This window comes from Mauremys reevesii, linkage group 23 (genome assembly GCF_016161935.1).
Source record: "Mauremys reevesii isolate NIE-2019 linkage group 23, ASM1616193v1, whole genome shotgun sequence".
NCBI classification, from domain to species: domain Eukaryota; kingdom Metazoa; phylum Chordata; order Testudines; family Geoemydidae; genus Mauremys; species Mauremys reevesii.
In genome coordinates, this window is record NC_052645.1 from 14,332,466 (window position 1) to 14,469,897 (window position 137,432).

General features: G+C 52.3%; 7 protein-coding genes and 3 long non-coding RNA genes across 32 annotated transcripts; 4 read left to right on the forward strand and 6 right to left on the reverse strand.

Annotated features, from left to right (window-relative positions):
* The first annotated feature begins 748 nt into the window (after positions 1-748).
* On the forward strand, positions 749-29,427 carry CRYBG2 (crystallin beta-gamma domain containing 2). Of its 3 annotated transcripts, none has more exons than XM_039511958.1 (21): positions 749-789; positions 5,042-6,240; positions 14,193-16,635; positions 17,978-18,025; positions 18,122-18,240; positions 19,404-19,560; positions 20,163-20,302; positions 20,513-20,639; positions 21,084-21,119; positions 21,528-21,664; positions 21,913-22,039; positions 22,534-22,676; positions 22,996-23,122; positions 23,537-23,569; positions 23,885-23,997; positions 24,639-24,768; positions 24,923-25,062; positions 26,668-26,791; positions 27,321-27,479; positions 28,039-28,198; positions 28,658-29,427. In XM_039511958.1, exons 2-21 carry the CDS (start codon positions 5,249-5,251, stop codon positions 28,744-28,746), a joined length of 5,544 nt encoding a protein of 1,847 aa, XP_039367892.1. In that variant the 5' UTR covers positions 749-789; positions 5,042-5,248; the 3' UTR covers positions 28,747-29,427. The 3 variants fall into 3 exon arrangements, with proteins under 3 accessions (XP_039367892.1, XP_039367891.1, XP_039367893.1); XM_039511957.1 differs by lacking the exon at positions 749-789 and adding an exon at positions 2,997-3,326; XM_039511959.1 differs by lacking the exon at positions 749-789 and adding an exon at positions 2,997-3,326 and having other exon boundaries at positions 14,193-16,608.
* Positions 29,428-34,403: 4,976 nt separating this feature from the next.
* On the reverse strand, positions 34,404-43,284 carry LOC120389185. Of its 10 annotated transcripts, none has more exons than XR_005590803.1 (5): positions 42,978-43,284; positions 41,981-42,228; positions 40,795-40,851; positions 39,307-39,472; positions 34,404-35,115 (listed from the first exon to the last, which is right to left on the reverse strand). It is a non-coding gene; the product is annotated as an uncharacterized LOC120389185 (long non-coding RNA). The 10 variants fall into 10 exon arrangements; XR_005590797.1 differs by having other exon boundaries at positions 42,895-43,284; XR_005590798.1 differs by having other exon boundaries at positions 42,891-43,284.
* On the reverse strand, positions 35,888-39,287 carry LOC120389186. Its single transcript, XR_005590806.1, has 2 exons — positions 37,540-39,287; positions 35,888-36,175 (listed from the first exon to the last, which is right to left on the reverse strand). It is a non-coding gene; the product is annotated as an uncharacterized LOC120389186 (long non-coding RNA).
* Positions 42,953-62,625, forward strand: UBXN11 (UBX domain protein 11). 10 transcript variants are annotated; one of them, XM_039511530.1, is made up of 15 exons: positions 43,003-43,068; positions 44,395-44,487; positions 46,056-46,093; positions 46,657-46,767; positions 47,189-47,289; positions 48,138-48,192; positions 49,562-49,638; positions 51,156-51,270; positions 53,833-54,050; positions 54,344-54,421; positions 56,911-57,031; positions 58,083-58,186; positions 59,279-59,349; positions 60,549-60,695; positions 61,552-61,711. In XM_039511530.1, exons 2-15 carry the CDS (start codon positions 44,423-44,425, stop codon positions 61,709-61,711), a joined length of 1,461 nt encoding a protein of 486 aa, XP_039367464.1. In that variant the 5' UTR covers positions 43,003-43,068; positions 44,395-44,422. The 10 variants fall into 10 exon arrangements, with proteins under 10 accessions (XP_039367470.1, XP_039367464.1, XP_039367463.1 ...); XM_039511531.1 differs by lacking the exon at positions 43,003-43,068 and adding an exon at positions 43,415-43,452; XM_039511529.1 differs by lacking the exon at positions 44,395-44,487 and having other exon boundaries at positions 43,019-43,068; positions 61,552-62,625.
* A 1,609-nt stretch (positions 62,626-64,234) lies between these two features.
* On the reverse strand, positions 64,235-67,769 carry SH3BGRL3 (SH3 domain binding glutamate rich protein like 3). The gene is made up of 3 exons (XM_039511541.1): positions 67,611-67,769; positions 65,987-66,154; positions 64,235-65,176 (listed from the first exon to the last, which is right to left on the reverse strand). Exons 1-3 carry the CDS (start codon positions 67,656-67,658, stop codon positions 65,111-65,113), a joined length of 282 nt encoding a protein of 93 aa, XP_039367475.1. The 5' UTR covers positions 67,659-67,769; the 3' UTR covers positions 64,235-65,110.
* Positions 67,770-72,216: 4,447 nt separating this feature from the next.
* Positions 72,217-91,608, reverse strand: CEP85 (centrosomal protein 85). Of its 3 annotated transcripts, XR_005590794.1 has the most exons (15): positions 91,503-91,608; positions 89,184-89,256; positions 88,011-88,163; positions 84,291-85,009; positions 82,694-82,827; positions 81,731-81,848; positions 81,115-81,300; positions 78,730-78,882; positions 78,326-78,480; positions 77,588-77,708; positions 77,059-77,109; positions 76,861-76,968; positions 75,680-75,905; positions 74,631-75,092; positions 72,217-73,500 (listed from the first exon to the last, which is right to left on the reverse strand). XR_005590794.1 is itself a non-coding variant. In XM_039511526.1 (14 exons), the coding sequence occupies exons 2-14, from the start codon at positions 89,236-89,238 to the stop codon at positions 74,929-74,931; spliced, it is 2,343 nt and encodes a 780-aa protein (XP_039367460.1). In that variant the 5' UTR covers positions 89,239-89,256; positions 91,503-91,608; the 3' UTR covers positions 72,217-74,928. The 3 variants fall into 3 exon arrangements, 2 of the variants coding, with proteins under 2 accessions (XP_039367460.1, XP_039367461.1); XM_039511526.1 differs by having other exon boundaries at positions 72,217-75,092; XM_039511527.1 differs by lacking the exon at positions 91,503-91,608 and adding an exon at positions 90,996-91,069 and having other exon boundaries at positions 72,217-75,092.
* On the forward strand, positions 90,664-94,733 carry LOC120389183 (claudin-1-like). The gene is made up of 2 exons (XM_039511540.1): positions 90,664-90,682; positions 93,086-94,733. The coding sequence occupies exon 2, from the start codon at positions 93,358-93,360 to the stop codon at positions 93,955-93,957; it is 600 nt and encodes a 199-aa protein (XP_039367474.1). The 5' UTR covers positions 90,664-90,682; positions 93,086-93,357; the 3' UTR covers positions 93,958-94,733.
* A 257-nt stretch (positions 94,734-94,990) lies between these two features.
* On the reverse strand, positions 94,991-119,463 carry CNKSR1 (connector enhancer of kinase suppressor of Ras 1). Its single transcript, XM_039511528.1, has 21 exons — positions 119,331-119,463; positions 118,178-118,335; positions 117,681-117,883; positions 116,824-116,908; positions 112,458-112,499; positions 112,200-112,319; positions 112,044-112,103; positions 111,434-111,502; positions 109,121-109,249; positions 108,570-108,655; positions 105,757-105,872; positions 104,407-104,588; positions 103,705-103,735; positions 102,211-102,383; positions 100,984-101,057; positions 100,279-100,350; positions 99,802-99,875; positions 98,543-98,607; positions 98,184-98,313; positions 97,395-97,576; positions 94,991-97,306 (listed from the first exon to the last, which is right to left on the reverse strand). The coding sequence occupies exons 1-21, from the start codon at positions 119,380-119,382 to the stop codon at positions 97,097-97,099; spliced, it is 2,313 nt and encodes a 770-aa protein (XP_039367462.1). The 5' UTR covers positions 119,383-119,463; the 3' UTR covers positions 94,991-97,096.
* Positions 119,464-128,268: 8,805 nt separating this feature from the next.
* LOC120389202 lies at positions 128,269-131,467 on the forward strand. The gene is made up of 3 exons (XR_005590811.1): positions 128,269-128,347; positions 128,830-128,968; positions 131,389-131,467. It is a non-coding gene; the product is annotated as an uncharacterized LOC120389202 (long non-coding RNA).
* A 2,705-nt stretch (positions 131,468-134,172) lies between these two features.
* ZNF593 (zinc finger protein 593) lies at positions 134,173-135,996 on the reverse strand. Its single transcript, XM_039511571.1, has 3 exons — positions 135,710-135,996; positions 135,194-135,256; positions 134,173-134,739 (listed from the first exon to the last, which is right to left on the reverse strand). The coding sequence occupies exons 1-3, from the start codon at positions 135,904-135,906 to the stop codon at positions 134,610-134,612; spliced, it is 390 nt and encodes a 129-aa protein (XP_039367505.1). The 5' UTR covers positions 135,907-135,996; the 3' UTR covers positions 134,173-134,609.
* Between the last annotated feature and the right edge of the window lie 1,436 nt (positions 135,997-137,432).

Here is a 137,432-nt window from a genome sequence, read left to right on the forward strand (position 1 = left end):
CCTGAATTCTTGCCTGTGTCTCCTTTGTGTGAACGGGTCGCTCTCTGGCCTGCTAGGCCCTTTCCTAATGGTCCAAGCTTGTAGTCTCCATGTCCAGACCATATACAACCTGGTGGTTTCAGAATCTAATCAGTGCACACCCGGCAGTCACTACATCCTGTCCACGTGCATCTCACAGTCAGGGTATCTGGTCCATACACAAGGGACACAGTCCCACTGCCTGGTCCGTATATACCCTACAGTCAGCATGATCTGTGTTTGCAGTATCTGGTCTGTACATAGCTTGAATCCCTGGTGCTCAGTCCATGTGAACCTCAAAGTCAAGGTGTCCAGCCTGTACCCTTCAGAATGGGCTGTAGATTCACAAGGCCAACTCCCTACCCTAGTACACCCAGTCCAAACAAGGTGCATTCCTGTCCTACCCTACGGGATGGGGAACTGGGAGGCAAAGTCCCTCAAGATAGCGTCACGGGAGCCTGTGCTCATAGACTGGAGGGTTCTGCCTTCTGAGATGGTTCTTCTCATGATGGGCTGAGATGGTTGGGAGACAACTGAAAAGCCTAGGTAGTCCCCTCTTTCCACCTGGAGAGGGGTCTGAGCCAGGCAGTTTGGATTCAGAGCTTTCCCCAAGATCTGGCAGATCGGGCTCTGGGCCCCTCACTAGCACAAATGTCTCCCCTGGACTTTGCGCTTCACTCTAGGATGGCCGAGGAGGACAAGATCTCAGCTGGGGGAAGACGCAGCGAGGAGCCCCCCCATCCCAGCGGGCCCCAGAAGGCGTCTTCGAAGGTGAGGCCTCTCTGGCGTGAATGGCTGTGGAAAGGACCTGTGTCTGGCCTGAGGCGTGCGGGCTTGCTCAGCTCCTGGGGCAGAAGGAGCTCCGGAGGGGCCTGTTAGCATCCCCTGTGCAGAGCCGGCGGGTCAGTTGCTGGAGCATTCTCCTTCCTTTGGTAACTGATACCCAGAGGCCTGCTCGATTCTCCAACTCGTAACCATGGGGTCGCTCGGCCCTTTGTGCTGCTGGCAGCAGGGACCCCGGGCACCGGGCCTCTCAGAGCGCAAGGCCATGGCCCGTCTGCTCCACTGAACGTGTCTGAGGCTGGCCCTGCTGTTGGGGCCGGCCAACCCGGCACATGTGAGGTTTAAGGAGACAGGTTCTCCAGCTGTGTGGTCTAGTGGTTAAAGAGGGGATCCAGGGACTTGGGTTCTTTTCCTGGCTCTGCCACTCACCTGCTCTGGGACTTTGGACAAGTTGCTGAATCACTGTGTGCCTCAGTTTCCCCACCTGTAAATGGGGATAATAGTACTTGAAATCCCCAGGAGGCGGGACCCTGCTTTCAGAACTGCAGCCTTCTGTGCCTCTCCCATCAGAGGCCTCCTCCATCCAGGGAGGGGAATATCCCAGAGGCTTGTCTGGCTGCTTTCCGCAGGCGAGGGTCGGTGCAGTGAGGCATGTGGGCATGGGGCATCACTGATGAATGATATTTTGCACTTCAAGAGAGACAGATGCTCCAGGCTCTCAAAGTGCATCACAAACGTTAATGAGTGAGGCCCCAGGCCCGTCCCGATGGAGGTGGGGCAGTCTCATTTCCCTGGTGACAGATGGGGAAACTAAGGCACGGGGAAGGGAAATGACTTGGCAGGGTCAGCGACCCTGGGGGCCAGATTCTCCCGAGCCGCATGGTGTCATTTACACCATTGTTACCGGGTTGTGTTTTACATTTGCTCTGCACAGGAGCACATTGGTGACACAAGGCGCAAGGCAGGGGAGAATCAGGAACAGAACCCAGCAGTCCTGGCTCCCCACCCGTCCCTTACTCTGGTTACCAGATTCACGGTATCTTTGCTCTTGGGGCCTTTCTTCCTTCCTGCTGATCTCACTGACTTCTGCAGAAGCAGCAGGCTGAGGGCCATTTCCCGTGGGGTGCGGGTGCCCTCTCCTGGGAGCTCAGGAGTGCTACATGACAGTAAGAGCAGTGCCTTGGGATTTCCTGGTTCCCATGTAATTCTGTCCGTGCTTTGACCCTGCTGGCATTTGAAAGCCATAAACAGGGAGGTCTGGGGGAAACACATGGGCCCATCACTAAACCCCACTGAAAGCCATTGGGCTGGGACAGCTTTGGGGAGGGAGGAGCTCTCCTAACTGGGGAAAGCATATGCACATCTATATATTTTCTCCAGCTCTCTGTGTCTGTGTTTCCCTGTGTCTCACCTGTCTGTCCATCCATCAGGGTGAATAATATCTGCAAGACACCTAGCCTGGCCCTGTGGCAGGAACCGAGCACTGGAATGGGTTCCCTAGGGAGGTGGTGGAATCTCCTTCCTTAGAGGTTTTTAAGGTCAGGCTTGACAAAGCCCTGGCTGGGATGATTTAGTTGGGGATTGATCCTGCTCTGAGCAGGGGGTTGGACTAGATACCTCCTGAGGTCCCTTCCAACCCTGATATTCTATGATAGGCTGTACTTTGCTGTAAGAGGAAGGGATTTTCCCCATCATTGAATGGGGCCCGTAACCCCCTCACCATGATGTTCCTTCTGTGTGTGTTTGTGATGCCAATGCAAGCAGGTGAGCAGATGCCATCGGGGGAAGATCTGAACTGGAAGTAGTTTGGTAACTGCAGCTGGTTTGGAGCACAGCCAGAGAGTGGAGCCAGTATTGCTAATCGCAAGTGTCCAAAAATCATACGTCAGCCTCCCAGAATCATGAGATGGGCTTAAACTCTCATGAGATTTTTAAAAACCAATAAACGATGGGTTCTTTTTATGGGCCCTCTGTCCGTGCTTAAGGGCTTTTCTCAGCAGTCATAAGGGCTAGGAACTTACTTTCGTTTTAATGGAAGCGGAGAGTCTCGTGTGATCACCTGACTCCAGGAGCTGGGACTTTAAGACCACCACCAAATGTCACAAGCTTTGTGATGAAATCATGAGAGTAGGCAACACTCTATGGCAGTCATTGATTGTATCCACAACCTGGCCTGTTCCCATGGCAAACATCCTGAGGCCTCTACTAGAAACACACATGCTCTGGGGTTCCTGCATGTCTCTCCTCTGCTCCCTGCGTTCCATCAGAGCAGGGGTCTGCGACTCCAGAGAAGAATTTGCTCCGAGATGGTGCAGGGATCCCCAGACTTCAGCAGAGACACTGCTACGCCGGCCCGTTCATCAGGGCTGAGGGGCGTTGGCGGGGAGCTTGCGCAGAGCCTGGCTCCAGCCCATCAGCTCAGTGAACGCCTAGGAACGTTACAGGACAGAAAACAACCTAGTGTCTATTAAAGGAGAGAAACCTGCCCCCCGGGTCCCCGCTCTGGGCCGCGTGAGTCACCCCCGGTATGAGCACAGTTCTCGTTGGGTGGGTGAGGGACCGTGTGAAGGTGGTGGATCTAATCTCCCCAGGTGTCTGTGGAACACGTGAGCTCTGCTGGCCTGTGTCTAATAGCTTAGTTTAGCTCCTCTCTGCTGCACCAGTGACTCCTGAGGGTGGAGCCCCTCTGGCTGTTTGCTCGGAAGCCAGCGCCTTGCCCCAGGGGAACGCCTGGCTCAGCTGCGGCAAGTTGAACCATAGCGGCTTGGTGTGGTGTGGGGGCCGATGGGGATTATGTAAGGCTGGTGCTCGCTCTGCTGCTACATGTCAGATCCCTGCTGCTGCCAGCCAGCACGTCCCCAGAGACAGGGACACAGGGGTCACCTCCTATCTGCTGGAGCAGGAGCCCAGGCCTCCCGCATTGGCCCAGGGACTGGGATCTCCTCTGGTGAGCAGGATTTACTATAATCCAGCGACACAGCGACTTGGACCTGATCCAGTGACGCAGGGACCAGTGCCTAAGTTGCTGAGTCAGAGGTGAGGACTTTCCCTGAGAGTTGAAGTGGGATCTCGTTCAGTGACTAGGAGCTCCCATAGCCCAGGGACATGGAATCCCGGACCTAACCCATGGGACAGGGGACAGGCCTTATTGAGTGACAGGAGCACCAAGATCTCCTAGTGCGTGGGGTCTCCTCCACTCCCCCAGCAATTGGGAGAAGGGCTTTCTCTTGTGTCCCTGGAACCAGGCCCTCCCTCCTCTTGCTGCGATGACGCGGCACCGCTGATCTGCACGGGCGCTGCCGTTCCCAGGGCAGCTGCGTGAAACTGCCAGTCAGAGACAAAGTGATGGGCGCTGGCCAGCCTCCTGGATCCCCTCCCCTACCGGGCCTGAGTTCTCGTTCATTTCTTGGTGTTGCCTTGATGCTGCGGGAGCAAGGGAAAGGACACTCTGATCCTGCCACTGCTGGACCAGCTCTCTCCTGGGCTCACGCTTTCCACTTCCCTCCTTCACCAGCCGGAGAATCTGGCTGAGACCCAGGTCTGCCTGCCTGCCCCTGTTAACAGAGATCCCCACGTGGGAACTGTCTGCATAGGGATCACGATGCACAGTTGAAGAAGACCCACAGGCGGGAGGTGGCAAGCCCCAGGCACTGTGGAAATGCAGTTATCGGGGAGCGGGTGGCTCAGGAGATGGGTTCTGGGTTCTCAATCTTTTCTCAATTGCCAGTTCCAAGCCAGCCAGAAACCAGATCTCATCCCCATTGGTGTGAAGGAAATGGGGAAGGAGGAGGGGGCGAGTCCAGTGCTCTGTGAAAAAGCTGCATCACAACTAGAGCTTGTGTTGCAGACTCAGCGGAGGCTAAGGGTTGAACGAACCGTGGAGACGGGGCAGGCCTGTCTGGGTCAGTGCTGAGTTGCACAGGCAGGGCTGCCCCTGTCCGGCCGATAGTTTCCCATATTGCTCCGATCTAACCCAGCGGCATGGACGTGAATCAATTCTAGAACCAGGAGAGCCCGGGTGAACCCAAGCATTGGGAGGGAAGGGAGGGGACAGAATTCCAGCCTCTAGGCCAGTCGTGTGCAGGATCCCGCCCTCGTGAGCCATGGTGCTCAGGGCAGGGGCTCTCGCCAGCACCGATGTGCTGCTGTGTGGGGATGGAGAGCTCTAGTGGCTGCTTACCAGCCTCCACTGCCTCCTGCCCGTGCACCCGCTCATGATTCCCTCTCCTTCCCCCAACAGCTGCATGCTCTCAGCTACTCGGAGTCCGACCTCTGGAGGAACGGCCTCCTGCGGACGTTTGGGACCCTGCCCTGGCGGAGGCGGCAAAGCAGCCAGCTGGAGCTCTCAGGCACCGACGCTGGCGGTACGGGTCATCTGGGGAGCTCACTGGGCCAGTCCTGGCCTTTCGCGCGGCTACAGAGACCTGCGGTCGGCAGTGATTTGGATATGGCAGGCCGGCTTGACCTGTCCTCTGCTGGGAATCTGGCCGGAGAGCAGGAGACTCCAGAGCCATCTGCTTGGCCCATGGACACGACTCCAGGGAATTCGAAGCCAGCCACACCCAGCCAGGTGGAAATCTTCACATTCTTTGACTCTCTGCTGGACAAAGAAGATGGGAGCTCCTGGGGAGAATCTGTCTCCATCGGCAGCACCTCCCTGGACTTCCCTGCCAGCCCCAAGATGCAGGGGGAAGACTACAAGCATCCAGCCTCCCAGGAGGAACCCAGCAGAGCCCCAGAGCCTCTGACAGAATGGGCTGAAAGCCTTTTCCAAGAGTATTTAGACTCAGGGACCTTCCGCCCTAAGGCAGCGGGACAGCCAGACCATGTGAGCCATGGCCATAGGGAATCTCTTTCTGAAGCGGAGACCTGTCCGTTCGCCAGTCCTTCCTATAATCAGATCAGCAGGATGGAGGAACCTGCAATAGGCAGGGAAAGCCCGGAACGGCCTCTGGAGACCATCCGGGGGGTTGAACCCGGCCCTGCCAAGAGGCCTGCAAAGATCCGCTACGAGGTAATGATCACTCTGACCAAGGAGCAGGAAGAGGCTGCGAAGAGCAGAGCAGAGGATCTGCCTGGGGTATGTGGGAATGGACTGGGTTCCCACGGAGCCGCGAAGCCAGCTGGGGAGGCCGGAGTTTCTCAGGGGGTTGCTGAGTTGCAGAAAATGGATGAGCAATGTCATGGGGAACCAGCCAGACCGGCTCCCCAGCTGGCAGCACGCAAGGAATTCCAAAACTTCACGCTGCAAAGGGAGGGTACTGCTGGGGTGAGCGGGCAGGTCCGCCCAGTCCCAGGGTGCCTGGTGACACCGCTGCAAGGATCAGTGCCCAGCCCCAGGCAGAGACGGGACTGGCAGGAACAGAGCCTGTCCCACTGCAGGGATCTCTCGGCAGCGGAGGGGAGAGCCGTCCGCGCGGCAGGAGCCCCGGCCAGCAGGTACGTGAGGAAACAGGTTTTGAAAGGAACCTGGGCCAGCCCAGGCCGGTCGGCAAGAACTGGGGAGGGAGGCATGTCTCAGCAGCGACCGGAGCCACACCAGGAGCTGTATCCCTCCAGCCTCCCTGGCACCTGAGCTCTCTCTCCCTCTGCCTGACTCATTGTCCCTGAGCAGCTGGGAAGGGACCCGAGAAGGGGAGCCTCTGGCCGGATTCGCAGAGGGCCCCTGTGCCCGCTGATGTCATGGGGGGGGGGGGGATGGGAACTCAGCCCTGCTGAGAACCAAGCCACTCATTTATTAAAACAGTGAAAGGGGCTCCCCAAAGTTCTGGGCTTGTATAAATCCTGGTGGGGCGGGCGTTGGATCTGGGTGCTCAGCTCTAAAATTGCAAGGCCAGATTCAGCTCCCAGTTCCATGGGTGTCAATGCAGAGTGAGCGCACTGATAGCCGTGGAGTTACTCTGGATTTACTCCTGGGACCGGGGAGCAGAATTCAACCTGCCAGAGGCATAAAGAAACAACCTGGATCACAACCCCCCACCCACAAAAACGGCTACATTCCAACCTGTGTATCCAACCCCCTTTCAGCTGAGGTACCCTCCTGTCCCAGCCACGCTCCTTCCTATTTTGTTGAAAGCCTGTTCACCCCAAATGCTTTTAACAGCCTGGAGCGTTGGAGGCAGTCTGGGTCACGCTGCAGGAGGGTTTCATTCTGAGTCTCATTTTATTTGATTCGGGCTATTTTAAATATAGTGGTGACTTTGTGCCTGAGATGGAATCCACCAGCCAGCACTTCTGCCAAGCAGGAGCGGGGGGAAAAATCAGAGCCAGTTATTGCAATTAACCTGCCTTGCCCGAATTCTTAACCCAGTCTCTCTGGCAGCAAACCCTCTGGCCCAAGTCCTTCCAGGCAGCACGGATCATCACCCTTTTTTGTCCACTAGAGACCACAGGGTGCTGGCTGCAGACAGGATTTCCATTAGGCCCCGCTGGGCAGCCATTGTGTGTCAAGATGTCTGGTGGCGTTACCTGGGCAGCTCAGTCTTTGTGCGTCCAGACGTGTGTTTTGTAGGAGCAAGATAGTCCCAGGAGTTTGCTGTTGTTGAAAATATGGCTCCATCAATGGACTATTGGGGTTCAGGCCAGGGGAAGCCCCCAAATGTAGAGAACAACATCATGAAATGTCAGCTGAGCAGAAACAGGCAGAAGAGAAGCTCGAGGTCACCAGTTCAAAGCCAGCCCTAGTAAGTGGTGGCTAGAACTTGTTACCATCTGATGCCTGTCCAGTGGCCGGGGTGACATGAGTCTGCAGGTCTCCATCTAGTTCCTAAGGTTCAAGTGTCTGCATCACAAAGCCTCCATTTCGGCTGATGCTGATTGGCACGGCTGAAGTTGCAATTTATTGTTATGTGTGTCCAGTGGCTTTGGAACGGTTTTTATAGTGGGGGTGCTGAGAACCACTGACCAAAACTGTAAACCCTGTGTATGATGGAAACCACTTCAAGCCAAGGGGCGCTGCTGAACCCCAGCGCCCCTGTGTGTGTCTCTAGGGTGCCCGGTATTTTGGGGCCCTTTACACAGTTTGGATTAGGAGCATTTAACTATCCACATTGGGAATCATAACAATAATAGCAATAGTCCTTTAAGGCCGGAAGGGACTTCAACTACCTGAAAAGGGGTTCCAAAGAGGATGGATCTAGACTGTTCTCAGTGGTACCTGATGACAGAACAAGGAGCAATGGTCTCAAGTTGCAGTGGGGGAGGTTTAGGTTGGATATTAGGAAAAACTTTTTCACTCAGAGAGTGGTGAAGCACTGGAATGGGTTACCTAGGGAGGTGGTGGAATCTCCTTCCTTAGAGGTTTTTAAGGTCAGGCTTGACAAAGCCCTGGCTGGGATGATTTAGTTGGGGATTGATCCTGCTTTGAGCAGGGGGTTGGACTAGATGAGCTCCTGAGGTCCCTTCCAACCCTGAGATTCTATGATTCTAAGACCATCATGGTCATAGTCTGACCTCCTGCACAACGCAGGCCACAGAACCTCACCCACCCACTCCTGTAACAACCCCCTGACCTCTGACCGACTTAACAAAGTCCTCAAATCGTGGTTTAAAGACTTCAATACCTAGTTCGTACGTGGCACTTTTCAGCAGTGGATCTCAAAGCCCTTTATAAAGGAGGTCATTAAATGCATCTCATGGTACTGCAGCTTTAAAAGAGAGACCCGGAGAAACTAAGTCAGTCGGTGAAATGCCAGGGCTCTCAGTTGGTCCAATAAAAGCTAGTACCTCACCTACCAGGGTTCTTTGTGATCATAGTCAGCAGGAGGGCTGGCACAAAGCTGCACCTCGCAACCTCTGCTAAATGTCACCAGGTCCGGGATGAGCCATTTTTCTGGCGGGAATGAATTCCAGAAGCCAGAGGCAGCTGCTGAGAATTCCCAGCCTGTGACTCCTTCCTGGGACAGACAGCCCGAGCTTTGCGATGGTGGGGTGAGTCAGGGGGGAGAGTCAGTTTCTTAGGTAACTTGGTCTTGTGTCATTATGGGCCTTGTAACCAGCACCTTCACTTTCACCGGGAAGTGGCGCTCTCGCCAGCTCGTTTTGCTCGGCAGGTGGCCAGACGTTTTCTGCAGTAGCCAAAGCTTCCAGGTGGCCTGTGAGGTAGAGCTGGTGGTCCGTTCTGAAGGGGACCACGATGAGGCCTGCATCCCAAAGGAAGGAATGTGTCAGCCCTTGACCAGCTGTGGGGGAAAGAAAATGTCTCTGGCCACTGAAGCAATCTGGGCATTTAGGAGCTGTGGCAGGCACCTGCCAAACCCCAAAGATTGGGAGCCACCTCAGCAATAGATGGGAAGATGCCTGCAGCTGAGGGAGTGGTCACAGGCTTAACGAGCTGCTCCCTTTGCCAGCCAGCATCAGCTCCATCTTATCTGATAGAGTTCATAGAAGATTAGGGTTGGAAGGGACCTCAGAAAGTCATCTAATCTAACTCCCTGCTCAAAGCAGGACCAATCTCCGGACAGATTTTTACCCCAGTTCCCTAAATGGCCCTCTCAAGGATTGAGCTCACAACCCTGGGTTTAGCAGGCCAATGCTCAAACCACTGAGCTATCCCTGCACTTGCCTGCAGGGACCCATCTCTGCCAGACACTGGGTGAGCAGAGAGAGCTCCGTCTGGGGCCAGATGGCGATCGGAGCGCCATCAGCACAGCGATGGCTCTGTAGCCCACACTGCCTGGCGATTGCCCCAAGCAGTTTCCCACAGTCACTAAACAAAGGCTGCAGGACTCCAGAGCTGGGAGTCCCCGTGAGATGGGACAACTGGGCGGTGCCGCACTTTGGGTCCCTGTTGACAGGAGTGAATGGAACTGGTTTAAAGTGCTACTGTCCAGACCTGCCGGGTCCCGTACTGGAGTCTTCAGAAGTGGAAGGATCAGCCCCAGCTGCCCCAGCAAGCGTCGCAGGCGCGCGGTGCCGCCTGCGTCGCCTCCCCTTCTCCCGCGGCGGTCCCTCTCCTCCTCTCCCGCGGCTCGCCAGGCCGGCGCGCGGCAGCCGGGCGCCGCGGGGGCCGCGGCGCGGTGCGTGGCGGCGCGGCTTGACCTGATGCCTGCGCGTCATGCCTGGAGAGGCCAGCCCAGCCGGCGCCCGCCGCCGCCGCAGTCATGCCTGCGGCAGGTTCAGGTTCACTGTCCGCTCCGGTCGCCGCGCCGCCGCAGACTGGCGACCGTCCAGGTCCCCAGCCCCCCCCGCCCTCCCGGGCAGGGGGGGGGGCCATTTGCCGCCCCCCCACCCAGCTTGGTTTGCTGGTGCCTAGAGCCGCCCCTGGGAAGGATGGTCTAGTGGTTAAGGCACTAGTGTAGGGCTTGGGAAACCAGTGGTCAGTTCTCAGCCACAGTCTTCCTGTGTGACCCTGGGCAAGTCACTGAGCCTCTGTGTGCCTCAGTTCCCCATCTGTACATTGGGGATAATAGCACTGCCCTGCTTCACAGGGGCAAGTGAGGATAAATACATTAAAGACTGTGAGGTGCTTAGAAGAACAGGGGCCATCTAGATATCTTAGACACAGTTAGCAGCACCTCATGGGTGACGTGGTCGAAGGCCACTGGACACATGGCTTCTGGCCATTGCTCTGAGGAGATTAACCCCACCCTCATGCCTTCGTCTGGTCTGGAGCCTGATTGGCCAGGGCCCAAAGAATCTGATGATGTCAGGCTCAGCTGCAGGTTGTGGGTGGCAATCTGGCCCTGAGATCTTTTGGAAATCTGGCGCAGGGAACTGAGATTTGCCTGTAGCTTGCTACTGAGGCAGCGGGGCAGACAAGGGTTGTTCTGGGTTGAAAAGCCGTCCAAAGAGTTAAAGAGCTCAGGCAAAAGCAGTGTTTGCTTTGAGCGGGGAAGGAACACCTTGAAGTCACCTGCCAACATGCAGGTGCTGCGTAGTTATGGGGTCACCCAAACTGAATTTGGTCAGCTTACTGTCACATCAGTATTCAGATTTTAATGGCCTGGGACCTCCTATGTGAATCACAGGAACTTCATTAAGAATCTTTATTAAAAGCCTAATTGCAGCAGCAAATTCAATCTCGGGCTTCTGACTCATGCCTACACTCCGGTACGTGTCTGTCTGAATGCTGGACTTGCACCTATACAAATTACCCCCTCTGAAAGAGGAGGCCGGGGGAGGTGCTGCATGTTAGTATGACCTACTGGACAGAGCACTGGAATGGCACTCTGCCACCAACTGACTCGCGTGACCTTGGGCAAGTCACTTTGCTGCCCTGTGCCTCAGTTTCCCCATCTGTAAAATGAGGATAGTGACACTAACCTCCTTTGACAAGTGCTTTGAGATCTACAGATGAAAAGTGCTAGATAAGAGCTAGGGTTTCATTATTAATTTTTACACACAAAATTGAATCAGTTTAGAAACTGATGTTCATTTGGTGGAACTTGATTAGCTAGTGAAACTCAATCAGACTCCCATATCAATTTAGCTTAAATTGATTGCTTAGGCCTGCTCCACAGACAGGTTTTGTATGGTTACGGGGGTGAATTTTTACTGATATAATTGTCCTACTTATACCAGTGTAAGCCCCTTTATTTCAGTATATCTGTCCAGTCTAGCAGGCAGTTGTACCTCTTTAACAATCCCAGTGTTGCTAAAGCAGGACCATTTGTATGTGTAGACAAGGCCGTACTGACTTAAACTAAACCGATATCAGGGCCTCTTCGACCGATTTCAAAGGGCTGCACTGATTTGATGGCATCAGTTCCTAAAGCGACTTAGTTAAATCAGCGCAACTGTGGGGCCTTAGCGAGAGGTGAATATGAAAAGGAAACCTGCCTAGAAAGTAAACCAAAGGGGAGTAAACCACAGCTGATCAGAGAGCCACAGAGTCAGAGATCCTAATGAGGAGGAGGGGTGGCTGTCAGAAGGGGGGCAGGGACAGGCACGTACTGATTCTCAGAAAGTAGGACTTTGCTGTACGGTCCCTGCCCCGAGCTGCTTGCAATCTAGGTTAATTATGATGAGCCGTGAGGCAGGTCAGGATGATACTAGGCAAGGTGGGAGGCAGGTTACACTAAAAAGGGCACCTTGTCTCTCCCAAGGTGAGACATGACGTTTCCCTTGTTATTAACGTAGGACGGGACCTGTGCTCCGAAAGCGTTTAGGCAGCTCTGAAAATCCCACCCATCACATGAAGGGAGTGGGACTTCCGGAGAGCGATCGGAATGAGAGAAGGGGTTGAATAACCTCCAGGGCTTCGGGGGTTCATCCTTGGCATGGAGGGGCGGGGGCAGCATGGCAGTCTGCACCCGAGGTAGGATTCTACCCTCTGTCCCTTTGATTCTCGCAGTGCAATCGAAGACTCCCTGGCTGCTGCTTTGGGGGAAGGGCTGAGAGAGGAGGAATGCACCGAGGGATGTAGGTAGAGAGAGAGAGGGACCAGTCTGGGTGCTCAGGCAAAGGCAGTATGGCATGGGAAGCCCACCCCAAAGACGTGGTGCCAGGATGCTGGCTGTGATCAGGTGGAGCACAGAGGGTGGTGGGCACAAACACTCAGAACCAAATGCCTTCAAGAATGGGGGAGCCTGAATCTGGACCTTGTCTTACCCCGGGGAAAACTGCACCAGGGAAAATTGTGTCTGCACAAGGGCTCAGCACTGGCTGAAATTCCTGTGCAGACAGGGCCTCAGCCCCATAGCCCCTTGACTTCAGGGTAGTGCTCTCCTCTTGTGGCAGGGGGTCTGAAGGGCCAGCCTCCTGCTGGCCTTCCTGGTTCAGAGATTTCTTTTGAGCGGCATCCCCTTCTCCTCCCCCTGCCCCCGGATCCATTGGCCCCATTCCTGTACAACCAAGGAAGGCGCAGGATAGCTCCGACCCCCCGTCTGACCCAGCGACATTGAACAAACTCATTATGGAGAGACATTATGAGAAGCCAAGGATGTTAAATGCTTCTGGCTCAGTCCTGCAGGAGGTGCCTGATTGTGATGCCTTGTCAGCTGCTTATTTGTAAACTGAGGCGCATAATAAAACTATTCTGGGGAAGCCACACTCCATAATAACAGAGTCTCCCCAACAGAAGACAGCGCTTAGCTAGGAGGACATTGTCTCTGCTGTGGGCAGGTGGGAGAACGTCTAATCCTGTCGTTCACTCTTCCTGCACGTCCGTAAAGTGCCATGGACTTACCAGGGCCAAGAGCTTAGCAAGATTTAATGTGGGATTGGCTATTTATATATGGCTATCCTGCATCCTAGTAAATGACAGCAATGTTTTGGGCTTACACCCATCTCTGAGTATTAGAGAACAGGATTGGACAGAATGTGTGTGTGTTACTGTGGGGTTCTTCTTACACCTGTCTCCGAAACATCTGGTGCCACCACTGTCAGAGACAGGCCCAAGGGTTAGATGGACCTCCCGTCCGGTGATCCCTCTGCTGCCAAGAAATACTAACAAAGGGACACAGCCGTTGACTTCCTCAGGCGTTTGGCACCAGTAAACGCTGCGTTTGGTCCAATATTCGTAAAAACGCTTCCCTTCTTCTTGAGGAATCTACAGCTGGAACTCGCAGCGAGCCAGTCTGTTCCCAAGGGAGGTGAGAGAACAGAGGAAAGGCCACTCCACTCCTGCTTCCTCAGAGGGAGGGGTGGATCCTGGCTGGTTGGTTTCTGGCGCCTTTGTTTGCACAGTCGCTGGCTTGGCTTGGCCCAGACACCCAGGTGACTCACCCTGAAAATTATGGGCACTTTGCTCTGCCAGGTAGGGCAGGCCGGGCTGGCTCTGTTCCACCCTCCCACAGGAAACGCCGGTTGAACGTTTTCCAGCTGTTTTTTACAGGTGTCGCTCAGCACCTTGGTTCTGGAACACGACGACGGCTCTGATGTTTGGCTGGCTCCTAGGGCGGCTGCTCCTCCAGTAGGAGGCAGCGACGTGTAATGGACTCCACCTGATTTCCACAGGGGCCCAGCCTGATGTACAAACTCTCACTGCATAACAGGCCTATGACCCAGATTCTGGGGTGCGATCCATCCCTGAGAGCCGGGGGCGGTGGGCAGCTGCAATAACCTCTATAGATACGGGCCCATGGCCTCTAGAGCAGTTTCTGTGTGACGCCAACTATTAAGCCAAGCCTGCCTTGCACTATAACCACCTCCTGTCAGGACTCCCCAGAAAATGTTGAGTCACAAGGACGAGCCGGGTAGAAAGTCCAGGGCATGGAAAAGAGGCTGTGACGGGAGTGGTCCATAATTCTGGGGTGGGGCTGATCTGAGGTCAGTCAATTAAAGGGGGAGGAACTCGGTTCGGGTTGTGACTTCTACAAGATGGCGGCTGCTCAGTGTGGGTGTATGACGGGCTCTCAGTGCCGGCGACGAGAACAGAGCCAAAGCAGAGAGCTCTGGGCCTTGCCAGGGCACTGACAGCTTCTTGTGTCTCTTCTCTCCTCCCCCTGCAGCGCCCCCAGCGCCTTCGGGCCGTGCAGAGACGGCAAGGAGGCCCAGTCAGAGAGAGCCGGTGACGCTGGGACGGGGCTAGACGAGATGAAGAAGGCCAGCGGTAGCGCCTGCGCCCATCCCCCCAAGCCGGGAAAGTCGACCCAGAGCACCTGGTTCAGCTGGAAGAAAGCGCCTGCTGATCAGCCCGAGGAAGAGGCCAAGCCCTGCGTCCGCAAGGTCTCCCTGCTGTCGCGGAGGTTAGAGGCCGCCGCCAGCCCCTCCCGGGTGGCGATGCTGCTGGAGGCCTGGGAAAAGGGGACGATAGGCAGGGAATCTGTAGACTTGCCTTCTCCAACAGACAGCAGCTGCTCCCGATCTCCCGGCCCGCGGAAGGATTTCTCTGAACACACCCCCGTGTTCTCACAGATCTATTCGCCGGTTCAAAAGGAGACGAGGCCGACAGAAAGGGGAAAGCAGGCTGCTGATAGCACTACGGTCACTGAATCCCAGAGGGATGGCCGCCTGCCCCGCGCTGCCAGCACCGCTATACCCACTGTATCCCCAAGAGAAAGCCACACGCCCAGTGCTGGTAGCACCACTACACCCACTGGGTCCCCAAGAGAGAGCCACATGCCCAGTGCGATTGGCATCATTACGCCCATTGGGTCCCCAAGAGAAAGTCACACGCCCAGTGCAGTTGGCACCAATACGCCCATTTGTTCCCCAGGAGAAAGCCACGGGCCCAGTGCTGTTGGCATCACTACTGTGACCACTTCCCAAAGGCAATGGCACGTCCCAAATGCTGGCAGCATGACTGTATTTAGGTCCGAAAGGGAAATCCTCATGCTCAAAGCCGGAAGCACTGTTGGGTTTAGATCCAGAAGAGAAGTCATTGTGCCTACCGTTGAGAGCACCAGTGTAAGCGAATTCGCACGAGGGAGCGGCACGTCTGTCCCTGGATCCCCAAGCGAAAGCTGCTGGCCATGTGCCGGTGGAAGCCTGATGGTCCTTGGTGAGGCTGCTGGTAGCTCTGCAGCTGGATCGCCGGGAGAAAGCCGCATGACGCAAGCCGGCGGCACTGATGTGAGTGAATCCCAAGGAGATGGAGGCATGCTGGGCGCCTTTAGCACCAGCATAACTGCGCCCCAGAGGCAGACCAGTCCCTTCGCTGTGAGCAGATCTGAAACCGACGGCAGCCTGCCAGGTCCGGGTGGCACGGCCACAGCTGGGTCCGAAATGGAAAGCAGTGCGCCAAGCACTGAGGGAGCCGTTTTAGCTGCACCTGGGACAAAGAACACATCTCAGGCTGCTGGCGAACCTGGAAATAGCACCCAAGCAGAAAGTGGCAATCCAGAGCCTTTAGCTGGAGTGCAGCTGTCGGCCTCCCAGACTAAGGTCAGGGAAGAGGGGGATGAACCAGCTCGGAACTCCGAGGGATCTGCCCAAGAGCCAAACGGTTCATCTGAAGAGACCAAGGCCTCCCCTGAAGCCTTGAGCCATGCCCAGCCAACGGGGAGTCACCAGGAGATGACAGAGGAGGACCCCGACCTGTCTGTGGACATGGAACTTTTGGTGGACACCCTCCGCAACATGGAGCCCTCCGAAATCCGAAAGCCTCCCAAGATCTCCCGGCTGTCGCGCTGTTCCTCGCGTGGAAAATACGCCACCCTGCCGCCCATTGATGAGTATCACGTCGCTCCCAAGTCCCAGGTTCCCTTCCCGGAGGCCCTCAGCGAGCTCTTTGGTCCGATGGAATGGAAGCAGCTGGAGGAGAATGGACCGAAACAGGAGAACGTGGATCCCTCTGAGGAGGAGGAAGAGGAGATCGAGAACCCGTATCTCAGTAAGGATGAGAAGCCACAGGCCAAAGAGGAGCCCAGGAAAGTTTACCCCTGGGAAAACATGTCAACTGCAATAGAAGAGAAGACGCTGTCTCTCCTGGGAACGTTGAGGCAGCCCCCGGGGGATGAGAAGGCTTCCAGGAATCAGAGCATCCTTTTCAACGCTAACATCCTCAAAGGCGCCTCCCTGCTGAAAGAGCTCCAGGAGCAGAAGGCAGTCCCCACAGAAGACAAGCCCTACTCCCGCTTGGACAGCAGCCTCCTCTACAGACGGTACATCTCCTCCGTGACGCCCCCGCTCAAAGCTCTGGAGAAGGAGCGAGAAGGAAGGAGCTCACCCACACCAATTGACCCGGCTCTGCTAAATGCCAGCGAGCAGAGCTGGACGCCACCCAATGGACCACAGTTGAAACCCTGCGAACAGCTGACCTCTGAGCCTTCCCCCGCTGGACTCCAGGAGATGACAAGAGTCCTCTCTCTGGACCCTCAGAAGGCACCAGGCACAGACAAAAACACTGGCCAGATTCCTCCGCTCTTCATGGAGGCTGAGCAGAAAAATACTCCTCCCCCGTTGCCGGGTCACCCTGCAGCTGGGGTGAGTAAATCCACACTACGCAGTCAGGTGAGTCTCAAGAGCTTTGAGCAGGAAGCCGACTCAGCTTGTCCTCCCCCAGTCCCAATAATGCCACACCACTGAGCACCTCCTCTGGTGGTAGGGGAATCAAAACTCACCAGGGGTTCCAGGCCCTAGAAACCCCCTCGGTCCCATTGCGCTGCCCTCACCCTGCAGCTTGCGTTCCACAGCTGATGGGGAAAAGTTACAAGGAAACTGATGGTGCTGGTGGGACCTGGATTCCCAAAGCAGAGTGTTGATAATCGTAATGAACAGTACTAATAACATCATCAATAATGGGTCAGCTCAGGAGGTCCTTACTCAGGCAAAACTCCCCCGTGAATAAGGACAGCAGGGTTTGGCCATGGTAATATTCGTGAGGTCGGCCTTTGGAGGGGGGTAAAAGCTTTGCAGTGTTGGTTGGGGGGGGAGCTGACGTGAGGGAGTTCCACTCTGGCAGGCCCCGGGACCTGCACCCTTTTGGAGCCCTGGGGAGAACGCGGAGCAGTGTGGCGAATAGGAGGCGGGAGTGCAGACGCCCATCAGGATGAGGCTCTCGGGTGTAGGCAGGATTGACGCTGGCATCATGCCCCACACAGGGTGACCCAGCTGGGAACGAGCCGCTCTGGGACGGACAGAAGGGCCGATTCTGACACCCCTTCCTCAAACTGTGCAGCGCCTTACTCCACGAGTAGCTCCATTGCCTTCTGCTCATGGAGTAAGGGGAGTAACGGACTCTGGAGTGGCCCAGAGAGAGACGCTGAGCAGCGGGAGTGAGAGATGAGCTGATAGGATTGCATGATAGAGCTGGATTATATCGGAGGAGAGATCGATGGGTGTGTTTGGGATTAGGTAGGTAGACGGCTATGCACAGGGAATGCATGTGTAGGGACTAGATCGATGAGAATGGAGCTGTGTATAAGGGGTAGGCAGACAGAGCTCTGTGGGGTTGGATAGATAGAAAGCTGTGGATAAGAGAGAGAGAGCTAGCTAGCTGGAGGTGTCTGAGGACAGCTAGAGAGACGGTTGGGTAGGACGGGGCTGGATAGATGGAGAGAAGTGGGGGAGGTAATTGATGAACAGAGATGATGGGATGCCAGGTGTGTGGAAGAAATAGAGTGACCAGACAGCAAGTGTGAAAAATCGGGATGGGGGTGGGGGGCAATAGGTGCCTATGTAAGAAAAAGCTCCAAAAATCGGGACCATCCCTATATAATTGGGACATCTGGTCACCCTAGGAAGGAAGGAATCTTGGGGCAGACCAGAGAAGACAAGATGGGACTGAGGGAGCCTCCTCGAAGTGCCATTTCCTTCCGCTTCTTATCCAGTTTTCCTTTTCTTTTTTTTCCAGCAAGAGGCAAAGAACCCCTCCCCGAAGCTCAACGGGAGACCTGGGAAGGTACTGAGGCTGTAGGCAGGGCTGGGGTGGGGGCATCGGCCATCCGCGGGGGCAGGGCAGGCAGGTGAGGTTAGCAGTGGTGTCATTTCTCTCCAGATCATTCTGTTCTCCGAGTCGGGCTTCGCGGGCCAGAAGAGGGAGATCTGGGGCGACGTCGCCAACGCTACGTCCTGGGAGCTCTCCCACACCATCTCCATCCGGGTGGTCCGAGGGGGGTAAGCGTGCCGCCGGCTGCTCTGCTCTAGCATGAGCTCGTGCAGACACAAGGGCTAAGGATGGAGGTTACAGAGCCGCGCAGTGCTACAGGGGGAGTGACAGCACCGAAAAAGGAGCAGCGGGGGCAAAAAACCTAACTTGCTTTAAGGCTGAGCTTGATGAGTTTCTGGAGGGGATGGTACAATAAGGTTGCCTGCAATAGCACATGACGCATCTGCAACTGCTAGTAGCAAATATCTCCAATGGCCAGAGATGGGGAGGGCTCTGAGTTACCACACAGAATTCTTTCCCAGGTGTCCGGCTGGTGGCAGGTCAGGATCTAACTGGTTGGTGTATTTGGGATCAGGAAGGAATTTTGTCCCAAATCAGATTGGCTGAGACCCCTGGGGGTTTTTGCCTTCCTCTGCAGTGTGGGCCATGGGTCGCTTGCTGGTTGGAACTCGAGTAACTGGTGGATTCTCAGTAACTTGAATCAAGCTCTGAGGACTTCAGTAACTCAACCAGAGGCCAGGGACCTACTACAGGAATGGGTGGGGGAGGTTCTGTCGCCTGCCATGTGCAGGTCAGATTGGATGATCTATTTAGATTGTGAGCTCCTTGGGGCAGGGCGTGCCCAGCACCTAACACGACGGGGCCCTAATCTTGGTGGTTAGAAATTAGTGCCCTGGTCACTGGTAACATGCCCTCAGCCAAAGACTGAATCCAGGGCTCTGGTCACTCTCTGGGAACCACATGACGGGGAGTTTAAACAGTGCCCCACTTGGCTCAGCTTGGGCTTGCACTCATCCCTCTGATTATTATCCCAGCTCCCCCATTCTGCTGGGAATTTAACAGTCTCTCAGTTATCAGCTCACTGTTTAATCGGGTCTGCCTGGTTATTCCCCTGCTGTGTGTTGACCCTGGGTTACCGTCCAAGGCCCCGATGCTGCAAAGTCATTCTCATGGGTAAGACCCTTTCTCCTACACAGAGTCCCACTGACACCACTGGGACGCCACATGAGCACTGGGGTTCCCTTTGCCCCGTCAGGGTCCCAGTGGGCAGGCAAGTGGTGTTGGACTCCCAAGTTGGGCACAGGGTCAGAAGCTGTGCTGGCAGGCAGCAGGGTTACCCTGCAGTGCTCTCGGTGCAAGACCCCCGTCCCGTGCGCTTTGCTCCCTCCAGCTGGCTGATGTACGAGAAGCCGCGGTTCCACGGGCGGAAGTGTGTGCTGGCCGAGGGGGATGTGGAGATCAACAATCCATGGACAGCCTATGGGAAAGACAGGGAGGCACCTGAGAACGCGCCCTTCCGCATCGGCTCCTTCAAGAGGGTGGTGAGGGTAAGCGCGGGACCCCATCGAGGCTGGTCTCCGGGTGGCTTTGATCCTCTTAGAAAACTCTTCACCTCCTCCAAAGCAATGGGATGTTCAGTAAAGTTGGGGAACTTTGTGGCACAAGCCCATCTCTGTCTTCCAGCAGGAGGGCCTGCATGCAGCTGGTGCAGGAGCAGAGAGCGAGGGAGGGAGGGCTATGCAGTGGGGCACTGCCAATGGAGTGGAGTGATGATGAGATCGTTGTCCATGGAAGCGTTCGTTGTAGGAGGTCAACATAGACAACAGTGACGCCAATAATAAGAGTAACGTCAGGGATGGAGCAGTGGATTGTTTTTACAAGGCAGATTCTTGGAACCTCTAGGGCTTTCGGGTCCATTTGAGGGAGAATCTAAAATGTCATTGAACTCCTTCTCCGCAACCTGAGAAAAAGCCCGTGATGGAAGTTGATCTTAACTTGTCCTTTGGGATCTAAATTAGAGTGTGAAGCAGCTGGCACTTGATTGGAGGCCGGGGTGGGTTTCCCTGGGGTGGTTCTTAGTACAAGCTCGGGGAGAGATGAAGGGTACTTTGGTCCCTGCTGGCTAGCAGGCTGCTGTCTGCTGTTTCAGGATTACCGGATCCCCGAGATCAGTTTGTTTACCGAGGAGAATGGAGAAGGCACAAAAGTGAAGTTCACGGATTCCTCAGAAGACACCCGGCTCCGTGGCAAGCCCTTGAAGGCCTCTTCCATCATTGTCCACTCTGGCCTGTAAGCCATGAGCACTGTGGTGCTGGGGTTCCTCTCTTCCTGCTTCGGCTTCCCAGGGCGACCCGGGGAATGGCAGGGGAGACGAAAACCAGAGGAGGAGCCCGATCCAGTGCCCTTTGCAGTCGTTGGAAAGACTCGCATTGAGTTCAGAGAGAAATGGATCAGGCCCAAGGCTTGTCCGTCTGTAATTGTTTTCTCGCTGTCCTCCAGGTGGCTCGTTTACTCCAAACCTTTCTTTGATGACGACCCCTATGTTTTGGAGCCTGGCGGATATCCCAATTTAAAAGCCTGGGGTGCGAAGGACCCTTCCGTCTGCTCTATGCATCCTATTAAACTGGTGAGTGCTCTGCACTGGTGCCTCCCACCCTCCCATTGGGGGATGCTACCAGCTAATCACTCTGTCCCTTCTAAGATACACAGCCTTGTATCAGGGTCAAGTATGTCTTATAAGGGAGGGCCACCACTGTTGGAATTTGAACCTCCCCTGATGGAGATGGTTTGTCCTGAGCTGCATTTTCAGAAAGGTGTCTGGGACCTAGTGAAATGCCCAGTGCACTGTGGTGACTGGAACGAAGCAGGAACACTCTGAATCCCCAGGGCTGCACAGGGCAGGTGTCTCATCAGGCCAGAAGACAAGCTGAAGCTCAAACGCTGCCCCCTCCTTCCTGACAAGACTATAAATCAGTCAGATTTTACTTCATTCGCCCTTAGCCTTGAATCCGTGCCCTGCGTCACTCCCTCTCTGCTGGGCAATTCTCATGCTGGTTTCCTCTTGTTTCAGGGCTGCCCTGCTGTAGAGAAACCTGGGGAGCCCAAGGTAAGAGAGGAAGGGACTTGCTGAGCCCAGGCCCTAACACTGATCAGGTGAAAGGGTCAGTTCCCAAAGGGACGGGTGTCCAGAGCGCTCACAGCTGCTGCTGAACCGGCCACCCCCCCTGGGAGGTGCTGTTGGGGAACACTCCAAGAGATGGGCTGGGGGACGGCTCACAACCCACTCCCAGCTGTTGCTAGGAGGAGTGACTATAGAGAATAGTGTCAGAAGATTGGATGTGGCAGTGCTCCCGCTACTCCAGCCTCTTCCAGTAGGGGGCACTGTAGGGGATGGGGCAGGAGCACAGGCTGCGGGGGAGCTCCCAGCTACTCCAGTCCCAGCCTATCCCAGCAGGAGTCACTAGGTCTGGATCTGAGGTTCCTCCATCGCCATGTGTTTCCTGTGTCTCTCCAGGCAGTGATCTACGAGAAGGCATGTTTCCAGGGCCACAGCTGCGAAGTGAACCGAGACATCTATGCTCTGAAGAAGCAGGAGAACAGCCAGGGCCCTGTGATGTCCACGGTGGGGTCTCTGCGCATCCTGGGGGGCTGGTGAGTGTATGGAGGAACTGCAGGGACCGGAGGGTGAGATTGTCGTCATTGCAAAGTGCCCTGGTGGCCAAAGTCCAAGGTGAAGAAGGAGCCCAGGGGTCTCCAAACCCAGGAGCTGTTCTGGGGGAGGCGCCCCCTATACACAAAGGGGAAAGGGGACCCCTAGGAAAAGCATCTCGATAGCCTGAGGGCGAGTGTGGGTCCAGAAGGTGCATGACGGGACTCCTTGTCTGTCTCCATTCCCTCAGCTGGGTCGGCTACGAGAAGGAGGGGTTCCGGGGCCACCAGTATCTGCTGGAGGAAGGCGAATACCACGACTGGACGCAGTGGGGAGGCTACAGCGACGAGCTGGTGTCCTTACGGCTGATCCGGACGGTGAGAGGAGCTGGCGGTGGGGCCGGCAGGGTGTCTGACAGGATTGCCATCTCCTTTACCCACGCCAGCCTGGGCAGGGCAAGGCAGGCTCTCCCACGCTGCCCGCCCGCCCACGTGCCTCAGCCGAGGTCAGAGGAGTTCAGCGCCTTTATCTATCCAGCCCTCGCCCTCTCTGAGGCCACTGTCCAGGATGGTGCCAGTCAGTGCCAGCCGTTTTTGTGCTGTGGACACCTGTCCCGCTGGGGCTCAGAAGACCCACCAAACTCATTACACACAGGGCACCGGCTGGTAACAACTGTTCAGGCTGGATTTGAACCGGTGAGCTAGTGGTTATGCCAGTCTCCATCACCTGCAGCATCCAGCACCACTAGGGACCCAGATTGTGTTTGCAGAGGGATCCCGCCGTGCCCCAGTGGCACCCACCGCCAAGCAGTGACACACGGGGAGGGAGTCAGGCAGACACAGACTGAGAGAGGGTTCCCCTCTTCCCACAGGACTTCTCGGACCCGGCGCTGGTGCTCTTCGAGGCCATGGACTTCCAGGATGGGCCCAGTGTGGAGCTAAGCGAAGCGCTGCCCGACGTGGAGCTGGCCGGCTATGGAACCACAACCCAGTCCATCTATGTGCTGAGTGGAGTGTGAGCGCCCTGGGGAAGGGCGGGGTGAGGCTGGACTGTGTGGGGGCGGGAACAGTGCTGTAACAGGGAACAAGGGAGACAGCTTCAGTATAGAAGAGAGAAAAGGAGTTTAGAGTCTTGGCAAATCCAGTGCTGGGTAACTTAGTGACAGGCAGGAACATTTGTGCTAAGGATTGGGGGTAGGAATCCACATGCTTCAGGGCTGGTCACCACCGGGGTCAGGAAGTAATACTCCCCCACATGCAACACTGCACGATCGGCAGGGTGCATTGAGAGCCAGATGGGTGCCTAAGTCACCCTGTTCCATTTCTCTGGCCAGGTGGGTGGCCTACGAGAACACGAACTTCTCAGGCGAGCAGTACATCCTGGAGAAAGGAGTGTATCGGAACTGCGAGGACTGGGGAGCCAGTGCCGGCCGGATCGCCTCTGTGCAACCTGTCCTCCAGGTGAGGGAGCCCTGTGTCTCCCCATACACCCGCCCCCTGCGAGGAAGCCCACATTGCCCCAATTGCCTGCCCCTCTGGGCAGGAGTCCCACCCTGCCTTGCCCTTGCCCTGTGGCCAAGGGGTATTAAGGAAAGAAGTCCTTCAATCTGTGTTCTTTGGGCTTGATTCTCTGTTGCCATCCACCTTCCTGCTATAGAGGGAGCGGCCAGTGGCGGGAGATGGCCCCGGGGCAATCCTCCCAGCATATTGCCCGTCCCGTGCTCGGTGTGGGGACAGAGCTGCTCCGAATCGGGGCCCTTTGCTCCACAGCACATCATGGGAAGCCCCACAGGGCGTGAAGGGAGCTGGTGTGGGGCGGGTGCTCCTGGCGCAGGCGGGGGGAGATAGTAACCCGTGCGGCTTGTTTTCTTCCAGGTCGGGGAGCACAGTCTGTGTTTTGTCTCCAGGGTAAGAGATGGGATCCTTGGGGGTGGGGGTGTAACCTGTCTCTCTCCAGCCTAGGCCTTTCTGCCGTGCCCATCCCCGGGGGTCTGGGTGCCTCTGGTAAGGGATGTCAGTGGGAGCGGGCGCTGGGTTGGTGCTGGGTTGGACGCACAAGCTTGAGCTGCTGGGGGATGCTGCCTCGCGAGGTGCCATGAGCTGCCTGCTGGAGGAGTCGCACGTATCCCTTCCCGGGTCCCATCTCCATTAAATGCCCCCCCCGACCCCATACCCTGCTGGCCCAGGCCCGGTTCATTCAGTTTCACTCCTTGGGTTCTCCAGATCCAGCTGTTCTCAGAACCCGATTACCTGGGTGATCACATCTCCTTTGAGGACGATCAGGTGTCCCTGCCGGAGGCCTTCGCTCCCCAGTCCTGCAGGGTCCATGGAGGCAGGTAACGCATCCTTCAGCCCAGCCAGAGCTGCTGCACATGCTCGGAGCCACGCGCCGTAGTTACTAAGCAGGGGCCGCCGAGCTGCTATCGAGCTGCTGTCGAGCTGCTGTCGAAATGCTGGCGGCTGCACGAACCTCCCAGAGCTCTGACGGGGTGACTGGGAAGGTGGGAGTTCATGCCAGGAATGCCTGGGGGCTCTGCCCCAGTGGGCCCTTCGGGGAGTTGAAGGATAGGGTCCTCAGTTCCAGATTTGGGGGGGCTGGGCCCTGTGTGTTTGGCAAAGGGGCTGGGAAGCACGTGGGCTTTTGAGGGTTGGGGTGAGGAGGATCTGGACGGGAGGTGCAGGGAACTGCCAGCTCCAAGGAGGGAAGGGCGTGGGGGCTGGTAGGTTCAGGAGGAATGCAGGTGTCTTGCAGGTTTGATAGAGGCGTGGCAGGGCTGTGTGCTGGGGAAGAGGAGGGGAGGAGGGGGTGAGGTTCCCTGGGTTTGGAGTGGGCTGCAGCGGGTTCCGCTCACTGGTGCATGAGTGTGGCACTGGAGGAGGGTTTGGGAAGAGCCCTGGGAGCCTGCACCCCAGCCCCCTGCCTGCACTGAAGGCGCCTGGGGACAGAGTCATCCCTGTGGGTGCATCTCACTTCCAGCTGGATCCTCTACGACGGCTGGGAGTTCGAGGGGGAACAGCACGTTCTATCGGACGGCGAGTATCCGACACTCACCGCCATGGGCTGCGTCTCATCCACGGCCATCCGGTCGCTGCAGAAGGTCCCAATTGTAAGTATTTCAAATCCCAATGCTGCTGCTTCCTCCCCATTATCAGTTTCTTGACTTTGCCCCCAGCGTGTCTGCCCGTTTGGATCTGTATCACCATGTGTATTCTCCCTGCCTGCCCCTTCGCTGCCTCCATCCCTTTCCCTTTTCCCTGCAGTTTTTCTCGGAGCCCTCGATCTTCCTGCATGGGCTGGAGTGTTTCGAAGGGAAGGAGATAGAGCTGACCAGCGAGGTGCGGAGCCTGCAGGCTGAGGGCTTCAATAACCACGTGCTGTCTGTGCGCGTGAAAGGCGGGATGTAAGTGAACAAACTTCCCCCAGCAGCACATCAAGAATAGGGGCCAGCGACCTCCCAGGGGCCCCCTCTGACATCCAGAAATAGTGATCTGCCTGGATAAACCAGGGAGAGTGCCCAGCAGTGACCTTCTGGGTGCACATCCATCACGACCAGCAGTGCCGTACCCCACCACACGTCCTGGGTACTGCTCAGTCGTGACCCACCTCGGATCTCCGTCACCCCTCTGCAATAGGGAACGGCAGCCACCCTTCTGTGATGCCTGACACGTACCCAGGACAGTGACCAAGAGTGATTCTCTTCGGACCCGTGTCACACAGAAGGAAGTGTCCGGACGCTGAGGGAACCACTCCACACCGTGCTCAGAGCCGCAGGGAAAGCCCTGCCTCCCTCCTGATGCCCTGTGACCAGCTCCTGAGTCCGGGACAGTCAAACCCAACTTATGCCAGCACCCAGAGCCCAGCCCACAGCTGACACTATGAGCCTGGTCACAGCTGCCCCAGGCCAGCCAGGCTGGGGAAGCCTCTCCCAGGTCTCCCCTTCACAATGTGCTGTGGGAAAGGACTCAGCGCCCCTCTGAGGCTCCTCCCCAGAGACAGGCGCTGCTAAGGAGCAGCCAGCAGAGCCAGAACCAGGACAGACCCGTTCTGTTTGCTTCTCCCCATCTGACCCAGGGCCTCCCCCCGCTGGGATGCCAGCCAATCAGACTGTCAGCTATGCAGGTGTGTTTTGGCTCCGCCCCTGCGCTGGCAGGAAGCCAGGCTGTGCAGTTTCCAGGCCGAAACAATAGGTTAACAAACACTCCCAGGTGGCTGAGCCCTGCCCCAGATGTGGAAGAACGTGAAGGTTAAAGAATAACCTGAAACACACAGGCCTGGCAATTTCCCCAGGTAACGCCCTCTGGGTGTTAACTCGGAGCAGGCTGGCCTTGAATTAAAGATGGGATGAAATATTCTTGGAGACGCCTTTTCAGACGGGCTTAGCTCCCCGAGAGCAGGTTCGCTGCTGTCAATCCGTGCGTTTCGTTATAGAAAAATAGCTCGTAAGAGGGAAGTCGAGCTTCTTGCCCCAGGTCACACACCGATCTCCTAACTAGACCCAGGAGCCCTGATTTCCAATCCCCTCCTGTAGCCATTAGACCGTACTCCCTGTAAGACCTGGGGAATAAAACCAGGAGTCCTGACTCTAACCCTGTCCACGCCGCTACCCAATCGAGCATGTAACTAGCATAGAGCCTGGCGGGGTCTCTAGGGCAGCGGTTCTCAAACTGTGGGTCGGGACCCCAAAGTGGGTCGCAACTCTGTTCTAATGGGGTCGCCAGGGCTGGCTTAGACCTCCTGGGACCGAAGCTGAAGCCTGAGCCCGAGGGCACCCTGGGGGGCAGGGCTCAGGTTACAGGCCCTCCGCCTGCAGCTGAAGCCCTGGGGGTGGCAGGGCTCAGGCGGGCTCAGGCTTCAGCCCCCCCCTCCTGGGGTGGTGCAGTAATTTCTCTTGTCAGAAGGGGGTCGTGGTGCAGTGAAGTGTGAGACCCCTTGCACTAGGGTGACGCCCCTCCTGGCCTGTGCACTCGTGGCCAGAATGTCTTTGTTTCCTCTCCCCTCCCCCCAGATGGGTGCTGTGTGAACACAGCAACTTCCGAGGCCGCCAGTGGCTGCTGGACTGTACGGAGATCACCAACTGGCTGACCTACAGCGGGCTCCAGCACGTAGGCTCCCTCTACCCCATCAGACAGGTGAGTGCTGGGCACCAAACCTCCCTCACTGCTGTGTGTGCTGGAGGCAGGGAAGAACCGACAGGGAGTCCCGTGCTCTTTCCTAGCCCACCTTCTCAACGGGGGGAGTAACAGAAGAGATGCCGACAGCCATGTGTCACCAGCACAACCCACTCTGTTCCCACTGAGCTGACTCAATACATTTATTCTCCATGGTTTATGCCATGGTCAGAACTTCAGATTAGCGGCAGGAACAAAACTCAGCTCTTCCTGCACCTAAAGCCCAGCACTTTTCCCCTTGAGCGAAGAGAGGATCTCCATTAGCTGTTAGTAGTATAGAGCCTATGACACATTTTGGAGCAGTTCTGATTCAGTCCAGTAGAGGGCAGTGATGCACAGGGACACTAGCCGGCTTCTCCTTATACTAGCTCGTTCTTTACACTCATTCATGAACAGACCCAAGCCATATAACTGTACCAGGAGGAGGGTGGCCATGGTGAGCGATGCTGTGAAATGGGGCAGCAGGAGCTCATGGTTTCTCTCCTTCCAGAGACGGATCTACTTCCGGATAAAAAACGCGGAGCTGCAGTTCTTCCTCTCTGTCCCAGACGACGTTGAGGACATGAAAGCAGGACGCGTGGTGGTCTCGGACCTGAGTGACCAGAGCAGCTCCATCTGGTACTACGAGGAGGGGCTCATCAAAAACCAGGTTAGGAGTGGCCCCTGCGTGTGGGTGACTGGAGACTCGGCAGGGACTCATGGGGATGTCGCCAGCCCTGGATTGCACAGGTCGTAGGCGGCTTGAGACGGGTGCAAAGCAGAACCCCAGATCCACACCGGACGTCCCAGGTTCAATCCCCGCTGATGGCCATGGCAACCTTGTTAATCTCTCAATTATTACCCTACCCCCAGAGCTGGAGGGATGGTTTGGGGCTGGTCCCCCTGGATCATGGCTCCCCTGGGAGGTGTGTTGCAATGGATCCGGGGCTCTCCTCATGCCAGGCAGGAGGTCACACCTGTGGACTCAGTTTCTGGGGTTACTCCCCAGCCCATTATGGGGTGCGGGGCAGCCAGCAGAGAGCAGTGCGTGCCCCTGGAAAAAGGCCCCCCCAGCACTGACGTCCCCCTTCATCGGTTCCGCACTTGGTATCGCAGGGAGGAATGTCCCTGGCACTTTGCACTGGACTTTGCCTGTTCCTCACTGCGAGGGCCAGTCGGGCGTGGGAGGTAGCAGAGGGGCTGACCGGTTTGACTGTTGCTGGTTTCAGGTTGCCCCCACCATGAGCCTGCAGGTGATTGGTCAGGCCGGGAAAGGCGCCAAGGTGGTGCTGTGGGCTGAGAGCCGAGTTCCCCGCCAGACCTGGAGAATCGACTCTTTCGGGCGGATCTGTAGCCAGATGTTCGAGGACATGATCCTGGATGTGAAAGGTGAGGCTTGGGCCTGCCCACTTTCTGAATTCGGGGGGGCAGGGAGGGCAGTTTCTCAGGTCCTCAGATCCACTCCCCAAATCCCCGGGCTGTGGCAGAGACAGCCCTGCCCACTGGGGATGGATCATTTGTCTGCTATGAATGTTTTTGGGTGGAAAACTGTTTCTTCGAAGGGTGGGGCAGAGGGGGGAAACCTGAGGCTTTTTACTTCCCCACTGGAGGCTGGTCAGAGGAGAGGCTGCGTGGCCGAGTGGCAGAGCCCAAGGGGCAAAATAAGGGCACTGAGCTACCAGAGAGGCGATGACCCAGCTCCTGTAAATAGTGACTAAAAGCACTGGGTCCTAGCTGGGAGATTGGCGGGACTATGGGGAGAAGGGAGTGGAGCTGAGGGCGGGGAAAAGGGAGAGAGAAAATACCTCCTATCTTTTCCCCATCAAACTCTCCCCTCTCTCTGTGCAGGGGGCAGACTGTATGACCGAGATCACACCATCCTCTGGGACGTGGCTGAGGAAAGACCCACGCAGATCTGGGACATACAAATGCTCTAAGAGCTTACATTCAGGCCTGGATCCTGGTGGAGGTGCCCCCAAGTGCCCCCAGCTCCTCCCATGGTCTTTCTGGGTTATCAGGGTTCCTTGCAAACTGATTCAGAGGTGCTCCTACCAGAAAGTATCCCCTGCTCTGGAATGGAGCCTGGATGGGCACGTCTCTGCAGCCGCTCCTCTGCCCGCTGGCCATTCTAGGGTTGTGACTACTCCAGTTCAACCTTTCGTCAATTCCAGAGATTGCCTGGGAGTGGAGGTGGCACTGACTGTCCTGTTCCAGCATTCAGGGGCTCATCAGGACCCACCTAAACTACAGCGAATCACCCGTGTAGTGCCATGCGGTACCCGTGTGCGCACATGTTGTGAGTGCGTGCCATGGGCCATCTGGAGTCCTCAGGCTCCGAGCCGGTTCTGGTGCGACTGATTTGGGCTGTACAGCAAAGACTGAAACGCAGACTCCTGCCCTGTCATGGCTTCCTAAGCCCCTGTATTTATGTGTGCGTCAGATATGATCCTTTTTCTAACACCAGCTCTCCGGCTGGGTGCTCGGTTTGTATCACCAGTCGCGCTAACACACTCGTTGAGTTGGTCTCTGAGATGCCGCTCAATGGATGGACGTGAGACACTAGGGCAGGGGTTCTCAAACTGGGGGTCGTGACCCCTCAGGGGGTCGCAAGGTTATTACTTGGGGAGGTCACGAGCTGCCAGCCTCCACCCCAAACCCCACTTCCCCTCCAGCATTTATAATGGTGTTAAATATAAAAAAATGAGTTTTTTAATTTATAAGGGGGGGTCCCACTCATTTGCTTGCTGTGTGAAAGGGGTCACCAATACACAAGTTTGAGAACCCCTGCACTAGGGCCTTTCACACAAGGGAGGGATCATTGCACACACAGCCAGCTGCACACCTTAACATGGGAGCAGCCACCGCGCACGCCCTCTTGTGTCCAGAGTGGCAATTGCAGGGCACATCATTTGTTGCATTTCCAGCTAGCATCCATCATTGGGGAGTATTTCCTGGCTGAGCATCTTAAAGCACTTTATAAACATTAATAAATTAAGCCTCACAACCCCCTGTGGGGTTAGTAGCTCCCAGTTTACATTTGGGGCAACTGAGTTGTACAGAGGTGAAATGTCTTCCCCAAGGTCCCACAACGGACAGAGCTAGGAATAAAAATCCGCTCTCTTGCTCCTATGCTGAGCACTGACCAGTGCTTCCAGTGTGCTGTGTGTGATCCTGCATGTGCTCTCCTCCGAACACTGTTTATTAAGTGTAAAGAATGAGCTCGCCTGTCAATACGGTGTCTGTGTCATATGAAGCACTGAGGAGGGCTCAGGTTTTGCACAGGGTGATGCCTCTCTGTCCATTCAGTAGTTCTGGCCAAGCCCCTTGAATGACCCTGGTCTATTCAGAGAGTTAGCTGTTGCCCTGCACTTGTTTCGTTGCCATCCCAACATCTGGTGATCTTGACCCGCCCTCTAGCATGTCACGTAGTAGAACCTCACAGCAGATCTCTGATGAAGCTTCGACCGCCAACCCCCAACAGGCTGCAGTGCAGTCTCCTCCACCGTCACTGGAGGAGCATCTTCATTCTGCAGGTCTGCACCCAAACCTGCGTCAACAGCATTAGACCTTGAGCCTGACCGCTGCAACCTTCACTGACTCCATCTTCAGTCTCCCTTGACCTGTGTAATTCCTGAATCAGCTGCGGATCTGTGGCTTTCACAGCTCAAGACTCCCCTTGTATTATACAAACACACACTCTCTCTTTCATATACATTCATGCTCTGGCCACACAAAGCACTAGAAAAGGCCTGCAGGGCACAATCCTGTGGTAACCAGGAGAGAGATGGGCTGCATGGGGCAGGGGCGGGTCTTTTCCCCCTTTAATTTCTGTGCTTGTATAATATTTCACTTTATCTATAACAATAATACTAATACCTAGCGCTTATATAGTGCTTTTCATCTGTAGATCTCAAAGCACTTTATAAAGGAGGTCAGTAGCGGTATCTCCATTTTAATTTACGATCAGAAACAGAGCAGACAAACATGGTGGAAGTGAAAGTCTTACACACAGTCACGTGAGTACGTTTCCCCCTGCCACCAGAGATGGGGAGAGTTTATTCTGAGGGTAATGGATGCTTGTTGAATTAATAAATAAATGCTCGTTCTTGGGTCAGAAGAACACTGAAAAGAAAGCGGCAGCTTTTAAGACAAAGTGTAGGTCTACAATCCTGGATGGGTTGTAGAATAATCCTCTCCTGCCCTGTTTTATTGTATTAATGCAGAATTCTCACCTCCATCATCAGCCTTATTACCACTAGAGGTGAGCGAAATCCACCCTTCCTGGCTCCTATTGGAGCTGGAGCTCTGGGTTGTTCCACATCTGGACCCAGATCTCAATTTGAGGGCTGAATTCTGCTCTAGCTACACCCGTACAGTTCCTGATCGCTCTCCAAGCTAACCCATTTTAGGACATGTCTAGATGCAGAGTTGCACCAGTCTAACTAAAGACGTGACTTTTAAAGTGACTTAGTTCAAAGGCTGTGTGGACACTCATTGCGTTTTAACCAGGCTTACTTTGGTTTAGCTTAAATTGATGAGGGTGAGATCAAAATAAGCCACTTTCCAACTGAAATAAGAGTGTCTACACAGCCTTGTGAACCAGCTTCACAGTGTCGGGTTAAAATGACATCTGAAGTTAAGGCACCTTTCTCATGGCTGTGTAGTTTCTTTATGGCTGCTGTACTCCTTTGTGACCCCTAGAGGCCACTCTTTGTTCACTAAGCATGCTGTGCAATGGTGCTGTTGATCTGGTGGGCGAAAGGAAAGAGGTGTGCACGGTACAGTGTGGGTGCTATGGGGAAGGGAGTTTCATTTGTTAGCTGCAATATTGCCCTTGTCGGAGGTCATAGAGTTAAACACACAAAAGGGCTGGATAATTTTGTGGCCAAGGTTAGCATTTTAGTTCTGTGAGCTCAGCCAGATGGAAACAAACCTCATGCTCCAGGGCACAAGCTGTTTGCTGCTGGGGTCAGGAAGCAATTTCTCCCCAACTGCAGTTACTGGATTGGTGCATTATTTGTTCAGTTTACTTTCCACTGAAACATCAGTTCTTAGTCACTACATGGGTCAGGATCGAAAGGCCAATGACCTTGTCTGATGTGCAGTCCCTACGAGCCAGACCCTCAGCTGGTGTAAATCAGCGTAGCTCAGTACAGCTGTGCTGTTTACACCAGTTGAAGGCTGGCCCTAAACTCTGAGGCGTGTGAATGGACTTGAGTGCACAGCCCAGCATCCAGCTGAGCAGCAGAACTCATTTAAATCCTTGAGATGATGAGCTAACAGGTTCCTAAAGGCCTGCTTCACTGTTTCACTGGAGATGGGTGGCCCCATCTCGCGAGGAGCTGGGACTCTCAACGGTCAGTGAGGTGATCCTGGGTCACTGTTCAGTCCCTAGCTTATGCTAGATTTTGAGTGAGCTGCGAATTGATTTGAATAGTTTGGAAACTCAACGGAGCAGCAAGCTTCTGCCGGGTGTGCGGGGCTCAGCCCATCCTCTGCAAGTGCAAACACGGTGCCCCAGCCACCTGCCAGTTGGTGGGGGCCTCTCCTAACCACACGCCATATGCAGATACCAGGGGGATCCACACGATCGGAGGACCTAGGCAGATACAGCTCCTTGTGCAGCCAAACCCTCAGCAACTAAACCGGGGGGCGGGGGGGGGAATGCTTTTAAAACGTCCATGAGGTAAAGTTGGCTTTGATGAATGGCTTGAGAACATCACATGTTACCCTCCCTCCCACACACACTCCCAGTGTGCTGAGCCCTGGGATGACAGAGCCATTGTTACACTTTGCAACCCGGAAACCCCGCTCTATTTTTGTGGCCTGAGGCCGCTCAAGCGGTGCTGCAGCTTTTCACACCTGCCTGCATGCAGTCGTTACAAAGGAAATGGTATATTTAGGAGGGCAGTGGGCGTCAGCACCATCCTGTTTCAAACTAAAGATGAGCCCATGCTGCAGATGGCTGATGGAAAGCCAGGGCCGAACTGTCCTCACAGTCAGGGGCGTTTGGAGGTGGGTTTTTGTCGGGCCCGCCTGCAAGGCAGGCAGCGTTCCAGTCCACGTTTCTGCAGTCCAGGCTGGGATTTCGGGCTGATTTACATACAAAACGTGTCCTGCTTTAACTAAACCGCCTTGAAAAGCTCTCTTTTGGCCATGGCTGGGTGAGACGGTTGGGCTGGTTTCCCTAAAGGTATGGGGTTCAAACCGATTCGCTGAGCTGGGACAGCCCCGGGGCGGACGCGCTTCTTTCACCGAGAAGAGTGGCTTGGTTCGGCTTAGCGTACGTCGATTAGGAATCGAACTGAAGCTAAACCACAATAAGTCATTCTTAAACCAATGTAGTGAGGGACACACAGGGGTGGATCTGGATGGAAGCAGCTGAACTAAACGTTAGGCAGGGTGGCCTAACAGATTAAAGCCCGGGCCTTGGACATAGGAGCTGGGGAATATTAATGTGGTGCAGGTTGTGTGTAGACAAGCTTTGAATGTTTCCTTAGCCCACCGGTCCAACGTCCCTCTCCCCTCTCATGTGATCTTCAGTCTAAGTTGCTTTCTCAGGCTACGTCTACACTACCCGCCGTATCGGCGGGTAGCGATCGATTTTTCAGGGATCGATATATCGCGTCTCATCTAGACGCGATATATCGATCCCCGAACGCGCTTCTATCGATTCCGGAACTCCACCGCCGCGAACAGCGGTGGCGGCGTCGACATGGAGAGCCCCGGACATCGATCCCGTGCCGTGAGGACGGGTAAGTTATCGATATAAGATACTTCGACTTCAGCTACGTTATTCACGTAGCTGAAGTTGCGTATCTTATATCGATTTTTCCCCTTAGTGTAGACCAGCCCTCAGTGTTCTCTGTTCCAAAGGGCCGGGAGAGGAGCAACAATGTGTTTGTGCCAAGGCCTGGCCGTCACACAAAGGCACAAGTTTAACCAAAGGTGTGATTTTAAACCCGTTTAGTTACATGAGTCCAAGCCCTGTGTGGACAGTTCATTTAAGTCTGGCTCGTATTGCTCTAGCTTGCATCAGTAAAGGTACAGGGGCCAGCTTTACACTGATACGTGTGGCCGTAGAAGGGGTTGTCTGTGTTTAACTAGCTCTGTTTTTAAACTGATTTTAAGTAGATTGGAGCAGGGTTATGTGTAGATAAGGTTTTATCGTCTCTGGCTGGGTCTGCACTGTCACCGTGTCCAGAGGGGATTTATGTGAGGGTGAAATGGGCAACTGAACATTCAGGCCAAATTCATGCCTGCTGTAATTTCCCTGAACTCAGAGTGACCTCAGCTACATCTCTGGCCCCGTGTGTCTAGAGCAGTGGTTTCCAAACTGGGGTACACAGACTCCTTGGGGTACACGAGCTCTTGTCAGGGGGGTATGCGAGAAAAATCCTGTAATGGTGGACAATGCATTTTATTTAGGAAGACTTGGCAATCTAACCACAGGAACAGTACGACCCTATCTCAGATGTGGGGCTATGTGGGAGACAACATTATTTGGAAAGAGGAACGCAGCGTAAAAGTTTGAAACCCCACTCGTCTAGAGGGATTTGATTCAGCTAAAAGAAGATGACGACACACACTCGGCAGTAAGGAAGTTTGTCTTTCATTTTATTAGGTTGAGCTGGCTGCCACTCTGTAGGGATCAGAAAGACCCCAAAGAATTTATATTCACATTAATTTCTCAAAGCATCAGAACTTGTTTTCATGGAATGGGGATCTGTCTTCCAATGGCTAGGCCTGGGGAACTTCAGATTAGTGTAATACATACACAAGCATGCAACATAATACACCCTTTGCTGCAATCTCGGTCTCTTTTCCTTGGGGAGGCCCATTCTGCACAGGAGCTGCTCAATCAATGGCAAGGCTCCTCGGGTGTTGCGGTGAGACATGCATCTGCCTCTCCAATGTGATCCTAATGGGAATCTCCGTGCGAAGCTGGACTCTGCTGCCGGGATTCCGTCGCAGTTGGTGGAATGAATGGCTCTGATGGGAAACGAGGAAAGAAGCCGATGGTGGCGAAGAGAAGGGCGCAGTGGGTGTGTTGCGGGAAGACTTCAACTGGAGCGGTTATGCCAGCTGGGTTCCGCGGATTGGCAGGCTGCAGCGGGGTGCCCAGCAGGAGAGGCTGAGATGGTGGCAGGCAGAAGGCAGCGTTGGCATCTCTCTGGGGAGTGAACTGCGGGGGCTCATTTTGCTCGGAGGAGGTAAATTGCTGCCAAGGCAAATGCCAGCAAAAGAGAAGCTGGGACGCAGCAGGGTGTGCCCAGGCTCGGGTGGGCCTTAGCTGGCGAGGTTGTCTGGAAGAACAAGCAGAACGATTATTAGAGTAAGGCAGTGGCTCTGTGTCATTCCCAGGCAGCCCCATGCTGACTAGCTGTGAGGATACTTGGACCTTCCTCATTCAGATCAAGATAGAAATGTGGGATTTGCCATAATGGCGCTAACCAATTGGTCCATATAACCCAGTATCCTGCCTCTGGCCCTGAGCAGTGCCTGATACTTCAGAGGAAGGGACAAAGAACCTTAATGAATGTGAGCAATTGTGCAGTGCTGCGTAGGCGGTGGTGGGAGCTCCTTCCTGACCCCACCAGGCAATCAGCTTACGTCTTGAAGCATGAGGGTCGTTTATCCCGATCTCAGCTGGCACATGTTGTTAATGGTCATAACAGCATCTGTCCCATTTTAAAATCCAGCCCCAGGTTGTGACTCTGGGACCCTGCCCAGCCAAGAGGGACGGGAATTTTAAATGTAGCAGAGACATGCAGTTCCCTTGGTGGGGGATGTAGTCTGAGGCTGTGGGCAGAGTACCACCATTCTCAGCTCCCACCCTGCCCTGAGGGACAGTGTTCAAGAATCCTCAGTATCTTCCTCGCCCCATTCTGCTGCTTTACAAACTGTAACCAATCAGTCCTCACCATAGGTACATAAGTGTCATTATCCCTGTATCACAGAGGAGGGAATTAAGGCACATCTCAATGCTACCAAGTGGCTGTGAGGGGCTCAGACACCCCCTCCCCCCATCCTAGCCACCATGTGCTCAGGCTACTAAGCTGTGCTGCCTAGACCCACCCTGCTCTCTTTGCGGCTAGAGTATGTCCCAGCAGAATTCTAGTTGGGCCAATTTGGCTCGAGAAGGGTCGTCTGTTCCAACCAGCGGAGCAGATATCTTTCTGAGGACCTGCAAGCCTCCCCCACTGTGCAGCCAAGACCTCAAGGCTGTGGTTTCCAGTGCATGCATGACATTGTGTGAACAAAACAATTCCAGCCCTGAAACCAGCTTCCTGTTATGTAGCAGCTCTCCTTTGCAGACCAGTGCACTGACTGAGGAGGAAATCCAGAGAGACAGAGAAGAGCGAGCTATAGAAAGGAGAAACAGACGAGACCTGCTGGGTCACTCAGGAGCTTTGCACAATCTACTCAGCGGTGACTCGATTGTAGGAACTTCTGCCACTTCCCTGTCAGACCAGCCCACTCTATGGGAGCCTCACCTATCTTTTCTGAGCCAGTTTTGCCTTTTGGTTACATTGGTGCAAACCTGGGGCAAGCCAGTGGACATCCTTTCTGGAGCCACTCTAGATTTGCACCAGTGCAACTGGAAAAGAATTTAGTTCTTTCTTCATTTTGTCCAATTATTTTTATTTATGATTTTCTACAGGTTCTTATTCCATGTGTGCCTGAGCGCCTCCCAGCAGTGCAGTAAATGACATGATTACCATCGGTCACGTGTTGTTTGTTCTCATACCTCATCTAGCAAAACACTCTTGGAAAGTGTGTGTGTGGGGGGGGGGGGTGGACGAGGAACTCATTTATCTGCCACTCAGAGGTCAGTGGGGACTCCGGCAGTGGCTGTGGAACTAGACTGTGACACAGGTGGAGACCCAGTGATCATAGAAAAGCGGGGCTGGAAGAACCTTAAGAGGCCATCTAGTCCAGCCTCCCCTAGTCCCACCCCACTGAGACAGGCAGGCTGGGAACACTGAGCTCAGCGGCAGAGAAAAATGGTTGGGAAAAAAATCACAGCGAGCAGAACCTGAGCACTGGGAAAACAATGGAAAAGGAAGGGCCTGCTTTTCCAAAAGAGGAACATCAAACTCTATCAGACTAGGGGCAATTTAGCCAAGGCTCCTGTCTCTAACACTGGCCAGTCCCAGCTGCTTCAGAGGAAGGTGCAAGGAACCCTGCAGTAGGCAGCTATAGAATGACCTGGCCATAGAGAAAGTTTCTTCTGAACCCCCATTAGTTAATGGTTGACTTATGGCCTGAAGAATGAATTCTGTCTAGCTTAGGTTCTCAGGTTCTCATCTAGTTCCATTACCAGAGTGTTTAACACAGGGGTGGGCAAATTTTTTGGCTGAGGGCCACATCAGGGAATAGAAATTGTATGGCGGGCCATGAATGCTCACAGATTTGGAGTTGGGTGCAGGATGGGGTGTGGATTCTGGGGTGGGGCTGGGGATGAGGAGTTTGGGGTGTAGGAGGGTGCTGTGGGCTGGAACCAAAGGGTTCGGAGGATGGGAGGGAGATCAGGGCTGGGGCAGGGGTGCGAGAAGGGGTGCAGGTTCCGGCTGGGGGTGCAGGCTCTGGGATTGGGCTAGGGATGAGAGGTTTGGGGTGCAGGAGGGCGCTCTGGGCTGGGATCGAGGGGCTTGGAAATTGGGAGGGGGATCACGGCTGGGGCATGGGGAGAGGCTCAGGGGGTGCAGGCTCCGAGCAGCACTTACCTCAAGCGGGTCCCGGAAGCAGTGGCATGTGCCTTCTCCGGCTCCCATTTGAGCGCATAGGAGCCGGAGCAGGGCCATGCCGCAGCTTCCGGGAGCCACGTGGTGCAGCCCCCGACCCTGTGCCCCGGCTGGAGTGCTGGAGCAGGGCCTGAGCCACGTGGCGCGGCTCGTGGGCTGCCTTAAAATGGCTTGTGGACCGAATCCCGCCCGTGGGCCCTAACCTACACGCATAGACACTAGGGCTCAAAGCCTGTACCCACAGTGAGAACCGGTGAAGTCAGCAGGGCTCTGGGCGGCTGCAGGAAAATTGCAACGTGCGAAAAACTACAGGATTGGCGGGGTCTTAGACGAAATGAGCAGCTGAGCCCGAGTCCTTATTATTATCTTCGATTACTCGCTGTCTACACCTGCAAATACAGGGATCTGCGCTTGCAGCCTATTGATTTATTCAGTTTATCCACCACCTAGTCACCCCAATAGGCACCTCTCGGCATTTTAAACTCATTGTTAAATATCTCACATGGAGCCCTACAGTATTTCATTTGAAATTTCCAATAACTCAAATACCATTGAGAGAATCTCCCACCAAAGAAAATCACCAATTCTTTTATTCAGCCGTAACATGAGCCCCTGCTCTGCAGCCCCTCTGCCTATAACCCCCCAACCTCCTTAGCAGCCTACAAGAAGACATGGGCTTCGCAGCATGCCTGAAAAATTAATAGATCCAGGCTCTGGGAGGCCACAGTTTAACATAGTTACTAGTGATCTGGAGAAGGGATTGAGCAAGGAGGTGGCAAAATTGGTGGGTGACACCAAATTATTTAGGCAAGACTGGCAAAATCTGTGTGGGACTCCAGGGGCACCGAGCCAAGTTACGGGAATGGGCAGCAGGATGGCAGATTACGAGGTAGCGCACTTTGAAAGGAACAACTTCAGACACTGGGTTCCACATAACCAGACTGGAAAAAAAACCCGAGCCTTGCTGGGGACAGCTCAACTGAAACAGCTGCTAAACAACAAAAATCCCAACAAAGCCCAGGGTGATTAAAGAATGAAATAGCCAGCAATCCTCAAAATGATAACAGACTTGAAATATTCAGTGGAACAGCCTCAGCTGGAGAGCACTCCCGGCATGCAGGGTGGATCACCCTGTCTCTAGAAAGATACGTGAACAGAGTGGGTCTGGAGCCCTCCCTCCATGTGAGGAGAGATTGAAAGGCCTGGGATTGTTTAGTTTACAGATGCAGGGGACTGGCAAAGGGAGAGATTGGGGATCAATATGGGGATAATAGCACCTGCCTCCCTCACAGGGGTGTTGTGAGGATAAATACGTTAAGATGGTGAGACGCTCAGATGCTACGGTAATGATGGACAGAGACGTACCAAAGACAGACAATTGTTTGTACCACGCCTAGCACAATGGGCATAGCATGAAGTGCTATGGTCAGGCAAATAATAAATAACATCCGTGGGTGGGGCTGGAGGGAGAGAAATTAAGATATAAACAACATTGGTAAAGAAATTGTCTTTTTAAAACTCATGTGATGCTCATATACTATGGGGGTGAGCGTGGTATAAAAACCAGATTGGATTAGATTAAGGTAAACTATAGATTAGAAAGATACAATAAAATAGGACGACACAGACAAATAGATCCAGATCAGTTGCCCCAGAACCCAGTCCCATTTCGCTGATTAGGGTTCAGCTGACCCAAATGTGGTTTTGGTGGAATTTGGTCTCCACCTGGATCATTTGGGCTGGTCTTACCGTTTTAGTGTCAGTCTCACAGCTTACAGTCATCAAATTCATCAGGAGAAGAGCAGTGACGAGCAGGACAGTCTTCATGTTAAACCTCTGTGAGTGAGATGCAACTTGTGCAAGGAAGCGTCCTCTTCTGCCCCCACCAGAACAGAAACAGAAGCTTTAATTTTGCCTGTTGAAAAGCAGAGAGCTCTCACCAATCAAATCCCTCGCAGCCTCCATGCCACGCCTTGGGGTGCTGGTCAGAGTGGATTTACTGTCACAGTGAAGTGGTCCTAAAAATGTACAACATTCATTCTGATGATGACACCCCCAAGGTCCCCCCCGTTCCCAAGAAACCCAGGACAGTAGCATTGATAAAATCACAGCTGCTCAGCATGGGCAATTCATCAATCACCATCAAAACTAGCCTTGGGGTTCATGTACCAGAGGCTCAAACAGACATTGCTAACTTGCACATCTGGATTTGGAGAGGCCAGTGGCAGCTAATTGGGGTTGTTCCTGGGGAGCGTGGTGATGGTGCTTATCAGGGGGGTGGTTAAGAGGCTTTTGGCATCTGGAGGGCTTGGGTTGACTCTCCTGCCGACATGCCAAACCCTTGAAAAAAACACAGAAATTGGGCTTGTTCTTGGCTTAACTGGCTTGTGAATTGCTTGTTGACTAGTTTTTGGCTTGTAGCTTGTAGCTTTTTTTTTTATCAGCTCCTGGCAAGTGGGGGGGGGGGAACAGGGGAAAGTGGGGCAGAGCGTTAGGGGTGCACAGTGGGCTCATCACAGTCCCAGACTTCACACTGGGGGGATCTAGACACATAGAGTGTTGGGGTTCTTAGGGACTGGATTGTTTTGGCCTTGTTTTGAAATGGGATTAGCTTGATCTTTGTCTTATTGTGAAAGTCGGGGGGCTTAGTTATCGTGTTAAAGTTGGCAACTGTGCTCTCTTGATACGGCAAGAAGGAGCAGCAGAGGAGTTTGGCATCTGGGATGGGGGTTCTGCAGGGATCCCAGATCACAGGGCTCTTCAGGCCAGTTTGTCAGTCTTCTCTTTTCCCTACATTCCAAGAAGTGCATGGTCCCCAAAGCACAGGGCCACATGGGGCTGACAACTCAGCCATTATGGCTTGGAGAGGACGGGGGTGAATCTATACTTAAGTGTTGGTTCCCCCACTCTCATGCTCAAGTTTTTCTAGAAACCTCAAAACACTCGAAACTGCCACATATCTCCTAGGCCTCGGGTGACAAAATCATAAATCAGCTCAGGCTCACTGGGATGTTTGCAAACATCAGCCAAACTTTCAGCTAAGCTGGCCTGAATTTCAGGTTTGTTAAATAGCCCTCTTATTTTTCAACCGAAAAGTGGAAAATTCAGATGTAGATAGTGAGCCCACTAAGTTCAGCGGCGCTTTGATCTGGGGTAAAGGACAGTTCAACCCCATCTCTCTTAAAAACATTAAAAAATATATTTTGAAGCTTGCTCACGATGAAAAGCATTTCCTACCTCATGAATTTGGACTGTTGTACTGAGCCACAGATACCACGGGAAGGGGCATCATATCTAGAATGGTGATAGATCAGATTAGACAGAGCATAGTGACATTTCCTTTTAAACTTCAGTAACATCTAGTCAAAGCCGATGACCTTCATCCTGAGTTTACACCAGTTTCACACCGGGGTAACTCCACTGCCTTAAGTGGATTTACTCCCCATTCACACTGGTGTCCGTGAAAGAAGAATTAGGCCCAGCCTATTTTGTGCCTTTTTAAGGCAGTTTGAAAAAAGTAATTGACCAAAATATTTTTGATAAAATGGACCCATTGGATTTCTTTGTGCGTATGAAATGTATCAGATTCTGGAAAGGGAAAGATTTAACATACAATATTTGAAAGAAACAGAAAATGCTGAAGCTTCTGCTTAGCTGTTTTAGATCTTGCCGGTTTCGGTAAGCAGAAGAGTAGAAATGAAAGTTTGTCGGTGGAGGCTACCAGACTGTGAAAGAAGCGTGTGGTAATTTTCAGCATATATTTCAAATTCAGCAGGCCAGATCCTTAGCTGTTGTCAATTGTTGGCGTAGCTTCAATGGAAGATCTTTTTCTAAAAACTACGTACGGGGTTCCCCAGAAACGGCATGATGACAACCAAACAGCCATCTTGGATATTTCAAACATTTTGTTTATAGAGTTTTTCTAAAGTTACACAGACAAAACAAGCTGGGTGGTACCGGAAATCAGAGAAGGGATACAGGAAGAAAGAAACAGTCAAAAAAAAAAGTGAGAGGGGAAAAAATTATGAAAATACAACTAAAAAGATATCTTCATGACCCTCATGGATCTGTTCGTGGATAAGGGTGAGAGTGCAAATCCATTGACATAAACCTTAAATGATCAGTTCATAAAGTTGAAAACTGTCAGCAGTGTTTTTTTTTTAACAGATTCTAAAAAAGAATAATTTCTTAGTTAAAGCTCATGAGTAAAATCTGACCCTTACTGCTGGGAGATGTGGGGAAATGGAACAATAGCAACCCATGAAATAGCAACAAAAAAGCATTGTCAACCCCTACATTCATAAATCATGAGTCAGGCCACCCAAAATCATGAGACTGACTTAAAAAATCATGGGAGTTTTAGAACAATAAATTTTGCATCCTTTTTATTTGCATTCTGGTTTTGTAGCTTTTTAGGGTTCACCTTTTCTCCACAATCACAAGGTCTGGAATCTCTGTATTTTGTTTAAATGAACGTTGAGATTCTCATGTAATAACATTACTCCAGGAGCTGAGGCTTTAAAAAAAATAGACTTCCAAGAACACTGCAAGAGTTGACAATTCTGAATCTTGTGGCTAAAGCACAGGACCAGACCAGAGGTGATCTGGGTTCTGACGTGCGGCGTGACCTTGGGCAAGTTGCTTTCCCTCTCAGTGCCTCGGTTTCATCATCTGTACAGTGGAGAAAGTATTGCTTCCCTGCCTCAGGGTGGATTGTGAAGATTAACCCTCTGACATACATGAGGCTCAGATACTACACGGTGAGGGAAAGCCTCTCCACAGAACAGCATGCAGCTGTCCCATGAGCCATCGTGTGGGCACAGGGTGAGTGTAGGGGGTGGGAAGGAACGCCTGGCGGAGCAGTGCATGTCCTGGGCTAGCACATGCTGCAGGCCGCAGCCCATAGGGTGACGAGGGAATAGCCAGGAGCCCGGGGCCGGTTGTGGGGAGTCACAGCAGGCACACAAGTAGGGGACCTCTCAGGGTTTCCAGGTGGGGACCCTGCCACAGTCCTTGGGGATGGGGATCCCTGGGCTTGGCCTCATTGACATGGGGGGTTAATGCCTCGTCCATTCCCCTATATCCCATCAGGGGATCTCTCAGGGGTTGCTCCTTTAAGGGGGGGGTTAAGCCCCCTAACTCCTCTTCTGTCCCCCCAGGGGGGGCCATTCCCATTTAGGGGAGTAACCCCCCCCCCAGCCTCACCTCTCTCCTGGGGTGGGGGATCCCTCAGCTATTGCCCTTTAAGGGGGGGCCAACCCCAGTCCCTGCCTTGTCCCTTTAAGGTTGGGAGGGGTCAATTCCCTGCCCCTCTCCCCACCCCTTGCTCAGACCCACGAGGATGCGGGGGAGGGTGCAGAACCCCCGAGCGTTGCATGCTGGGACTAGTAGTCTTTTCAGACGGGGTCGAGCCACGGGACCTTCGCGGAGCCAATCATCTCGCCCGGCCGTAACCGGGGCAACCGGCACAAACAAGATGGCGTCGCGTGGGCCGAGCCCGACGTGGGGAGGGTGAGTCCGTTGCAAGCCCGAGGCGGCCTCTCCCCCAGGCCGGGCCGGGCCGGGCCTCGGCCCCTCTCGCCCGTGGGGGCTGGGAGCCTGAGGGGCCCTCCTGAGGCCGGGCTGGGCCCACCACGGCGGCTCCGCGAGGCCCTCAGTGGCGGGGGCGCGACGTCGGGCCGGTTGTGGGGCTGTCGCCTTGCCCAGGGAGGGGCCCACAGCCGTTGGGTTGCGTGGTGACGCCTGATGAGGTCACTGGGGGGTCACTCGGCGGCACCTTGTGAGGTCACCCTGTTGCACGGCGACGCCTTGTGAGGTCACCCTGTTGCACGGCGACGCCTCCTGAAGTCATCGCATTGCACTGTGGCCGTCTGTGATGTCATTGTGCTTACACGAGTATGTGTTGTGATGTCATAGCATTGCATGAGGCTGCCTCCTGGCATCATTGCATTGCACTGTGGTGACTGGTGATGTTATTGCGGTGCACAGTGATGCCTCATGACATCACTTTCCGTTATGACATGAGGGTGGCTTGACACGGTGAACCGACTTTTTGAGGCAAAATCAGTATGTCCCTTTGTGCTGTGCTGGTGCAGTGACAGAAGGTCGCGATGCATGAATTTGTCCCAGCAGAGCAACCAAAGGAAAGCGGCAGCCTTTGCCTGAGGGCTGCACCCAAGTGGCATGAAACGGAGCAGATTGTGGTTTTTCACCTGGAGGCCACAGGGCCCACAATGAAGTGCTTGACGTCATTTCTGTGGGTTTGTCTAAGCAGCAAAGACAAACCTGCCGCTGGCCCGTGCCAGCCAGCTTGGGCTTGCAGGGCTGGGGCTGCAGGGCTGCTTCATTCCTGGGCTTGGGCTGGAGCCTGGGCTGTAGGACCCTGCAGGGTGGGAGGGTCCCCGAGCTTGGCCTCCAGCCTGAGGTCAGAAGTCTACACAGCAATGAAGAAGCCCCGCAGCCCAAGCCTCATGAGCCCGAGTCAACTGGTACAGGCCAGCGGTGGTTTTTTCTATGCTGTATAGACATATCCTATGGGACCCCACAGGCAAAAGAGACTCCAGCATGAAATGCACCTTTGCTCCAAGCAGCATGGCTGGACCTGAATTCTCTGCGAGGCTCCCTGCTCTGTATGAAAGATAAAGGGTCATGCTTTTAACTCCGTGGTCTGCCCTAAGACCAGCCTGCTCTGAGGGAAACCTCTACAATGTGTGATGATAAAATACATCCTGGGGTCGGTCATCTGCTTTTCACAGTGCGCCTCCATCTTGTGTTCCAAGGCATTTCACTCCGTTTCATCCTGCAGCCTGGAATTGTAACGCTGTCTTTGTTCCCTAGGATCTAGAGCTGTCTTAAGGTATAAACCATGAGTTCTCCTCTTTCCTCCCTGGGAAAGCACCGCAGACTCCCACTGCAGCTCCAGAGGCCAGGGTAAATGAGACACGAGGGCTCTTCCTTGCTTTGTCCTGTTGCCATCCTTGCTTATTGATACCAGCTGCTTCTCCTAACATTATAATTTCAAGGCATAAATGACAAATGGCTCACAACCAGCAAACTCTCACCCTACACTATATACTTCCCAGCTGTGCGTGCTGCCTGGTGTAAACTGGGAGGGTCCTTCTTTGGTCTTGATTTTTCAAGATGCTGGGTCCCTTCAGCTCCCATTGAAGTCAGTAGGATTTAAGGGTGGTCAGAACCACACCCTGGAGTCACTCAGCGCCTTGCAGAACTGGGCCCTAAAATCCAGTATTGTGCCATCCCAAATCCAGCTGTGAGCCACTGTTCCATGGTGGGGCCCTATGTGTATCAGAATAGTCTGTGCAGAATAACCTTGCTGGGGCTCTTGGTTCTATGGCAGGGGTGGGCAAACTACAGCCTGCAGGCTGGATCTGGCCTGTGGGATTGCCAGGCCTGTGGCCCAGCAGGACTAAGGCAGGCTCCCTGCCTGCCCTGGCCCTGCGCCGCTCACAAAAGTGGCCAGCACCATGTCCCTGCAGCCCCTAGGAGAACTGGTGAGGTAGAGGGCGCCCCACGTTTCCATTGGCCGGGAATAGAGAACCACAGCCAATGGGAGCTTCGAGGGAGGTACCCGCAGGCAAGGTCAGCATGCAGAGCCCTCTGCCCCCCCACCCCCAGGGCCTGCAGGGATGTGGTGCTGGCTGCTTCTGGGAGCGGTGTGGGGCCAGGGCAGGCAGGGAGCCTGTCTTAGTCCTGCTGCATGCTGCTGCCATCCTGGAGCCACTCAAGGTAAGCAGTGCCGGGCTGGAGCCTGCACTCAGAACCCCTCCTGCACCCCAACCCTCTGCCCTGAGACCCTTCTAGCACCCTACACCCGTCCTGCACCCCAGCCCCTTGCCCTGAGCCCTCTCCTGCACACTGCACCCCCTCCCACACTCTGCACTCCCTCCTGCACCCCAACCCCCTGCCTTGAGCCCTGAGCCCCCTGCTGTACCCCACACCCCTCCTGCGTCCCCAACCCCCTGCCCTGAGCCCTCTCCTGCACCTCTGCACCCCAACCCCTGCCCCAGCCCTACATTCATGGCCCTGCTTGCAATTTCCCCACCTAGATGTGGCCCTCGAGCCAAAAAGTTTGCCCACCCCTGTTCTATGGGTTTGCCGTGCAAGCTGATCCCCAGCTGGGGCCAGAATATTGTACAATTCCACATAGCTGGGTTGGCCAGGTTTGTTTGTCTTTCTTGTGCTTTCCCCTAGTGTGAAGCAGCTAACACTAGTTGTGGCTTCATGTGATCTTAATCGCTGCTAGGCTGCTCTGAATTTGTTGCTTATGTGTGAGCTCACTCACCACACAAAGCAAGAGGGACCTTGTTTGGTTTGTATCTGTGTGATGAACTGGCCAGAAAGTAGAGGTAGTTGTATTTTAAGAACATTTTTGTTGTAATTTACAAGTCTTTTATCCCTAAAACAAATTACCCAGGCCAGCCAGCAGATAATTAATCTGTCTGCTGTTTGTTTTCTGTATTCCCTATTCTTATGTGTAGGAAAAGGACAGTGCCATTTAAACTGAGTGCCTACAATGGTGAGTAAGGCCTTTCTCTTCCCTTTATGTGTTTTTGCATTGAAGTGTTACATGCTAGCCATTTTCTTGTCCTTGGTTTCTCTCTCCTTTCCACATGAGCGTCTGATATCAGATTAGTAGGAAGTAGTTTTCCCATCCCCAGGATTCATTAGAACATGTAAATCATTTTAGAGAGTTTAACAGTTCCAAATCAAGCTGGTTCCCTCATTCTTCCATGCTGTCACCTATGCTCAGAAGACCCTCTCTATCGCAGAGCAAACTGCTTCTTCCAAATCCCTCTTGAAACTCCCTTCTTCTGTGAGGCTCACAAACACTAATCCTCGACAGTATTATGCTGTCGTCACCTTTTTTCTAAAGCAAACTCAATCTCACCACTCTTGATGCTTAATAATCATCACTTCAGAAGCCTCTGGGTGGGTGGGATTGTGTCACACCTCTTTCCCCAACCCTCTCTTTCCCTAGTGATACACCCCAGCATATTCTTCACAAGATTTTGGTTAGGCTTCATCTAAAAAGTGGACCTGGCCCTGCCTCTGATGCTTTTTTGCCTCTTCGATTCACAGACGATGAAGCTGAGCTGCTGAATGACATCCTGTGTCCTAGAACAAAGTTTCCAGTGCAAGACATTTCCCCTTCCTGCTCAAAAGGAACAGCAACAAAAACAAGTACCCATGGTAATGTCTCTGAAAGGACATGAGCTGCTGAGCCAGACACAGTGCTGGCATCAGGGGCTATAACCTTAATGATCCACAGATGGTGCTTGATTAGTGAATCCAGCTACAGAGTCTGGTGCTCATTTCACATCCCTGAACACTTACACAGTGTGCCTGTTGGTGATCCAGGGATGCATACACAGTGTCTGCCGCAAGGTCCATATCTACCCCAGTCACTTCGGCCAGGGACCTGCGGGATTTATACACGGTGCCCTCAGGGCATCCATTCATGCTGTCTGCTATGGCTAATCCAGGATTCCTACACGATGCCTTCCACCCATGTAATATGGCACTGGATGATCATAAGCGTTCCCCTTGGTCAAATTAAGCTTGTCATTCTGAAGGTGCTTTTTTGGGTGATGTGTTGTGCTTGTGCTTATAGGGGCAGCTCCGACTGACATGGAGCTCATGTCCTCCATGATGCAAAAAATTGCTTTGTTGGAACAAAAAGCAAAGAGCCAAGCACAAGAAATCCAGCTGAAGGTAAAAATGCCTCGTTTGGGCCCCGTCTGAACGGTTCTGGCCACGTTAGCCCAAACCACGATCACACCTAGTTTGGGCTAAAACGGTGTAATTGTTCTTTAGACAAGGCAACTACTAGGCCTGTATCTTACTAATTACAGAGACAACCCACTGCAGAGGCCCAGTTGCTGTTACCACACTGCAGTAAGGGACAGTCCCTGCAGTGCGGAGGCTGCAGTGATCCTAGGGAAAAATGAGCCCTAACACCTAATGCCGTTGACTCTTCTGCTTTGGATGTTTCTTTTCTTCTTTCCATTTTGATTGGAAGGCCAGAGGTCTCTCTGAAGCGCACACGTGATAGAAATGGGGATGGATAGTACCCTGTCTATAACACCGACACTTTAGGGTAAATAGTGTTTCTAGTGGCTAGTAGATCAGGACTCCTGAGTTCTAACCCCAGATTTGCCATGTACTCACCACTGGCTTCACTTTGAGCTGCATCCTCAGGGGGGGGTACGAGAGCATGAACAAAACCTGCGTGCGAGCGGAGGAGCTGCCATCATGGGGTCACTACTCCCCATCTCATGCAGGTGGGAAATGGATGGGCAGGCAGGGTGACTTGGTCCTGGCCTACTCCTGGGACTGCGCAGTTATGTCAGGGCCTGTGGTAATGCCACAGTTTAGCCCTATGTGATCTTGGGACAGGTCACACCCTTTCTAGACCTTACTTTGCCCATCCATAAAATGGGTGTAGTTAACCTACCTGGCTTCTGGGAGCAGAGTGACTAAATCAGTTGGTATGTGGAAAGTGCTTTGAGATCCTCAGAGGAACGCAACCAAGTGGAATCATTATTTTGTCTTTTTTTCAGGCTAGAAAGATTGCTGAGCTTGAGAAGCAGGTGCAGATCCTTCGGAAAGGAAAAGGTAAATTGTTCTGTCCTTGGCACCCTTCTGCTTCCTGTGTGTGGCTTACATTCTCTTAGGGTATGTTTACATTACCCATGTTATAGTGCGGCCACGGCAGTGCTGTGAAGTGGGCAGTGTAGTCACATTTTATCGTGGGGGAGAGCTCTCCCGGCTATTTAAAAAACCCCCACCCTGAACGGGGGGGGGGTAGTTTTTGTTGCCGGGAGTGCAGCTCCTGGTGATAAAGTGCTGTCTATACTGACGCTTTTCAGCACTAAAACTTTTGTCGCTCAGGGTGGTGTTTTTTCACACCCCTGAATGACTAAAGTTTTAGTGCTGAAAATGGCAGTGTAGACACAGCCTTAAGCTCAGACTGTGCTCTTTTCCAGTACTGGGAGGTGCTGCTGGGGACTTCAGTACAGTCCTTTCCTTGGGAAAGCCCAGTTCCAGTACTCCCCCAAGGACAACTGAATTACACACTCACTGCTTCACTTGCCAGCAGGTTTTCAGTTCATGCATGCACCTGCGGCTGACTTTTAAACTGCTGGTTTCCGGTGCAGCACTCAAATGCCACATTCTGACCTGCTTTCACTGTGCTAAAGTGTTTCCACAAGACTGAAAACCCAAGCAGAAGATGGCCACATAACCACGTGGTTCTTAGGAGTGGTGAGAAGCAGCAAGGCTGGGAGGAGAGCAATAGTTCCCTCAAGCTGAGCACAGACACACTGGGTGGGATCCACAAAGGTAGGTAGGTGCTTAAACTCCAGATGTGGGTGCCTTCATTTGGGGTGTAGGTCCCTAAGTCCTGGTTTAGCTCCACTGTAATTCACAAAATTCCTACTTAACCCTGTAGGGGCCTAAACTCACTCGGCACCTAAGTTTTTCAGAGTAGAAGTTCCCTAGGCGTCTGTTTTCCTGCCTATGGCCACGTGCACTGCTGCTTTCCCCCAGTCATTGTGGTGGTTTCTTTACTCAGGGAGTAGGGTGTATCCACCTTGTCAAACCACAGACAGGGTTTATATACCCCATCGTGTGGTGTTCAGTCTATCCAGCACAGCAGAGTAGATCCAAATTCACTGGGTTGCTGACTTTTGAATAGATTCATAGATATGAACTGGGTCAGCCGAGTCACTCCCACTGTATCACTGCAAACAGCACCATTTACACATCAGCCCCTTCTGTGCAGCATAGAAATTGACCAGTGTTGCCCATAAGTAACTGCCAAAGGTGTCTCTTCATGTTCAGCTTCTGTGCTAACTCGAGTGCAGTTATTTGTAGACAGGGTGCTGAGGATCCTTGTGCTCCCTGGCACTGGTTATCTCAGCTCTGGTCTGAAGCTTTTCAGAGCAAAAATAAAACACCTCATGTCTCTATCTTTCCTCTGCAGATTCCCCGGAGTCAAGCAGAATAGAGGAGCTGGAGGTGAAGTGTCTTCAGCTGCAGAATCAGGTCTGGGAAATGGAGGTGAGATTCATGGATGGACCCCCTTGGCCTCACCCTGCGCTCCCCTGGAATTGGCTTCCTGTTCATTCAGTCCATAAATGTTTGGTTCTTACTAAGCTGCCAGTTTCAATATCACTGCCTATTATCACAGCCTCAGTACAGAAGGAACAGGTTAAATGGCAGATGAGGGACATTCCCTAATCCCCTTCCCACTCCTTTTCCTTTCTCCCCTTTTGAATCTGTTTTGATATAGGATGTAACCCTCAATAATAATTAGCAGCTTGCTAATCATAGCACCGCTCATTCTGAAGAAACCCAGGGAACTGTACATAGATTCTTAGATTGTAAGGCCAGAAGGAACTGTTAGATCATCTAGTCTTTCTGACCTCCTGTATACCATCAGCCATTACATTTTACCCAGCTATTCCTGTAAGGAGCTCAGTAACTCGTTTGGCTAAAGCATATCTTCCAGAAAGATATCTAGTCTTGATCTGAAGACTTCAAGTGTTAGAGCATCCATCACTCTGTGGAACACTTCACTCATCTGTGATCTGCAGTCATCTCTAGGGTGGAATACAGTAGCCTTCAAACAGCTCACAGCAACACTACACAAGATTGCAGGACAGGAAGTGAAGAATTATTTATCCAAATTGCACTGTGTGGAACATTCATTAATACTATTACTACTTTGCATTTTAACTCATTTCATCCAAGGATCCCAAAGCTGCTCTATTACTTTCCCCATTTTACAGACAGGAAAGCTGAGTCACAGAGCGGTTAAGTGACCTGCCCAAGCCTAGCGTTAGTGGTTCTTGATACATGCTCAGCTGTTTGAGATGGAACCTCAACACTTTCCTCTATAACGCAGAATTGATATGACTGAAACTTTAACCTGGTGATTAGAGCAGGGAACTGGGAGTGGGGGCTTCTGGGTTCTCCTCCCAGTGCTGCCACTAATTTCACTGTGTGGCCTTGAACAAGTTTTCTAACCTCTCTGTTGTTTCTGTTTTCCAGTGTGTAAAATGCGGGTAGTTGTCCTGCCTTAACTCACATTTACTTGTGGGGCTTAATAAATTAATGTTTGCGATGTACTTTGAGATCCTTGGGAGAATAGTGCTAAGTAAATATAGCACCTCATTATTATTGACACCTGGCTAGATTGCAGGCATTTTTAATAGCTCTTATACTCAAACACTTAGGCCTCCTCCTCCTTTTGATCTGTATGGCTTTAGTTTTGTTTCAGTCCCTCCGTTTGTTGTTCCAATTAACTGGCTGACTCAGTAGAATTGAAGTCTTTGCAGTGATCGAAGACATGATAGACTGAGTACTGAATGATTGATCACTGTGGATAGGTTCATACAACTTTTGGAGTCCATGACTTGCTACTGTTCCTGCTCAGTGAGTTTTCTCACCCCCGCACCTTGTAACAAGGTCAAACTTGTTCAAGGCAACACACATTTTACAGCTCCAATTCCTGGCCTCTTATAGTCCCATGCTTCTCAAGCTAGTTCATCCTCTTCTCCCCTTTCCCCATGCAGCGGTTTCTGAATGATTATGGATTGATTTGGGTTGGAGAGAGGAATGAACAGCTGGAAGAGTTGAAATCACCGAAGAAGCAGGAAAATCAGCCATCAAGAGGTCTCTGGAAACCAGGTAAAGCAGCAATGCCCTTTGCTGAGGCAGACAGTCTGCCCCTCAGGGGTATTTAAAAAAGGCATACTATCCTCCAGATTGGAAAAACAGATAATTAGGGATTTATTAATCAATCAGATTCATGGCATGATAGGCCTTTGTGACTCCGCTTGAACTGCTCCATCGTGCCAGGACTTGTGCAGAAACCTCCTAGCCCGTAGGTCATTTATTCAATTCTTATTATTTACATAACATCTTTCCAGGGTCACACCCAGCTAAGATGCACCTTTCCATCTGAAATGCCTGGTCCAAAAACCTGTTTGATTCATGTGTTTGGCTTTTCAGTTTGTGTTTAGAGGTGAGTTTTTAGTGCCCTTTACATAAACTTGGGAGATAGGCACCTAACACCCTTTGACTTCAGTCACCTAACTGCCCTTTGAAAACCTCCCCTCTGTTATCTGTGGAACAGGCGCTGCGTGGGCAGTAGCAGGTCAGGCTTACCCCAGGCTGCACTCCCCTCCCAATGTGCTTCAACTCTGACCTGGAGAGACCTCCCCTAGGGCTAAGAGGGGAGCTTGGTGTCATTGACATGCAGCCCTTGGCCTCTCTGCTGAGACTGTTGAGAAGGGGGCATGGCCTCCCCAAACAGCCAGGCGTGTCCCCACCCATGTTGTGCTGCCAGGCCCCCTCCTGCCACTTCCCCATCCCTGTGATGTGGCCCCGGCTCAGATTGGGGCTGGGGCTGTGCCGCCCACACGGTGCTCCGGGGCTGGGGATGCTAGCCTGGGCTGGGGGCTGCAGGGGGTGGGGGGGAAGAAGAAGGGGTGGGGCTTCAGGCAGAAGGGGCTAGCCTACCCCAGCTGGGGGTTCGCACACCGCCCATGGAAGGGGGCCTGTTAGGAATGATGGCTTCTGGGATCTGAACCCCCAAATCAACCTCAACCTAGAGAGAGACAAAAAACTGTAGCGTGGGATTTTCCAAAGCTCATAAGTGTCATAGGTGCACCGGTATTGCAAATCAGTGGGACTGGAAAACCCTATCCTTAAATGATAGAAAATGCAGTGAGGGGGAGGATTTTGTGTGGCCAGAGCACAGTGTGGAAGCAGCTTACAGCAGGGGTGACGATACCCAGTGAAAATTAGTACAGCTTGATGCGGGGATGAAAGGGTCTCATGTTTTACAGATACCTCTGGATGTGGGTTGGGTATGATAGGTCCTGTAGACTATCAAATGCTAAGGTCCTTCCCTGTTATGATTTCCTCATGGTGATCCTGGGGTCTACATCCTAACGCATTTCAGTAGAAAGGAGACTTGCAATGTAACACAAGCGGCACCAGGAACATAGTTTAGTAACTGCGTATATTTTATAAAGCCCATTTCTTTTGGGGAGCTGATGGGCCAGCTGTCGGGGGGAAAATGTTCAGAAGCAGGCCCCATACTTTGAGTGTTTGGAGCCTGATTCCAATTTCAGGCATAAAATGGGTGTGAGATCAAAATCCGGCCCTTTCTGTATGTATTAGGTGCATTGATTTGCCCCATTGCCTGACCCCATCAAAACACACTATTGTTCCCTTCCTCCAGCAGCCAAGTGCGTGGTTTTGTTGGGAGCCGGTTGCATTGTGTTGAATCCTATCGTATTTAGTGATGGCCTCCTGTTAAGTGGTAAGAGAGAATTATGAGAATATACTTGGGACTTGTAGCAGCCTCACCTTCAAAGTGCTGTGAAAAACACCAGCTGACTAATTTTCACCACCCCTTGAAGTAGGAAAGGGAGATGATCTCTGAATAGCAGTGGGCGTAAGGCACAGAGGCTAGCGTGTCAGTTCACTTGGCCTTATTTGCGGATTGATGCCATTTTTATCCTTTGAAGGATGTGTCAAAAGCAGAATTGAAAATAGCAAAGGCCTCATCCCAGTCAACATCTCTGCACGCACTTCCTTTCCTCATATACTTCTCCCACTGTCAATCTGCACATCTCTCCTGCTTTACCCCATAAACCTGGCATCCCTTTCTCAAGCACCCAAAAGACCTCCCTCTCGCCAATAATCCACCAGCAGGCAAAGGGGTTGTTTAGAAAGAGCAATCTGCCTGCCTCTGAGATCAGTCAGTCAGCTGGCGTCCCATCTGTGTTCCCTGCAGGAGCCTGTGCAGAAGTCAACTGCTGGTCTAACCTAGGTTGTAAGCTTTTTGGGACAGGCACCTCACCTCCCTCTTTGTATCGTACAGCACCAAGCAAGGAACGAGGCTAAGGACGTTATAACCATCAAAATAATCAGGGCCTCCAAGGAGTGCAGGCTGTGGCATTGGCTGATGATGCAGTTTCATAAGTTGGTAACAAGGGAACTGGTTCTCCACTGTGGTGTTCTATACCCTTGCGCAGTGTGGAAGTGAAACGCTGCCATTCTGACGTGATAGCATTTCACGCTCCCTTCCCTAAGGAGTAAATGCCACAAAGTGAAGGTAGGCCCCAAATGGTAGGGTTTGGGCAGCACCTTTAATGTGCTCATGCAGGGAGACGTGTGGATTCAACCCTCCTGGCTGCAGGCTCCTCCCCCACGATAACTCTGCTTTCCTTGTTGTAGGTGACTCAGCTGTTTCCAAGAACCCGATCGATTTTGATTTAATTTTGGAAAACCTGAAAGATTTAAACATGCTGGCTGGGGAAGGTGTGTCTCAAATCGAGCGCACAGCAGGAGGTGCTAGACTGAGGCAGCCCCAATCGATAGCCCTCACTTTTTATCAGAATGGGATAGTCATGTTCAATGGACCCTTCCGGTCGTACGAGGAGCCGTCCACGCAGGTATGGACCAATTTCTGGAGGAAGTCAAGTTATTGCCATCTAACTATTCCCTCAGTAAAGGCCGAGGGTGGGAATGGGGAAAGGCTGAGGCTTGTGGGGTCACTCTAGTCCCATCTGCCCCCACACAGGGCTTTGTGAGGAATGATGGTTGTTAGAGGATCTGCCAGTCTCTCCCCGTCAGAGATCCTGTGGTGCCTTCGTAGGTCTCCAGGTCTGAGGCGGGTGGAATGTATCAGCAGTGAGGTACTATGGAGCCTGAGGCCTGCTTTTTAAGCATTCATGCTTTGTTTCAGCAATGTCTTCAGGATATCCTGGATGGCTATTTTCCCTCAGAGCTACAGACGCGCTACCCGGATGGCGTTCCTTTTCAGGTAAGCAATGCAAAGCCCCTGCCTAAAAGTCTTCCTTTTAGGAGAAATCCCTCTCTCTCCATGCAAACTGCTTCTATCTTATTGTTTGCACCACTCTGCAGGCCTTTCTCGATGCAAAACGTAGTTTGATGTTTCTAAACCCAGCCCATGTGCAGCTAGACTTTTGAGGTGGGGCATGCACCTGCAACAGCCGTTACAGGAAATGGCTAGGCCTTTGTGCACTGGGACTGAACCGTTTGTCTGCTTCAGTGAATCTTGGGTTAGAACGAGACAGTGAGGGCAACATTTCTGCATCACTAGAAAGCCGTCAAAGGGGGTGTGATGGTTGAACCCCCTGGGGTGTCACTTGATGGGCTGGGTCAGATTATTCTGCCAGCCTGGGACCCTTTTTATGTGGTCTTGCTGGGCTGGCTCCCCAGCCTTTTCCAGCCAAGCGCACAGGCAGGGCTGCACCCAGCAGCACAGAGAGACAGAGATCTGCTCTAAGAAGGCTCAGCTTAAGGGGCTTGCCACAGCACCCACCTGTTCACCCCCCTTTGGAGTACAACCCCCAAATTAGATGACATTCACCTCTTCCCTCACTGTGGAGGAGGGTGTGTGCAACTTCTCAAACACCCCCCCCCGTTAGAAATCACATAAACTGGGTTATATTATAAACCAGAAATAAATGTATTAACTATAATGGGTGTATTTTAAGTAGTTAAGAAGGTAGCAGACAGAACAAGGCAGATTACTAAGAAAATAAAACAGAGCACGCAAACTAAGCTTAATACACTAAAGAAACTGGTTGCATGTAAGTTCTCACCCTAAACGTGGTTCTAATAATCTTCACAGGCCAGATGCCCTTCCAGCCTGGGTCCAGTTCTTTCCCCCAGTTCAATCGTAGTTGTTTCCAGCAGTCATCTTGGGTAGTGTAGCAGGGGAGAACTGAGGACCTGGATTACCTCACCCCCCACCTTTAAATAGGATTTGCCTAAGGACGGAGTCGTTTGTTTCCTTGTTTGAAACCCCTCCCCCACCCCCACCCCAGCTCCTCATGGAAAAGTACAGAATTCAAGATGGGTTCCAGTATCAGGTGACATGGTCACATGCCTCTGTTGGGCCCTTGTAGCCATTCTTCACAGACTGACTCACAGGAAGACTAAACTCTTTTACAGTCCATTGTCCATGTTGATGGCCCATCAGCACTGTCTACCTTTTCCATTGTTGTACCTGCAGTGGGCGTCACCCGTAGTTGAAATACCGATACATAGTCAATATTCCTAATTTCAGATACAGAAATGAGGCAGGCATACAAATAGGATAATCGCATTCAGTAAATCATAACCTTTCCAATGATCCCTCACATGAGCCCTCTTGCATAAAGTATATCTCTGTTCTGTCATATTCATATCATAAGCATATTTTCATAAAGAATATGGACTGACACGCCACAGGAGGCAGCTGCAGAGGAAATTATAATCCAGATCTTCAAATATAGGAGCCTAAAATTAGGCACACAAATTCCATGGAGCCGTATGTGCTCAGCACCCCCCCCCCCCTTGGAAATCAGGCCACTTCTGTGTAGGTGCCTGACTTTAGGCACTCGATGTGAAAATGTTGGGCCTATCCTTGTGGGGGTTAGTGAGTCATGGGGGAATGGAAGACACCCAGTCAGGACTTAGAGTACATCTGCACTGCAGTAAAACACCCGTGGCTGGTCTGTCCCCACTCACTCGGGCTCGCAGGCCTCAGGTTATGGTGCAGATGTTCAGGGACCCTCCCCACCTCACAGGGTCCTAGACCCTGGGCCCCAGACCAAGTCCAAACATCTACACAGAGTTTTATAGCCCTGCAGCCTGAGGCCCATGAGCCCACAGGGGTTTCATTGCAGTGTGGACGTACCAAAGTGGCCATGTGCTTCTCTGACAATTGTGTTTTGCTGAGCTGCGTGGGACTGGGGACCGTGGCGGGGCTGATTATGGTGCTTTTGCTTCTTTGGTTTCAGAGCGAGATCTGGTGGTCCCGGCTGCTTGCACATCCCTTCTTCTGTTAGCACAGATCCAGGCAAACCCCTAGGTGTGCCTATCGATTTAAAAAATAATACTTTGCAATTTCACATCACCTCTCATCTGAGGATCAATTTTCATAGATGGGGAAACTGAGGCACAAAGCAGGTTCAAAGCACTGTACTAATGTGTGCAAGGCTGGAGTGATCATCTGTCTTATTTTAGGGTCTGGATGTGACATTGGACTGCTAACTAGAAGGGTTTTAGACTTGAAGGGACACAGGCGTGGGTTTATTTTTCTGGAGGATCTAAAAGGATCTTCAGACAGCTTCCTTTATCGGGGTTTCTATATTAGAACCCCCCTCAGGAGGAACTTAGCTGTTTCTGTTAGTTGTTTGTTCTTGTTTTGTTCTTGCTGCTTACCCTTTAGTGTGCTCTGGTGCAGTGAGAGCTGGGTCCTGCAGACAGGCTTGCTAATGGCAGCTAGCCTTAATTTAACAGGTCACTGACAGGAGAGACGTTTTCTTTCGGGAGAGGCAGCTACCAGAGAACTTTCCTGGCCAGGGGCAGGTAGTTGGCCATTCGAGGTCAAGTGAGGTAAAGGAAACCAGTGAGATCCCAGGTGAGTCTTTTGCCATTCCCGCTAATCCCTGGCGGTCCCCTACTTAGCCCCAAAATAGAGCATAAATAAAGCCCCGGTGAAGCCTGGCAACAGTCCTCCAGTTACCAAGGGGTTAATTCTGAGAGTCTCTGAGTTGCCTGGTGACATTTCTGAGATGAGTGTTATGTATGTGCTTCATGTGCTGCTGCAGTAGCTAAGAGCCAGCTGTCGCAATAGTCAGTTTCATGGTGATCACAGAAGCAAACAGTCCTGAGACTTGCCATTCATAAAATACCACAGTTTGGGCAGTTTTCCCAGAATGTGCATGAAACCCACCCACTTTCCACATGAAACCCAGAGCTCATTCTCAGCAGAGGTCTTTCCAACATCGCCCACTTGAGACATTCAGAAGAATGGTGTGGGTGACGACCTTCGCGGACTGGGCCTTCAAACAAACAATCGTTCTACCGCAAGTTACTTATGTAAGTGGACATCTTCCCCCACAAGATGCCAGCCTCATCTTCTCCATCTCCGACATGTCACAACACATCTCCAAGCCATGGGGGAAAGACGCATTATATAGGAACAGCTCACAGGTTCCTTGTTTGCCTTCTGCATTCCAGAAATCTGCTCCAACAGTTGCCAAAAATTACTCCCACAGATGGAAAATTAAACTGCTCTGACTAGATCTTGGAAGGTCTGGTCACATATGTTCTGACATGTAGTTGTATAGTGGGAGTAGTCATATATGGTTATGTATGTTCCTGGACAGCCATATATGGCAATATATAATTATCTATGCATATGCATTTCCCATCAGCAGTTGTATATCACCCTGTTATTTATTAGCTGTGAAGATTTGGATCACATGCCTTATGGGTGGTTCTAATAACCCGTTCCTAAAAGGGAACTGTCCGAAGTCTAATTCTGATGAGCCCAAGGAAGTGGAACATTCTAGTATTCGTATAATTGCTTGGTGTGATGTGATGTGATGTGATACATATAGGATTCCGCTTCCCCTCCCTGTCCCTGTCTCTCCTCCCCCGCCCCCCCCCCCACCCTCTCGTGGCAGGTCCCAAGCTCTCACTGGAGCAGTTTCTGAACAAACTTCCTAAATCCTTGATCCGGGAGGGACAAGTGATTGATATCCGAGGGCCAATCAAAGAAACTCTGCAGGTATGACAGAGCCCCTGACCACACTGAGCCTAACAGCTAGGCTATGCTTAAAATTTCGGTCAATCTAACTACATCTCTTAGGGGTGTGAAGAAGACCTCTGAGCTCAGTAGTTAAGCTGATCTAACCCCCGGTGCAGACACAGTTTGGCTGATGGAAGAACACACGGCTCAGGGGGGTGGATTACCTACAGTGATGGGAAAAACTCTTTCCGTCGCTGTAGGAAGTGTCTACGCTATGATGCTACAACGGAATAGCTACAGTGCTGTAGTTGAGCTGTTCGTAGTATAGACATTTCCTGAGTCTGCAGTTACACTGGCATGAATCAGCAGTAACTCTGTGGGAGCCAACAACCTTACGTAGGTGCAAATAAAATCAGATTGGGCCCTTTCTCTCCAAAAATCTTCAACCTCCTGGATTCAGAAAAGACTCCAGCAGAAAGCATTAGATGTGTTTTCACCCGGCCCTTTCACCCCTTTCTGGAACTGTTTCTCCCTGGCGGGGTGGGGGGGAATCATTATTAACCCATCTGATGATTGACTAAATATTTAAGTTAAGTTACTGTCTCGGGTGTTAGATCTAGAGCTGTCATTTTGCTTGAAAGGGAGCAAGTACTTTCCTCAGATAGTTTAATTATCATAAGTAAACCTTTGTGCCCATACAGAACATTTACAAGGAAATAGACTGACCTAGTTTCATTGGCTTAAAACAAACAAATCAATTAATGTGGAAGTCAGTTGTTAGATTAGAAGAAGCCACAGCCTACACCAGAACTAGTGTAGGCAGATTTTTTTTTTAAATAAATAGTTTAACTAGGTACAAAGTTTAGAAGCCATATTTACCATTTGCTGGAGAAACCTGCCTGCCTGGCACTGTGCCAAGCCGGCTGCAGCCTGCTGGGAGCAGCAGCAGGTGAGAGGTTTTGTGATGCTGTGTGGGAATGAGAGGTAGGATGGAGAAGCCGTTGGCCTTGTAGCTGGTGGGCTCAGGAAGAGGGCTCAGGAGGAGGGTCAGAAAACAGGGGGACTGTCCCTCATGTATTAATCCAGGAAAGCTGGGCAGATAATATCTGAGGTTTCCCTGTTTGGTTTCAGGGCTCTGATGGGACACGTAGCAATGAAGTGATCCTGGTGGAGACGCCCAGCCTTAAAGCAATGAAGGAGAGGTAAAGGGCAGTGGTCCCTCGGCCAATGTGTGGTCAGTCTCTCCTGTCCGTCCGCTAGCCGTCAGAGGCAACCTGCAAAGATTTGTTTAATGGTTTTGCCCATTTTTGCTGCTTTCTGATGGCTAAAGAGGGCCTGGAAAAGGGAGGGTTCATTTGTGTGTGTTAAAGCAAAACCACTAGAGTGTTTTCTGCTTGGTTTTTACCTTAAAAATAGTAGGAAGGCCAGGTTTGATCTTTCCTGGTTTTGGGAGCCCTCTGAGATGTTTATGGTGAGTCCTGACATCTTCAGCAAAGGCTTCCTTTATTCAAAATATTAGCCAGCCCCTGGTACTAAAGGGGTGGTCACAAGAACAAGCAAAACCCAAGGAATTTGAACCAGCCTCGCTATAATTCCTCCTTCTCTCAATTTTCACCCTCTGGATGGGAAAGTGCCTCCAGAGAAGAGATGAGCAAATGGGGTCACCATTTCACTAGTTCTCCCGTAGCCAGAGAGTCTTCCAGGCTAGACAAGACCTGAATTTCTAATGTCACCATAAACCAAGCGGAATTTTGTATTTAAAAAAGCAAATAAACAGCCCTACCAGGCAGCCTTGATCCACAATAAGGAACAAAAAAGGGGCACCAGCTTACCTCAAAGTGAAAGAGCAGCCATGCAAGATCAGATAGGCGACAACCTCTTCCTCATGCAAACGGATAGGCGGGTGGGGCTGTCTTTCCACATGCAGCTATTTCAAAGGCAAGTAGCACTTGGTAGGCCATTTTGGCCTATTTCCCCACAATCAGTCAGGGTTCAGGGACCTGCTAAGGGTACATCACACTGCAGAGCTGAAGCTGCACCCCTGTAAGGTCTCCTGTAGAGCCACTCTATGCCGACGGGAGGGAGCTCTCCCATCGGTATAATGAAACCACCCCCAATGTGCGACGGGAGAGCATCTCCCACCGACGTAGCACTGTCCACACCGGCGCTTCTGTCTGTGAAACTTATGTCGAGTCAGGGGGATGGGTTTTTTCACACCCCAGACTGACAATAGTTTTACCAGCTTGTGTAGACATTTTGGTAGATTTTTAAGAGACCATTCTCTATCCCAGCACTTTTCTTTTCTCCTGACGCCCTGTCCAGCCTAGCCCGCTTAGCATTGACTGATCCGTCTGTCTATGAAATTGCTGTTTCTTGTCTAACTGGCTTTTATGGCCTTCAGGTTGAAGGCAGATGAACAGGACCAGCCTCCAGCCCCCAACATCTCCACTCTCCGGATAAAATCTGAGAATGGGGAGCAGACGTACATTGTAAAAATGCTCTTCACAGAGACCATAGGAGACCTGCGCCGGCACCTCGCCCAGAGCAGGTAGCTATAGGGAGAGGAAAGAGGGGTTTCTGCGAGCCAGTTCAATTCCTCCACTCCACTGAGTCAGGCCAAAGTGAAAACTGGGCCAGTGGCATTTCCAAATCCCACTTGATCCCTGGAATTGAGCCACCTGAAGAATACTCCACAATGTAAGTCCGGCAGGTACAGGATCACAGTGCCTCTGCCTGCCAGGTGCTGAGCCCCCTCAGTATACAGTGATGTTAGTGGGGGTTGAAGGTGCTTGTCACACTCAGCACCTCCAGAGAGGAATCAGGATCAGGCCCATGGTTTGGGAATTGTGTATAGATTTAAAATCCCACCTCCTGCAGGGAGCTGACATCTCCATAGTCTTCCACGTTTCTGGCTCTTCTGTTTCAGTAGTTCCCATCTTCTCCTTACCTCCTGCAGCAGTACCTGGGCATGTCATTGTTTGCCTCTGCTCTGCACACCCACTCCTCAGCACCCCTCACCTCGACTATTGTCACGCCCTTCTCACAATCCACTTCAAAACTGTCCTTGTTCTTAACATCCTGGAAGCAACTCTGGCCTACCAGAGGCACCTTCTCTCTCCTGTCCCTGCTCCCTTCACAGGATGTAGCCCTGCCTGGCCTAAGCTCGGTGTGTGCCTGGTGATCTCACCACTATAGAGTTGTGAGAGCTTTCCCCTCTGGGGCTGCTGCAGTCCGGAACAGCCTTCTACGGGCTGGGCTTTCCATCTCAGCTGGAAACAGCTCTGTTCCTCTTAAATGCTCTAGCCCTCTGCTCTTGTGTAACTCTGAAACTGGCTGATTTTCAGCAGCTCTGTGGAATCTTTTGGAGCACGGCTCACAGGAAAGATTGTACTGTTCTTTCCTAGGGGTGGAGAACCACAGCCATATGAGATCATCAGCACCTTTCCCCAGAGAGTGTATGCGGACAACTTCATGACCCTGCAGGAGTGTGGACTGATTCCCAACGCCTCCCTTCTACTGCGGGAAAAGCTCTCTTTGGCCAAGGAGGGACAGGGCCACAGATAGTTTAACAGCTTCAAATGAGCCAGTTGGCCTTGCAACTGCTACTTCATATGTGAAGTAATTTGCTTTCCTCCCCACCCATCTGCTTCTCCATCATGGGCTCTACGATAAGGCAGGAGGAAGGAACAGCCTTGCACAATCTGATAAGCTGCAACCTCTCCCTTACTCAAGGGGGAAGGAGGGTGGGGTGGTCTTTCCACATTCAGTTGAACTGCATTGTTACCTGGGCCTACCACCTCCCATAGGCAAAGCAAGGGGGAGAAATAGCCCTGGAGATCTCGCCCCTCCCTGCACTGTCCGTGAGAGAACTGTGATGAGACAAGGCCACACACCCTGCCAGTCTGGATCCTAGCAGCCTACCTGTGTAAATATTACCCTGGGGGACTTGTAGCCAAGCTGGGTTTCTCTCCACCTTTGCTGAAGGTCACATGAGCTTTTTGCTCCTCAGAGGTTGCAGTGAGTTCAGTTCAACGCCTGTGTCCTCATCTGCTGGTCCCTTATGTCTACACTGCAATAAAAAAACTGGCACCAATCTCAGAGCCCACATCAATTGAGTTGGGGTCAGGATGTGGGGCTGCAACTAGCAGCATAGATGATCAAGTGTGGCCTGGAGCCGGGGCACTGAGGCCCCCACCCCTTTGTGGGGGTTCCAGAGCCCAGGCTCCAGCCCAAGCCTGAATGTCTACACTGCAATCTTCAGTCAGCTGAGCCAGGCCAGACAGGGCCATACCCTGCGGAGTAGACAGCCTTCAAGAAGTAAGTTTATATACAGCATAGGTGAAATGCTGTAAGGGCCCTCCCAGCTATGTTATGGTGCAGTTTCCACATGCATCTGCTCTCTTGGTTAGGGCTAGATTCTGATCTCCTGCTGGTGTACAAATGAGCTTAACTATTAAAGTCAATAGGGTTACGCTGGACTGAGTGGAATCAGGCTCTGAGTCATTTGCAGCACTGAGACGCAGCCAGAGCCACTCCAGCGAGGAGGTGCCAATCCTTACCTATCCTCTACATGAAACACTTCTGCCTTTAAACAGACCCCAAGTGTCCAGTGTTAACAGCCTACAAATCTGTATGGCTGAGCCTGATCACCATAGTGACAACCTCTGCCTTCCCCCCCAGTCGTTGGCCCTGCGGCAAACAAGTGCTGTCACATGAGACCTACCACCCCATTTCTGTCCTGGGTTAGGGCCCAGTTCTCAGGCTTTGTACCCTGTTGTCATTTATCCCCTGGGCAAAGTACTATCCAGTCAGCTGAGTAGCGCTGTTCTTCATGTGGCGTGTCATTTCCATGTGTGCAAAGTACAAGCTGGGAGGGGTGCAGGCCTTGAGAGTTAAGGCCCCAAGCCCCCTTCTGTATCAGCCTAGTTCACTAAAGGACAGAGGACACAATCTCTGGGACTGGTTTACAGGGCTGCCTGGGGAGGGGGGCAAGTGGGGCAGTTTGCCCTGCAGGGGCCCCACGAGCCCTGGCCCAGAATCCCTTCCCTGGCTAGAGGCACCTTTTTAATTTTCACTCACCCGGCAGAGGGCTGGGTCTTTGGCACTTTGGCGGTGGGGGGGCCCTTCAGTCACTCCAGGTCTTCAGCAGCATTTTGGCAGTGGGTCCTTCAGTGCTGCTGAAGATGCGGAGTGAATGAATGACCTGTCGCAGACTTGGGGCACCGCCCCGTGAGTACAAGCGCCGCAGCAGCTGGCGCATTTTTTTATGTCCACTCCCCCGCTTTGCCCCAGGCCCTCTGAATCCTTGGGGCAGCTCTGCTCGGTTATGCACACATCCCACCTTTCCCTAATCCATGTTCATATGATAGCCTCACCCCCTCCTGTCCTGGAAAGCCTTCGAACCAGGGTGCTGGAGCAGAGGCTGGAGCTGGAGCACAGGTTTTTGCCTGGAGCAGAGCCGGAGCACAGCTCCAAAGCCCTGCTTCTAACCATTCAATGTGAGAACATGACAAAGCTGCCGCTGATTTGTGGCTGAAGAAGCTGCACCCTTTGGGCAACTTCCCCTTTTACTAGGCTCCAACACTTCTAAGCTGTGCAGCTCCTCATCCATCAACTTTCAATTGACTGTTTAGGGAAGTGCTAAAGCCTTGGTCAGCCAACAGTGCACCCGAAAGGTAAAAGGCTGACACCAGAGAATCCTGCATCAAAACACCTCTTAGCAGCACTCACCCCACCCAGCTCATTTCTTGCATGGTCCTGAACTACAGGAAGTTCAGTGAGAGGATGGAAACAAGTCCTCTCCCCCTTGCACACATAGGAAGGATCCCCTGTAACTTTTAAGGCCTTTGCTCATCTAATTAGACAAGTGTTTTCCTCACTAGCAGCTTGCCATCCTCCATGCACGTTCTTTAAGCCCGTGCTGGCATTCTAGAGTTCAGATCTTTGTGCCAGGCCAAAGCAATGAGCACAACCTGACTAAGCTGCTCTGAGCTGGGACGTCACTCAGAATTGGTAAGTAGGATGATGCCCAATCTAGTATCAAAATAAAGAAACCAATTAAAAAAAAAACCACACCAAAGCCAGCAGGAAAGGCTTAGTAACATTTAATAGCATCTCTGAAGACAACAGTGGTTAGAAAGATGCTTTTTGGCAGGAAAACAAAATGCACTTGGTCCAGGTTGCAGAAAGCCAGCTCAAAAAGGAAAGACAGGAAGGCTGGAGCGTCAGACATTCTGGAGCAGCCCCTGAGCCCTCCTAAAGGGAGCGTTCACATCACAGCAGTACAGGAATGTGCTAATGGAACTGTCTGGGTCCCCTAATAGCAGATCTGCCCTCACCACCCACCCCTCAGAGCCTCTTCAAGAGAGCTCTGCACTCTCCTGAAGTCGTTTTGTGGGTTTCCTCCTCCCTCTCTCTGGCTGATGAGGGAATTCAGACCCTGTTCTTGTGCAGTGCTTCTGCATGGAGTTTAAACCACAACCCCTCCTTAGCCGTCAGCATGTCTACAGTCAGAATGAGAGGCAGGAAGCACAGGCTGCTGTGTTCACACAGAACCGCACCTGGTGCTAGGACAAGAGAGGAAGCGCACAATCCCACACCCTTCCCTTCTACAGCACAAGACTCGTTCAGAGGAGAGGGGCGCAGAAATAGCTAACGGCCTTACTTCAGGTGACTTCCCTTCTACAGAGGCACTGGCAGCTGCATTGGGAGCCAGGCCCGGCAGTGTTCGAAGGAACGTGCAGTGATATCAGAGCTGCTCTGGGGCCCTGTCAGACCATATCGGGGTTAGGCAGGAAGAAATCGCAGGCAGCTGCAAAGAGGAGAGGTTTTTGGTCATGGATTTCCCTGTGGCAGGAGATAGATCATGATGCCGGGATGGCACCGACAGCCTAGGAGTTAAGATGATCAAAGAGGCAGTTGGTTGGGAATGCAGAGTTCAAGTCCCGGATGGGAAAGAAAAGCTCAGGCTAACTTGAGGAACTCCTGCAGGGTTTTCTGTTCCACGGCCTCCACAAACAACTCATAGTCCTGCAGGTAGAAAATGCAACAAAACAAGCTCAGAGCAGGGAAGGGAACAAACCCAGGGGCACCCAGCTCAGGCGGGCACCCCTGCTCCGCCACAGCCAGGTGCCGGGAGGGAGAAAGTCACAGCTCAGTTGCTTTTCCCTTCAGGTTCAGAGCAAGCAAGTAGGGTGGGTTCAACTCAGTACCCAACGGAATCAGTTTCACCTCACAAACGCCTATAGAACGTGTTGCGCAATAGCAAATGCGTTGGCAGTTATCAGAACTGATGACTGCAGACAACGGTGCAGTGACAGGACCGGATGCAGAAGGCTTCCGCAAGGCAATGGTAAGGTTCAGCAGTACCCGCCCCATAACGCCAGGTCCCCTTATGACAGCCGCACAATGCCGTTTGCTTGTTAGCCTTCTCTCATGTCCATGTGCCCTTTAAACTGGCCTGTAGCGCCACGTCGACATCTCTTCCCAGAGAAAGCCTTTTAAATGCACTTTGTCATTTGCACACCCAGGCTGGGAGATCAAGGTGAATCCCAGGGGGTCTCAAACTGGGGGTCAGGACCCCTCAGGCAGTCTTGAGGTTATTACATGGGGGATCATGAGCTGTCAACCTCCACCCCAAACCCTACTTTGCCTCCAGCATTTATAATGGTGTTAAATATATATAAAAAAGTGTTTTTAATGTATAAGGGGGGGGGGTCGCACTCAGAGGCTTGCTATGTGACAGGGGTCACCAGTACAAAAGTTTGAGAGACACTGGTCAATACCAACCCCCTGGGTTCTGAGGTCCCTATAGCCCATCTACATGATTCTGAGCCTTACCCCACAGTAATGGTCTCCGTTGAATATCTGGGGTGGAATGGCTTTGGGATTGCCCGACCTGGTCCTCATTTCCTCCCGCAGGGCATTATCCTGGGAGATATCCACCAGTTCATACTTGATATTCTTCCCATCCAGGATCCTGGTCACTTCACTCTGCTGGGACTTGATCTGAATGGAGAAGGCAGGTTACACTTTCCCCTGTGTCTGACAGGCTAAAGGTTTGAAGATTTTTAAGTTTCCAGAAGCACATACACAAACCGGGTGGGTGCAGAATAGTGACTCGGGGCAGGAATTGTGAGAGAGACTGAGTCATGGCTGGATATGGACCACACCCCACAGGAAACAGGGAAGAAGTCAGTCACCCCTGGACAGGGATAACTATGACTGAGCCCTGTTGGGAGTGGCAGGGAGGGGAATGAATCCCAGCTGGAGACACCTGGCCCATGGGTTTGGGAGGAGAGAATCACAGCTGGATCAGGTAGAAGGACCCAGCCCCATGGGGAACCACAGCAGAATATGGGAGCGGGACCTGGCCCCATAAGGTGTATAATGGGGTGAGGTGGGGTGCAGCGATCACAGCAGGAGCTGGGAGAGGGACCCGGCCCCATGGGAAGTTTGGGTGTATAATGCGGGGTGAAGTGATCATAGCAGGGTGTGGGAGGAGTGGGGGTTAGGGTGTATAATAGCGGAGTACAGGGATCACAGAAGGATCTGGGAGGGGGATGCAGGGATCATGGCAGGATCTGGGAGATGGACCCAGCCCCACAGGTAATTAGGGTGTATAATGGGGGGGTTTACAATGGGGAGGTGTAGAGCTGGGGTGGGCAATAGGGGGTGCAGATATCACAGCAGGGTGGGGAGGTTACAATGGGGGGTGTAGCATTGGGGTGTGCAATGGAGCGGATGCAGATATCACAGCAGGATGGGGGTTACAATGGGGGTGTAGCATTGGGGTGTGCAATGGGGGTGCAGATATCACAGCAGGGTGGGGGTTACAATGGGGGTGCAGAGTTGGGGTGTGCAATAGGGGGTACAGATATCACAGCAGGGTGGGGAGGTTAGGGTGTGCAATGGGGGTGCAGAGTTGGGGTCTATGATGCAGAGGGATGCAGATATCACAGCGGGGTGGGAGGTTACAATGGGGGTGCAGCATTGGGGTGTGCAATGGGGGTGCAGATATCACAGCGGCGTGGGGGTTACAATGGGGGTGTAGCATTGGGTGGTGCAATGGGGTGCAGATATCACTGCGGGGTGGGTTGGTTACAATGGGGGTGCAGCGTTGGGTTGTGCAATGGGGGGTGCAGATATCACAGCGGGGTGGGAGGTTACAATGGGGGGTGCAGCGTTGGGGTGTGCAATGGGGGTTGCAGATATCACGGTGGGGGGGTTACAATGGGGGTGCAGCGTTGGGGTGTGCAAGGGGGGGGCGGGAGGAGCGCGAGTCCCGGCCCCCCAGAACAAAAGCCGGAGCGTGTCCGCTCCAGGGAAAGGGAAAGGGGAAGTGGAAGGTGCCGCAGCCCCGCCCCGCGGTGCGAGCCCCTCTGCGGCGGGGCCGGGCAGCCCCGGGGGAGGCGCTGCAGCCGGGCCCCTCCCCGCTCCCGGCCCCGGCCCCGGCCCCGCTCACCTCCCTGGAGCCGGTCACCGAGGTGCTGTAGACTTTGAGGCCGGACATGGTGCTGGACTCGCGGCCGCTCCCTCTCCGCGTCTCCGCTCCGCCGCTGGGAGCTGCCTCCGCCCAGCATGTGACTGCGGGGACCAATGGGGCGGGCGGCGGCGTTTCCCCTCCCTCCTGCCCGGGGCCGAGCCGAGCAGCGGGGCCCGGCTCCCCGCAGGCGGGCGGCCCCAGCCCTGGCCGCGTGTCCCGGGCGCCGCCCGAGGCGGCCCCTCGCCCCGGTGCCCCGATCCCTGCCCCGCTGCTCGCCCAGGTACAGGGGCCCGCGCCCCCGAGGCTGCTGTTGGCGGCTCCCAGTTCCACAGTCCCGGGCCAAAATCCTCTCCCCGTGTATCCGCGAGAGGGGACATGTTCAGAAAGGGCAGGACCGGGCTCCACCTTGACACGACTCGTTCCTTGTGAGTGGGGTTCTGCGTGTGGACGTGGCAAAATAAGCCCTGCCCCCCCCCAGGTGGCACGGCCCTGTGACCACAAGGAGAACCGGAGTACTCGTGCCCATCACATTTCTGAAGACTCATAGAAAGGAGGGGCTGGCAGGGACTTGAAGGGTCATCAAATCCATTTCCACCACCACCACACACACGCTGAGACAGGACCAAGCTGACCTAGACCATCCCAGACAGGGGTTTGCCTAACCTGGTCTTAAAAACCTCCAGTGACAGAGATTTCACAACCTCCTCCTAACCTAGTCCAGTACCTAACTCGCCTTTAGAAAGTATTTTATAATATTTATTCACAAATCATCTCCCTTGCTGCAGATTAAGCTGGTTACTTCTCATTCTTTCAGGGAGAACAATTGCTCCCCCTCCTCTTTGTAACAGCCCTGAACATATTTGAAGACTTATCAGCTCCCCTCCTTAATCTTCCTTTCTCCTGACTGAAGCTGCCCGGTTTTTTTAACCTGGCCTTGTAGATCAGGTTTACTCAACCTTTTATAATGTGTGTTACTCTCCTCTGGACTCTTTCCCATTTGTCCCCATCTTTCTTAAAGTGCAGCACACCAAATTGGACTCTGTACGCTAGCTGAGGCCTCAGCCACGCCCAGCGGAGAGGAATATTTACCTCCTCTGTCTTACATACAACACTCCTGTTAATACACCCCAGAACGATATTTGCCTTTTTTATACCTGCATCATCGTGTTGGCTCATACTAATTTGTGATCAACTATAATCCCAGCTCCTTTTCTGCAGTACCACCGGCTAGCCAGTTAGTCCCCAGTTTCTAATTGTGCATCTGATTTTTCCTTTGTAAGTAACATCCTTTGCACTTGTCTTTATTGAATTTTATCTTATGAAATCCAGACCAATTCTCCAATCGGTCAAGGTCATTTTGAATGTCCCCCAACAGTACTTGCAACCTCTCCCCGTTTGGCATCAACTGCAAATGTTATGTATGTACACGCCACTCCATTATCCAAGTCATTAATGAAGCAGACTAGCCTCTGAACCTGAGCTCCCAGGGTGATGTTGCAGCAACAAGGACTAATGTAATCCTAGGGGGTATAAACAAGAAAAATGAATAGGAGATGGGAGGTGATTTTGCCTCTGTTTAAGGCCCTGGTGAGGTGGATAGTGCAGCTAGTTCTGGTGTCTATGTTTTAAAAAGGATGTTGAAAAATTGGAGAAGGCACAGAGAAGAGCTACAAAAATTATTCAAAGACTGACAAAAATGCTGGCCCTGTGCAGAGCTCAAGCGCTTTAGCTTATCAGAAAGAACACGGAGATGTGACTTGATTATGGTGTGCAGATAACCTTCAAGGGGAGAAACCAGTGGGTAGTTATGAGCTCTTTAAGCTAGCAGAAAAAGGCAGACCAAGAACCAGTGGCTGGAAGCTGAAGCCAGACACATTCAAATTAAAAAAATTAGGCAGTGTTGGTTTGTTTTTAACAGTGAAGTTGATTAACCCTTTGAACGAACTCCTAAGGGAAGGGGTGGATGCTCCTTCTCTTGCGGTCTTCAAATCAAGAGCAGATGCCATTCTAGATGTATTTTAGTCAAACAAGTTGTTGCTAGGCTCAGTACGTGGGTAACTGGATGCAATTCTATAGTGGTATAGAAGAAGTCAAACTACGTGATCCAGTGGTTCCCTCTGAATCTGTGAAACCCTTTTAGTGGCCCAGCTACACATACACCTTTATCAAGGTTTCCCCCTCCACATGGGAATTCGGCGCAGTAGTTAGTTACATTACGATTTACAGACCATAGGAACCTCTGTATGGAGGGACAGACAACACCAAATTACCCAGCAAGTCGATGCACAGAAGGGAAGTTTCTTCATGAAGTTCTGCAGAAGCAATAGAAATCCTGAGGGTGCTTAAATCTAGGTGGCACCAGCGATCAACACTACACACAACAGCCCCAAATGTTCAATTCATATTTTTGTTACAATGGTAACTTCTCTTACAATTTCAGAGTCAAAGTGAACCAGGGCAAAGGATCACGTCAACTGAGTACATGTCCTTTCGTTCACGGTGACTCTTACTCATCCCATGTGTAGCTAAGTCTGAGCACTGAAAGATTAAAAAAATTGACCCTCAGCTATTTCCGTCAGATTTCTGTGCACAACAAGTAATTTGAAAGAAAACAAGATGCATTTGGGTGGCTGCATCTCAAAGTGGTGATCTGCGTCTTTTCACATACCATTCACTGACTATTCAGCCAACAATAAAATGCCCCTACGCCAGAAAAGTTGCGCTCGCTGTAGTCCTTTTCCATGTAACTTGAGTATAGTATTAATATTTAAAATTTCAAATATTGATCAGGTCAATAGAAGTCATCAAAATTATTTGCATAAACAGTAGAGTTTAGAGGGGGAGGGCTAGCTCAGTGGTTTGAGCATTGGCCTGCTAAACCCAGGGTTGTGAGCTCAATCCTTGAGGGGGGCCACTTAGGGAGCTGGGGCAAAATCAGTACTTGGTCCTGCTAGTGAAGGCAGGGGGCTGGACTCAATGACCTTTCAAGGTCCCTTCCAGTTCTAGGAGATTGGTATATCAAAATTATATATAATGGGTTGTCATTCTAGCTACAAGGCTGTTGAGATACAACGCTGGGAACCATTTTATAGGTGTCCATAACCTTGATCAAACTGAGAGCTGGCATTTGGTAATGGAAGCTTGGAAGTAAAAAAAGAAAGGAGAGGGAGATACTGTAGCCACAGGTCAAGTTCTCCAGATTCCACTGAAGTGCCCAAAACCAAGCTGCTGCTGTTTACTACCAAGAAAAACGGGGGTAATAAAGGTCAGACCAGAAATAAAAGTTCACAGCTCTGGGGGCGGCCTCTCTTCATCTTAAAACAACTGCCACGGGGATGTCCCCTTTGGGGGCGAACTGGGACATTGTCACGAACAGCCAGCCACAACCCAGCTCCTTATCAGAGAACCAAGCCCACTGTGGAAGTGGTCTGAGGGCGCACAAAAAGGAAGCTTCGCATCAGGAAGTGGCATGTCCTAGCTCTTTCAGAACAGTCTGGCCACTACGTGATCTGAGACTTGGTCACATACAGCCAGTCAAAGCCCAGCTCCCGGATGAAGTAGTTACTAATTGAAATTTGTAATCACACCGAAACATTTATTATATTTGTTGAATTTTCATCTCACTCTCAAGTAATTTTAACCTTTGAATAGGGAACTGGGAGCCACAGGGAACCTGGAACAAGGCACCAACTTGTGCCCAGATCACTCGCTCAGTTAGCACCCACCCTCCCCAAATCCCTATAACCTCCTCTGCTATCAGCTATTCCCAATGCTTGTCAAGGAAAAGTATCCTTGGGAGGCAGAGGCCCCCAGCCACAGCTTTCTGTTGTAATCACTCAAGCAGGCTCCCTTTAAGTTGTACAGCATTCTGGCCTCATGCCTCGCCCCACATGAAGGCAGTCGGCATCCTGCGAACTATCACAGCAAGCTACTGGCGCACACATCTGAGCACTCAGGGTATGCCATTACCTAGCTCAGAATGCCACAGAAGGGAGGTAGTAAGCACTGCGGTACTTTAACAAAAAATACTAGCCGTTGCAATCAAACTCTGTCCTCCTGGAGGCACGTGATTGAAAGGAAGGCACAGTTCTATGCCCGGTTTGAGCTGCTATTTGGATCTTAAATGCTGCATGGTCAGCTTGTACTTCCCTATACGAACAGAGTAGGAACTTATAAAAAAAAAAGTCTTCTGCAACATATGTGGATGTGTTATTAGGTTACTGGTGAGACAGTTCTGCTTTCCATTGCCCTCAGTTTCCTTCATAGCCCTACATCCACGGTTTTACTGTAAACAGTAGCTTGAATTTGTAACTCTGTGCAGTGAAGAATCCTAGGGCTTGATTCATCATTGCATGGCAGCGAAACTCCCATTGATTTCAGCAGAGCCACTCTAGTTGCAACTGGAGGGACACACAGATGAAGCAGAATATGGGGCTTGATTCCAAAGTCACAGTTTATAGCCGTAATGAAAGTGGTTTCAGTTCAACAAAGCACAAGCATCACTAGGAACAATGCAGTGTTATGAAATACTATCAAATCCCACCTCCCTCTGCCACATCCTTGAGAAGGAAAGCCATACACCGAATTGCTCTGCACAACAGGAACAAAGCAGCTTTATTTTATAATCAAAATAGTCAGTACAAACAACTGCATAAGACAAATATTCATATAAATATACCTGTGCTTAACTGTACAAGGAAACACCAGGCCCCAGGCAGAAGTCAACTGTTTAAACACGTCCTGCGTAAGCAATGAGACTAACCACGGTACATGGTTATTTTGGATACCTGGGTCTTGGGCGCTCTAGCCACCAAAGCTGGTGGATACCTGCTATAACCGAAGTTACTTTAATAACAAGGTGTGCAAAGAACTTTTTTTTTTTTAAATACAAACCTTTGCAAAAGGATTAAAATGAAGCTCGTTCTCTCTCTCACAGGCACAGTAATATGCTACCCGAGCGCCATGACACATAGGAGCCTATCACCTCTTTCCCCAAGGACAGAAATGCAGTGCCCTGCTCTGTATCAGCTTAAATACACAAGGGTTTCATTTCTTAACCCTTCTTCATTTCTTAAGACCTAGACTCTGGTTTTGCACCCATCATTCTGTGGGTGCCGCTGGGGACACGTAGCTATCTCCTCTCTTCCTCCCTGCATGTGTTTTGTGGGTATAAATGGAAAGGTGGGTGAGGTTGCTTTAGAAGTCAGGTGCTAAATGCAGGTTCCCTGGCAGGCTAACAGCAGCTCTGGAAAACAACATCGTCACCAAGGTTTCCAGTTACCCAGCAACATTCATGTTTGGTGCTGCTGGCCCTGTCGTGCCCATACTATTTCTCAATAGTCTGGGCAACTGACTCAAGGAATTATCTTGGCCCACTGTCTAAGTGACTCAGCAAGGGAGCTGGCTGGAGGCAGCACCTGTGGAGAGAGGCCGTGATTATAACAATGATCCATGTTACACCACCAGGCATCACACCAGATGCTCCAGGAAGGACAGAGTAGCTACACGGCAGGGAATATACCAGCTAACAAGCCACCCATCAGATACCTTCTGATTTTAGCCATGGGTAGCATATTAGCCAGGTGGTTTCCAGAACAAACACTGTGCTGGCCAGATTTCAAAAATAGATTTTATTGGTTTCAATGAAGTCTGACAAAAAAGCACCAGGAACAGCATCTTCACAGAACTGGGGATCAGCACCAAAAGAAGGATGGAAACCTACACCAGCCAAACGTTAACATGTGTCAGCAGGGTTTGCATCTGACTGACCTGACTTCTTAGCTTCTGAACCAGCCAGCGGGTTTCATCATTAGCCTCTTGGTGCTTTTCCAACTAAGCAGACGTTTAGAGTCACCCCTAAGGCTGAGAGCTGACAAAAGATAATGGAAAAGAATTTTCATTTGCTTATTTTGACATCACTACACTCACAGGGTGCGGCTGCAGCTCACATACACAAAACCAAGCAAGCTTTGATCTAGTTAGTTCAGGAACTGGAGCAGTAAAGCTGCCACCGTGCAGGCTGCACGTGCACACACGGAATGCTGGGTAATTACTCGCGGCTCGAGCGTACCCTGCTGCAATTTCACCGCTAGGTCCTGAGCTAGCTTTAATCTAGCGGGTGTGTCTACGGGAGCAGCAATGGCTCCCTGTGACTGCACTGTAGACATATAAGGGCGTCACCACCCTGCAGGACTTTTGGGGAAACCCTGTTCACATCCCAGACAGCAGCACATTGAGGCTACCCCATGCAATGATGCTGAACGTCGGATTGTCATTTCTCCCACTGAACATCTACAGGGAGGCAGCAAGTGTTTGTGCAAGAACACAGTTGCAGGCCTGCAAAGGCTCTCTGCTGCTTGCAGTGAGCTGTCCTGCCAGGCAGAGTGTACGAATGCCCAAGGCTGCTGCAGGATTGGCTTATGGCTATAAAGGCAGCGAGGAGAAAGCCTAGTTCCCCCACCCCACCAGCAGATGCATGGATGAAGTTACGTAGGCAGGAAATTTCTCTAGAGGATTAAGGCACTTCAGTAGCAGTCCACATTCAGAGCATCGTTAAAGGGATAAAATCCTAAGGCCTCATCAAGACTAGCATTTTCAGAACCCAGTTTTAGCATCACCTTTTTTCCAGCCTGTTGGCTACTGAAAGACATCAGTTGCCTATACCTGAGCAATGCAAACCTGGTTACCCGAATGACCACACACTGTTTATCCGGGCCAGAACCATATACATGGTTGTTGCAGATAAGCCTGTAACACTGTACTTCTAGGTACAATTGAACAGTGCTACTGGCATAGCAGCTTGTCTATGAACTCCACAGACTTCCTCTGAACACTTTTGTGCAATCAGTAAGGCCAGAATATTCAGAAGGAATCTGCTTGGATTGTTTATTTACCAGAAAGGACAGAGGCCATGGCATCCGCTTCCTTTTCATGTCAGTTTGAATCCTTGTGTTTCCATGTTCAGTATTTGACATACTTGGAAGATAACTAGTAACTCACCCACCAGATCGAATCAGCGACTGCACCAAATCCAACATAACACCTTCCAAAGGATCCAAGTTGCTGCAAAGTCTGATGAACACCAAAGATCCTAAATAGTTCCAGTTAGGCAATCAGCATCTAAATGACCTTGGCATCAGAATCCCTGACTTCCTCTTGTGGATAAGCACCAGCATCTTGGTACCTTGGAATTGAGATAAGGTGCTTGATAGTTTTTTCCATTACATGGGCTCTAATCTCAGGTTTTCAAGTGTTCATTTCCAGTTGTTCCTATGCTATCCTGGGGAGAGCTTATCCATCACTGTGTGATGCAGTTGTCACCCATATCCTGTGCATATCTGTCAGATATTGCAGTCCGTAAGTCCTCGATCTCTTTGTGAAGCTGTTTCACCTCCATCAGTTTCTTTGCAAACACGTCTGGGTTCAGCAAGTCATCCTTCTCCTTAACTGAAGATTGCACAGCTGTATAGTTAGAGAATGAAATCACATCAGACACACAGTTCTGAACAGGAGTCAGGCATCAGTGAATACATCACTTTACACCAGACAAATTATCCACAGTACATGGCATTAGTTAACACCCAACAGATACATACAGGGAATTCAAATCTTTAAAGCCTGTGAATCAGAGATCTGAATAGAACGACAGAGCAGAGAGGCAGGCTGGCTTTTCAGACTTAAACCCAGGAGGAGAACATTCTATCTACAGTATAAACCAGATGTCCCCAAACTGTAGGGTGCCCCCTCCCCCGGGGGGCATGGAGAAATGTTCGGGTGGTGCGTGTGGAGGGAGGAGGGGCGGCAGGCGGGCTCAGCCTGGGGACGGGGAGGGAGCACCACCCAGCCCTATTCTGCCTTGACCCCTGCCCTAGCCAGAACTCCGCTCCCAGCCCTGCTTCCTGCCCCAGCTCAGGTGGAAAGGGGGAGCGTGACCCTGAAAAAAACGTTTGGGGACCACGGATATAAACAAATTATTCTATTCCACCCAGTGCATGAACCAAAGGCCCCCCCGCACACTCGGAGATTCCATCACTCCCTCGTGTACTTACAGTGAATGCCCAGGAGCAGGGAAAGGTTGGGATCCTTGCCCTGTGCTCTTTGAGTCACAATGCTGTAGACAGACTGCAAATCCTGTAGGCAGCTGGCCAGTTCACTATGTAACTCATGGGCGAGGTGTGCTGTCCCGGCAGGAAGCGGTTGGTTCATCTCTACCTGCTGGAGGTGCTCCTGTAGGGTCAAATTCTTCTCAATCAGATCCTGGTTCTGCACTGAAAGCTGAACAAACAGAAGTAACGTTAGCTAAGTCCTAACTAGTCAGCTAAGCCATCTGATTCTAATGGCCCCTCAGCGTGGAGCAGGTGTTACAGACCATCGTTGCATTTATATGTTTGGGTACTGTACAGACACTGCTCTCTGAATCAGGAGGTTTTCTTTTCACAGCATTGGAACTGTGTGTCTTGCCAGCAGGGGTATATACTTTTAGCAGTGTAGATACTTGGTGGTGGAGACCAGAAGGGTGGGTTTATATTAAGAATCCCTCTGGATTCAAACCCAACTCGAACAGTTTAAAGGTCAAATTTTGGGCCCAAACACCACAAACCCCAGGTTTTTTTTTTAAATCGGAGCCAGCTTCTCTCAAAAGGGAAGACTATAAAAATCAACAGGACAGAAAGCGCCTTATTCCACTAGCTCCCTGGCACCCTAAGTCTGGATAATAATGCAGTGGCTTCCAACAGATGCCTGTGCTCTTTCCCCCTTCTCTTTGCCCAACTTGATGCAGGGTGAATTCTCCTTCAGGAGACACACTCAGTACTTGGGTCACTTTAAGACATCAGCTGGAATTCAACCTAGAATCTTTCACACAGGGCTTATGAAGCACTGGTATATAGCTATGGTGAATAAGGCTTCTTTACTGCACCCTGGTGGCCACATCAGTAACTACAATCACAATCCACACTAAGCTGGGAGTTGGGGAGACAAGCTGCTGCATGGGCACCGGGCACAGCCAGATCTCAGGCATTACAAAAGCAACAACTGGGTGGAGAGATGGATGAAAAAGAGAACTCGTGGTTCTAAAATAGAGACAAGGGAACCCCTTTCTAGAGCACTGTCAGGGCAGCTAGCAGACTCTGACAAGATGCAGTGAAGGAGGAACCAGCAACTGCACGTCCTACAAGACGGTTCATTGTTCATTCAGCTACTGTGTTCATACACAAACTCCAATTCTGACCTCTTTCACGGCCGTGCGTAGCTGCTGCAGTGCGTTTTCTCTTCGCGTTGCCTCCTCCTTCAGAGCCTGACTTGTCCCCTCTTCCTGAGACACCTGTTCTTCCAGGCTCTGGAGCAGACCCAGGGAGAGAAGTTAGTTCAACATATCTTATAATCGATGCTCCAGAGTTCCCAGACCTTCAGCAGTCACACTTCTCACCTTTATTCGTGAAGACAACTGCTCCATCTTCTTCTGCTGTTTGTCCACAATCTGAAATCAAAAGCAGATGCATTTAAGAGCTGAACATGGCCAAACGTACTCAGTAATACCACTTGGGATTCTTCCTTTGATCGAATAGCTACAAACCAGTTTTTAATCACTTTAAATTACAGCCTGGTTTGTAAAGTGCTTTGAGATTCCCTAGTGGAAGGTGCTAGTAGGAATAGCAATTATGTACTAAGACTGGAGAAGCTGCATTCTTGGGGTTCCCCCTCCCCACCTCCTTCCTTTTCTGGATTCTTCAGTTTCTCATCGCTTTGATGTTTAAGTGACTACTACAGAATTGGATAGTATTCACACCAAGAATGGCTATCAGACCCCTCCAGGCTTGGCATGCTGAGAACTACTAGCGCATAGCACGTGTAAAGTACATGATAAGAGTTTGAATGTTAAACTTGAACCCCTGTTTTAATGCCTGATGTGGAACAGTCCAAGGAAGGAGAGAAATCTGAGTTGTATATTCAGTTACCTTCCTGAGACAATCACAGTCTTTCTGCAGAGAATCATTTTCTGATTTCTGTTTCTCCACCTCCTGGACAGGTGACCCTCTGCCTGCACTCTTCACACACTGCTGCACCCTATCCTGCAAGCTGAGATAAACAGCTCATCAAATGAACCAGCAAATATAAGAAATTTCAACATAATGTGGCAGTGGTTCTCTTTTAAAAGAGACAATAGGAGAAACTCTGCCACAGAACAGATACAGACGGGAAAAGCTTTTTCCACTGCCCTGTCAATGTTCCTCCATGTGATCTGAGGTGATTTACTTCTAAGGAATGGAGGGGGGCGATCGGCCTCCATGACCCAGTCAACCATTGCCCTCTTTGCTGAGGCTGTCACAATGGGATGCTCAATTGTAGCATGTGTGATATAGACACACATCGAGTGGGAACTGGTCCGAGTCCACAAGTTGGTTTCATATAGCTCCAGTAGCCTATGAAGACCTGGAGCAGAAAGGTGTCATGCATTTCCCTGAGCCATACCTCCATTTTGGAACAGCCACAAGTTATGGTCATTCAATTTTATCTAGAATTTACATTCGAGCACAATATCCAGACTCAATACAAGCCCCGTTCAGAACTACGCTGCAGCAGAAAGATGCGCTCTAGCGTATTCCACTTCTCTGTTCTCCGTGCTCAGGATTCTAGAGCTACCGGCCTTCGCTACTAGGCAGAAGTCAGGCTCGCCTTCATCTTTGGGGCTTTACCTGTGCACAGTGGAAAGCAACTCCAGTTCTTTGCGTTTTTGTGTTTCTAGCTGCATCTCCTGCTCTCTGCAGGCAGCCCGGACATCTCCGAGCTCTCTTTTCAGCGCCGTCACGGTTTCCCGCAGAGCAGAACTCTTCAGTTCCGATTCCTTTAACTGGAACAGAGAACACTGCTCAGAACTAACAAGTCTAGAGATCCTTTGCCATGTGCCGCAGTAGGCCTAGTAGTTGACAGGGATTTCTACTATCGATGTGGCAATTTACAGCCATAGCTCAGAACCTCTCTCTTTCAGAAGGACAGATTGCAATTCTACTAGCCTAGTGTATGGATAATCGGCAGCAGTAAATCGTGGCATCCAGGCTAATGCCTCAAACTCAGCACTATACAGAGGATATCATTTTACCTGCTGATTCTGTTTCTGATGATCCTCTAGTGTTGGCAGATCAGCCAGGTAGCGCTCCAGGGTCTCAATTCTCTGCTGTCTCTCCCGGTTTTGCTCAGACTCCTTTTGGCATTTCTTTTTCAGACTGTTAATATGTTTGTCTCTTCCCTTTATCTGCATGAAGAGACAATTGAAAGTTTGATTTGCTTATGTTATAATTTCCATGTGTGTATGTGTGTGTGTCTCTCTCTCTCTAGCTTGTCTATCGAAGCATTTTTGCAGCACCCATCACCAAGACATCAAATTGCCGCATCACAGCAGCTTTTCTTTTCACTGTTATCTGAAAGTGAACTTCATCCATTGGACGTTATATGCTAGTTATCTGGTCAGCACATGAGCTCCTAAGCCACTCTCTGTAATTGCAGGTTTTTACTGCTGGTGAACCCAAACAAGGAACAGTTTCTGTACTCAAAGAAAGGATGAGCAAATACGCTTGGAATTTAAAAGTTATCAAGTGCCTCACACACACACAATGCTGCACATAATTAAAAATATAGTTAAAATTTTGAAATATAAAAATAAATTAATGACATCACATTGCTTGGCTTTAGACACACACACACAATTTAACAGCCCTCAGACTCTTAGCAAGTTGCATACAAGGATCTTAGTGTCGCAATGTGTGGGTGCTCCTGTCCTCTGAGTTCTCGTCAAATAATCAGAGGAACCCGAAATGCCACTTTGACTGAACAAACCTCTAACGCAACAACGTAGGAAAGTTCCCCACTTTAGGAAAGCTATTGGGCTCGCCTAAACCCACCCCCCACAAACTGCAGATTTATGTATCATTTGTTTTTAAATAGGATCACTACATTTACGGGGAACAAGGACGAATAGGGCTGAGAAGAACAAGAGAAGAGGACAAGGCAAGAGTGGACCAGGCAGTTCTACTCAGGGGGTGACATTTATATTCCAGAATGCACAAGAAAAATAAGTAACGGTTTAGCCTCAAAACACAACATTTTATTAATTAAGCCAAGAATCATTCCCCATTGAATAGATCGTTTCAGCGTGTTTAAGTGCCGAGCGTGATCCATGTGAGACAAACGTGGATCCATAAGTCAGACTTTACCTAGAGCAGGGGAAGGACTTTTATGTCAAAAGAGGGAGTCCAACCTATTTCTTGTACTAACCCTTAAATTCTCCTTCACAATGAAGCCTTAATTATATTGATTTGCTAATTATAATTAAGAGGGGGTCTAGACAAGTCACTGATGATACAGTGATACACAATGAAGAAAATTAAGGGGCAAAAGAAAGGTCACTCCAGATGTTTCTTTGCTTCCTTTTGAAAGCAACTTGGGGCTTGGCTACACTTGAGAGTTACAGCGCTGTAAAGCCACCACCAGCGCCGTAACTTACTCCCCGTCCACACTGGCAAGGCACATACAGCGCTGTATCTCCCTGGCTACAGCACTGGCTGTACTCCACCTTGACAAGAGGAATAAAGAGAACAGCGCTGCCAGTGTAAACAGTGATTAATCTTACTACATTGTAACTGACCTCCGGAACCTTCCCATAATGCTTTTAAGTAAAGATAACACTCTTTGTTTTGTTGTGATGCCTCTCTTTGTTTTGTTGTGAACTCGGGGCTCCCGGAGCTGCTTATCTAAAAGACAAACACAGCTCCTGTTTGCTGTGAATGAGGCAGGCAGGGGGATGAATGTCCACAGCTAGTGTTTGCTTGAGGAGAGAAGCAGCCCAGAAGGGGGGAGAGGGGGGTCCGTTTTGGAGCAGCTGCTTATCTGGTCTGAAGGCTATTTGCAATTAGTGAATGAGAGAGGGGTGGGGGAAGGGGTCAAAACTTTTAAAATGATTGAAGGTTGGTGCTGTGTATCTTCAAGTCATTAGAACTTGCAAGGCAGGGAGCTGACAGTGTCAGCTCCAAAAATCCACTCTCTCTGTCTCCCCCACGCTCCCTGTCACACTCCACCCCACCCCCCTCTTTTGAAAGGCACCTTGCAGCCACTTGAACACTGGGATAGCTGCCCATAATCCACCACTTCCAACTGCACTTCATAATGCAACTTCCAGCGCTGGTAGCTGTCAGTGTGGCCACACTGCAGCGCTTTCCCTACACAGCTGTACGAAGGCAGCTTTAACTCCCAGCACTGCACAGCTGCAAGTGTAGCCAAACCCTTGCTCCCGCCTACAGCCTGATAGTGGCTGAGGTTTCTCTTTGCTTGGGGGCTGTGAGAGAAGAGAGCGGGCCCAATGGCTCCAAACAGGTGGTGGTGCCAGGAATGGCTCCTCGGGCCAACGCCAGTCACTGAGCCAACACCCCCCTTGAGGACAAAAAGGAAAAAAAAAGGCATTGCCACAGTTCTAGAGCACCGACAGTCATACCCTCTCTTCTTGTTTCTTCAATTCCTCCACATGCTTCTGCACAGTCTCCTTCAGCGTCTCCCGAATCAGTTTCGCATCCACCTCTGAAGCAGCCAGCTTCTTCTCCAGTTCAATCTTTTCCTTACTGAGGGATTCAGTCTTCTCAGTAAACTGTGCTCGCAGGAACGAGTTCTCCCGCTGCAGCTCCTGCCAACAAAGACACCCAGCAACCAGCGTAAGGGGTCCCATTGTCCACTAAACCCCCCGGTTAAACATAACAGACCCTATGCTCCAGAACAGCGGTTACAACGCTGATGTATTATCCACCCTTCACAGCTCCCGAGGATCTTTACAGCACCTCTTATGCACCTGCAAAATCAGCTCGCACACTGCTTGGCTGGTGCTGTTGGCCACCGGCATTAGTAGCATGACCACTGCGGTTTGTTCAGAAATCAAAGGCTCCAAATGTCAAGACCATAGGAAAACCCAGATGAATTGGCACCAGAACACACATCTGGAATGGACTGTTACCTTGCCCACCCCTCCTATGCAGAAATAACCTGCTAAAACAAGCACCCTGCAGCAAGTGGGTTTAGCGCATGCTATTTTCAACCGACTTCTTGCTGTTCCTACTTACCTGCATTCTCAACATGCAAATATCTCCATAGGGGGGAGTACAGCTCAGAAGAGCACTGTGAACCTGCAGCTCACTCTCCCGCACTTTCTGCTCCAACTGGGAGATGTGCTGCCTCTGCCTGCAAAAATCAGATCAGACAATACGTCCTTCTCAAACATACCCCATAGGTGTTGCCCTAGCCGAGAGGACAATGCACTCTGCCAGCTATGTAAACCCAGTACAGTCAAAAAACACATCTCCTCAGTCAGGGCCCTCCATCATGACAAAAACCACAACTACACAGCTTAAAAATAGCCGGCAAAGGAACAGCAATTTTTAAAGACTTGAAAGCGTTTTTGTCAAAAACATGCTTGTTTTTCACATTAAAAATCCGAGTCTTGTCTGCCCTGCAAGTTTCTATGGTGACTGGAGAATTTACTGGTGAAATTGCACACGTCAGAAGAGTCAAGCTGAGCAAATGACCTGGGTAGGGATTTTTAGTCCAAATGTTTAAAACTTCATGTGTGTTAGCACCTGACATCAATAGTCAATAAGCACTCTGGAGAAAGGAGAGATTTGTTAAAGACTCACCAGCCCAAAATAAACATCCCTGAGATCCCATAGAGGTCCCTCCAGCAAAACTAGGAAGATCAGCCTTGGCATTTCAAATGTTTCTCATGTAAACAAACAGGAGAACACATTTTAACATCTTTTAGCTCTTCTTTCTCCATCACAAAGCAGGGAAAAAGCACAAACGCCGTTTTTAAAAATCCTTTGCAGATCCTCTAAGTTAGCCACTGCTGCTAAGGAATCACCTGTCTCACTTCCATGGGAATCGTTCTGAAATCTCATGGAAGAAAAGGGCATTTCTTCAAATGTTTTCTTACAATTACTATGTTATTTGTTAGTGTCAGTAAAAACCCACAGGATAACACAGTTCTTTTTTTTCCCCCCCTTACTGCTCTCTCCTGAAATACCTCCTACCTGTCAATGAGGATCTCTTTTTCCTTAAGTAAATTCTCACTGGTGTTCAGGATACTGACCCATTGGGCTGGATCAGTGGAGTGCAGTGAGGTAGCATACATTGAAGGTTGGTGGCAAGCAGCTCCATTCTGTAACTGGAAAAGGGAGAGAGAGAAGGAACGAGAGGGTTAGGTTTCACAGAAGGTAACTGCAACATAGCTGGGGCTATTTTGTACCCTGTGTGCTCATCTGGCATGTGAGCACGCAGAAAGTTCATCTAGTACGGAGCTATTTCAGCCTGTGTCTGGGCTCCGGGAACAAGTAATTTTGGCTGAGCTCAGGCAATGAGTTGATTGAATAATTTTAGACCACTGTGCTGTGTCACTGGAAGCCATTAGTTTCTAATATTGCTACCCACCAACTGCTCACTAAACAAATGGCTCCCCTCCAGTGAAAGACTGATATTTTCATAAAAATCTACTTAAAATTGTTCCATAAGCCTAGATACGGAGTGAGGTTAGTCTGCTAGTTGAAATACTGATAACCACCACCTTCTATCTGCATACGTTTCCCCTGCACTTCCCATCGGAAAGGGTAATCACCACCTGATTTAAACTGTTCTAACGTAACACAGAAATGCTACAGATCACGGCCCACAGGCCGCATCCGGCCTGTTGCTTCATTTCATCCGGCCGGCAGCAAGTCTCCGCGCCGCAGGCCCGAAGCCTTGAGTTGCGGTGCCCCCCTGCAGGGCTGGAGCCGCAAGCACTGGCTCGCTGGGTTGCCAGAAGTCCAGTCGGCTTCACACAGCTCCCGGCATGTCCCTGTGGCCCCTGGGAGCAGGGACAATCAGGGAAGCTCTGCACGCTGCCACCAGCGCCGGCTCTGCAGCTCCCATTGGCCAGGAACCATGGCCATTGGGAGCTGCAGGGGAGGTGCCTGAGGGCAGCAGGCACCATGCAGAGATCCCTAGCCCCAGCAGGCAAGGAACCTGCCTTAGCCTCACTGCACCACCGACCAGGAGCCGCCTGAGGTAAGCACCACCCGGCCGGAGTCTGCACCCAGAACCCCCTGCCCCAGGTCGGAACCCCCTCCTGCACCCCAACTTCCTCCCAGACCTGCACCCCAAACCCCTGCCCCAGCCCGCACTCCAAACCTCTTGCCCCCTGCCTGGAGCCCCCTCCTGCACCCTGAACCCCTCCTTTATGGCCCCACCCAGGAACCTAGAGGAAGCCCCAAGCCTCTGTGCCCTCCCTGGGCTGGATCCTCGAGCGCTGGCTTGCCCACTGCGGGAGCCCCAACCCTCCATATTCCCCAACAGGGCTGTGTGTGACCCGCCACTCATTTTTTCTGTGGGTCAGTGGCCCCTGATAGAAAAAAAGGTTCCCCACTCCTGTGTTACATGGTTGCCACATTTCAGTGATGTGAGGAATGACATGTATAGAGAGATAGTTTTGAGATCATTTGTATAAAAATGTGTAATAGAAGCACAAGACTCCCCCCACCCATTACTGCATTAGTCAGGAATTGTGGTTACATTACATATAACTCCGAGAGAGGTGGAGAGGGAAGGAGAAAGTGATTTCAAAGGGTTTTTTGTAAGTGGATCTTTTTCTACCTGCATCTGTTCTACTTGCAACCGTATGTTGTCCAGCTGCTGCCTCCAAGCACTGAGTTCACAGGCCCTCTGATGTGGATGCAAAGTGCAAGGCTCCTGCCTCCACACCTGAGACTGAGCCACCATTGGTTTCGAAAAGACGTTATTGGGCTGAAACCCTAATGGCATCAGTCTGCTCCCAGTGGGCCAAGTACCGGTTCGTGGCTCACAGGCTTCACTGGCCCCTGTTGCTGGTTTAGTCTCCGGCAGCACTTTGTAAGGCTCCTTTCCTTTGTAAGTGGAAACCAAGCTTGGATCCTGGAACTTGTGGGCCGGGTCAGCGTACAGCGTATCCAGCAAAACAGACTGATTAAGGGTCGGCTCAACGGCAGGCGTGTCAAATTTTCGCGTGTCTTCCGCTCTCAGATGATCAGAAATAGGAAACCAGGACTGCTCAAAACCATTTTCCCCGGAAGTCCCGTAGAGATGCAAGAGATCCACTTGAGAGGATTTCACAGCAGTAAAATCTCCACTTCTTGTCAGCCCTCCATTTTCAGTGGACGGTCTTGGGACGGCTGGTTTGGATGAAACTGGTGCATTCTGCAAAGAGCTTGGCTCACCTGTTGCGTAGAGCATGGAGGGTGAAGTACCCAACGTAGAAGGCATGACATGGGCTGTAGGGATGGTCACTTGGGTTTTGATGGGCTGAAACGAGGAACTGCTACTGGAATTGCAAAATTCTAGAGGAAGAATTTCAGAGAGTTAGAATTAAAGCAACACTTTTCAATTACAAGACAATTGCCACCTTTTCTTATCCTACTAGGAACATTTCCTACGGTCGAGGGGCTGGGGGAGATCATACACAGTAGCAGGACAAGAGCACATTTGTTTTTTCCTTTATTAAAAGTTCCAGGAGCCCCATGATATTTATCTGCCAGAGTAAACTGCAAAAGGGCAACAACTACTATCATTCATCCTAGATCATTACATTTTGGCATTAAAATTCTTTAATCAAACCTTATTGATAAATGTATCTGTCTAGTCACTTAGAAATAAATCCTGAAATTGAGTAAAAAGGCTGAAACTTACTCAAGAACTGAAAACTGAGACCTTGGTTACATTCTGCTCGTCCCACAGCACAGCGACTCTGCACTGTCACCAAAAGCAATAGGAGCCTTTGCTAAGCCCATGATAAGCTGCAACACACAGCACAGAGCCCTTGACCTTAGAACTCCCCTGGAACATGGCAACAAAACCAGCCGTTCCTAGAACTCAAACTAATGGCTCTGTCCCACAGTCACAGGAAATGAGACCAAGTGCAGATCCGTCATCTCACGCAGCTACCAAACCTGACTGCATGGAAGTCTGAAGTTATTCTTAGTAACTCTCAGGTTTCAATAGAGCAACAACAGGAGCTCAACTGGGCAAACACTGAAGCACCTTCTTTTCCAATGTGTTGATTTTTCCCCTTCCTCATATATTTGGGCACCAATGTCACGTTTCCTCGGGCTAGCCTGTTTTCTCAATGCATTGGCATAAAGCCCATCCCGATGTGCTATTTCTCCAGCCCAGCTTTGGGACAGCGAGCTCGCATTCCCACATGTTTTTAACATCAGAGTGTTGCTATGAGAAGGAATGAAGTCACAATTTTAAAGTAACTGGAATGAGGAACTATGCAGGACCCTGTCAAATGTCACAAGCTACATAAAAGATGTTAATATGAAGGAACATCATCTCTCAATATTAACAAACGGGGGGTGTGGGGGGAAATCCCTGCAGTTATCAGCTCCACCTATGACTCCTTCAAAGAGGAAACAGCCCTCCAAATAGACAAGAATACACGTTTCAAACAGACCAAGGAGAGTCAGTGCCGATTTCTTCTCTTAAGTCTCCTAAACTTAGATTGCAGCATCATGGTCAGGAGCTATTGCGTTCTAGCCACTAGCAGTGGACTCCACTGGGAATGAATCAGTCCCTTGAAGCGTGGGAATGGTCACCACAGTCAGTGGCATGTTATAACAGGTGCGCTGATTTTAAAAGTCAAAATATGATTCTACTAACTATCAGTATAGCAAGCTCAATCTGAGCTCTTCGGAGAAGGGACATTGTCTTGCTGTATGTTTGTGGTGTTATCGACAACACCACTCCACTTTGAGTGCAACTGGAAATTTTCTTGTGCTGAGAAAAACTAGATGGGGAACCTCAAGGTGCAGGCATACAATACTCTGAAAAAATTATTTAAGAGCACCTTGATCTTGATTCTTGTGTTGTTAGAAAATATGGCAAGTTTCAAATGGTACCATACACCTGAGGAAGAATGGGAAAGTGAACAAGACGTGTTCCTTCTAAAGAGCAATACAAGTAAACCCTCCTTATTTGTGTCTGAAAGAAGCTTCGGGTTAACAAGCAGTGTCCTTCCTACACCAGTGGTTCTCAACCTTTCCAGGCTCTTGCACCCCTTCCAGGAGTCTGATTTGTCTCGCATACCCCAAGCTTCACCTCCACTTAAAAAACTACTTGCTAACAAACTCAGACATCAAAATACAAATGTATCACAGCACACTATTACTGACAAATTGCTGACTTTCTCATTCTGTCTGTATGACATTTTAATTTGTACTGACTTCACTAGTGCTTTTTATGTAGCCTGTTATAAAACTAGGCAAAGATCTAGATGCGTTGATGTACCTCCTGGAAGAGCTCTGCGTAACCCCGGTTGAGAACCACTGTCCTACGCAAGCCTCACTACTGCCTCAGACCACACACACAAGAGTTTGTCTCATCTAGCACGAGGGAAGATGCAGTTTCCTGTATTGCTGTAGAGTACATTACTTGCATACAATTGAAAAAGCCAACATGATGCTGTGGAAGTGTAGAAGCCTGAATTCAAACAACAGAAGGACAAAAAGTGGATCCACCCATAGTTAAAAGTCAATGACAACAGTTTCTCTCCCCCATTAAAAAGCAGAAACATGATTATTGCCCCATTGATATCAATGTCAGTTCCCCATGCTCTTAAAGTCATGGCCTTCTTGGGAAGCCTTGTGCTGCAAGGAGAACTCCAAGCTAACAATCCCCTAGTTAGGACTGGATGCAATATGAAAAGTGACCACTACACAATCAAAATAGTCAAGTCTAGATATTACTGAGAACTATTACACAAAAATTCCCTTGTTCTGTTTGCAGCTCAAGAGCCAAAATATACCAGTCTCTATCCATTTTAATAAACTGACCATAATTCTTACAAGATACAGGTAAAGACGAATATTGAGGCAATAGTTTTGTCCAGCATATTGTGGAGAGTGAGATCCTCACACGCTTTCTATTGGAAAGTATATTAATATGAAGCAGAGGCTGACGGTCAACAGCTCAAGGTGCTCAGAATCCTTGTGCATCTTCAAGATTATTAATCTACCTCTATCAAAAGTCATTTTAATTGACAAACTTGTAACTACAGTTGAAGCTAGAAATCAAAAAGCAGTTTGGCTAATCACCCTTTCAAGCTTTAGATAAGATGATGAGTCTCAACCAGTTTACATTTGTTTACATTTTAGGTTACAAAACTAATGGCTAAGTGTGAAAGTGTATAATATTCTCACTGCAGAATGTGTCATCTTCCCCTCCATTTCATATGCTAGGGCTGTTTCTGTATCGGGAGGTTCTTGATGCTTGGTTTATGTTGTAAGAAGAACTAGAAAAAATTCTGTAGTGTTACTGTAAGGATCAGACATTCAGACTCACCCTCTGTGCTGTCTGAGCAGGAGGTCCCGATTGCTGTATCCCCACTGTCAGCCATACTTGAACAGTGACCAAAGCGACTCTGGAACTTCACAGACAGAGTTGGGGTTTTCCAGTCGGTCTCCAAAGAACAGCGCTTTTGACCTGTATTAGAGTCTGGAAAAGAGTCACACTGTGGGTATAGATTATTCAGAGCACTACCTATCAGTATTACACCGAGAGAGTGTTCTCCAAAGATCAACCTTTAGTTTCTACACTGAGGGGAAAATATCCCCAGCCTGTTCCACCTGCTCAGAGATATTTGCCAGTGAAGGAGACTGAAAGGTAATAAATGAACAAGATGACTTTGCAGCTGATTTCAAAGAAATAAAGTTTCAGATTTATTTATAGGAGACTGCAAAGGGAAGAGACTTGTTAAACCCATCCTTATCCTTGCCCCTGCTGGGGTGAACAGAGGAAATATTAGAAATTAATTTTACCAACAAGCCAATTTAATTTATCAAATGGAGTTGGAACTTTTGGTTACAAAATCGTTCTTCCAGTTTAATTTAAATTCATTAAAAAACAGAAGAAGTGGATCTCTCCAGAATGATCAGCAAGTCAATTGCTTGAGAATCAGCATTAAGCTGTATTCACACATTTCCTTACTGTATGGATATGAATTGTTCTTTGTTTGATTCCTCTGAAATATTGCTGCTTGTGAAATCTCTTTCCTTATGGCAAATCTTCTAGCAATAGGCACAGAGGACCTAAACCAAGTCAGCAAGAGACGAAAGGACACCACTATGGAAGATAAGAATGCAATGCATCTCTCACTGGTATCACTATGCATGTGCTCCCACACTGAAGAGGCGGCAGAGTGACAGTGTTTGCATACAGAAGTACAGAGATAATACTGGTGATGGTAAAGATGCATTGCAATATTATCATGCTATGAACTCTCCCTTTGCTGGATTTTAAGAGAGGTTGGTGTATGTGTAAGTGACTATCTGTCCCCGGGCACTCATGCAATTGTTTTGCAGGCACAGGATATTAACAGATCAAATAAATGTTTTAAGATTTTATTTTTCATAAAAAGCTTTTGGTAAATAAGCCACCTCCTGGGTTTCATAAGGAATCTCATACCAGGATATGGCAGGAGTATGACTTTTAAGGAAAACAATTCATAATTCAAACCTGTTGGACTGGTCTGCTGGAACCTCAGGTCTGGGCATTTCTCAAGGGTGGCCATCACAGCTATTCCAGTCAACTATAAAATTAAAGAAATAGAACCGTATTTTAAACCAGCACAATCCAATCCATTTTTGCCACTGGCCAAGCAAGTATACAAATCCTACACTGACACAAATACTACAGCTACTCTTCGCTAAAGGAAACATTTCTCTTTAATAGCGTTTCACCTCCTTTCCACTACTTCTGCACTATAGAACAGCAGTTAACACTTCAAGAAGTGCAATTATTCTGGCTTAACACACTTTTCAGAAATGGAAAATGTTCTGGTTTGTAACACTCTTAAAGTGTTCAGCATAAAACCTGGCCACATGTTATACGATCTTGGTTATTTATAGGGCATCAGCCACCATAGTATCTAGGTATTCGTTCTATATCTATAATGATTCAAAATTTCCTTTTACAAACCTCAGCACTTAGCCAGTTCATTTCTGCCCCCCTGAAGATTGCTTTATGCAGCTACACCCAGAAATCTGGTCGGTCATAAGTGATGTTACACCATCAGCTATGATCATTGCTCTATCCAGAGCTTTGGTTGACTTTATTGTATATGAAATCATCTCAAACACATGAATCTCCTGCCCAGAATATGACTATAATATCTAGCACTTGCAAACTTCTTCATTATCAAATTCAAGCTCTCAGTTCCTTCAACCCTGTGAAATAGTAACTCCCTATTATCCAGTCCTTGCAGGCACTACTTTAAAAGTAAATTTTGCTATCCAAAGTCCTCATGGAAAATATTTCTATTTTGAAAACAAAGAGATAATGATTTGGCACCAGTCACATGGTGAGACAGTAGGGAATACAATGAGATATGGAGAGAAGAAAAGAGAAGTGGAGTTCCATTCTGACCAAAGAGAAACAAAACTTGGTGGTTAACTCAGGTTAATGAATTATGTGTATGGCTCTACCAAATTCAAGGTCCATTCCGGTCAATTTCACAGTCATAGGCTTTGAAAATTAGTCAATTTCATCCTTTCTACAACTGATACTTCCTGTTGTAATCATGAGGATCCTGACCAGAAAGGGGGTCATGGAGGGGTCGCAAATCTGTTGAGTGTGAGAGGGGTATGGGGGGGAGGGTCTATGGGATTGCTACCCTCACTTCTGCGCTGTCAGCAGCCCCAGAGCTTCCTGCAGCCAGCTCCCAGAGATGGAGGTGGGTCTGATCTCCTCTGTGCTGCTGGGAACACCCCAGCTGGGGGCTCCTAGCTGTATATTGGGCCATGCTGGGGAGGGACAAGACTTGCTCTTTCCCTGCACAGCTTGGAGAGGGGTGGGTGATCAGACCCCCCTCAGGGAATCTCCCCCAGCTGCAGGGCACTCCTAGCAGCACAGGGGAGATCAGACCTATCTCTACCTCTGGCAATCTCCTGCAGCTGCAGGAAGCCCTGGGGCTGCTACCCAGGCCAGGTACCCAGAAGTGGCTGTGCAGGGGAAGAGTAAGTCCCACCCCTCCCTAGCCCGGAGGGGATTAGTAGCTGGAGACATGGTAGGAGCCCCAGCTGGGGCACCCCAGCCCTGCCCCTCCCCTCCAATTTCACAGAGAGAGTCTGATTTCACATCTGTGACTCGCTTTTTCATGGTTGTGAATTCGGTAGGGCTCCAGTTACGTGTTTTGACTACGGTTTTCGGTTATTTAATGCAGCGGACTGACATCAGGCCAGTCTCTAGCAGCCCTCAGGCCCAGCAGCACCCAGCCCGGGTCCTGCCTCATGCTGAAGCGCGCAGGAGATACGAAGCGATGGAAACAACCTTAAAATCCCTCAGCACGTCTCGCCCCAACCCCGCGCGGGGGCCGCGCGGCTGCTACGGCTTTCAGCCGCCGGCCTGGAGCTGCCAGCCCAGCTCTCCCGGCCAGCCCGTGTCACGCATCGGGGCGGGCAGGAACCGGGGTGAGCGGATTCACCCCCGAGCGGGGGGGGGGGCAGAGCCGGGACCGGATGGCAGCACCTCGCGCAGGGGGGGGCTGAGGGGCAGGGCTGGGGGGTGCCCCAGGATGAAGGCGCAGGGGTGGCTGGGGACCCCGGGACCTGTGGCGCGTGGGGGGGGAGGGACGGGTCGGGGGGCAATGTGGGGGGGTTAGTCCCCGGGGAGAGCGGCGGGGATCGGGGCTCCAGCCCCCGGGGGTGTATCCAGGGGCAGGGTCGAGGGGAGGGGTCAGGCTGCGCCCCCCGAGGGCGGACCGGCCCCTGGGGAGGCCATGCCCGGGCGGACGGGGCGAGGGGGGGGGGGACAGAGGGAGTTTACCCGCCCCCTCACCTGGCTCCGCTCGGCTCTCGAACTCCCCCAGTCTCGCGGCGCTGACGCGTCGGCGACCGTTACAGCCGCGCCGGGGGCGTGGGCACCAGGCTAGCTAGCCACGCCCCCCACGCCGCGCCGAGCCTATCCGGAGCGTCGGGTCCGCCTCGTGCCCTCCCACCCCCTCGCCATTGGCCCGCAGGATCTGCTCCCCGCCCAAGATACATGAGCTCCGCCTTCCCGCTGGGGGCGCGGAATAACGGCAGCGCATCAGGGAGAAATGTCTGCCACAGCGACCCGTAAGGAAAGGAGGCGGGGCCTACCGCTAGCCCGCCCCTGCCCCTTCTCCCACTGTCATGTTCAAGAAACAGAAAAGTTGGATAATTTGGCCAGAGGGTCCTTTTTGTAACCTATGCAGGTGCTGCTGGCCAAAAGGGGCTATAGCAGGGCAAAGTATTTCTACCAAGCAAACCTGTACAGGGAGTGGAGGAAAGCTCTAAGCATTTTCAGCTACCAGCTGTGAGAAAGATGCCAAAGCTGTTCTGGAGGTTTAGAGCTACTGTTTATACCACAGAGCACCAGTGGGGGGGCGGGGGGAATGCTGCCCTCTGCTCAGCAGCCTTCCCACACCTGGCAACGTTTGAGAAGTAGAAATAAGGACACTTGGGAAGACCAACATTGGCACCTTGCTCCTTTAAATACATGAGGCTAGAAGAGCAGAGCAGGAGGAAAAGGTCCATAGCAGAGCCAGGCCTGGAACCCACTTGGGCTGATTCAGTTTCTGTTGCACTGGCCCAACTTCTGTCATGGGCGGGGGAAATCTACAGTAATGGCCATGACCTCTCTGGAGTTACACTAGGTTCATGCTGGGGTAGCTGCGGAAGGATGTTAGACCACTGCCTAGATACAGTGTAAAGTGCAGTGTGTGCAGTACATTGTGTACAGCACAGTGCACAGGATGGAGCCACCCGGCATCTTTAATAAGGCACATTTCTGTGGCAATGAGAACCTGGAGCCTGCAGCTGCCAATTCACTGACACCTGCACAGCGATTCTAGTCTCCCCTCCTGTGACGTTCTTCAGTCTTCCAGAGCTCCCCTTCCTGTACACTCCCAGCCAACCCGACACACCCAACTCCCCTGTCCCACCACCCAATCTCTCCCAGGTCCCCTTTCCACACACCCCTTCTCCTAGACCCGTCCTCCACCCAGACACGTGCCCTCTTGCACAACACAAATGCTGGCGTTCATCACCCCTCTCTGCTTCTCTCTCACACCCTTCCCCCACCCCAATCCTCCAACCTCTTTGCCCTTCACGAAGCTATTGGGCCAAGTTCATCCCTGGTACAGTCAGAGGCGGCATGTTGGGGCTGACGCGATCCAAGCAGCATAAACTGAAGTCGCTCTCCGCGCAGTTACCCCGGTGGAGGTCAATAGAGCATTGCTCACTGGGGCCCTTCCTCGTGCATATTAATGATTAGAGCCTTTCGTTATGTCTGGCCACGCACTAGGCCCAGAGCAGAACGAGGGGCAACATTAATGTGTAACCAGGGGGCGTGGGAATGGGGGGTCACTTAACATTTAATCAACAGGCTTGAAATGTTAGGAGGGAAATGTGTTCGCGACAGAGGATTTACAAAGTCAAGGTGATGCGGACAGTAGAACCATAACCAACAGCTTCACCTGGGCTCCAGCAGCCTCCAGCCCGGCCTGAGAGCGCCCTGGAGACGAGCGACGACTTTCCTCTTTCCGCTCCGGGCTGGGCGCACTCCAGAAAACGCCTTCCCGATTGCACAGCGTCTCTGCCTGACTCTGTATCCCAGCCCGAGGGAGTCCCCTTGAAGAAGCGAAGAGACCAGGGCCCTTTCTCATCAGACCATGGCAACTGGCTCCATGGTGCTTGGACTGGTGGTGGCGCCCATGGGCTGGGTCTTGCTGCTGGCAGCCACGGTGACCCCGCAGTGGAGAGAATTCTCCAGGCGGCCCGGCTTCCCGCGGGACGTTTCCTTCAGTGACGGGCTGTGGGAAAGCTGCGTGGAGGTGATCAGCGTGCCGGGCAGCGTGTGCCAAGCCATCCCCCAGGAGACTGCCATCTCCTGGCCCATGCAGATGCTGAGAGCACTCACTGTCATCTCAGTGCTTACAGGGGTCCTGAGCTACTCTCTAGCCCATGTGGGGGTTCGCTGGTGGACAGACCCGCCCAACCCCAAGCTTACGGGAACTGCTGGACTCCTGCTGGTTCTCTCTGGAGCCATGTATCTATGTGCCACATCCTACATGGCTTACAAAGTCCTAGAGAACATGGCCAACCCTCAGACCCCTGCTGGGGACAAGTTCCAGCTTGGGACCTGTCTCTACCTTGGCTGGAGCGGCGGAGTAGCTGAGATCTTGGCTGGGATCTGCCTGGCCGTCAATTTCCCAAGGAAGGAGGAAAGCAGCCCAGGGAATGTGGCTGCTCCTTATGAGGTGGATTACTGAGGAGGGGCTCCCAGGCTAGCGCTGGGAGAGGAAACTGAGGGAGTTGGGGACTCTTCTCTGGGGGATTACAACTGTCTTTTCCTTGTGCACTGAGTCCACGTGGGTCTCCTGCTGTAGCTGCTTGAGCATGACTGTGCCTTTACTTTACTGCGCTAGGATCAAGCTGCGCATCTTCAACCCCGCAGGGCTGGCATTGCTGGTAACAGGGATGTACGGGCCGGCCAGGCAGGGAAAATCACCCCCCGCCCCCCCCAACACACACAATCAAGCCAATTTTAAAGATGGGCTGATGATCGTTTCCCTAATGAAGTGTCTCAGGGGCCCTGCCAGCTTTGTGGTTTTACCAGCCTGTAGGTTTGTCTCCCTGATGCTACTTGAAAACTGCCCCACCCCCAACCCAGGGGAAGGGGCTGAGGGAGGGTGCAACAGAAAGGGAGTGCATGCTTCCAGCTGTGTCACAGGGGGCAGCATCATGAGGGCAGCCCTGGGGTGGAGAACTGGCAGTGGAGGCTGGCCCAGAGGTGATCCAGCTGAGGCACATCGATAAGGGAGGAGCACAGCTGGCAGCGGAGTCGGGACTCTCTAAGCACAAATTTGATAGGGGTGGGATGGTAGGAAGGAGACATGCAAATACTTCTGGCCCTCAGGCAGAAGCCAGCAGTGCTCAGCTGCTCTCCCTGGGCTATGGGGCTCTGCTCTCCAATCTGGGGCCATGGAAGTGCTCAGATAACACAGCTCACGATGACATCACCCACCTCCAGAGTACCCTGGCACAGTCCCTCTCGTTGAGGTCATCTCATTTCCTCCCGAGAGGGCTGAATATCCCTCAGGGCAAGAGAGGCTAGCCCCTGAAGCGAGATGAAAGCAAGGAAAGAGGGATGGAGAAAGACTATTGCACAGAGAGGTTTGGTGAGACTCAGGGCCGAAGTTGGGGGTGGGATCCTGTTTCTCTGGAGCTAGCTACTCCCTGCAGTTTACAGACAGGCTGCTATTCCGAAACTTAAAATCCAAGAAAAGGAGGCAAAGCTGGACCTGCCATCAACACAGTTTTATTCATGCCCCAAGAAAACCAACCTTGCCTGCTTCAAACAACCCCTGTCTATTCCAGCTAGAAGTGGCCAGATGCAGAGAGATTGAGGATGGAACAGAGAAGTGGTTTGATCATACATAAAACCTAATCCTCCGCTGTACACAAATCCGGCAGGGGAGAGTGCTTAGAAAAAATTAAAACAGCTTTGACAATACAAAAATATAACAAGGGCTGCTTTCCTTTCCCCGTAGCTCACAAGGGATGGAGGGATTTCCCCCCTCCCACCAGGAACAAGCCCCCAAGCCTGCAGGCTGGCTGAGACTGGAGGTACTGAATTAGAGAGAGGGGGTGGGCAAGGGAATAGCTTCATGCGCTGGTGAGCCGGTTCTGGCTGTCCAGAAAGCTGGGGCAGCAGAACCAAGCAGCGAGGGTGGTAACTTTAGGGTGCAGGCAAGCTCAGGCACCAAAGCCTATTGCAAACAATAGGAAGACTCTCCCCAAGCTTCAAATTGGACTCCAGCCCTGGCAGCTGCTGAAGATAATGAGATGAAGGAGGCTCAACCTTCTCCTGCTCTAAGCCGCCAAGGAAATGCCCTGCTAACTCACTGCCATTAGCCAGAGGCAGCTTCAGGTTCACGTGTAGGGGGACAGGGTGGGTGCATTTCATTAGAGCAAACCCTGGTTCCTATAAGAGTCAGGGTTACCTAGAACGGGCCCTGAACTGATTTGTCAGCAAAGGAAGGGACTTGGGATCAGGCACTTGCATAAACTAAAAATAAAAATGGAAAGTTAAAATGCTAGAAAACAGCTGGATATTTTACTTAAAATTACTGGCAGGGCTGCAGCGAACCAGCTGGTGTCGGCCTGTCCACGCTGCATCAGGAGTGAGCCTCCCAGCCCACCTCCTCAGACTTGTGCTAATGCTGCAAAAAAATAGCTGTGTAGACACTGCGGCTGGGGCTGGGGCTTGGGCTCTGACAACTTGGGGATGAAGGCACGAGAGCCCAAGTCGCAACATTAAAGCAACATCCACACCGCTAGTTTTAGAGCGGTAGCATGAGCCCTGCTAGCACACGTCTGGGGAGGTCAGCGGGGAGGCTTGCTTTCCAGTGCAGTGTAGACAGGTCCTGGCTGTTTAAACAGAACAAAGCAGAGCTCCCTCAACAGCAACACATCCATCACCTTCGAGGGGAGCTGGATCAGATCTTTACCCTGGCTAAACGGACCAACAGCCTACATCTGTAACACGGCCTTGCAGCAGAGGAGCTCAAAGAGTTTTGGCCACATGAATTAATGAAACTACACTGCAGCTTTATGAGGCAGATCAGTCTTATCCCCTTTTAAATATAGGGAAACTAAGGCAAATCACCCAAGGTCACACTTGGGAGTTAGCAGCAGAGCAGAGAATGTCCACTAGCAAATACTGTTCACAGAATTATTTGTACATATATGAAAACCAGCCTCTCTCTTTATCAAATGAATATCTACCACTGCAAGCAGAGCCAGAGGGGGCCAGGCAGCACTTCTCTGATCCTTCTATCCATAAAAGATCTTCCATCACACGGGCTCTTGGTTCTGATCGGGCTCTGGATGGATGTCAAGTGATGAGAAATGCCAAGGCATCAACATGTTGAATATCCCAATCTCAGAATTACCCCCAGAGAGACCGTTCTGGCCTCACAGCGCTGGGTTCAGTTACTCAGTGAAGTAGATGGATGCATATTCATTAAGCATCACTGGGAAATGGAAACAGCAGTTCTTTTAAAACAAGCAATTCTCTCTAGACCCAACCGAGGATCCATTCTGAGAATTCCTCCCTCAGTCCTCAGAATTACAAGGCTTTGTCAAAAGTAGTTCCCTGCATAAAATCCTGCTCTCAGGGGAGAGCCTTAAAAGGTGTCCTTAAAACGCATCCCACTCTCCAGTTAAATTGACACACTGCGTGCTGTAAGCGAGCACCATTCCTCCTTGCTCTCAGAGCATCGCGTTTCTTATTGGGACAGAGAGGACAGGAATCTCTCTCCGGAATGAGAGAGGGACGTGTTATTCCCTGCACTGGAGGTTTATGAAAGGAAAGTTATTGCTCAGGATCTGCCCCGTTCCCATGTGTTACGGCGTCGCACCGGCAGCTTCCTGTGGACTGGATTCAGCGCCAAGTTCTGCTTCTAGACCTTCAGCCTGGCTTGGCCTGGCCACCCACCACTGGTGGATTTCCTGGTATAACTCCTGATGCTCTTCTTTCCAGTGTCTGAATTTCTCCGAGGTCAGTTCCGAGTCGTTCAGGAGCTGATCGAGGATCTGGAGCTCAGCCACCTTCGCCTGCAAAAGGAAAAGAACATTCCCCGCTGCTCAGTCCTTGTGCATCAGAGGGCATTACACAGCGAGAGGGCTTGAACGTTTCACCTACTTTGAGCGTGCTTTGCAGGGCCCGGACCAGGTGAATTCTCTCATTGATCTGGGGGTTCTTGTTGCGCTTGATGAAGGATTTGCGGTACTGCTCGTGGGTCAGGAGCTGGCACGTGCCGATGAGAGACACCCCACCTTGCTTCAGACACTTAATCAGGGACTCCAGTTCTTCGCCAGGGGAGTCTGCATGCGGATGGGGGACATAACACACAGCAGATAGAGTTAGAGTGGGGCTGGAACAGCCTCTGTGCCAGGGTGATGGGCTTGTGGGGAGTAGGTGGAGCCTGCTGCCAGGATGGCCCCAAGCAGATCAGGCCCCAGCACTACAGCCAGTTCAGGAGCCTGGTACTCTGTGGTCAGGAGGGTTATGAAAACTTCCACAGAAGGCGCCGGAGAAATACAACAGGCCCCAGACACAGTGGCTAGCTCACAGAATGGCATGTTAGTGCCACAACAGGAGCTACGGCCCTTTGGACATTCTAACACCAATCGTACTGGGACACACCAGACCAGATCCCGGGGGGAGGCTGAACAGAAAGGGGATGGGGCGGGTCATAGGAGATTCTTCACTACAAAGGAGAAGCCCTGACACAACCCCTCCCCCACCCTCCATTCAGCACCCCCCCCATCCAATGCCCACCTGCCCCAGAAAGGACCCGTTTGTGTAACAGCCCAGAGGATTCATTAACTGCTATACCTGGACCAGTCACCAGAGGGCCACACTGAGCACAGGTGATGCTCGGCGGCCCAAATCCAGGCCTGGGCTCAGAACAGCAGCGCTAGCACTTACCCAGGGGCGAGCAGGGCCTGCCACTGCCAGGGACGGGGCTCCCCAGGGGGCCCGTGGGGTCGGGGCTCCCCACTGCAGCACCGGGCTGGGCTCCCTGCAGAGTGGTTAGCAGCTCCCTTCTCTTCGGCAGCTGAGGAAGAACATTTGTTTAGAGACCTCCCCCGACAGCAAGGAATCCCAGCTCCCGAGGAGGCTGCGAAGAGCCACGATCCTCGCGCCCTTTGCCGAGCTGCGTTTGACACCCGCCCGCCAGCATCCGCAAAGGGAGGGCCAAGAGCTGACCCCATCTCCCATCACACAGGGCCAGGGCTCTCCCCAGCTGGGCTGTAGGATCCGCCCTCCTCCCCGATGACACTCACCAGATCAGATCCAGGCCTGGGAGCGTCGTCGTCAGGATCCTCGGCTTCCGTCTCACTGTAGCAGTCTGGCAGGAGAAGCACAGCAGGGACTATCAGCGGGAAAGCCCAGACCTGCCACGGACCTTCGCTCCCACACAGCACACGTTGCCCTTCTCCAGCTCCTTCCATCCAAGGATCTCACAGCACTTTAGTGAGAAGAAGGGTCCCAACCTACCGGCTGGGGATGATCCTTGCAGAGTGGGAAGGTGGGGCAAGGCCTCTTGGTCCCCGAGCTGGTCATCTAACCATTAGGCATCACTGCATCGCCTCACCCAACCTCGCTCCAGCCCTGCTGCCGCTTGGTGACTGGAGGAGTCATGGCTCAGCAACAGGATTCTCATCGTCACCCCCTCCCCATCATACAGCGCAGCAAGCTCCTCCCAGGCCAGGAAAGGAGAGACCGGGAGCTGGAACGGAGCCTGGCTCGCCCACATCTTTGGATTCTTGGTCTTAAGGGGGGGGGGGGGGTGCCTGCAGTCAGCGCAGAGCGGGACCCTTTTCCTTGACCCCTCTACCCCAGACTCGCCACCTTTTTCAGGGGTGTCCCTCATTTAGTCTCAAAGGTCCTACGCTGCACACAAAGCTGAGGTCCCCTCGCTTTTGTCAAAAGGCACGTGTGTCGGCAGTCACTGCGCTGAGGTTACAAAAGTCCCAGTGCCAGCAGAATGGATCCTGCCACATTTCAGACCTCCCACATGAATCGCTCGCGTGTGCCCCTCCTTTCACATCTCGCTCACCGTGCGGTTGGGCCTTCACCAGCTGAACACAGAACTCTGGAGAAGAGACGCTCTGTGCCACTGGGCCCACGCTTCAGACCCCCGAGCCAGAGGCAACTGACTTTCCTCTCTCCCCTAGTGAGGGCTACTGGGCTCCAACATCCAAGAGCTTTGGTTCCCCACCAGTACTTAAAATGTCTATGTGCACCCGTCGGGGAGGCCACAGACCCAGCCAATTAAAAGGAGAGCAGTGTCCTGAGGGGTGCGCTTTAAGCATTGTAATCTGGGAGCAGCCGCTTCAGGAAGACAAGAGCCTCCCCCCCACACACACTTTTCAGACCACTTGCAGCACTGGCCCCCCTCCCAGCTAACTATCCCACCCCAGTTTATGTAGATACGGGAGTGGAGCCCGTTGGAGTCAGGAGGATGCTGGCAGGGGCTCATCCAGTCACCCTGTAGGGACGTGGCACATAATAACTGGTTCGCAAGGTGCCTGGTTCCTACCTTCTTCTCTGTGCGGGAGCGATTCCTGGGCCAGCTTGTATTTGGTTTTTGCAGCGATCAAACCACTCACCCACCTGGGAAGACAAACAGAGCACGTACAGTCGCCAAAGAGATCCCCTCCCAGGTTCCCAGGCACTTCCCCTTCCACCACACGAACCACCTCACGCGTGGGGAAAGCCATCTGAGACCAATGCTTTTCGGAATCAGAGATCCAGCCCTCTTCCACAGCCACCTCCCTTCCCGGCAGCCCGAACCCTCGGGGCGGGTTCCACAAATCACACTCTGCCTTCACTGAATCGTACCGGCCATTTGGACACAGTCTCCCGTGACCACAGGAACTGTAGATTCAGGCTGGTTCAGCCCCTCCCTAGAATTCTGGAGCTTAACTGCATCCAGGTAATTTAGCGAGCAAGGAGAGGGTTTTGTAGCCAATCACCACAGGGTATTTACTTAGCAATGTCAAATCCTGCTACTTACATGCTCAGATCAGCCAGAGTCTCTGCTGCGAAGATGAAAGGTTTGTACTTCTCATGGCAGAGCTGGAAGACACTGAAAGAAGAACAAGGACGTGGCTACATTATCCACAAATTTCTCCCAGATTAGCGGGTGGCTGTAACTCTTAAGAGTGAAGCTAGTGTCCAATTCTTAGCTCCATTTCCAGCCTCCCACAGAGCTAGCTGGGCTCTGCTGAAACACATGTTCACCCTTAACTTGCAGAGCCTTTTGTTTGGGATTTTTAAATGACCTTCCCCCGACATTAATCAAATTCAAACCCATCCACAATGAGCAGTCTGGAGACAGTCTTTCCCTCTAGGCAGTTCTCTAAATTTCCACCTGGTAGATGGCGCTCCTGCACCACGCCCTACAGCGCCCCCTGCTGGGAGAGGGCTGCTTGTTTCCCCTACAGCCAGGGCTCCTGCACCGTTACTCAGCGCCTCCTGCTGGAGAGGTGGGGACTGGAGCAGCTGGGAGCATCTCCCCACACAGAGCTCCTGCACCGTTGCGTACAGCTAGTCCGCTTGGCGCCAAGCGCTCTGTCGGATGCGCTGCCCTACGGAGAATGCTCCCACGCCATCCCCAGCAGCAAGCAGCTCCTGGATGCTTCAGGGTCCTCCTCTCCCAGGTTAAATTCACCCTCCTCTCCCAAAGCCGAGGTCTCTGCCCAGCATCTCACACACTCACTATTTCTTCTTCTGCTCCCGGGTGCTTTCCAGGTCATAGGTCGACACGTTGATCAGGCCTACGGCTTTCTCATCCTGGGCGGTGAAACAAGGGGCACGTCACACACAGGGGGCTTTGCTGCCGTTGGCATTTAGAAGCAAGATTAATTGGGTTTTGGTGCATCACACGGGACTCTGTGGTCAGGAGAGCCATTGTACCAAGAAGAACAAGGAGACCAGTGGCACCTTAAAGACTAACAGATTTATTTGGGCATAAGCTTTCGTGGGTAAAAAACCCACTTCTTCAGATGTCTCCAAATAAATCTGTTAGTCTTTAAGGTGCCACCGGACTCCTTGTTGTTTTTGTGGATACAGACTAACACGGCTGCCCCAACACTTGTGCCAAGAAGGTAAATCAACAACATGTGGCTTACTCCGGGAACGCCATGCTGTCCTTGGGGGGGAGGGATAGCTCAGTGGTTTGAGCATTGGCCTGCTAAACCCAGGGTTGAGAGTTCAATCCTTGAGGGAGCCATTTAGGGGTCTGGAGTTTGTCTTGCTTTGAGCAGGGGGTTGGACTAGATACCTCCTGAGGTCCCTTCCCACCCTGATATTCTCTGATTATAACAATAAATAATAATCCCCAGTTCTTCTCATCTAGCCTTTCCGCACATAGGCCTGAATGCGCTTTACAGAGGAGATCAGGGTCCTTCTTATAAATGGGGTTGGTGGAGTCAGAGGGTGGGGAAAAGCCCACGAAGCAGGTGCAGGATCCACCTTCTTCCAGCTCTCTCTGTGGGGCTGTTACACCCACCAACCCACCCCTCTTACACATCACCCCTGAATTTGGCTCACTGAGTTATCTGAGCGCAGAGGAGTCTCATTTGGGGACATGCAGCAACTGGGCCAGGAGAGAAGGTGCAGCGAGGACCACTGCTAACGGGAGGGAGAGGCACAGAAATCTCTACCCCCCACTCTAAACTTCTTAAGCTGACTGCCAATTCCTTCCCTTACCCATCAGTGGCTGGGCTGACCTAGGCCTGGGGAGTCCACTGGGCTCTGAGCACAGCGAAGTCAAACTTATCTCACTTTACACAGTCCCTGTAGATTTGTCCCAGGATCTCCAGAGTCCAGCAGCCAACACCCCCTTCCCTCCCGCCCTAAGCCCCCTGAGTACACGGCACCTCTGCTGACCCCCCTACCTGCCCCTTTCCACTAATCCCCAGCAGAGCTCGCGGGACGCACTCACACTGGGCTGGTTGTACCAGTAGAGAACGTGGCCCTTCAGCACAAACCAGCAGCGTTTCCATTTCTGGGACATGAATCCCACGTGGTCTTTCTTCTTCAGGAGCCAGCCATCGCAGTCCACCTTGCCCAGCTCCCGACAGGACACCCGCCGGCGGCTCAGCCTGGTAGCCACTCCTGCAAGGAAGGAGGAGAGGGGGCAGAGGAGCTCTCTCCAACAGAGGAGCCACCAGCCGCCCATGGATCCTGCCCCAGCCATGCCCTGTCAGCGGGGTCCGGGAGCTGCTTCTCCCCCATCCCCACCTCTCTGCGCCCTCTCACTGCTAGGGGACAGCAGAGGCACGGAAGGGCCCTGTAGGCAGTGGGGAAAGTCCCACTCTTTTCGGTGCATGACAACGGGGAGCCTGGGCCCTGGGTGCCCACACCCGTTAATGCACCAGCCATTCATCCCCGTCTGCCTCTGGTCACAAAGGACATAAGCTTGGTGGTTCTCGGCCTAGCCCCCGGAGGGACCCTCTCCATACCCCACCACCACTATGGACTGCAGCTGCTGGCACCCGGCAGCGAGGAGACGGGGCAGGAGCTGCACTGGCGGGGGAAGAGGGCCTGGCTCGGCCCAGTGCTGAGCCCCTCACTTCCGTGGCAGAAGCTCACCAAGGAGCAGAGGAGGGAGGAAGGGGTGGGGGGGAGAGGAAGGTTCAGAGCAGGTTCTCCCAGCCCCAGGCTCAGAACAGAGACACCAGATTCTGCTCCACAGCCAAGAGGAGGAGCACCAGACGGAGGGTTGCCTGGGCCGTGCTCTGCTCCCCAGCACGCAGACACCACTTCTGCCGCCCCAAGCACCATGTGTGAGATAGATTGTCTCTCACATACACACAGTGTGTGTTGGTGCCTGGGGGAGTGTGTGAGAAAGACAGTGTGTGTGCGCCTGAGTGAGTATGAGTGCGCTGTCTCTTTAAGAAAGCATTCCAGCTCGTTCAGACATAGGCAGCTGTCTTGGGACCCAGAGAGGCAGCAGCATAGACAGATTCCCCCCGCCCTGTCACCCCCACCCTGTTGAGACCAGGCGCATGGGCAGGGGGAGGGGGACACCCCGACATCAGCCTTGCCCCGCACAGCAGACAGGACACTCCCAGTCCCGAGCAGCAGGGGAGCAGGAGGGAGGAGGGGCACCCCTGCTCTGGAGGAGTCACCTGGCTGGTCGTCCAACTGCCCCCCTGCAGCCTGGGTCCCCCACCCCCTCCAGTCGCGGCTGCTCACCCGATCAGCCCAGCTACGGCAGGTCAGGTGGGACTCAGCAAACCCTGCACACGGTGCCCTCTTTGGCGGGTTGCCCTGGGCCACCGGCCCATAGCCAAGTTAATGTGCAACCTAAGAATGCGCCTTGGGCCTGGGGGAAAACAAACCTTTGTGGAAGGGGAGGAAACGCTCTGATCCCCTGGTTAACCTGGAGCTCACGACTGTCAAACCCACAGGGGGACGGGAGGCGGCCACTCACCTTTCTGCCTGGAGCAACTCCTGGTGCCGCTCTGAAAGGGATGAAGAGGACACAGATACACGTGGTTAGAAAGATCCTGGCCACGCAAGCAACTCACAAGGCTTTTGGGAGGCAGACGATAAAGTGAAGGAGATGCCGTTATCTATGGCACTGACCTGCCAGTGGAGAGCAGACAATGCACTCGCTGGCTGGCCGTGGTATGCGGGAAATGGCTGAGTGATCACCGCTCTCTTGCTTAGAGCACCCGAGGGCTCTAGCTAGTTCAGCATGCAGCTACCTGCCCACCAGGGGATGTTAACTGCAGGGTAGGGAATACTCCCACTGACTTCACTGGGAGCAGAGTTAGGCCAGCCCTGAGCCTATCATTTGCAAGGATGAAACTGAGGGTCCTGTTAAGTTATTTGCCTCAGACATCCTGCAGCAGTGAGTTCCACAAGTTAACCATACCCAAAGTTAAAAAGATTCACCCCCCCCCCTTCTCATCTCAGTTTTACATTTGTTGCCTGTTAAATTTCTAATGGCGTTCCTTCTGGTCTTACAGGGCAGGGGCATTAGGAGCCCATGCAACCTTCTCTACCCCATCCACGTTTATATTAGTCTTGTGTGCTGCATTAGAGGCCTCAGCCACCTCAGGCCCAGGGGGTTGTCGCTGTACGGACACACAGGCAGAGACTGGCCTAGGCTCGGTCGCTCTCCTCTCACCCTTTTTGGAAGGGCGGGAGATTCTGGTCCCCGACTTCTGCTGCCAATTCTGTTCTCTGGGGACTCCTTCAATCCGAGGTCCAAGGTGCTGGGTCTGGCTGGAGCGACAGCAACGGGGGAGCTGCACCCTTCAAATCCTGTCCCCAAACCTTGGTTCTCCAACGCAGGGGCTGCTGAAGTGTCTGCAAAGATCAAACCGGTCAGGGGGACGCCAACACCTCTGAGCCACGTGACGATTTGTATTTCACTTGCACGGAGAGGTCAGACAGCGGGTTAAAAATTTAGGGCCAGATCCCCCGCTGGCCCCACTAAAGCCTTTACTCTGTAACACGAGCACCATTCCAGTTGCTCAAGCCCAGAGCTTTGCAAGGGGCCTACCCTTTAAGCGTGAAGCACAGTATGGTCCATGCCGCATTTTACCCGATCACTGTAGTCTCAACTCACATCCCCCACCCCATGGCCACGCAAAGCGAACGAGCTCGGCGGGGAAGCTGGCCCTCCAGGTCCAATGTTACCACATGCTCTGCATATGCCCTACATGGAGCGCCTTTGTACACATCACGCGGTGGATAATCTCTCAGGAGATCTCCAAGTGCTCTGGGAACCTTAGTCGATTAAAGTTTCAGAAGAGCCCTGCAAGGAGGGTGCTATCAGCACTGTTTTACACAGGGGGAAACTGAGGCACAGAGCTGTTAAGGGACCTGCTTAAAGTCGCACAGTGAGTCAGCAGCCAGGAAGAGACGCCGGATACCCAGGCCTCCGTTCTAAGCAGTAGGCAGCACTCTTTAGACCTGCTCTGACTGACTCCAGTCGGCTTGGTCCCTTTCCTGACTTACTTATATTACAGTAGCATGAAGAGGATCAGATCGGGCCTCCAATGTGCACGGCGCTGTACGGGAGGCAGAGTGTCTGGGCAGGAACCAGTTATAACAGGAGTCCCAGTCACAGGCGTTGACATTTTTCCCTGGCGGGTGGCTCCATCCCCGCTCTGCCCTCAGGTCCCGCCTCCTCTCCATCCCTCCCACCCCAACCCAAGGCACCCCCTCCCTCTCCCAGCACCTTCCACCAGCTGCTCCCCCAGCACTGGGATCCTGCCGAACAGCTGTGGCTGGTGGGTACCGAGCACCCCTTATTTCCCACCCCACACCACGGGTGCTTGTGCCTCAGAACACCCCTGGAGTCAGCACCTACGGTCCCGGTGTTGCTCTGCACAGGAATCTCAGCCGAGTATCTGCCCACAATCCCGTCCCACTAGCCTGCAACAAGCAGCGCTCACCCCAGCGTGGAAAGCCTTTCAGAGGAGGGCTTGCTGCTTTCCACAGGATGCGGAGGGCATCTGTTCTCTCCTACCTTCAGTGGAGAGTCGCTGTAGGAAGTCCCTGGTCTCCTCTCCGGGGTGGCTTGAGTCGAATGCCTCCTCTTTGCCAGTGGCGAGATCCAGCGCGGAGTCCAGCCCGGCGATCACGCTTCAGGGGAGGAGAAACCATTAACTAGCACTTGACAGCAAACTAACCCTGTAGCAGGTTTGCTATTCAGCAGAATCGCGCCGCCCTGTGTGGGCGGGAGCGTTTCATCAGAGTTCAGTTCAGCAAAGAATCGCCTGTCAGTGCTGGTCACGTGGGGCGTTTTTACCTGTGGCACCACACGTGCGATCTAGGAGCTGATTCTGCATCGTTTTCCTCTCCCACACAAAATGTTACCTCATGGAAAAGTCAGCGGGGCAAAACAAAGTGCGAGGCTCCAGATAAAAATTAAATAAGTACTGCCCAGAGCTTCTGCGGTGCTTTTCAGCCAGAGATCTCAAAGCACTTCATAAATTATCCCCATTTTCCAGATGAGGAAACTGAGACACCGACTTTTTTTTTTTTTTTTTTTAAGTGATTTGTCCAAGGTCCCCCAGCTGGCCAGCGGCCAAGCCAGGAATAAAACTCCAGTCTCCAGAGTTGAAGTCCAGGGCTCTATCCATGAGGCAAACACTGCCTAGCAAGGCCACACCACCACTGTGAGGAAGGGACAGCTCCTCCTCCTTTTCCAGATGGGGAAACTGAGGCATGGAGGCGCTGTGACTTGCCCAGGTCGCATAGCAAATTTATGACAGAACTGGGAATGAAACCCAGAGTCCCAACTCCCAGTGTCTGATCCAAAAAAACAGACCACATTTCCTCCCCTCCTCATCCCATCCTTCCCCAAATACAAAGGTTCCTGTTTCCAGAGAGAGGAGGGATGTTTTTAATCTTTTCTACCTCCCCACCCCTCCCACCAGAAGATCCTTAAGGAAACAAATAGTTTTGCTTATAATTAATTCACAACAACATTAAAAATTTCCCTGGCATGTGAGGCTGAAAACAGGATCCTTGCTCTGGTGACTGTGATCTTATCAGATCTACCGTCTACCTGAGCAAACCTACAGAAGCAGGGTCTTTGACTTGCACAGCCTACGAATTGGGCCTGTTTAGTCACGGGGACATGATAACAGAGTCCAAACACCTGAAAGGTTGTGAGAAAGAGGACCGCGCTCAATTGTTTTCCAAGTCCACTGAGAATAGGACAAGAAGTAATTGGCTTTGGTTTGTAGCAGGGGAGATTTTGGTTAGATATTAGGAAAAGCTTTCTAACTTGCAAGATAGTTAAGCACTGGAACAGGTTACCTAGGGAGGTTGTGGAATCCCCGTCATCAGAGGCTTTTAAGAACAGGTCAGACAAACACATGTCAAGAATAGTCTAGGTCAGGGGTTCTCCGGACAAATGTTTTGATGGCCTCAGAGTGTGGCCACCAACTCTTTTACTTAATTAGCCTTAGGAAAAACAAATAAATATGCACATAGACACGTCCAAACCATAGTACTTGATTTACTGCTAGCTAGTAAGTCTGTTGTGAAAACTGAAATGAACAAACACACAAGTACACCTCTACCTTGATATAACGCGACCCATAACACAAATTCGGATACAACGCGGTAAGATTTTTTGGCTCCCGAGGACGGCGTTATATCGAGGTGTATCACTTTTCACCGTAGACTTACTCAGCCCTGCCAAAACCTGGGGACAAATTAAGCCCATAATGAGGGGCCGGGGGTGGCAGCGGGGGGCTAGAGCCTGGGGCCCCGGAGCCCAAAGCCCCACTGCCAGCGCCTGCCAGCCCACCACCCCAGGGCTGAAGCCCAAAGCCTGAGCCCCACCGCCCCTGGGAAGGTGGGGAACTCACTGGCTGCCTGCTCCTCCAGCGTTGTGCCCCAGGTGTCTCCAGAGGGGGACAGGGCCCAACCCCTGCTGGCGGCCCCAGCAACCAACAACAAGGTGGTGCATCCCAGGGCCGCCCAGGGGGGGGGCAAGAGGGGCAATTTGCCCCAGGCCCTGAGCCCCACGGGGGCCCCCCACCAGAGTTTTTCGGGGCCCCTGGAGCAGGGTCCCTCACTCGCTCCGGGGGGCCCGGCAAACTCTTGTGCAGCCGGGCGCAGGAGCTTCTGCCGCTCCCGGTCTTCGCCGGCGGGGGGTCCTTCCGCTCCGGGGCGGAAGGACCCCCCGCTGGCGAATTACCGCCGAAGACGGAGCGGGACCCACCGCCGAAGTGCAGCCCGGTCTTAGGCGGTAATTCGGAGGCGGGGGGGCCCTTCCGTTCCGGGACCCGCCGCCGAAGTGCCCCGAAGACCCGCGGCGGCCCCCCTCCCCGCCGAATTACCGCCGAAGACCGGGCTGCGCTTCGGCGGCGGGTCCTGCTCCGGCGGTAATTCGGCGGCAGGGGGGCCCCCGCCGTGGGTCTTCGGGGCACTTCGGCGGCGGGTCCAGGAACGGAAGGGCCCCCCGCCCCCGAAGACCCCGGGCCCCCGGAATCCTCTGGGCGGCCCTGGTGCATCCAGGAGCAACAGGGAGAGGGAGGGGCTGTTACTTCCCCCTCTTCCCCCCCTCTCCCCCCAGGTTGTGGCCACAAGAAAAGCTTCTGGTGGCCACACCTGAGAAACTCTGCTTCTAGGTGTACTTGCTTCTGCCTCAGCACGGGGGGCTGGACTAGACTTCTGAGGTCCCCACCCGCCCCACCTTTCTGTGGGTAACAGACAATGCCTAGTCTCTCCTCCCAACACAGCGGCAAGGGCAGAGCCATGAGAGAGGCCTAGAGAAAGACTAGCAACAGGAAGCCACTTCAGAGTAAGGTTCTGGGCTCTTACCTGGAAGGCAGGGAGACCAAGCTTACTGGAGAGTCATTGTTTTCCAAGCCAGGAGATTCTGCAGCATCCAAGAAGCTTCCAGGTGCCTATAAAACAGTCAGTGAATTTCCATCCTGCGCACCACTGGAGCTCAAGAGACACACAGCAGAGCAGGGTCACCCTACTACTGTTCTTCTATGCTGCTGGGACAATGCCTTCAGCACTGAGTCAGACCCGACTCCGGGCACTTCACAAAAGCATTGACACAAGAGAAGGACTGGAATGAAAGGGAAGCTGCAGAACTGCGAAGCCCCAGGAAGGAGCCTCCAGCCAGCACAAGGAGGATTTGGGAGCACACTGGGTGGGGAAGGGAGCTGGTGCCCCCTCCAAAAGACACTGATGCAGTTACAGCTAGCCCTGGGGACCAGGCAAAGAGGGCCCTGGGATCCATCTCCGAACACATGCGCTGAGCCCAGCGCGACTGGGTTCCTAGCCAGTCACTGCCTATTCAGCACAGCAAGTGAAGGTTCAGTTCTCATGCTGGGGGCGTGGGGGTACCGGGTCCTGCTTACCTGATGGCACGGAGACCTGGGGGAACACGGGGACCCCACAGAGGTTAGTGGAATCTTCTTCAGCACCAACGTCACCTGGTTTGGCTTTTCGAGTATTTTCTTCACTAGATTCACTCGAGTCCAACCCACCTGCGCATGGGATTAGCAGATCAGTGCTCATCGCCAGCACAGGCTGAATCGCACTCAATGGGTTGTTTGAAACAGGCAACTCCGCAGGTCAGTCTACTCTGTTACATGGGCTCTGTCAGCTGGTAAGGCCATCGGTTTGACCTTGTGTCTGGTAACTATTACTCTGGAGCGCGAGCACCACTAGCCACAGGATTTCAGAAAGGGGGATGTTTCTCTCCCTAGGCACCTGGTACAATCAATGGTCAGGGTTTAGACACCTGCCTCAATTACAGCTCCATGGTGCGGCACAAACAATGCTACAAACCAGTTAAACACCTGGCCATCAAAGCAGTTTCGTAAGCTAGTCATCCACACCTTTCTCATTTCACTGTCCATTTCTGCAGGATCACCGGCCAGTCAGAGACATTCAGCTAATAGCCTGCAGCCAGCCAGCTGGTCATCCTCCCTATCAGAGGGTCAGCAGGATACTCACACCTTCTTGTCAATTGTTTGAAATGGGCCATCTTGATTATCACTACAACAATTTTTTTTCTCCTGCTGCTAATAGCCCACCTTAATCAATTAGTCTCATTATAGCTGGTATGGCAACACCCATTTTTTCATGTTCTCTGTGTATATATCTTCCTACTGTATTTTCCACTGCATGCATCCGAGCCCACGAAAGCTTATGCTCAACAAATTTGTTAGTCTCTAAGGTGCCACAAGTCCTCCTGTTCTTTTTGCTGATACAGGCTAACACGGCTGCTTCTCTGAAACCTGTCACCATGAAAACTGGTTTTCAATGGAACAATTTTTACACTAAGTATCTGATTTCTGTAGAAATTGGTTTTATTGTTGCTGCAAACCTGAATGCCCATAAAGAGTTCAGGTTTTGTTCAAATACTGAAATGTTTAATTTTGGATAGACTTCGTGGTGCCTCATGGGAGTTGTAGTCCAGCTGCTTCATCTCCCTGTTCTCCTCTATAAGCTGGGCTTTCCAGTCAGACTACATATCCCATGCTGCATCACACCCAGGGGCGATCATGCACCATCTGCTCTCCCCAAGAGGTGAGGCTGCTGCATCATGGGAGCTATAGTCCAGCCAGGGAGCCCAGTTGGAGGAGAGGGGGAGCACGAGCACCCAAACAACAACTCCCAGGAGGTACCGCAGCACCATTGCTGAACCCAGTTATTTCAGGTTTTGATTTTTTTTGCCGAGAAGTCAACCTTTCTTCCCACAGGAAAGACCCACTTTCCGACCAGCTCGAGCAAACAGTCGCCCACCTAACCAGATGCTTCACTGTCAAATGGAGAGAATGATTCTGACCCCACTTGGCTGGGCAGTCGAGATTTATGAGGCTAAATTAATTGATGGTTGTAAGCGCGCGGCGAGCTCAGCCAAGTGCTGGGTGTTTGCCTCTCCCAGGATGGAGCCAGAAACCCTCCTTTTCTCCCCCTCTCTTCTGGTTTCAGTCTGTCGAGCATGTGGCAGAAACACCCGGGTTCCTTACAGCGATTCCTGGGCGTGCCCATGCGCTTGTGTTTAGAATGGGGTGGGGGGGAGGGGAGAGCCAGGCTTTGGTGGTGTTTGCTTCTCCTCCATGCGGGAGGCGAGTCAGAGAGCAAAGAGGGGACGGAGGAAAGAAAGAATAGCTAAGCACCAGGCTTTCTAATAAAGGAAACTAGCCATGCTAGCATCCCAGCGGCATCTGGGTCATACAGACGCCTACAGCCAAGAGGGTCCAGAGCGGTTAAGTGGGAACCGGCCCGTCTTAGTAAACATGAGTAGGGACACGTTACATTGTCATCCCAGGACCTCAGAGCCCTTTATAAAAAGGGGGAGCCAGCATAATCCCCTTGTCAGGTTGGGGGGTTCGAGGCCCAGAGTCGAAGTGAGTTTTAGCCTGATCCCTTCGGGGCGGGGGTCACACCTTCTGCTGGGAAAGAGCCTCGCATGTGGGGAGCCCCACCAGACCCAGAGAGAACGGAAGTGACTGGCCAAAGGTGACACAGTGAGTCAGGACTAGAACCCAAAGCCCCCACTCCATGCAGCACCCTCTGCCGAGTGTGACGTTCTTCCCCAGGGCAGACCTTACACATCAGCCATGATTGCAGCTACATTCAGAGGCCTCCCTTCCTGGTAGGATTTTGGCTGTCCCAAGAGACCAACATGCTAACGGGAGCGAGGACGGGACCATACTTACCACCACCTGCCCGTTGACTTGAACAATCTCATCCCCCGGCAGGATCTGGCTGCAGTGGTCAGCGGGACACTAGGACGAGAGGCAAGGAAAAGACCGAACGGTGTCAGAACCGTGCTTGCTGGGAAGCTGAGAAAGGCGGCAGTGCAAGTGGCTTGAGCCTAATCAGCGTTAAGCAGCTCTCAGGCTGATGTAAGTCAGAGGGGCTCAGAAAAGGGGGATTAACCATTAACTTGCAGGCCTGATCTTTTGGGCGATTCCCGCAGGATCACAGGTGTGAGGGCAGGAGATGACTGAACCAAGGCGCCAGCGGAAGCCTTGACCAAGGTTAGCGTGACACATGGCCACAAGTCAGCTGAGTTGGAAGGACTCAGCCAAGTCTTGTCCAGTGCAGCCCATGTCCTAGAGCTGGTTCAGGAAGAGGGTTTAGCACCTTAACAAGCCCAGGGAGTTCTGATACCCAAACTAGATTTTGCTCATCAAGGACCAGTGTAGGAAGGTTTAAGAAGGGGGCTACGTTGGGACACCAGTTCTGAGCCATCTCCCTGCACCTGCAGGCTGGAAAGACGAAATCAGAAGCCATCTTTCCCTCCCCCTCCCCCAAATCTCTCACCTCGGTGGCGGTTCCCGCTATGAAGTGGAGGCAGGAGTTGGTGGATTTGATCTCGATGCCCTGCAGAGAGGGAAAGACAGAGTTTGGAAACGTCAAACGGGTCCCCAGCGTGAGCCAGAGGCAGAGGCGAGGATTGCGGCGGAGGAGCGGACTCACCAGACTGTCCTCTGGCTCTGTGGGCACAAGGTCTACGCTCTCCAAGATGGCGGTCTGGTTCAGCAGGGCTGCCGGGCTGCTGCTCGAGATGTTCTCACAGATCCCCGCGAGGTGCCTGCACTGAAGGACAGCAGGAGAGACTCATTCCTCAGGAAACCCTCCAGGTCCTCACGGCTTCTACAGAAGGGCAGTAGCGACCTCAGGCAAACCCCGATATGTGTTCTTCTGCACTGAACGAACACACACACAGGTACTTACAATCAGCAGGATCCGGTTCTCTCTCTCAGACACTCTGCAGTCCTAGAAGAATGAGAGACACGCGATAATTTAGGCTGATCCAGCTTTACATGCTGTAACTCCCCGAGATGCTTCCTGGCCAAGAGCAGATCATGACGGCCCTGCTTGGATGGGGGGATCACGTAACACAGCCCCAGGTCTTGCAGTAGTGGTGCTGGTGGCTCCACTCCCAATGCCCCCGCGCCGCCAGCCTCCAGGTGAGACGCAAGATTGAGGCTGTGCAGTCACGAAAGACTTCTCAGTCCTAGTTTTTAAGAGCAGTAGCAGGATTAACCCCAGCACCCTGGCCAGCTTCCAGGGCAGGTTGTTACATTCCACCAGCCTCAACTCCTCCAGCTGTCTCCAATGGAGACGCCATTCTTCACTCATTCCCGTCAGCGCCGCCTGGCTCCTCCCAGATAGCGGCTGCATGTTGCAGGGAAGCCTGTGTTTGGGGGAGGGAAGGCCTGGCCGATCACATCTAGGCCTAGAGAGCACACTGGGATCCATGAGGACAGGCGCTGCGGAGAGGCACCACCACCCCTTCCCCTACATACAGGGGGATTGGCCCCTGCAGGTCGGCTGACGGTGCTCATGCTCCCAGAGACGGGTACTCTGCCAAGAGGTCATTTTCGTCTCTGCCATTTAGCCCAGATGGGGACAAACAGAGCGCAAGCATCCCAGGCAGCACACGACTCCCCGACACAGTCTGTCTGGGGAGTCACTGGGCGACCGCGCTGAGCCCTCACACGACCCCGCCCAGCAATGGAGAAAGGATCCGGGAGCAGAGGAGCTGGCAGTGCTCTCGGAGCTACTCCTCGCTCGAAGGACAGAGCTTTGAGAGACTCCTCTTGGCTTCCAGGGGCTTTGGATGAGGCCCCGAGACCATAATCCAGCCTCTTCTTGTGAATTTCATTAGAAAAATCAGAGTGACTCCGACAAGAGGAGAAGGCTGGGGGACGGGAGTGGGGAAAACACCCTGGGGATGGGAAATAAGAATGAACTTGTCAACCCAGGCGGCTAGAATGTGGGGCAGCCCCGGGGTTAGGCACAGAGCGGGGTCTGTCCACAGGGCTGTCGGTGTTTGGAAGGCTCTGCCCCCTCCCCAAGGGAGAAGAATCCATTGCTGGGATGGGGGACGGGGGCAATGGGCGAGAGGTGCCTTACTGAGGCCATGCTTGCTCACACACAGAGTTATGCCAACCTCCGGATCTGGGATCAGAAAGGGATCCACCCCCCAGGGCACAATGGCAGGGACGTCTCTGCTTAGCATGGCAGAGGAAGGGGTGAACCACAGCGAGTTAGCGCAGCCGCGGCGCTGAGTTCCCCTCTGTTGCACGTGGCACCGGTGGATCGTGGCTCTACTTTTAGGTTATTAGTAGGGTCAGTTTCTTCCTGCCCCACAGCCCTAAACCCACCACCTCTGGCCCCTGCTCCCCCAGACCCTGTCCCCTGGCCCTCCACCCCCCTCCTGCCCCTGCTTCCCCAGACCCTGTCCCCCTGCCTTCCGCTCCCTCTCCTGCCCCCGCCCCCCCCAGACCCTGTCCCCTGGCCCTCCACCCCACGCCTGCCCCCGCCCCCCAGACCCTGTCCCCTCTCCTGCCCCCACTCCCCCAGACCCTGTCCCCTCTCCTGCCCCGCCCACCCAGACCCTGTCCACTTGCCCTCCAACCCCCTCGTGCCCCGGTTTCGCCAGACCCTGTCCCCCTGCCTTACGCTCCCTCTCCTGGCCCCGCCCCCCCCAGACCCTGTCCCCTGGCCCTCCACCCCTGCTGCCCCACCCCCAGACCCTGTCCCCGCCCTCCACCCCTCTCCTGCCCTCCCAGACCCTGTCCCTCCACCCACCCCCCTCATTTACAAGCCATTAAGGATTCCCTGTGTCTCCTTTTCTATCTCTCTCCATGTCACAATCTCCCCTCCCCCACCTCACAGTTACCCTTCCCTTCCTCGCTTCCAGACCCTGTTTCCAAAGCCGGAGAAGCCTCCCCCAGAGCCCATTCCAGATGCGCCCTCTCCTGCCAGTGCCCTGGACTCTGCATTCCCCCCTGAGCAGGCCAGGATCTTCAGGGAACGATTAGCTCCCAGTACCTGTGGCTCAGCCGAGCAGCCGCCCCCGAATCTCTGGTTCAGCCCGTTAGGGAGGAGAGAGACTTTCGCTCAGCTGAGTCTCATGGACAACTGAGCTCCCCCCAGCCCGGAACCTGATCCCAAAGGGTGAATCACAGGGTTATATAAAGAACAGTTCCCCACCCCCCCTCTGATGTTGTTTATCTCCTGGTCCCTTCCCTGCTCACACTCTGGTCATTTTCTCTTTCCCTTCCCCTCTTTGCAGCTGACTGAGCTGTGCCAAGCTGAGGGTCCGATCGCGGCTGCACCCACCCATGGCTCTCATCTCCTATTGCCCACTTCCCCCCGGGCAGCACCTCAGAGGCACCGAGCCTTCCCCGGGCAGCTCAGGTACACGCGCCTCTTCGGCCAGCTTTGAATCACTGCCGTAACCTTTCTGTAAAGCGAGGCCGTTCCGGAGATAGATACCAACACGGGCTCAGGTGACCAGATCGCACGCGCCCCAGGCAAAGTGCGGTCTCTCCACTTCCAGACCTCGCTCCAGGAAGCCTTCACAGCGTGCTTGCAACACTAAAACCTACAGTCCCTCCCTGGCCCTTCCTTGATGGGCTCCCCATGGACTTGCCCCTAAATTGGGTTCTGGAAGGCAAGACGCATGCCTAGGATTTGAACTGGCAGCACTGGTAGCTCTTGCTGGTAACCGTCTACTCTAGCTGGAGAGCCCTGCTGGGGTCCAAGGAGGTGTTAGAGGAGTCGGAACACTGGGACTACAAAGGCATTGCTGGCTAGAAGCCATGCCGAGACCCGAGGCTGCTTTTACCATCTCGCAACCTGCGAATCCAAGCTGAAGGAGCACTGCAGAAGACTAGCGAACAGAGGACTGGAGGATGAAGGTACTTAACAGCACTCCTTCCCATGACCCAAATACCACCCCTCTGACACCCTCCCCCCGCCAGCAGCGACTTGCTTATAGACATGAGTCTAGTGGTTAGAGCAGGAGACTTGGAGCCAGGATTCAGGCATTTTCGCCCTGACACATTGTGCAAGTCAGTGCATCTCTGTGCCTCAGTTTCCCCATCTACACATGTGGGTGACCCTGATTTATTTAATAGGGCTTCATTCGGGTTTGTAAAGCACTTTGAGAATGGTAGGGGAAAGGTGCTATTGAAAGGCAGGGTATGGTTCTCTGTTCCATCATCTGACAGTTTATAATCTCCAGTCAGGTTCCTTCTTTTAAACAGTCTTCCACCAATATCCGTTCATCTGACTCAGCGACCCGCTAACCCATCCCTGCCAGAAGGGGCAGTGCCCCACGTCCAATAAAAACACTTTGGAAGGACAAATGGTTTGCCTACAAAATGAGCCATATTGCACGGCTCAGAATCATAATGCAGAAGGATATGGTTGGGTTCCCTATAAGTGACAAGCTCCAAATTGGACATTGGGCTGCTCTATCAATACACTCGGCTTTATCCTTGAAAAATATGTACTATATAACCAGTGCAAGGTTCACTTGTCTGTTCAGAAGTGGCCCAACGTTTAGATGTATGGACACAATAAGAGCAACAGGAAGGTCTCCAGTACAGATTTAAATTGTAATGAAAACACACATTATTAAACAACATCTGCGGAAGCGTTAGTACCAAAACACCTCAGCAGGGGACTGCCCCAAAATGCAACTGACTTTGAGCAACAGACACGAGCCATTTTCATTCTCGGAGCTCAGGGAGATGCACAAACAACGAGGGACAAATTAAGAGTATGAGAAAGAAAAGCTTTAAAATCCAAGGGGCTAGTAGCACCGTTTTAACACAATGGTTAAATTGACAGCGTCCAGGGTTGCCGAGACGACGAGAAAATGTTTTGAATTGAAATAAGAACAAAGAAATTGATTCCCCAGTCCCGCTAGGAGCTCACACTCTGCTGGGATATGGGGTATTCGTCAGCCAAGGGGGGACATTCTGGAGAGGGGAGATCCTGATGAAGTTCTGGGGAACATCTCACTGATCGTTTGCTAGTGAGAAAAACGTGTGTGCGGCATGTGGGTGTCGGTCAGTCCTTACATTGTGCCCATCACCATGGTATCTGGACAGCCCTCCTTTTCTGCCCCCTTTCTCTCACTTCCTAGGTCATGAGACACCCCGGCATGACACGAGTACTGACGAGACGTCGCCCTTATCCACAGGCCCCCCGCACATCTCAGGGGGTAACACGCAAACATGCCAACCCTGCCACAGTCTGGCTTTGGTTTCTTGGGATTTTTAAAACCCTCGTTACTGACCTGCTGCAGGATCTGGGCCAGCTCTCCGCAGAGTGAGACAATGTCCCGGCTGGCTGGGTAATCATTCAGGTGAGAGAAGAGATACCTGTGAAGTGCGGGAGTGAGACAGTCGTCAGGTCAAAGGAAGGCAGGAAAGGAGAGGGCCCAATGACCTCAAATTAATTGAGGCACCGTCCTCCCCTTGGGCCAGGGCCTTATCACAAGTGAAGAATCTTCCAGGGTTTTATGGTGCTTTCTGAAGGGGCCCCAGTTGGCCCAGGCAGCTGGCGATAGGACACAGAGCTCATCGCCTGCAGCGGGCAGCTGCCGGGCACTCAGTGGCCTGCGTGGAACAAGGTGGGAGTCTCGATCTTGTCCACACCCCACAGAGCCACCTCAGCAAAGGAGTGAGAAGGCCGTGGGGACGGAGCTCCCCTCTGGCCGCAACAGGGGGTCCCTCCAGGGCAGAGGCACATGGGCAGAGGATCCTTGTCCAGCCACTGCCCATGCTGTGCCCGTTCTCTGCACAGAAGGCTCCGGGCTGGCATGCTGCTGTTTTCACCATCACCAAGAACAGTGTGGTCACAGCACCGCCCTCCCGTCCCCAGTCACTGAGTGGAGCCTTGTCCCTCTGGGCTAACAGACCATCCTCCTCTGGCCAGGGAGACACTGGCTGCCTTGCAGCCAGTCCTGGCAGCACTGGGCCAGCGTCTCTTTCCGCCTCTGCAAAGACTGTGTGTGCAGAAGGCCTGTAGCTTGCGCCCTGTGCCGTTCAGCGACCCTCTTCCTTATCATGTGGGATCCCTCCTTATGTGGCCCTGGCCTTCCAGCCTCCCCGTGGGCTTTCCCTGGCCTCTGCAGACTGGTGGAGCAAGTACCTGTTGAGCCAGGAGAAGAGCCCCTTGGCCGCCGTGATCAGCTCAGCGATGCAGGCCAGGAGGTCCGGGGAGGGCATCTCGATGGCCTCTCCATCATACACGGTCACCTTCCTGCGGCTCAGGATGAGGGTCTGGGTGGTCCGAGCGACTTGCTGCAGCTTCTCTGTCAGCGTCCCCAGGCTGGTGGTCTCCAGCTCGTAGTTCTGGGAGAACAATCCAAACTAACTCAGCAGAGGAGAGAGGCGCCAGCCCTGGAGCAGCTCAGAACGAAGGCTGAGGGTGGCAGACATCCCACAACTCTGCACTGCTCCCTGAAAATGCTGGGTGGGGGGGCAGGATCCCCAACCCACCCATCCCCTGGATCCCAGAGCTCCCTCCATCTGGGAAGCAAGGCCGCAGGTCAGACACCAGGAGGGAACCCTCACACCGTCGCTCACCGCAGGCGGTGCTGGAGATTGGGAGAGGGCCTCGCTCCAGCCTCACAGCCACCCACTCACCAGCGCACACAGCTGCTCCACAGCTTCCAGAATGAGCTCCTGATGGCCAACACGCCTCAGGCCCAGTTCCTCCAAGCGCCGATAGGACAGCTGCAGCAAATCGTTCCCGGTCAGGGACCACGTCTCAAAGGGATACTGCTGCAGCGCCTTGTCCAGGCCTGAAAGGGGCAAACGCAGCTGCTCCCAGATCGCCCATGTCCAGACCTCAGCCTGGATTCCCCCTCTGCTGACAGCTCTGCCAGGCCTTCCTGTCCTCTTGCCTTCACCAGGGCTTAAGCCCTGAAGCATGAGTTTTAACGGCCCTCCCAGAATAGCATTAACTCATCTAACTCCAGACATTCTTGTTATCCACCAAATGCATCCAAACCCCTTTGGAGTCTTGCTGAGGTTTTGGCCTCAGACGCATCCTGTGGCAATGAGTTCCACCGTGTAGCTACGTGCTGTGTTAATAATATTTCCTTGCGTAGGTTTCGAGTTTGTCCCCGTTCTGTTTCACTGATTGGCCCCTTGTCCAGAGACTGGGAGAACAGAGCCTCTGATCTACCTTCTTCCCCATCCCACCTAGTGTGTAACACCAGTTACCTTCCCTGGCTGCCAGATCTGGCAAGTCCCCATGGGGCTGCCTATCCACCCCCACCAGTATGTGCACCTCCCTGCATTGGACTGTATATCCTCCCCCGGGAATGTCTCTCCTCCCCCAGGGCAGGGATCCGGGCCGGGCCCAGCCACGCCAGCATGCGTCTAACCCGCCTCTGCCAGAGCCCCCAGGTTTCAGTCGCTCCTGCTCCCAGCAGCACTTGCACAGCTCCTCCTGCCAGCGCAGACTCTGCCCTGGGAGCGGGCTGCCCCCCTGCCCGCCCTCGGGGCTGAAGTGCACCCCCTGGCCATGGGGCTGGAACTAGGGGTGCTCCCACACCCCCTGGCCATGGGGCTGGAACTAGGGGTGCTCCCACACCCCCTGGCCATGGGGCTGGAACTAGGGGTGCTCCCACACCCCCTGGCCATGGGGCTGGAACTAGGGGTGCTCCCACACCCCCTGGCTTGAAGCGGTTTCCATCATACACAGGGTTTGCGTTCCAGTTTGGTTCAATGGCTCTCAGCACCCCCCGTACAAACTCTGCCAGCCCTGGACCCGCCACCCCGCCCCACTCACCTCTCAGCCACTGCACCACCTGCCCAGGGCTCCAGGCACCGATGGGCTCCATGCCCAGCTCTGTTCCCGGAAAGTCTGTCCAGGGGCAGGACTCCCGGACACACCTGAGCTGAGGCAGCCCCAGCAGGTAACTCCCAGCCGGCTCTGGGGTTGGTGCAGCTGCCTGTCGCTCAGCAGGGAGAGGCCCGCCCCCTCTGGAGGACCCTTGCTCCCCCCTCCCCACGGGGAATTCCAAGCCCTTAGCAACTCAGCTCAGAGCTCTGCCCAACCCCGCCCCCACTGATTCAACAGGCTTACACCCCGTCCCCCCAGGCTGTCTCCTGACTCTCTTAAAGGCACAGACCCACAGGAGGTTGTTTACCTCGGCCCTGGCCAATGCGGGAGTGTTCCCTAGTGGGCAGAGGGCAGGACTGGGTGCTAAGAGCTCCAAATTCCACCAGATTCCGCATCCGATCACGGGCGAGTCGCTAACACAACACCTGCTATCTCGGCTGACCGGCCTGGCACGGAAAGGAGAACTCGCGGAGCTAAAAGCAGGAGCGGCTACAACTTGAGCTAAAGAAGCAAGGTCCCCGAGCAGGGGTTGTCATAGGTAGCCTCTGCAGCTCCGGCACCTGTAAGACCAGTGACATTCTGTGCCTCAGTTTCCCCACTTGTAAAATGAGAATAGGTACAACTGGCCTACCAGCTCATCGCAGGGGGAGTTTTAAGTCTGTAAAGTGGTTTGAGATCCTTACATGGAATATGCTGTAAAAATACAAAGTTTTATTACTAACAGAGCGTGGCTAAACATCGCATCCTCACTCTAAATAGTAAAGCAAACACCGTCCTTGCTGACTGCATATCATCCGGGAGCGTGTCCTACTGGGTCATGCAGAGGCTGGCAAACAGAAACTCCTGGATTCCATACCCAGCCACTGTCTCAGTGCGTGACCATGGGCACGTCATTTAGCCTCAGCTTCCCTCTCTCTAAAATGGATTCACCTTGGTAAATACTTGGAGAGCACAGAATCTTAGAAATGTAGGACTGGAAGGGTCCTCGACTGGTCATCTTGTCCTATGCCCTGCACTGAAGCAGGACTAAGTATCACCTACACCAGTGGTTCTTAACCTTTACTGCAGCCTGCACCCCTTTGGGTCTCAAAATATGTTCTCGCACCCCCTTATCAAAAATCAAAATATGTTCTCGCACCCCTTAAACCTAGATATATTGTTGTTTGTATATTATAGTAATTGTTAAAAAATGTATAATGGTAATAAATACATAGGTTTGATGAAACAAAGTAGTTGTACTTACGTGCCCGTGCTTCATTTGTGTTTTTGATGATTTACCTTCTAAAAAGGATCTGGCATGTTTCGCCCCCCCAGAAAGGGCATCTCGCAGCCCCAGGGGGTATGTGCACCCCAGGTTAAGAACCACTGACCTAGGCCATCCCTGGCAGGTATTTGTCTAACCCGGTGCAGCTCGCAAGCTGCAAGTGGCTCTATAACATGTCTCCTGCGGCTCTTTGCAGCACATGATATTAAAACACCGTGTGATTTAATTAGCAACAAAGAGTCCTGTGGCACCTTATAGACTAACAGACGTATTGGAGCCTGAGCTTTCGTGGGTGAATATCCACTTCGTCACCCAATCTAAGTTCTTAACCAATCAGAATGCTTTTACTATGTTATTAACCAATTGTAGTTGATAAAATAATACTATTGGGTCCGTCATTTTGCTGTGAGAATCATATATATATAAATAGTAAATGAAACAATGAATTCACACTACTATGGCTCTGAGGTCTGATTATCACTGGTCTAACCTGTTCTTAAAACCTCCAGTGACGGACATTCCACAACCTCCCTAGCTAATGAATTTGTGCCAGTGCTTAACTACCGTCTCAGTTAAGAAGTTTTTCCTAATGTCCAACCTAAACCTCCCTTGCTGTAATTTAAGCCCATTATTTCTTGGCCTGTCCTCAGTAGATAAGGAGAAAAATTAATCACCCTCTTCTTTATAACAATCTTTTACATACATGGTGACTGTTATCATGTCCTCCCTCAGTCTTCTCTTCTCCAGACTAAACCATGTTGTCAATATTTCCACGGAGATCATGTTTTCTAGACCTTTCACAATTTTTGTTGCTCTCCTCTGCACTTTCTCCAATTTGTGCAGTGTGGTGCCCAGACCAGGACACCGTACTCCAGTTGAGGCCTTATCAGCGCGACATAGAGCGGAAGCATTACTTCTCGTATCTTGCTTACAACACTCCTGCTCATACAGCCCAGAATGATGTTTGCTTTTTTTGCAACAGTGTTGACTCATATTTAGTTTGTGATCCACTATAATCTCCAGCTCCTTTTCTGCAGTACTCCTCCCTAGACAGTCATTTCCCATTTTGTATTTGTGCAATTGATTACGCCAGGGGTCCCCAACGCGGTGTCCGTGGGTGCCACGGTGCCCGCAGGGGCATCTAAATGCGCCCGCGTCCTGGCCGCCAGTCGAGCATCCGTCGAAATGCCATGAAAATTTGGCCGCATTTCGGCGGCAACGCCTCAGGATGACGCTGCTTGCTGCTGACAAGCGACGTCATCCAGAAGCGTCGCCGCTTAAATGCCACTGAAATTTGGTGGCATTTTGGCGGATTCTCGACCACCGCCATGGTCCTTCGTCTGGCGCCCGCCAGACAAAAAGGGTTGGGGACCACTGGATTACGCCGTCCCAAGTGTAGTACTTTGCATTTGTCCTTATTGAATTTCAGCCTGTTTATTTCAGACCATTTCGCCAAGATCATCAAAACACCTGTCACAAGAGTTAGCAGAGCACATCCCAGATCGAAGCAGTGTCAGTGTCCTTGTTTTCAGATCCTGTTGCATTATTGCACGTCAAGGGGGTGTAGTTAATATCCACAGATTAGTCAGCACAGCACAGACATCAGTCAGGGTGTCATTTATTATCTGTTTACCTTAGGGTTTTATACTGTTGCCCAGCATCATAGTATCTGAGCTTCTTCCATGTAAAATCAATAGCAATAGCAAACTTCATGGAGTCTTTAGCGTTTCTCCCTCTTTGGGGTCTAAACTCTGCTTGGTTTGGTTTTTTGGGGGGGAGTTGGTAGGTGATCAGGACCAAAAGTGTCACTTATGGTTGAATTGCAAGTGTCACTTATGGCTGAATGACTTTCCCAAAAAGCAAGGCTTCCCAACACTTCCTAAATATATATCCTTACAGATGGTCAGATTCCGGGTTCACCTGATCGCCTCTGGAAGGCTGCACCCTAGCCGGATCCCCTCTCACTAACAACCCCAGGAATGGCCTCACGTTGTTGCACACACCCTCACTACAGATCTTCAGAAGCTGGTGAGGTCTCCAGAAAAACTGTCCTCAGTCTGTTCTCAGACTCTAGTATCTTAGAGCCTCATAAATAGAGCTGGAATCCAAGTCGCTACATACGGCTTCTCCTTCGTTCCAACGGTGGGCACAGTGACATGCACAGTCCAGCTCTCCAGCACCTCTGGTGGGGAAGCAAATGAGCGTTTCACAGATGAGCGTCTGTCACCTTGTATATAAATCCTCTCCGTTTAGTGTTAAGTGCTTTCTAGTGTACGGTTTTTTGCACCAATGTAGCTATGCCAGTGCAAAGCCTCTGAGGAGATGTGCCACGCGCAAGCCCCACTTTATACCAATACTACACTTCTACACCGGGGGGTTGTTTTACTTGATCTCTGAAACAAACCAGCCCACGCGCCACGCATGGCTAGGGTCAGCCCTCTGTGGAGTTTGCAGCCCTTGCTTGTGCATTGCCGCATTTCGATCAGGTTCGCGAAAGGGGCCCAGACCTTCCCCGTCAGCACAGTCCTGCTCCCAGGCAAAGCTGCTCTCATGTCACTGCGGCTTCCCCTTCCCCACCTGGGCACAACTATGGTGCCCTCCCCTTTCTCTTCTCAATGTAATTACCCAGGTAACAAGGTCCCGGTCTCACGACATCCCCTTCTCTCTAGAGTCAGCCATGCACCTAGGGTGACCAGACAGGAAATGTGAAAAATCGGGACGCGGGTGGGGGTAATAGGAGTGTATATAAGAAAAAGACTCAAAAATCGGGACTGTCTATAAAATCGGGACATCTGGTCACCCTACATGCAACAGATTACATTCCCCCTCCCAGTACTGCTCTCCCCTCCCCACCCCTCCCCACTATGGGAACATCAGGCATGACGTGTCTCACGTCAAGCGTCCAAAATCAGAGGCCACTTCAGAGAACTTAGGCCCAAAGCTTCCCGTCACTCAATGGACAAAAGGCCAATGAAAATCTGCCACTAACGCAAAGCTGCCGTGAGGTGGCTGGTGAGGAGAGCAGGTTTAAGTTGGACAATCCCAAGGACGACCCAGACCCAAGGATTCTTGCTCAGACTTAGCGTGACCGTTCCGGATTCCCCTTGGCGGGAGACAGCTCTGTCGGGCCTGGCTTGCAGACTCTTTGCTCACACTTCCAGGTCAAACCCTTGATTCTAAAGGAAACAAATGTAACCTGTTTGCTGCTATTCCCTGCCCAGGAGCAAGAGGGGGGCCCTGCAAGGATCCTGGGGCCGGTGCATTTTAAAATATAAGGTTATCTAAAACAAAAACACCAGTGAGGAAAGGGGAGGTAGCCTGGTGTAGTGGTTAGGGCACTAGGACTGGTCAACCAGGAGATACGGCGTCTGTTCCTGGCACTAATATGAATGTGGCCAACTCACCCCTCTGTGCCTCAGTTTCCCCATCTATACAACAGGGATAACGATACTTGCCCACCTCACGCGGCGTTGCGAGGAGATGTTTGTATCTGCTTGAAAAGTGTTTTGCGATCCTAGTGAAGCATGACAGCGGAGGACAAAGTAAATGTTAAATCCACTCTCTAGCTGAAGCATTGGGAAAGACCTGAATCATTTCTGTGGCCATTGTTCGGTTCTGTGGAAGCAGCGCCCCCCGGAGTCCAATTCTCCCAATTGCATTGGGAGTTCCAATTGAAGGGCTGCAACATGGAGCTGAGCAGTGACGCTTGGTCCAGGCTCCCCTCTGCAGCACAGGTTTGAAGGGCTGGCGTGCTACCTCTTTCCTAGTACCCTGGACGCTGCGCATTCCTCCCCCTCCACCCTCCTCGGCAGTGCACGTAGCCGCCACCTTTATCACCCCTCCCCAGATCCGCACTGGGTTCTTTGTTCTACAGCCCCCTCGGAGGCAGGATTTCCGCTGAGGAAAGAGGCCTGATGTGAGCATAGGACTGGGTGCCAGGGATGCTAATCCCTGCTCTGACAATGATTTCCTCTTTGACCTTGGGAAAATCACTCACCCGCTCCGTGCCTCAGTTTCCCCCTCTATAAATGGAGATAATACTTGCCTGTTTCCCAGGTGTGCAGGCTTCATCCATGTTAGGCCTGGCTGTGCCAGTCACTGACAGTCCCTAGATAATGTCTGCAAAATACTCGACTCTGTTCTCCAGCTCCTTCCCCACCCCCACAGTACAAGAACACCCCCATCTTGTCAAGCCCTCTCCCACATGCACACGCCCTCCTGGTGAGTTCCCTGCCCCCAGGAGTGCCTCACCCCCCACCCACTCACTCTGCTCTTTGCCCTGGCGGTCTCCAGATCTCTTAGTTATACAGGGGGAGGAAGCCTTTCCCCATAGCAGCTCCACAGCCCCGTTCAGGGCTCTGCAGGCCAGCCCGGGAGTCCCACGGAGGAAGGCAGAGTTGACCACTTTTTCTGTTCTTTTACCCTTCGGAAAACATTGCTGCTCTGCTGAACGAAGGGGCAGGTCAGCTTACAAGATGCACCAACAGAGACGCACCTGACCCTGCAAAGCCTCTCCCAGGCAAATCGACCTTCCTCACCTGAGCAGCCCCACTGAGGTCAGCTCAGCTCCCCAGAGGTTTTGCAGGATCCGGCTGTTGCAGCCAGCGCCAGTCGCCGACTGGATCCAGGCTGGAAGAGCCACATGACTCCTCTAGGAATTCATCTACAGACCCCTTGAGCAGTATCTTCCCTCCTGTGTGGTTGGTGGTGCTGCAGATACTGGTCACCCTGCAGGGCAGAGCGCAGACTGTTTGTAGCAGGCACGTGGGGCGAGATCTGCAGTGGGAGGAGGAGAGGTTTGTTTGTAGTCAGGTGAGGAACGGAGGAGGGGGTGAAATCACCATAAATACCCTCTTGTGGTGGGGGTTCCTCATGGGTAGAGGGCACCAGTTCCCCAGAACAGAAGGACGGTCTTGTAGGTAAGGCCCTGGGCTGGGATTCCGGTTCCCAGCTCTGCCACAGACTCCCCTGCATGACCTTGTCACCTCCTCCCTCCATGTCTCCGGGTTCCCCACCTGTCCAATGGGACTCACAACACTTTCGTCTGCCCTTTGTCTATTTCAGTGGCAAGCTCTTCGGCGCAGGACTGTCTCTTCCTCCGGGTCACAGCACAAACAAGCCCTGATCTTGGCCAAGGCTGCTAGGCTCCACTAATCCAAACCATGGCAAAGGGAGCCCATTTCACAGATGCTTTAGAACTGCGGCTCTTAGGCCCTTAGGGCCAGATTGTTAGCACCTAAATACCTTTAATAATCTAGCTCCATAGGAACTAGCCCTGGGACAGAAAACCCCCCCGACAGCCCATCGCTACAGGGCATCACGCCCTAGGAGCCTCCTGAGGACATGCCGACAGGCGATTTGCTTTCAGCCGCTTTAGCTGGCACATTCCTTGCCTCGTTATGGGGAGACACCCACATTTCTCGCCATGCTGACTCCAGCAGGGAGCTTTACCCCACCCACGCCACCACAGGCTGGGAGCCCTGTCTGAGAACTGGCCTAAAGCAATTGTTCTGGGCTCAGATTTTGCATCCGTAGGTGCTTTATTCTGCTTTTGCAAATACAAAGGGAGGATCAGACAGGGACAGAAGGGGGCTGGGTGTCTGGCTGATTGTCCAGCTCCGCACTCCAGTATCTGCAGGGGCGTTTTCCAAACCTTTCTAATCAGAGAGGAGGCTTTGGCTGTATTCTTTAGGTTGCTCTTCAGAGTAGCAGCAGCTAAAGCTTTAGCCTGGGACCCCAGAGAGGTGAGTTCTATGCTGAACTCTGCTGCTGGGTGAGTTTGGGCATCTTTCTGTGCCTCAGTTTCCCCCATCTGTAAAATGGGGCTAATTACACTAACGTCCTTTGATGAGAAGTACTAGATTTTATCATTAGAAGTTCCCCTCCAGGGAAGGTGATGCTGGTGGAAGGTGCAGTACGGACAGAGACGGGTGGCTGATATTGCCTATGCCTGATCACACTTATCAGCATAGCTCTGTCAGCCGGGGGAGTGAAAACCCAGACTCCTGACCAACGTAGCTAAAAACCCCCAGTGTAGACACTGCTATGTCCATGGAAGAGGGCTTTTGGCGCCATAGCTAAGGGCTTTTGGGGAGGTGGTGATCCTACACCAGCAAAAACCTCCTTCTGTCAGTGCAGGCTGAGTCTATGCTATGCTAGGGGGCTATGCCGGCAGACATAGCCTATATAGTGCATAGGCACTACCAGCTTCTCCCACCCTGCCCGGTGAAGGGCCTTGGGCCTGCTCAGGAGTGTCCCCCTCACGGGGTGAGAGGGGAGTTCAGTCAGTCCTTGGCCTTTCTGCTGCCCGGACCCACAGGCAGCCGCTAGCGCCAGGTGCGGTTGTGATCGTTGTGACGCAGACACCTACGGAGCTCTCTCTGCGAGGAAGGCTCACAGCACTCCCATGCCTGCTCTGCAGATCGAGTGACTCGCCCACGGTCACACACGAAGTCTGTCTGAGCCCCGTCTGGTGTCCAGTCCATTAGACCACACTTCCTTCCACCCACCCCGGCTCCTACTGTGCTCCTCACCCTTTCCCAGAGCCCTTGGAGCTGTCTCATGGTCTCCTTCATGCCCCATGTTCTTTCAGTGCTGGGATGCTGATTGCTCCTCTCTCGGAAGCCATTCCCCCATTGGAAGGACGCAGCTGTCATGGGATGGACGAGGAATTCAGTCTTCAGCTGCTTCCCTCTTCGCTGACAAAGGGGAATTCATTCTTGATGCTCATCCAGTTCTGGACACGCACCTCCCACCCCAGCACATCACCAATGAGCTCTCACCTTGACCTGGAGGCTCCAGCCTCTCCTGGGCCTGGAGGGGAAGATGCTCTCTCCACGTTCCTTCAATCCGGGGCTTCCATACACAGCTCCTCCTGTCCTGCCACAATCGTCTGCCCCTCCTCCCCAGGGAGCAAGGCCGGATTATCAGCATCTGCCACCGGGCTTCTGGATTTCCCGGGCAGACTCAGATTAAGGCTGCTGCTGTCGTGAATTTGACCCCAGTCTACTGCTGGGATTGTTTTCATGAGATAATCTCCAGCTGGTTAAACTGATCGGGAATGCAGCAGGGAGTTGGGGCGGGGCGGAAAGCGAGTTTCAGCTTTGGTGGCAAGATTAGAAAGTTTCCATGCACAGGGGCCTGGACAGGCATATCCCACCCCAACAGCTCACCATAAGGTTCAAACTCCATGCCAGATCCCTGCTCCCAGCCCAGTGCTTTAACCACAGCTCCAGTCCATCCTGCATCTCACACCTGCCTTTCCCACAAGGCAGCTGGATCCCAGCCACATGAGGGCGCTCCCTGTTGGTACGTGTAAGATGTTTCCATCCTCACCTCTCCAGATCCGTAACCTTCGAGCGAAGCCCCCGGCCATTCTCTTGTGCCCAGCATGATTCTTTGCTTCCCTCCTGTTTGGCGCCTCGGTCCCTCTTTCGCAGGCACTGGAGGAGACTGCAGAATGATATATACAGTATGACACACTCTCTTGCCCGGCAGATGCCTCTCCCTCTCAGCGTCTCTCTCTCATGCGCTCGGCGAAGCAGCGGGCGCTGATCTCTTGTGACAGCTGCTCCCGGAGCTGGCTGTGGTTGGGATCGTCATCAAGGCGGGTATGTGTGTGTGTAATATTTAAAAGCGCCACAACACAGCTGCCTGGCAGTCTTATTGCCTGGCACTCAGGGACTGGAGTCTAACACAGGTAAGTGATCAACCATGAAACCCATCCCCATTGCATTGAGAGGAAATTGTTTCTATTGGGGGAAGGACAGACTGGGGTCCGGGAACTGGTTCAGAGCGAAGGGGAATTTAGACAGGGATTCCCCTCCCAAAATGGGGTGTGGAAAACACATGCTCTTCTCACCCCCAGCCTGGGAAAAAGCCATTAGCTGCAGCTTGGAGTATAAGTACCAGTGCTGGGGACTTGGAAGGAGCATTTAAGGGGAAACACTAATTACGTGGTTCTAATCCCGGCCTAACGATGGAGCGCTCAGCCATTGGGCTGGGGGGAAACACTGGTTTGGAGCAGGTTGGGGGCGGGAGGGGGGCAGGCTGTTTCCCAGTGATTTCCGCGGGCCAAAGAACACGTCTTTACAGCTGTTCATCTGGATGGAGACTGTTCTCTGCTACCCGGTTCCTGAACAGCCTCCCTGATCTTCAGCTTTGCCCATCTTCCTCCTATAGCCAGAGGCAGTCAAGGGAAGTCTGTGAAGCTGCCTGACTACAAGCAGAAGGCAGCACCTGACATCCACCCCTCCTCCTTCTGGGAGCTATGATCATCCGCCTCAGGCACTTAACCCCGGGGTACTTCCGCTTGCTCCAGGTAACACCCACCTCCCACTCAGTAGGGCTGTTGGTTTGCTTGGATGCTCCAGCCAGTCCACGATCCTTTATCAATGTCTCTGTTCCCCCTATTCCCCACTGATCTTCCTGGGATCCAGTTCCAGGGCCTGAACCCTCTCTTGTCCAGTGAGCAGAGCAATCCTGGGGCGCTTTGTATTGTAGCTCTGATAGGGTCGATCCCTTTGCTTCTCTCCCCCTATCTTGGTGTTTTAGACACGAAGCCGAGAGTTAGTTCTCATCGAGTGCACCAGTCCTCCCCGTCCTGTCCCAGATTAGCATCTGGCATTTCCGTAGCCTGTAGCTCAGTGCTTAGAGGAATCCCCAGAGCCTCTTCTCGGGGAGAGGGAGGCAGCTGATTGCCACACAGTGGAAATTTTAATCAAGGAGGGTGGAGCAACTCCGCTCTTCTGAACAGAGCCTGGGGAGTGTTCATGTCCACACGGAATAGCCAGGGCTTGACGGGCCCACACCCACTAAGCTGCCTCCAACTCCTCTGAGTGAGTTGAGCCTGCTGTGATTTGTGCCTGTGGGTCCAGGGCATTTTAAACATCTCAGCCCTGCTGTTTAGGCTGCTAAGCCTTCCCCAGCTCCCAGCTTATAGCTCTGCGAACAACAGTACTTACAGGTACGGGGCTCACCGGTGTGCCAAGGCAGCTTGGCCTCAATCACCCAGACTCAGTGGCAATCGCTGCCCAGCCGGGGCAAATAAAAATGTGAGATGTTCCCCCGACCCTTAGGGGGCTGCCCTGCCCCTGTCTCATCAGCTTATCCTGAGCCAGGTCTGGCAATATGCAGGCTGTCCACGCTGGCTCGATGTGTGCCAGGTACGCTCTGTGCCGCCTGAGCAGTGATGCCCTACATAGGGCACTTTGTGTAGACAAGTGAGCGGAGAGCGAATGTCCCTGCACCACTGATCATGCACCACCACACAGGGGAGGGAATTGCTCTCTGCTGTCCGTACCAGTAGCTGGGATGAGGCCAGTTTGCCGATTCCTCCCAAGCATGCAGCCTTATGCAGACAGGCAGGCACAGCACCGTCACTGTCTTGCCCTGGTTAGTCACTGCTCCAACGAGAGAAGACAACTCAGAGCAGCTCAAGAAATGTGGGCTAGTGGTTAGAGCAGGGGACTGGGAGTCAGCATTCCTGGGCTCCATTCCCGTTTCTGCCAGCGACTAGCTGTAGGATGCAGTGACAGTCTCACTCACCCTGTACGGATGGAGCTAATAGCGGGGTTGCAGCTGAACTTTCTGCTTTGGAGAAGCAACGCTGCCGACGGTGACCTAGTGGGACTAGGGGAAGCGCTGAGCTCTAACTGCACTTGCTGTACACGGGTACATTGTGTATGGTGGCAAGCCCTGCCTTGGGAGGCTCCGAGCATGCGTGGGGAGGAAAGTGGCAATCACCCACCAGGTGTATGCAGGGTTCAGATTGCTAGCTTCAGGCTAGGAGCGCTGCTGCTTTGCTCACAGGAGCGAATGGAGGGGCGTTTGCCTAAATGGCTCCACGTAAGGGGTGGCGCTGAGCATTTCAGCTGGTAAAGTGCAGGGTAACGCCTCCCCCAGGGCATTATTATGGCTTCACTGGCAGTACCTGCAGAGCAGCTGGTTATCGTTCTTGTCATCCCCCATTTGAAGGGACAGAACCACTCCCGTGAAAACTGTTGTAGGCTGTGTGTGTCTGTTCTCCTCCACCTTGCCACTGACACTGCACCACAGAAAGTCTCTCTTTTGGAAGAGCTGGTTGGCAAAATGGGCAGGTTGCGTTTCAGACCCAGACTCTGCTCTCGGGGCTACAGGGGCCTGGATTCCCCATCCCAAACGAGAACACAGCTGAAAAACAGACCCCTCCCACTGGAGCATAAGAGAAACCCTGATCTGCTGTTAATCTGAGGCAGTCACTAAGGAGGGCTGAGACAATGGTCTGCACAGTGGGGCAGCGATGCCTCGATATGTGCAGCAACAGGGTTCACTCCGCAGAGTTGAAGAATTTATAGCCAGCCTCTTGGTCAGAAGTGACAGCACCTGCCGCTCGCACACTAAATCCAGTCATTCAGGGAGCCAGGCACCGAGAACGCTTTCTAAGATTTCCTGGGGTGGCTGTGAATGGCCATAACTGGGTGTTAGCCAGGAACGGTCAGCTGGTGTTCTCTGCTGTCTGCATACCAGGAAAGGTGTCCCCTATGGCAGGCCCCTAGCTAAAGGAAAGCATGCACGGCAGATATAACTGCAGCCATTTCTAACTGGCGCAGATCATGAATAGACTCCTGCCATCAAGTTCACAACCCACAGGGGTTGATAGGAGACCAGCTTCCCTCGTCCTTCAAGCACTGAGACGATCAAGTTCCTCTCCCCTCGATCTGCTGCGGCTGTTCTGAAAAGCTGCCTTTTCTCCTCCCATAGATGCAGCTGGCCGGGGGGCTGGAGTCCGAACCTAAAGACCGTCTGGTGAATCACTTGGCTCTATTCCTGGCTATCATGGGGCTAAGTCTGTCCTACTACAGCGTCCGCCAAATGACCGACCCGGTTAAAACCCCACCAGAAGAGTGAGGCTCAGCCATGTGGATGGAGTGCGCTAGATCTAAGGAGATGCCAGCAGCTCTGAGGTGGTGGTGGGGACTAGGTCTTGGGCTCTGGCATTTACTCTGTGACATCATGCTCCAGTCCTGCTCTCATACTAGGGTCAGCCACATCCTCCTTCCTTGGTTAGTCACAGGCTTCCCTCACGCTGCTCTCCTGGACCCAGGCTAGAAGGGTAGCTAGAAGCACCTCCCAACTTGCTTTGTGCTGGCTTGAAAGGGAGCGCTCGATACATGCACTCTGGCCCGTCCCACTTTTCCTAGCCTCACTGTTGTTGCTATCCAGAGTCCTTGAGTAGGTGAAGCAAACACACCTGTCACACCCCTTCCAGAGATTCTCGTGGAGTTACACCAGTTTGGGCCAACGGATTTTATTGCGAAGTCCTACCCCGTTCACTGACCAGCCCAGCAGCTGCCCATGCTCCGCCCTTCCCTAAGCCACTAAATGAAAGGCTAGACCATCTCCCTGCGGCTCTACCAGAGCTCATGACAGAAGGCTGGGGAACCTACTTCCACATGGGAGGCCGGATTCTAAACTTCAGGGGGAGGTGTCCCACTTCACACAGAAGTGAGATCCGACTCGGGCCCTGTGGGAGACAGAAGACAAGACTCATTCCCACAGGTTGGACAGATATATATAAAGTAGGAACTGAGGCTGAAAGGGTAGAAGGCATCCTCCCAGGCCAGGGGTAGAATCCACCTTGGCAGCTTACCAGTCACCCTGGCTTATGAGACTTCCAGCAAGAGGTTCCCAGACAGCAATTTCCACCTCACTGGCTGCACTTGTGCATCCCTCTCTAAACCAATGCGATGGGGTATGACAGGCGGAATGCGCTGCATTGACAGCGAGAGAGACTGTTACACATGGTTGACTGGGCCCTTTTATCATCTCCTCCCCCCACCCAGCTCAGCCAGGAGCAGTGCATCATAGGATAGCAAAACAAGCTGGAACAAGGTCATTGCCGATTGCTGTTATATAACGGCGCACACAATGAGATGGCTGGGACCTAAATCATGCTGTTAAACTACAGATTAGAAAGGGGGATTTTCAAGAAGTCGGCCAGTCCGGACATTAACTACTTAATTGCAGCAATTGCGTGAGGACACTTTCATGGAGCGATTAGTACATGTCTCTTCCCGCCCCACCAGGGACAGGTTCAGTTCACCTTCTCAGACAGCATCAGGCTAATCTTCACACCCATCACCTCTCTGAAAACTTCTCCAGCTGCAGCCTGCCTGCTAGGTTTAAGCTGCTAACAGGGAAAGCTAGATGTTAACACAAGACATTTCTAAATTTTGGATCATCTGTCTCACCCTCCCTTATGCCTGGGGAGGAGAGAATGGAGGAAATAATTTTGTTTATGTCAGATAAATCCCTTTATATTAAGTGACCTGCCTTGTCTAATCCTTTTGCCAGCCCACCTCCATGTGACCAGTAGAGTATACATGGTCGGGTGATAAAAATGTTACAAAGATGTGGGGCGGGATCCCCACCCTTGGGGGGGAGAGGAGTGAGGGCGGGGGAAGAACTGAAGATGTTTAATCTCCACTGACGCACTGCAGTGGCCGGCATTAGCTGAACTTGCTTTGCAGGGATATACAGCAGACAGTGGCATTCCCCACATTCCATCCTGCAGATCCAGCGATTATCCTAACACAGGCTGTGTGTTTTCTAGAAAACGCCTCCCTGTTTGACGGGCTCAGTAAAAATGCAACACAGATGCTCAAGCCAAGTACCCAGCTATGCTGTGGAAGCATATTGGCATGTGCCAGCCAATATTATCCTACATCTGGTGGAACAGGACTGAATTTGTTAGTCCCCTACTTGTAAAGTGGGTCAGCGCAGACTCTGCCTACCCTCTCTATGAGCAGCGTGTCCCTTCTCTTAGGCAACTGATCTCACCCAAAACAGCTCCCTGGCTGGAAGATCTCCCACAATCAAATGACTGTCAGTGGGTTCTAAACAGTTTCATATCCAATTTGTATCCATCCCTAGCAATGTGACGAGGTTAGGATCAGCTGGGTTGGGGCAGTCTTTCAGCGGACTCCTCTTGATAGAGGTGAAGCAGCTTAGAAAGTCATCCTCCCATATCAGGGAAGAGTTAACTAGCCGCACGAAGAGGGCAGAAAGGAAATTGTTTGAGATGTTAGAACATCTGCCAAAGGAAATTAAGAATAAATATAGTGGGAATTTGGCAGTGACCAAGCTGGAGGCTGCTCAGACCTCTTTTCTAGGAGCCCCAAAAACAAGGCTAGGCTACTTCAACCAACTAAATTCAAATAGTCGTAATGAACGATCAAGCTGGTGGGATTAGCCCCAGTCCAGGTAGCTGGTTGGTGAAAGGGCTGTTTTTGCTAACAATTCAGCTCATCTTGTTTTCCAAACGGAGTCCCTACAACTCAATCTGAATCAAGAATATCAGGATTGGAAGGGATCTCAGGAGGTCATCTAGTCCAACCCCCTGCTCAAAGCAGGACCCATCCCCTGACAGATTTTTGCCCCAGATCCCTAAATGGCCCCCTCAAGGATTGAGCTCACAACCCTGGGTTTAGCAAACCACTGAGCTATCCCTCCCCCGCTGGATCCAGATCAAACTGGCAAGGAATGTTCTACGGCTCATTCAGCAGCTGCCAGCTTGTTTATTAAAATAGTTTGATGGGTGATTACAGAGGCCACACTCTGAGCCAAGAGCTGCATCCACTGCTTAAAATACCAACACAAAGAGAAAAGGCTGTAACAATCAGGTGAATATCACAGCAGGACATCACTCATCTTTTCCCTGGACCTCTGGCTGCACTGTATGTCCATGTTGCCAATGAGAACATAACGCACAATATCTGCCAAAACAAGAGGGTCCAAAGGTCTCCACTGGCCAGTGCTCTTGCTGAAGAATTAATGAGAACAGCTGAGAGTTTTTATGCCTTGTTGCAGGGGGAGTGTTTTTAAAGACACTTGCTGAACTCAGAAAAGAAGCTGCCACAAAGTGGGGCTTTAATCAAGGGCACTTTCTAATGGATCAGAGAACAATCTCTCGGCCTCCCTATTCAGCCAGATTCCTCCATCTCAAGCGGTTGAGTCTGTACTTCTATCTTCTTTGGAGGAATGTAGGATCCCATCCCAGCTGCTCTCTCTGCCTCCTCCTGGGTATAAGGCTCCTCACTCAGCTGCTTCAGTCTAAAAGAGGAAAAAGAAACCCAAGAGAGGCACATGGGTTGCGATCTTTAATGTTCCCCCTGTAAGTTGAGCACTTTAAAAACCTATCACAAACCCACACCAGCTAAATCCACATTTGACATTGCCAGGTACATCCAGATTAAGTCTCAGATGCTCAAATTTCAGAGTGGAATTGAACAGCAGTGGAAAAGCTATCAGTGCTGCACCACCTGTTCTGTGACTAAATGGACACTTTCAGCCACCAGCTGAATTAAACTATCTTTAAAAGACTCAAGGAGCCATGAAGACGGGTGGGGTGGGAAGAAGAGGTGGAAAAATAGATTTTTCAAGTAACTTTTTGAAGGGAAAAGGGAGTGGGGGTTTCTTATTCATAAGAACCCCAAATAAATCAGATTTTTTCCCATACTTATAGGCTTCTATGAAAAATATGCCCTCATTACAGAATTTACATTACCTTCTTTTGTGAACTTTAGATTTGAAATGTTCCTTCATGCTATTCAAATCTACAAAGTATCGCCTGTCGGGAGAGAAGAAAGAAGTTGAAAACAATCCTGCCCTTTCCATGGAAGAGTTCAGAACTAAACAGGAGGCTTTAGAGACTCTGACTGAAGACAGAGTTGAAGGCCATTATTGACCAAACACTGTTTCTATCAGAAGGTGGGGAAAGGGGCCTGATGAAGTTACGGATTTGGTCCCGGCCCCGCTGTACAAACACGGGGGAAGGCAGGCAGGCTCGGGCGCCTTTTCCCAGTTAGCCCAGGGGACTGGGCCCTCTGATTTCAGGGCAGGCCCTGGGAACGCTCCCCTCACCCCGCGCAGGCCATGGGCAGCCCCGTGCCCGCTGTGGTGGATGCACTGCAGCTGGTCTCCCCTGCCCGCCCCCGCGACAGGCGGACCGGGCTGGGGGGGGGTCTCTGGAGGGGCCATTGGGACGCCCCCAGCCGCCCGCCCCCCCCGCACTCTCACGCACGCGCAGTGCAGGCAGTAGTGCTGCGCGCTCCCGGGCATGTCGGGGTCCGGCTCCTGGTGCAGCAGCCGGGCCGCGTTGTCCGGCCGCAGGTCCCCGTGGATCTGGTCCAGGTCCCGGCGCCGCCGCTTCGCTTTCCACTGGCGGGCCAGGGAGCGCGCCTTGTGCGAGCCCGTCTGACGGGAGCTCCGCGGCGCCATGGGGAGCCCGAAAGGGACTGGGAGAGAAAACGGAACTGCCTCGTCCTCCCCTACTTCCGCTTCCGGTCGGCGCCGGCTTGTGACCTCATCACAGCGCGACCCCCTCCTGTCTGGGGAGCGAGCCCAGTGTGCATGCGCGAAATTCACAGGGCCAGAGTGGGAGCTGAGTTCAGGGCAGACAAACAGAGGCAAGGGACCATCCCTGTCCATCCTGGCTAATAGCCATTGATGGACCTGTCCTCCATGAGCCGTGTTCTAGTCCTGGCCTTCACAACATGCTCTGGCAAGGAGTTCCACAGGTTGCCTGTGCATTGTGCAAGAAATACTTCCTTTTCTTTGCTTTAAACCTGCTGCCTATTAAATCTATTGGGTGGCCCCTCGTTCTTGTGTTATGAGAAGGAGTAAATAACACTTCCTTAGCTACTTTCTCCACACCAGTTATGATTTTATAGACCTCGTCATATCCCGCCTTAGCCATCTCTTTTCCAAGCTGAAAAGTCCCAGTTTTATGAATCTCTCCTCATACGGAAGCTGTTCCATACCTCTAATCATTTTTGTTGCACTTTTCTGAACCTTGTCCAATTTCAATATATCTTTTTTGAGATGGGCTGACCACATCTGCACACAGTATTCAAGGTGTGGGCATACCAGGGATTTATATAGAGGCAACATGATATTTTCTGTCCTATTATCTATCCCTTTCTTAATTATTCCCAGCATTCTGTTCACTTTTTTGAGTGCTGCTGCACACTGAGTGGATGTTTTCACAGAACTATCCACAATGACTCCAAGATCTCTCTCTTGAGTGGTAACAGCTAATTTAGACCCCATAATTGTATATGTATAGTTGGGATTATGATTTCCAATGTGCATTACTTTGCATTTATCACCATTAAATTTCATCTGCTATTTTGTTGCCCAGTTGCCCAGTCAACCTCCTCTGATTGGCTGCTTTTTCCTTTTCTGCCAATCAGAGCTGCTGTGGGAAGCAGGCTCTGCTCTCTCCCCCGCCCCAGCAGGCCCCATTCTTACAGGAGGCAGGTAGGAGAAGACAGAGTTTGGTGGCTTGCGGCAGTTTTGTGCTTCCCTGTCCTCTACTCCTGTGACAAGGAGAGGGCTCTTGTGCCTTCTCCTCTCCCTCCTGCATCCCCTCTCCCTGGTCTGTGTGAGGGGGGTGAACTGCAGGAGGAGCAAAGGTGAGCCAAGGTTGTCCCACCTCCAGCCCTTTTGACATCTACTGGCACTGTGTTTAAACACGGCAGCGAAGAAAAGGAAAGTCGACACCGAAAACCATTCGTTTAAAGCAAAGTGGATTGACGCTTACTGTTTTTTTTTTGCCACAACGTCCAAAGGGTCAACCAGTAGGGTAAATTTGTACAGAAACTGTTAAATGTGGGACCTCAAATGGCACTACGAAATGTAGCACATGGATTTGGACCTCAAGTATCCACTGGGCTCCCAATTAAGATCAGACAAGCTCGCTTCATACATATTTTCTGAGCACAAATATTATTTCAAAGGCTACT

Coding starts and splice junctions, on each gene's coding strand:
- SH3BGRL3 (XM_039511541.1), bottom strand. CDS start 67,658: ATGTCCGGCCTCAAAGTCTACAGCACCTCGGTGACCGGCTCCAGGGAG. Junction 66,155..67,610: donor CGGTGACCGGCTCCAGGGAG/GTGAGCGGGGCC, acceptor TTCTCCATTCAG/ATCAAGTCCCAGCAGAGTGA. Junction 65,177..65,986: donor ACGGAGACCATTACTGTGGG/GTAAGGCTCAGA, acceptor TTCTACCTGCAG/GACTATGAGTTGTTTGTGGA.
- CEP85 (XM_039511526.1), bottom strand. CDS start 89,238: ATGGCCACCCTTGAGAAATGCCCAGACCTGAGGTTCCAGCAGACCAGT. Junction 85,010..88,010: donor CTGCTCAGACAGCACAGAGG/GTGAGTCTGAAT, acceptor TTCTTCCTCTAG/AATTTTGCAATTCCAGTAGC. Junction 82,828..84,290: donor TGCAAGTAGAACAGATGCAG/GTAGAAAAAGAT, acceptor TCCCTTTTCCAG/TTACAGAATGGAGCTGCTTG.
- ZNF593 (XM_039511571.1), bottom strand. CDS start 135,906: ATGGCGCCGCGGAGCTCCCGTCAGACGGGCTCGCACAAGGCGCGCTCC. Junction 135,257..135,709: donor CACTACTGCCTGCACTGCGC/GTGCGTGAGAGT, acceptor CTCTCCCGACAG/GCGATACTTTGTAGATTTGA. Junction 134,740..135,193: donor TCTAAAGTTCACAAAAGAAG/GTAATGTAAATT, acceptor TTCCTCTTTTAG/ACTGAAGCAGCTGAGTGAGG.
- UBXN11 (XM_039511530.1), top strand. CDS start 44,423: ATGAGTTCTCCTCTTTCCTCCCTGGGAAAGCACCGCAGACTCCCACTG. Junction 54,422..56,910: donor CGGATGGCGTTCCTTTTCAG/GTAAGCAATGCA, acceptor TTAATTTAACAG/GTCACTGACAGGAGAGACGT. Junction 60,696..61,551: donor CGGCACCTCGCCCAGAGCAG/GTAGCTATAGGG, acceptor GTTCTTTCCTAG/GGGTGGAGAACCACAGCCAT.
- LOC120389183 (XM_039511540.1), top strand. CDS start 93,358: ATGGCAACTGGCTCCATGGTGCTTGGACTGGTGGTGGCGCCCATGGGC.
- CRYBG2 (XM_039511958.1), top strand. CDS start 5,249: ATGGCAGGCCGGCTTGACCTGTCCTCTGCTGGGAATCTGGCCGGAGAG. Junction 25,063..26,667: donor GTGCGCGTGAAAGGCGGGAT/GTAAGTGAACAA, acceptor CCCTCCCCCCAG/ATGGGTGCTGTGTGAACACA. Junction 28,199..28,657: donor CATGATCCTGGATGTGAAAG/GTGAGGCTTGGG, acceptor CTCTCTGTGCAG/GGGGCAGACTGTATGACCGA.
- CNKSR1 (XM_039511528.1), bottom strand. CDS start 119,382: ATGGAGCCCATCGGTGCCTGGAGCCCTGGGCAGGTGGTGCAGTGGCTG. Junction 108,656..109,120: donor CCAGGTCTCCGTGCCATCAG/GTAAGCAGGACC, acceptor ACTGTTTTATAG/GCACCTGGAAGCTTCTTGGA. Junction 101,058..102,210: donor ACTGGTACAACCAGCCCAGT/GTGAGTGCGTCC, acceptor TTCACCGCCCAG/GATGAGAAAGCCGTAGGCCT.